This window comes from Pleurodeles waltl, chromosome 2_1 (genome assembly GCF_031143425.1).
Source record: "Pleurodeles waltl isolate 20211129_DDA chromosome 2_1, aPleWal1.hap1.20221129, whole genome shotgun sequence".
In the NCBI taxonomy this organism is placed as follows: domain Eukaryota; kingdom Metazoa; phylum Chordata; class Amphibia; order Caudata; family Salamandridae; genus Pleurodeles; species Pleurodeles waltl.
The window spans coordinates 33,084,670-33,228,848 of NC_090438.1; the positions used below are offsets into that span (position 1 = coordinate 33,084,670).

At 49.0% G+C, this 144,179-nt stretch overlaps 2 protein-coding genes across 6 annotated transcripts; both read right to left on the reverse strand.

Annotated features, from left to right (window-relative positions):
• Positions 1–5,304: 5,304 nt before the first annotated feature.
• On the reverse strand, positions 5,305–53,098 carry LOC138260778 (gap junction beta-1 protein-like). Of its 5 annotated transcripts, none has more exons than XM_069209229.1 (2): positions 52,965–53,098; positions 5,305–7,589 (listed from the first exon to the last, which is right to left on the reverse strand). In XM_069209229.1, exon 2 carries the CDS (start codon positions 7,575–7,577, stop codon positions 6,780–6,782), a length of 798 nt encoding a protein of 265 aa, XP_069065330.1. In that variant the 5' UTR covers positions 7,578–7,589; positions 52,965–53,098; the 3' UTR covers positions 5,305–6,779. The 5 variants fall into 5 exon arrangements, with proteins under 5 accessions (XP_069065330.1, XP_069065348.1, XP_069065337.1 ...); XM_069209247.1 differs by lacking the exon at positions 52,965–53,098 and adding an exon at positions 39,820–39,945; XM_069209236.1 differs by lacking the exon at positions 52,965–53,098 and adding an exon at positions 37,996–38,108.
• Positions 21,616–53,078, reverse strand: LOC138260813 (gap junction beta-1 protein-like). The gene is made up of 2 exons (XM_069209249.1): positions 52,965–53,078; positions 21,616–23,827 (listed from the first exon to the last, which is right to left on the reverse strand). The coding sequence occupies exon 2, from the start codon at positions 23,813–23,815 to the stop codon at positions 23,099–23,101; it is 717 nt and encodes a 238-aa protein (XP_069065350.1). The 5' UTR covers positions 23,816–23,827; positions 52,965–53,078; the 3' UTR covers positions 21,616–23,098.
• Positions 53,099–144,179: the final 91,081 nt, after the last annotated feature.

Here is a 144,179-nt window from a genome sequence, read left to right on the forward strand (position 1 = left end):
CGTTGGCAAGTGCATCGTTACAGCTGTGCTAGCTCCTGAATGGTATCAAAAGAATTGTTACATTAAACCCAAATTGATGCCCAAGTCGAATGTAATGTTGCCCACATTTTCCAATGCCCATTTGCAGATGCTGGGCACAAGACAGCCTTCTGCCCTTCCAAGGAGAGGTGTGTACGACTCCTCGGAAAGGACACAATCGAGGCCTGCCGCTGGAAGAGGTGTCACCTCCCTCCTGCAGGAAGCCACACAGGGAGTGAGCCCAAGAGGTGATCTTTAAAGGTGAATCTTCCTTTGAAGGGCAAATGCTGAACACACACATGAGGAGCTGCTCTTTTGTTCTGGTAGACAAGTTGGTGCCAGGGACAGAGAGGGGAAAGCATTGCCAAACCTCTAGGGTGGGCTACTAAGCTCCACACAGTGAAAGAAGGGTTCTTCCACCATGAGAGTGGGTAGAATATTGCACTCCGGAATAATTAGAAGCCACACATTGCAGGAAGTCATCATCAGGCGGGAAGGGACCTGGTATCCCATTGGTTAGTAGTCACCACATCCCGTGGGCAAGTTCTGAGCATAAACGTGACCCCCCTGGCACCCAGAACTCAAATCATGTCTGCAATGGAGGGACGACTGAAGAAGGACTGTCCTGCTGTTCACTGGAGTTAGCAAAGATGGCTGCACTGAACTTGATTACTACTTGGTAACATTGGATTGTCTGGCGGGGCTGGGTGCCTCTGAGTCTAATGGTTGGCCCGGGTGTTCCTCCCCTTGTGTTTTTCAGACCTCTGAGTGACCCTCCTATTGGGAGCCTGAATGTCTCCTCCTTGTTTGCCCCCAACACCTGGAGAGTTGTGACTTAGCCGTGAGTGGCTGGGCGCACAGGGGAAAGGTACTATAGTCTTTGGGGTTGCGGTGGGGCGAGGTAAACTGGAGGCTGGTTGGCAGGTGGAGGGCAGGTTGGGACCCAGAGTGTGTGCAAAGGTATGGGCATCCACTTGCCAGTTATCAAGGCATTGCAATAGGGTGCCAGGAGCGAGTATGTACAAGCGTGTGTGCATCCGTACTAGCAACAACTGATACGCGTGCCCTGTGCCTAGGCATGGGGTGGATGTGAGGGAGTGAGTCTGAGCATGAACAAGTGAGTGCTGGGCAGCACTGAGGTGTTGCTGGGTACTCAGGCTCTGCCACGTGGTTCATAATGTTTATATCGTATTTTACTAGAGCGGCAGAGGCCGTGGGTCTAGGTGGAAGTGTGGCTTACTGTGATGTACATAGTGCTGCTAGTGTCAGCCCCGGAGCACACCCTCGATTGCACGTATTACACTGATCGAAAGTACCATGAGAGTGGGCCTAGTGCTGACAGCAGGTGGCACCTTATGGGGGTGCAAGGAGGGAATGAATTGTTTCCTCAAATGTATATACAGTGATCAATATTTAACGCGGTGGGGCTTATTATTGCGCTTTGCATTGATCACTGAGATTTACGCCCAAACGTACATTGCATATTGTTGTGTGTTGTGTGGTCATTGACATTTACACTGAGAACACACTAATCCAACTGCGTTAATCACGCGTGTGAGTGTTGAACACAATTGTTCTATAAATACAGCCTGTGTGAAGTCTCTTTTGGGGGTTGTTCAGCCGGGGTTTTGTGGGAACGTGCTGTGCGATTGAAAACCTTCTACAACAAAAACCTCAATGTAGTAAGAAGAAGTTTGCGGATCTTAGCTACGTATGCCACACATATTGAGACCAAGAGTTTCTGGATGTGAGAGGAACTAACGACTTCCTTGAATTCCAAACCCCAGGCAGGCGCGGCGCCCCTCCCAATCAAGTTTACAAATTAAGGCACAGATTTATACTTTTTTAGCGCTGCATTTGCGTCATTTTTTTACGCAAAAGCAGCGCAAACTTACAAAATATAATTGTATTTTGTAAGTTTGCACCACTTTTGCATCACAAAATAACGCAAATGTGGTGCTAAAAAACTATAAATCTGGGCCTAAATATTCAAACTGAGGGTCACATTATACACCTGATTGGCAACCAGAATTTGCCCAAATGCTCCCACAAGGGGAAGATGTCATTTTACCATCTTTTTCAGTCCTAGTTCCTGATCCAGTACCAGAAGCCTGCAGATTGGGCTCCAGTACAAGCGCTGCTGCTGCCCCGCAACCGTGTGGTTTGGGATAGGGCCCCGGGCCCCTGGCACAGTTGAAGCCTGGAGTCCAGTATTCCCAAGCCGATCTCCAGGCCAACCTTCCAGTTTGTTTTGCTGTTGTTTTATTTACTTCACAAAGTCATTTAAAAAGCGACTGTGCTGACTATACGCGATCGTACACAATCATCCCACTTTCTCTGTGACACTCACGCATAAAATGAATCAGACCTTATGTAATGTATTCTGGTGCACAGGTGAAGAGCTCCAATGCTCTTGGTCCTTGGGCAGTAATTGCACTATGTAAAACAGTGCAAATTATATATATATATATATATATATGCAACCTACATACTGGGGATCTTGTTTCCATTGAAAAAGCATTTTTTGACTTGCCTATATCTTTGGCGCCGGTTGATGAACCTTCATTAAATTTTCCAAATAAATTCAATGTTCGCTTCAGCTGCTGTCTTGTAAGTTTCGGGGTGATACGTCGAGTACGGGGCCGAGAAACGGGGAGGTCCCAAACACATTTTCCCCATGTTAATTTCTACAGCCTGAACGCCTGCCCTCACCATGCACTGCTAATTACACAGCAGAGGTTGGTCGCAAGGCCTACGCCCAACCCCTGTGGCCAACCCCAATAACCACCCAACTCTGCACAGCCCCCACTCCCCAAGCCATCTTGGCCCCAGAGACCCCATCCCCCAGACCCCAACCTAAATATTTAATTATTTTTTGGGCCCCCCTCCCCAGTGCCGATCTCACCCTGGGGACCCCATCCCCCAGGGCCCAGCCATGAGCTGGGTTCCTGCCAGGGCACCAAGTCAGTGGGAAGCCGGTTGGGGACCGCAAGGAGAGCCTGAATGGCCCTGTGGTCCCAACTGGCTTCCCACTGCCTGTGGGAGCTGGCATGGCTGTCACAGAGAGGGAGCTACTAAAGCAGTTCCCTCTCCGTGAGAGTAATGTTTCCTCTGTTTCCCTGCCTGCCTCTCCGCAGGCAGGGAAACAGAGGAAACGTCCGCTCGCAGTGAGGGAACTGTAGTGTTTCCTCTGACTTGGTGGGACCTGTGAAAGCTCCCACAAAGTCAGAGCAAACAGCAATGTCCCGGGGTGGGCACCCCAGGACACAGCAGATGCTGGTTCTGGGATGTGGCGGTTCCCAGGGACATCAGTAGCTCCTCGAATGGGGGCCAGACAGCCGCCCCCTCCAACATCAATAGCCTCTGGGAGGTGGCGATCCCCGGGACTGCAGGGTAGCCATATGCCACCCTGCATTCAATTTTAATTTCTGCTCTGGGGAGATGGCGGTACCTGGGTTTGCGGGGAGCGTGGGTGGCCCCCCATATTTACTTTATTAGCCCCAGGGAGGTGGTGGTCCTCCAGATTGCATGGGGGCCAGGCGGCCAGACCATTCTAAGCTCAACCCCGCTGAAAACAGAGTACTTCCTGATCACCGTTTTCACCAGTTCTTTGATCCTTGTGCAAACTTGCATCAACTCAACAGATATGCTAATATGTAAGCCATCATTAGTGGAATGCACCTATTCCTTGGCCTTCGCCTGAACACATGAGCCCGAACCAGGCCTAAACCTTTGTACCTGCTCTAGGAGCATTTTTTACACCTCTTCAAGGTCATGCACTGGCAGAGCAGTTGCTGTTAGGCTAATGCAAATTAGCACCCAGGAGCTTCGGGAAGGGAAAAAGTCATTTTTAAAAACGTAATTTTCCTAAATATTTATTAAAAACTATACCATCTGATTGGATTTTAAATAAATATTAAAAATAGTAGTTGAATAATTTAGTCGAGATGTTCTCTGTGAGTCTCTAAGGGGGTGATTCTAACATTGGCGGGCGGCGTAGGCCGCCCGCCAATGTTCCCCCGTCAAAATACCGCTCCGCGGTCACAAGACCGCTGAGGGTATTTTGAAATTTGCCCTGGGCTGGCGGGCGGCCGCCAAAAGGCCGCCCGCCAGCCCAAGGCAAATCTACCTTCCCACGAGGACGCCGGCTCCGAATGGAGCCGGCGTATTGGGAAGGTGCGACGGGTGCAGTTGCACCCGTCGCGTATTTCAGTGTCTGCTTTGCAGACACTGAAATACACAGTGGGGCCCCGCGGCACCCCCTACCGCCATCCTGTTCCTGGCGGGAGACCCGCCAGGAACAGGATGGCGGTAGGGGGTGTCAGAATCCCCATGGCTGCGGAGCGCGCTCCGCAGCCATGGAGGATTCACCCGAGCAGCGGAAAGTCGGCGGGAGACCGCCGACTTTCCGTTTCTGACCGCGGCTGAACCGCCGCGGTCAGAATGCTCGAGGGAGCACCGCCAGCCTGTTGGCGGTGCTCCCGTGGTCGGTGACTGACCCCCTAAGTGCCTTCCCTGAAATAAGGGGGCTTTAGAGGTGGGTGGAGTGAGACTTAAACGACTAAGAGCCTGATTTAGAAGTTGGCGGGGAATTACCCCGTCAACAACGGTGATGGATATCCCATCCACCAACATCTAAATCCCATTACATTCTATGGAATTTATGTGTCGGCAGACGGGATGTCCGTCACTGTTGTGACAGAGTAACCCATCCTCCGACTTCTAAATCAGTCCATAAGTCAGAGGGTAAACTCTTTCACCAGGACATACCTGGCTGCGTATCTGACCGCCCTCCATCAGGTCAGCCTCAAACTACTCCTACGTCATGGTCTACCACATCCATCGTTGTTTTGTGCTTCTTGGTGCTATTCTTAGTTAAGGCTTTACAAATTCATATTGCTGGTTCCCCTTAGTGGATTTTTATCATTTTGGTGTCATTTTGTTCATTACATTTTAATCTATTTGTTTTTAATTCAGATTGTGAATTCTTTGTGTTTTGGCATTTTGACTCCATTACTGTTTTGGTACTGCATCCATACTTTACAATTTACTCTAAGTGAAGCCTGTCTGCTCTGTGCCATAGCTAATAGGTGGCTGAGCGCAGGTAAATTTAGTGACTTCGAAAGTTCATACTGTCAAGGGTTGTGAGTATTCCTTGAGATGAGTAGTCACCCACCCCAAATAGTCTTATTCTATATACGTGTCAATCAAACTGAATGGAAGGCTGAGAGGGGGAGAGATTAAATTAAACTGCCAGAGAGTGCCAGACAGATAGCAGCAAAGACGTACTTTATAAATTGACTTTAATAATTAAAAAACTCTTCCAAAGTATCTCAGTAACTTATGTTCATCACTCACGTCAACATTGATTACTTGATCTAAAATCATTTTTTCCATTAGTCATGATTTCTCTCTTTAATAAGAACCTCACCCTCCCATACCGCGAGGCAGTGCAATATGTGATGTCATCACTGTGCGACATGTGCAGTTGTGTGAACGCCAAGGGCTGGGATGAACACAGGATGTAAACACTCATCAAAACAAGAGTGCAATCAATTTAATTTAACATTAAAAAAGGAAAGCAAACAGTAAAATCCTTCATGTCCTAAACGTAACCCTGTATTGTACCGAAGCAGCCATTTTGTGCCCAGCTTTGTGGGTTGGGGGTCATATAAGTTATTGGTCAAAAAGTTACTCATTCCTACCAATGTGCCCATCACTTCCTGAAGTACTCAGGGCAGCTAGGTCCTGAGACCACTATAGGATTTTCTATCAATACTGCTAGTCGAACACTGTGCAAGAGGGACTCGGCTGGAGGGGGCTGAGCGTTAGTAAAGGGTGGTACGACATCAAGAAATGCTGCATGGAGTGGACAAAAGATTCAGTGTGAAAATGAGATTTACACAAGGCAGCTTAACCATGTTGGTAGGAGGATTTAAAATTGTTTAAGGGAGGTATAACGCTGAAAGTATGCCTCATGAAGGGTGGCGCACGATTGGTGATGGGTCAAGAACTGGTTGGGATTGGGATACGATTGTCACAGAGTGAAGTAACGCAGTGTGGGGGACTTTTTCTGGCACACAATGGAGCAGTTTAGGAGGGGGAATAGTCCAAAATAACAATAATATTGGAGCAGGGTGACCTAGACTTTGATGGAACTCAGTTTGGTGGTGGTGGTTAGGGTAACATTCATGGCCGGGATGACATTGGTAGTGTCGGGCTTAGAGGTATATCTTCTTTCCATTCGTGTCCATAGTGTTCAACTGCTTCAGTGTCTCTCCGTGGTGTTCTGTAACAGGCAAGAATCCTCCCACCCTCCCCTCCAGCTCCTTCCTCCTGTGACTCAAGAGAAGCGCTGCTTGATCTGCTCTCGACCCACAGTCCAGCGAATAAATAAATGTGAATAAGCCACAAAGTCATGGTCAGACGCCACTGCTGAGCTACCATCTACAGAGTTTACTGGTTCATGGTGGTCTCCACATATGATTCCACCTCTCCGTGTTCTATTGGCAATGGTCAGCCTTCAGCTAGAAGATAAGGTTCCATCCTGATCTGAAGCCTGCTGCCCAATCACGGTGCAGCCTTGTTGACCTCTTGCCCAATGTCTTTGTTGTCTGCTCAAGGTATTTGTTGTGCAGTCCCTCTACCACCACCACCAGCCCCTTCTAGTCTGTGCTTGACCTTTCGAAAAGGTACCTGTGCTGCTCGTGTCTGTTTGTGGCAGAGGAGCAGGAGGAGGAGGAGGAGGAGGAAGGCCTGCCTTAGGAGGCCGAGCAGTGGACCCCCTTCTCCTTCAATTCTCCACCTTCGGTCAGTCTTTGGTTAATCTCATTCTGCTTGTATTCTTTGCCTTCGTAGAAGGAAGTTTTCGTCGATGCCAAGCTCGAGCGCTTCCTGGACCGCCGTGTGCAGGCTCTGGCGATGAGAAAGAGCATCTCTGCCACGTTGAGCACTATGCATATGCCGGATGTGGTCAGCATGAAGACTGTGAAGATGGTCTTCTCGGTCGGCCTGGAGACGAAGCAGTCCACGGTGTTGGGGCAAGGGTAGGCGCTGCATTTGACCAAACGGATCATCTTGTACCCCGGGTAGATCATGTAGAAGAGGTACATAAAGCCAACCTCAAAGATGATGCGGAAGATCACGCTGAGGGAGTAGGTCCACCAGAGTGTGCCCGAGATGCGCACTTTGTGCTTTTTAACCTCGTCCAAGTGCTTGGCGTCTCCTTGGCCGGACATCTTCAGCATTTTCTTCTCCTGGTGCTGCAGGTATGCGATGTGCATGGCCACGAGCAGGGCCGGGGTCGACACGATGATCATCTGCAGGGCCCAGAGACGGATGTGTGAGATGGGGAAGAACTCATCATAGCAGACGCTGTTGCAACCGGGTTGTTGCGTGTTGCAGGTGAAGGAGGACTTCTCGTCACCCCACACACTCTCAGCGGCCACCACCAGCACCATGATCCGGAAGATGAAGACCACGGAGAGCCAGATGCGGCCGATGCTCGTAGAATGGCGGCTCACTCCGCTCAGGATGGCATAGAGGCCGGCCCAGTTCATCTTGCCTTACACCTAGTGGCAAAAAGACAGAGTAGTTGTTAGTTGCCGAAGGGCCCGTGACAAGAGCACAGAGGCAAGTGTGCCCAAGAAACATGATTTGATGAACACGTCCATACTATAAATGCTTAGACTTGCACGTATTGCACTTAGCTCCCAAAACGGTTTGAGGTAACCTCCACACTCTCTCACACGTGCCCTCAATAAAATGTTCTATGTGCCCAGCACAAACACTTACTTAGCTGTCAACTGAGACTTCATGTCACCATTCACAGCCCCAGACCTGCACTTACCCCTCGTGGAACAACTCAATCAATCAAGCAATCGATCAATCTATCCAGCAATCAATCCAGCAATCAATCAATCAAGTGGATTTATATAGCGTGACTAATCACCAGAGAGGGCCTGCTGGCTACCAATACCAACGCCCTCTTTCTGTTACACATAAGTAGGAGATCCACTGTGCGGCGTGGAGGATTCAAGACCCACAGGGACCCGGTCACAGACTCAGTGCTCCGTGGTGGGTAGAAGTTACCCTCTCAGAGGAAGATCCTGGGCTCTGCCAGAACTGTTACCTCCTTCCTGAGTGAAGAGCCTGTTCCTAGCTCCATGCAAGCTGTAGGCTATTTGGCTGGAGATAAATGAGTGTTCCATTTACAAGTTACTATTCCAAAATGATTCCACTGTTGCTTTTGTGTGTTGGACACACACAGCGGGTACCTTCTATCCCAACCCACCTTGTGATTTTTACAGGTGCATGTGCCTGTCACGGGGAGGGGCGCTGCTGTACTACAGCATGGGGTGTTGATCTGCACACTGTCTGTCTGTCTTTTCCAAACACCGCAGGAAGGGGCACATATTTTTTTAATCATTTTTAGATTTTTTTTGCAGCACTAAGTGCATTGCTTTAAATGGGCAGGTATTGTCCGGTACTGAGTACCTGTGTAGAAGCCTAATTATTCAGCACCCATCCAGGATACAAACGACCATTAGCCAGCTCTTCTAGGTAAACATAAATAATTTATTAGAGATAGAAAGACATGTACATGGAGGATGCTCGGTACTAGTTGTACACGAACATCCCGATTAAAGGAAGTAATACACAATCTTTTATAGTATTAAACCACAAACATAATTCGACGTTCTATTGGTTCTTGACATTGACGTATGATTGACGTATGATTATTTCTCCATTATGGCTGACATCACTGTAAGGAAATGCCTCCTTGGCATGGTTGCCCCCTGACTTTTTGCCTTTGCTGATGCTATGTTTACAATTGAAAGTGTGCTGAGGCCTGCTAACCAGGCCCCAGCACCAGTGTTCTTTCCCTAACCTGTACTTTGGTATCCACAATTGGCAGACCCTGGCATCCAGATAAGTCCCTTGTAACTGGTACTTCTAGTACCAAGGGCCCTGATGCCAAGGAAGGTCTCTAAGGGCTGCAGCATGTCTTATGCCACCCTGGAGACCTCTCACTCAGCACAGACACACTGCTTGCCAGCTTGTGTGTGCTAGTGAGGACAAAACGAGTAAGTCGACATGGCACTCCCCTCAGGGTGCCATGCCAGCCTCTCACTGCCTATGCAGTATAGGTAAGACACCCCTCTAGCAGGCCTTACAGCCCTAAGGCAGGGTGCACTATACCATAGGTGAGGGTACCAGTGCATGAGCATGGTACCCCTACAGTGTCTAAACAAAACCTTAGACATTGTAAGTGCAGGGTAGCCATAAGAGTATATGGTCTGGGAGTCTGTCAAACACGAACTCCACAGCACCATAATGGCTACACTGAAAACTGGGAAGTTTGGTATCAAACTTCTCAGCACAATAAATGCACACTGATGCCAGTGTACATTTTATTGTAAAATACACCACCGAGGGCACCTTAGAGGTGCCCCCTGAAACTTAACCGACTGTCTGTGTAGGCTGACTAGTTCCAGCAGCCTGCCACACCAGAGACATGTTGCTGGCCCCATGGGGAGAGTGCCTTTGTCACTCTGAGGCCAGTAACAAAGCCTGCACTGGGTGGAGATGCTAACACCTCCCCCAGGCAGGAGCTGTGACACCTGGCGGTGAGCCTCAAAGGCTCACCCCTTTGTCACAGCCCAGCAGGGCACTCCAGCTTAGTGGAGTTGCCCGCCCCCTCCGGCCACGGCCCCCACTTTTGGCGGCAAGGCTGGAGGGAACAAAGAAAGCAACAAGGAGGAGTCACTGACCAGTCAGGACAGCCCCTAAGGTGTCCTGAGCTGAGGTGACTCTGACTTTTAGAAATCCTCCATCTTGCAGATGGAGGATTCCCCCAATAGGGTTAGGATTGTGACCCCCTCCCCTTGGGAGGAGGCACAAAGAGGGTGTACCCACCCTCAGGGCTAGTAGCCATTGGCTACTAACCCCCCAGACCTAAACACGCCCTTAAATTTAGTATTTAAGGGCTACCCTGAACCCTAGAAAATTAGATTCCTGCAACTACAAGAAGAAGGACTGCCTAGCTGAAAACCCCTGCAGAGGAAGACCAGAAGACGACAACTGCCTTGGCTCCAGAAACTCACCGGCCTGTCTCCTGCCTTCCAAAGATCCTGCTCCAGCGACGCCTTCCAAAGGGACCAGCGACCTCGACATCCTCTGAGGACTGCCCCGGCTTCGAAAAGACAAGAAACTCCCGAGGACAGCGGACCTGCTCCAAGAAAAGCTGCAACTTTGTTTCCAGCAGCTTTAAAGAACCCTGCAAGCTCCCCGCAAGAAGCGTGAGACTTGCAACACTGCACCCGGCGACCCCGACTCGGCTGGTAGCGATCCAACACCTCAGGAGGGACCCCAGGACTACTCTAAGACTGTGAGTACAAAAACCTGTCCCCCCTGAGCCCCCACAGCGCCGCCTGCAGAGGGAATCCCGAGGCTTCCCCTGACCGCGACTCTTTGAATCCTAAGTCCCGACACCTGGGAGAGACCCTGCACCCGCAGCCCCCAGGACCTGAAGGACCGGACTTTCACTGGAGGAGTGACCCCCAGGAGTCCCTCTCCCTTGATCAAGTGGAGGTTTCCCCGAGGAACCCCCCCCCTTGCCTGCCTGCAGCGCTGAAGAGATCCCTAGATCTCCCATTGACTTCCATTACAAACCCGACGCTTGTTTCTACACTGCACCCGGCCGCCCCCGCGCTGCTGAGGGTGAAATTTCTGTGTGGGCTTGTGTCCCCCCCGGTGCCCTACAAAACCCCCCGGGTCTGCCCTCCGAAGACGCGGGTACTTACCTGCAAGCAGACCGGAACCGGGGCACCCCCTTCTCTCCATTCTAGCCTATGCGTTTTGGGCACCACTTTGAACTCTGCACCTGACCGGCCCTGAGCTGCTGGTGTGGTGACTTTGGGGTTGCTCTGAACCCCCAACGGTGGGCTACCTTGGACCAAGAACTAAGCCCTGTAAGTGTCTTACTTACCTGGTTAACCTAACAAATACTTACCTCCCCTAGGAACTGTGAAAATTGCACTAAGTGTCCACTTTTAAAACAGCTATTTGTGAATAACTTGAAAAGTATACATGCAATTTTGATGATTTGAAGTTCCTAAAGTACTTACCTGCAATACCTTTCGAATGAGATATTACATGTAGAATTTGAACCTGTGGTTCTTAAAATAAACTAAGAAAAGATATTTTTCTATATAAAAACCTATTGGCTGGATTTGTCTCTGAGTGTGTGTACCTCATTTATTGTCTATGTGTATGTACAACAAATGCTTAACACTACTCCTTGGATAAGCCTACTGCTCGACCACACTACCACAAAATAGAGCATTAGTATTATCTCTTTTTACCACTATTTTACCTCTAAGGGGAACCCTTGGACTCTGTGCATGCTATTCCTTACTTTGAAATAGCACATACAGAGCCAACTTCCTACATTGGTGGATCAGCGGTGGGGTACAAGACTTTGCATTTGCTGGACTACTCAGCCAATACCTGATCACACGACAAATTCCAAAATTGTCATTAGAAATTCATTTTTGCAATTTGAAAGTTTTCTAAATTCTTAAAAATCCTGCTAGGGCCTTGTGTGTTAAGTCCCTGTTTAGCATTGTCTTTTTAGAGTTTAAAAATTTGTTACAAGTTTGAATTAGATTCTAGAAACAGTTTTAGATTCTTAAAAAAGTATTCCAACTCTTAGCAGAATAATGTCTGATACAGAGATGCAGGTGGTGGAACTCGACACCACACCTTACCTCCATCTTAAGATGAGGGAGCTAAGGTCTCTCTGTAATATCAAAAAAATAACCATTGGCTCCAGACCTACCAAAATTCAGCTCCAGGAGCTGTTGGCAGAGTTTGAAAAAGCCAACCCCTCTGATGATGACCTCACAGAGGAAGAAATTAGTGACTTGGAGGCCAATGTCCCTCCTCCAGTCCTAAATAGGGAGAACAGGACCCCTCAAGTCCTGTCTCCAACTGTGTTAGTCAGAAATAGTGAGTCCCTCACAGGAGGGTCCCACATTTCTGAAATCACTGAGGATGCTCTCAGTGAAGATGACCTCCTGTTAGCCAGGATGGCCAAAAGATTGGCTTTAGAGAGACAGCTCCTAGCCATAGAAAGGGAAAGACAAGAGATGGGCCTAGGACCCATCAATGGTGGCAGCAATATAAATAGGGTCAGAGATTCTCCTGACATGTTAAAAATCCCCAAAGGGATTGTGACAAAATATGAAGATGGTGATGACATCACCAAATGGTTCACAGCTTTTGAGAGGGCTTGTGTAACCAGAAAAGTGAACAGATCTCACTGGGGTGCTCTCCTTTGGGAAATGTTCACTGGAAAGTGTAGGGATAGACTCCTCACACTCTCTGGAAAAGATGCAGAATCTTATGACCTCATGAAGGGTACCCTGATTGAGGGCTTTGGATTCTCCACTGAGGAGTACAGGATTAGGTTCAGGGGGGCTCAAAAATCCTCGAGCCAGACCTGGGTTGACTTTGTTGACTACTCAGTGAAAACACTAGATGGTTGGATTCAAGGCAGTGGTGTAAGTAATTATGATGGGCTGTACAATTTATTTGTGAAAGAACACCTATTGAGTAATTGTTTCAATGATAAACTGCATCAGCATCTGGTAGACCTAGGACCAATTTCTCCCCAAGAATTGGGAAAGAAGGCGGACCATTGGGTCAAGACAAGGGTGTCCAAGACTTCAACAGGGGGTGACCAAAAGAAAGGGGTCACAAAGACTCCCCAGGGGAAGGGTGATGAGACAACCAAAACTAAAAATAGTAAAGAGTCTTCTACAGGCCCCCAAAAACCTGCACAGGAGGGTGGGCCCAGAGCCTCTTCACAAAACAATGGGTACAAGGGTAAAAACTTTGATCCCAAAAAGGCCTGGTGTCATAGCTGTAAACAGCATGGACACCAAACTGGAGACAAGGCCTGTCCCAAGAAAGGTTCCACTCCAAACTCCCATCCAGGTAACACTGGTATGGCTAGTCTCCAAGTGGGATCAACAGTGTGCCCAGAGCAAATCAGGGTCCACACTGAAGCTACTCTAGTTTCTGAGGGTGGGGTGGATTTAGCCACACTAGCTGTCTGGCCGCCTAACATGCAAAAATACAGACAGCAACTCTTAATTAATGGGACTAGAATAGAGGGCCTGAGGGATACAGGTGCCAGTGTCACCATGGTGACAGAGAAACTGGTTTCCCCTGGCCAATACCTGACTGGAAAAACTTACACAGTCACCAACGCTGACAATCAGAGAAAAGTACATCCCATGGCAATGGTTACTTTAGAATGGGGAGGGGTCAATGGCCTGAAACAGGTGGTGGTCTCCTCAAATATCCCAGTGGACTGTCTGCTTGGAAATGACCTGGAGTCCTCAGCATGGGCTGAGGTAGAACTAAAAACCCATGCAGCAATGCTGGGTATCCCTGAACTGGTATGTGTGAAAACAAGAGCACAATGCAAGGCACAGGGTGAACAAGTAGAGCTGGAGTCTGGAAGAATGGCCCAGCCTACCAAGAGAACAGGAAAGTCAGTTGGGAAACCAACTACAACACAGCAAAAGAAAGGGAACCTCTCTTCTCAGGAAGAAGTTCTGCCCTCTGAAGGAACTGAGCCTTTGGAGCTTGAACCTTACCAGGTTGAGCTCTTAGGCCCAGGGGGACCCTCAAGGGAGGAGCTGTGTAAGGGATAAGAAACCTGTCCCTCTCTTGAAGGCCTTAGGCAGCAAGCTGCTGAAGAGTCCAAAGGCAAGAAAAATGGAACGCATAGGGTCTATTGGGAAGATGGACTCCTGTACACTGAGGCCAGAGACCCCAAACCTGGTGCCACTAGGAGAGTGGTAGTGCCTCAGCTGTTCAGGAAGTTCATTCTAACATTGGCCCATGACATTCCCCTTGCTGGACATTTGGGACAAACCAAGACGTGGGAGAGGTTAGTCAACCACTTCTACTGGCCCAATATGTCCAACATGGTTAAGGAGTTTTGCCTCTCCTGCCCCACCTGTCAAGCCAGTGGTAAGACAGGTGGACATCCAAAGGCCCCCCTCATTCCACTTCCAGTGGTGGGGGTTCCCTTTGAAAGAGTGGGTGTGGACATAGTTGGTCCACTAGAACCTCCCACAGCCTCAGGAAATATGTATATCCTGGTAGTAGTGGATCATGCTACCAGGTATCCTGAAGCTATTCCCCTTAGGTCGACTACTGCCCCTGCAGTAGCCAAGGCCCTCATTGGTATCTTTACCAGAGTGGGTTTCCCTAAGGAGGTGGTGTCTGACAGAGGTACCAACTTCATGTCAGCATACCTAAAGCACATGTGGAATGAGTGTGGAGTGACTTATAAATTCACTACACCATACCATCCCCAAACTAATGGCTTGGTTGAGAGATTCAACAAGACATTAAAAGGCATGATCATGGGGCTCCCAGAAAAGCTCAAAAGGAGATGGGATGTCCTCTTGCCATGTCTGCTTTTCGCTTACAGAGAGGTGCCACAGAAGGGAGTAGGATTCTAACCCTTTGAACTTCTGTTTGGTCATCCTGTAAGGGGACCACTTGCCCTTGTTAAAGAAGGCTGGGAGAGACCTCTCCATGAGCCTAAACAGGACATAGTGGACTATGTACTTGGCCTTCGCTCTAGAATGGCAGAGTACATGGAAAAGGCAACCAAAAACCTTGAGGCCAGCCAACAGCTCCAGAAGTTTTGGTATGACCAAAAGGCTGCACTGGTTGAGTTCCAACCAGGGCAGAAAGTCTGGGTTCTGGAGCCTGTGGCTCCCAGGGCACTCCAGGACAAATGGAGTGGCCCTTACCCAGTACTAGAAAGGAAGAGTCAGGTCACCTACTTGGTGGACCTGGGCACAAGCAGGAGCCCCAAGAGGGTGATCCATGTGAACCGCCTTAAGCTCTTCCATGACAGGGCTGATGTGAATCTATTGATGGTAACAGATGAGGATCAGGAGGCAGAGAGTGAACCTCTCCCTGATCTTCTGTCATCAGACCCAAAAGATGGCACAGTAGATGGAGTGATCTACTCAGACACCCTCTCTGGCCAACAGCAAGCTGATTGTAGGAGAGTCCTACAACAGTTTCCTGAACTCTTCTCCTTAACCCCTGGTCAGACACACCTGTGAACCCATGATGTGGACACAGGAGACAGCATGCCTGTCAAGAACAAAATCTTTAGACAATCTGACCATGTTAAGGAAAGCATCAAGGTGGAAGTCCACAAGATGCTGGAATTGGGAGTAATTGAGCGCTCTGACAGCCCCTGGGCTAGCCCAGTGGTCTTAGTCCCCAAACCTCACACCAAAGATGGAAAGAAAGAGATGAGGTTTTGTGTGGACTACAGAGGGCTCAACTCTGTCACCAAGACAGATGCCCATCCAATTCCAAGAGCTGATGAGCTCATTGATAAATTAGGTGCTGCCAAATTCCTAAGTACCTTTGACTTGACAGCAGGGTACTGGCAAATAAAAATGGCACCTGGAGCAAAAGAAAAGACAGCATTCTCCACACCTGATGGGCATTATCAGTTTACTGTTATGCCCTTTGGTTTAAAGAATGCCCCTGCCACCTTCCAAAGGTTGGTGAATCAAGTCCTTGCTGGTTTGGAGTCCTTTAGCACAGCTTATCTAGATGATATTGCTGTCTTTAGCTCCACCTGGCAGGATCACCTGGTCCACCTGAAGAAGGTTTTGAAGGCTCTGCAATCAGCAGGCCTCTCTATCAAGGCATCCAAATGCCAGATAGGGCAGGGAACTGTGGTTTACTTGGGCCACCTTGTAGGTGGAGGCCAAGTTCAGCCACTCCAACCCAAGATCCAGACTATTCTGGACTGGGTAGCTCCAAAAACCCAGACTCAAGTCAGGGCATTCCTTGGCTTGACTGGGTATTACAGGAGGTTTGTGAAGGGATATGGATCCATTGTGACAGCCCTCACTGAACTCACCTCCAAGAAAATGCCCAAGAAAGTGAACTGGACTGTGGAATGCCAACAGGCCTTTGACACCCTGAAACAAGCAATGTGCTCAGCACCAGTTCTAAAAGCTCCAGATTATTCTAAGCAGTTCATTGTGCAGACTGATGCCTCTGAACATGGGATAGGGGCAGTTTTGTCCCAAACAAATGATGATGGCCTTGACCAGCCTGTTGCTTTCATTAGCAGGAGGTTACTCCCCAGGGAGCAGCGTTGGAGTGCCATTGAGAGGGAGGCCTTTGCTGTGGTTTGGTCCCTGAAGAAGCTGAGACCATACCTCTTTGGGACTCACTTCCTAGTTCAAACTGACCACAGACCTCTCAAATGGCTGATGCAAATGAAAGGTGAAAATCCTAAACTGTTGAGGTGGTCCATCTCCCTACAGGGAATGGACTTTATAGTGGAACACAGACCTGGGACTGCCCATGCCAATGCAGATGGCCTTTCCAGGTTCTTCCACTTAGAAAATTAAGACTCTCTTGGGAAAGGTTAGTCTCATCCTCTTTCGTTTGAGGGGGGTTGTGTAAGGAAATGCCTCCTTGGCATGGTTGCCCCCTGACTTTTTGCCTTTGCTGATGCTATGTTTACAATTGAAAGTGTGCTGAGGCCTGCTAACCAGGCCCCAGCACCAGTGTTCTTTCCCTAACCTGTACTTTGGTATCCACAATTGGCAGACCCTGGCATCCAGATAAGTCCCTTGTAACTGGTACTTCTAGTACCAAGGGCCCTGATGCCAAGGAAGGTCTCTAAGGGCTGCAGCATGTCTTATGCCACCCTGGAGACCTCTCACTCAGCACAGACACACTGCTTGCCAGCTTGTGTGTGCTAGTGAGGACAAAACGAGTAAGTCGACATGGCACTCCCCTCAGGGTGCCATGCCAGCCTCTCACTGCCTATGCAGTATAGGTAAGACACCCCTCTAGCAGGCCTTACAGCCCTAAGGCAGGGTGCACTATACCATAGGTGAGGGTACCAGTGCATGAGCATGGTACCCCTACAGTGTCTAAACAAAACCTTAGACATTGTAAGTGCAGGGTAGCCATAAGAGTATATGGTCTGGGAGTCTGTCAAACACGAACTCCACAGCACCATAATGGCTACACTGAAAACTGGGAAGTTTGGTATCAAACTTCTCAGCACAATAAATGCACACTGATGCCAGTGTACATTTTATTGTAAAATACACCACCGAGGGCACCTTAGAGGTGCCCCCTGAAACTTAACCGACTGTCTGTGTAGGCTGACTAGTTCCAGCAGCCTGCCACACCAGAGACATGTTGCTGGCCCCATGGGGAGAGTGCCTTTGTCACTCTGAGGCCAGTAACAAAGCCTGCACTGGGTGGAGATGCTAACACCTCCCCCAGGCAGGAGCTGTGACACCTGGCGGTGAGCCTCAAAGGCTCACCCCTTTGTCACAGCCCAGCAGGGCACTCCAGCTTAGTGGAGTTGCCCGCCCCCTCCGGCCACGGCCCCCACTTTTGGCGGCAAGGCTGGAGGGAACAAAGAAAGCAACAAGGAGGAGTCACTGACCAGTCAGGACAGCCCCTATGGTGTCCTGAGCTGAGGTGACTCTGACTTTTAGAAATCCTCCATCTTGCAGATGGAGGATTCCCCCAATAGGGTTAGGATTGTGACCCCCTCCCCTTGGGAGGAGGCACAAAGAGGGTGTACCCACCCTCAGGGCTAGTAGCCATTGGCTACTAACCCCCCAGACCTAAACACGCCCTTAAATTTAGTATTTAAGGGCTACCCTGAACCCTAGAAAATTAGATTCCTGCAACTACAAGAAGAAGGACTGCCTAGCTGAAAACCCCTGCAGAGGAAGACCAGAAGACGACAACTGCCTTGGCTCCAGAAACTCACCGGCCTGTCTCCTGCCTTCCAAAGATCCTGCTCCAGCGACGCCTTCCAAAGGGACCAGCGACCTCGACATCCTCTGAGGACTGCCCCGGCTTCGAAAAGACAAGAAACTCCCGAGGACAGCGGACCTGCTCCAAGAAAAGCTGCAACTTTGTTTCCAGCAGCTTTAAAGAACCCTGCAAGCTCTCCGCAAGAAGCGTGAGACTTGCAACACTGCACCCGGCGACCCCGACTCGGCTGGTAGCGATCCAACACCTCAGGAGGGACCCCAGGACTACTCTAAGACTGTGAGTACAAAAACCTGTCCCCCCTGAGCCCCCACAGCGCCGCCTGCAGAGGGAATCCCGAGGCTTCCCCTGACCGCGACTCTTTGAATCCTAAGTCCCGACACCTGGGAGAGACCCTGCACCCGCAGCCCCCAGGACCTGAAGGACCGGACTTTCACTGGAGGAGTGACCCCCAGGAGTCCCTCTCCCTTGATCAAGTGGAGGTTTCCCCGAGGAACCCCCCCCCTTGCCTGCCTGCAGCGCTGAAGAGATCCCTAGATCTCCCATTGACTTCCATTACAAACCCGACGCTTGTTTCTACACTGCACCCGGCCGCCCCCGCGCTGCTGAGGGTGAAATTTCTGTGTGGGCTTGTGTCCCCCCCGGTGCCCTACAAAACCCCCCGGGTCTGCCCTCCGAAGACGCGGGTACTTACCTGCAAGCAGACCGGAACCGGGGCACCCCCTTCTCTCCATTCTAGCCTATGCGTTTTGGGCACCACTTTGAACTCTGCACCTGACCGGCCCTGAGCTGCTGGTGTGGTGACTTTGGGGTTGCTCTGAACCCCCAACGGTGGGCTACCTTGGACCAAGAACTAAGCCCTGTAAGTGTCTTACTTACCTGGTTAACCTAACAAATACTTACCTCCCCTAGGAACTGTGAAAATTGCACTAAGTGTCCACTTTTAAAACAGCTATTTGTGAATAACTTGAAAAGTATACATGCAATTTTGATGATTTGAAGTTCCTAAAGTACTTACCTGCAATACCTTTCGAATGAGATATTACATGTAGAATTTGAACCTGTGGTTCTTAAAATAAACTAAGAAAAGATATTTTTCTATATAAAAACCTATTGGCTGGATTTGTCTCTGAGTGTGTGTACCTCATTTATTGTCTATGTGTATGTACAACAAATGCTTAACACTACTCCTTGGATAAGCCTACTGCTCGACCACACTACCACAAAATAGAGCATTAGTATTATCTCTTTTTACCACTATTTTACCTCTAAGGGGAACCCTTGGACTCTGTGCATGCTATTCCTTACTTCGAAATAGCACATACAGAGCCAACTTCCTACAATCACTTACTCAGACTGGTACTTTCCGGAAGGGATATTGCTTCAGTTAGCATGCAATGACGATTATATTTCATGGTGGCTGTTCAGAGAGCAAGCCTTGCAACATAATGCGTTCCTAGCAGTAGCAAATTACATTTGTAGGCCTCTTTCCTTAATGCTAGGCCTGTGCAGAGATTTTCATTGTGTATCACAGGGGCCACTAGGCCTAGCATCCCTAAGAACTGTAAAATGCGATTCCACACCTGCATTTCTTTCACTTGAAAGGGAGAGGACCTGTACTTCTCAGCACCTCTGCAATACATTAAATGAGAGATTACTAGCACTTCTCAGTAGCAAACAGGTGTCTAAAGAGTGATTACCTGCACTTTTTTGTTTTCATTTAATGCAATGACTGTCATTTTGAAGTGCTTGTCGACTGAGTGGGAGCTGAAGAGGTGGTAAATTGAGTCAGACTCTCAAAGGGGCCTGACCTTAACATGGAGCTCTTTGGTAGCACTGTGTGGAGTGAACACAAGCAAGACCACTTGCACCAGATTCACACGAAGGAGGGCAAGTTCCACTGCAGTTTACACCATAAGGTAGAGAGTAAACCATGACCAGAGAAGCACAAACACATCTCGCGCACACTCTTGTGATCTGATGAGTCCAGTCACTGGGACTGGGCACCCGGTGACCGCCTCCCTTGTGGAAAACCTACCCTAACAATATATACACTCTTTGGGTGTCCTTCCATCCAGACAGGGGGCACCCTGTGGGCACTCTTACCCCCGCTGCATCGGGCACTGACCATACTTGAAGAGCGGTCTGAGGCCTTCTTTGATAGGTCTACAGTGCCAGATACAACAGACGGTCAACGCGGCGCCGTATGATATGATAGCCAAAAAACCACAGCAGATTAGAGAGAGATAGAGAGAGAGGGAGAGAGGGAGACAGGGCGAGAGACTGCAAAAATGGAGGAAGCGACAGTGAGAGGCGGCTGCTGTAATTCTTTACCCAATATGGAGTTGCAAAAGGAGCAGACCCGGAGACTTTGAGGGAACGAAAGCACAAAAGTTAGCGGATGATTCAGCAAAGCGTACGGAAAAGAGGGTGTCAGGGCGCATTACAGAGAACGGTATTGTAGTTGCATTTATGTAGCACTTACAACCGCTGACGAGGCATTGAAGCACTTCGTGAAGGGCAGCATGCTACTCTGGAACCCAAGGTTAGCGGTTATTTCAGTGTTCTTGGTTACCAGGGTCAGTCTTCTGATCTCACAGAAACCCATCCATGCATTCATCCAGTTTCTTTGTGGTAGATTACATTAATAGGCGCTAAGTGTGGTCATTAGAGTGAGTTTCGTGAAAATGGCTGCTGGGATGAGCAGAGAGACTGGAGGAAATGCAGTGTTGTTAGTTTGCAGGGGAGGGTTCCAAGGAAGGGGAAGCTGTGATCATTGACACAAGGTGTGGGTAATTACTAGAGATACAGTAATGTAGAATAAAGCAGGCACTCTTGCGACCCCAGACATTTAAATTCGAGATTTCGCCTCAGATGTAAATGTTTCAACCAGGAAGTGTGGGATAACTATGTTCAGGATCACAGAATCCCACAGCAGGAAGGGGTGGGGCTTAATCTGAATCACCAATGACAGACGTTTGTTCCAGGCACAGACCCCGCCTCCAGAGAATGCATACCTCTGCTCAGTCAATGCCATAATGACCAAAGGAAATGTCACCTAGAGATGTGAGTCTTTGCGCTACGGAGTCTGTAACGAGTAAGCAGGGCCACTGGAAGTATGCGATTGTGCAGCTGTGGCGATTTCTGAAAGTTATACTTTTGCCACATTTGCTACACAATCCATCATCTGCCACATAATCGGCAGATTTTGACAAAAAAAAAATTCTAGCTAGAACGGTTCAAAAGTTACTAAAAATGCAGTGACACATATTGTTGCCCAGTAAAATTCCCTTTGCATAGCTGGGCGGCTCATATTTGTGTTGCTTATGGCTATATTTAGGTGCTAAATTGGTACTATTGAGGTCCTACCAATGCCCAGTGTTACGTAGTTTAAAAATGACAAAATAATTTGTAATATTATTCCAAGATGTATTGCATCAAGGCTTTCCTTTCATGGGGCCTTCTCCTGCCGCACAATCCCCGTGGCCCTGCCTGTAAGCAGGCGGTTTTGTAAGTAAGCACCGGATGTGAGACATGGGTCATTGTCTGCCTCCAGAGTCGAAGCGCTATAGTCAGTGACGGGACATCCACAGATCCTGAAGGTTCGCTGGCATGAGGACAGTTACGTTTGGAACAATAACAGTTGTATAAAAACACACCAAGAGACAGATCAGAAATGGATCAACATTTTCAGTATTAAAAAGAGAGAGACCCCCTTGGTTAATAAAAAGCCCTTTTATTGAAGGTAAAACGTGGCAGCTTTTCCAGCTACATGTGCAAACTCTTGGTTCATTTAAATTATTTCAATGCTCTTTTACAAATCACTCTTCTGTCAGTCTCCCCGCCCCCCACCCACCAGATGGACCCGTGACGTCATCAGCATCCGCCGGTGACGTCATCAGTAACCGCCTGGCCGCGAGGCTACATGGGAGCAGAGGGGTGAGGGTTTTCAAATCACAAACACATCTAGAGAAAACAGAATTATTTTTTACGAACAGTACCTAAAACCCACCCAGACTCATGCAAACTCTTAACCCCCACACAAAATCCTATATCCTACCCCAACCCACCAGCCTTGCCAAGTTTCCCAGGCCCATGCGTGATGCGCTGCCCCAGTCCAGGTTTGACCTTAGAATTCTGGGACTTGTAGTTTTGTTTATTCTATTATAAAACAGGACTACAAATCCCAGAATTCAAAGGAAAAAGTCCTGAACTGGAGCAGCACATCATGCATGGCCCTGGGAAACTTGGCAGCTGTGACCCACAATGTAACAGCTCAAGTATTCCTGTAATAGTGAGTTTGTACAGCACAACACCGCATTCCCTTGAAATGGTTACAGGAGTCCTAGTTACAGCACCTTAGAGAGGACTAAAGGTGGAGTGACCTGGGAATCTGGCAAATATCTCACCGGGCCCTAAGAGGCCAGTGGAAGTGGGGCAGAGTCAGTCATGTGTCAGGAACAGGGGGTGACTCAGTCCCAGTCATCCAAAGGAACAGCTTGCAGATTTCCTGAGTACCCCAGGAAGCTCTGTGGTTATTCTCCCTGCTGAAAGGTGTACTCACGACCTCAGTATACTGAACAATACTGTGAGTCGTTCCTGGATGATGCCGGAGTGATATTACAGGAAGGCAAGCGATTGGACATGACCAGGACAGCAACACTGGGGAAGGAGGGTCCACCATCTCTGGCCATGGGCTGGTTCTTTGTGGTACGTGGAAAGCCCCCTGATCCCTTTCCACCACTGCTTCTTCTTTCAGAGCCACAGTAGGAGAGTCCACTCAACGTCCATTAAAGAAGCCTGTACTCCACAAGTCCACGTAAACAATCACAGGGGTGGACAAGCAGTTTATGGGCAAATGAGATGTGTCTGCTGAAACCAGAGTGACCAGGATACCACCAGCAGAAACTTCTGACCTGCATCTTGTAACCATCTCCCAACATGGCTTTGTTGACCAATAGTTGAGCGACTAGTCTTTTATGTTCAAAGTCTATCTTGGAGTAAGACCTCTAGCTACATCATGTCTGCTTGAGTGTTTTTAATCCTTGCAAAAGGCGGCTTTGCTGCTCAGGCCAGGCAGATCTAGAGGAGAGAGAGAGAGAGAGGAGACTCATCCTTTGGATGGTGAGGCAGTTAGCCGATGTTTCTTCTTCATCCAGGTTCCCTCCTCCAGCTGCATGTCCTTCAGCTTCTTCTGTGGTTGCTACTTGCCATGGTAGAAGGAGCTTCTGGCAGATGACACGCTGGTCTCTCCCCGGTAGCACCGCGTGCAGGCTCTGAAGATGAGGAAGATGAGTTCGGCCACGTTGAGCACTATGCATATGCCGGATGTAGTCAGCATGAAGACTGTGAAGATGGTCTTCTCGGTCGGTCTGGAGACGAAGCAGTCCACGGTGTTGGGGCAAGGGTAGGCGCTGCATTTGACCAGCCGGATCATCTTGTACCCCGGGTAGATCACGTAGAAGAGGTACATAAAGCCAACCTCAAAGATGATGCGAAAAATCACACTGAGGGAGTAGGTCCACCACAGCGAGCCAGAGATGCGCACTTTGTGTTTTTTAACCTCGTCTAAGTGCGCGGCGTCTCCTTGGCCGGACATCTTCAGCATTTTCTTCTCCTGGTGCTGCAGGTGTGCAATATGCATGGCCACGAGCAGGGCCGGGGTCGACACGATGATCATCTGCAGGGCCCAGAGACGGATGTGGGAGATGGGGAAGAACTCATCGTAGCAGACGCTGTTGCAACCAGGCTGTTCGGTGTTACAAGTGAAGGAGGACTTCTCGTCACTCCATACAGTCTCAGCGGCCACCACCAGCACCATGATCCGGAAGATGAAGACCACGGAGAGCCAGATGCGGCCGATGCTCGTAGAATGGCGGCTCACTCCACCGAGCGTGGCGTACAGGCCGGCCCAGTTCATCTTCTCTGACGCCTAAATGAAAGAAACATGGAGAGGGGTAGGTAGGCGTTGCTTCAGGGAACACTTAGCAAAAGCAGAAGGGGTTGCATTGTACATATGGATTAGGGCCTAATTTGGAGTTTGGTGGATGGGGTTACTCCCTCACAAACGCTACGGATATGCCGTCCGCCATCTTACAATTCCCTTTCATACTATAGAACTTGTAATACGGCCGATGGGATATCTGTCACGTTTGTGATGGAATAACCCGTCCGCCAAATTGTAAATCAGGCCCTAAGTGTCCAAGACAGTGATATCAAGGATGACCTACTGCTACGCCCACCAATGGCTGCACAAATATAACCTCTAAAGGACCACTTAAAGAGCCTACTCAGAAGGTGGTTTAATGCTAAGTGGGCAGGAGGTCAAGATTAAGAGGGTGTCTTATTCTGCAAATACCCAAAAAGAAAACCAGGACTGAATGCAAACTTCTGCCTTTCCAGCTACCAAAACTACTTGAACCACATACAAACATCCACCTCTCCAGCCTCCATAACTAACAGACCCGCGCAGCATAACTTTCAGAACTGTAAACAAATATCTGCCACTCAAGCGCCATAACCTCCAGGACTGCCTACAACCATCTGCCTTTCAAGCACAGTAACTTCCAGAACGGCATACAGGCATCTTCCTCTCAAGCACATAACTTCCAGGATTGCATACAAGCATCTTCCTCTCAAGCACATAACTTCCAGAACTGCATACAGACGTCTACCTCTCAAGCACATTACTTCCAGCACTGCATACAAGCATCTGCTTCTCAAGCACATAACTTCCAGAACTGCATACTACCATCTTCCTCTCAAGCACATAACTTCCAGAACTGCATACCACCATTTGCCTCTCAAGCACCATAACTTCAACGACTGCATACAACCATCTACCTCTCAAGCACCATAACTTCCAGGACTGCATACAGGCATCTACCTCTCAAGCACCATAACTTCCATGACTGCATACAGGCATCTACTTCTCAAGCACCATAACCTCCAGGGCTGCATACAACCATCTTCCTCTCAAGTACATAACTTCTAGAACTGCAATCAAGCATCCATCTCACCAAGTGACATATCTTCCAGAACTGCATACAGGCATCTACCTCTCAAGCACATAACTTTCAGATCTGCATACAGGCATCTTCCTCTAAAGCACATAACTTACCGAAGTGCATACAACCATCTTCCTCTCAAGCACATAATTTCCAGAAGTGCATTCAAGCATCCGTCTCACCAAGTGCCATAACTTCCAGAACTGCATACAAGCATCTGCTTCTCAAGCACATAACTTCCAGAAGTGCATATGACCATGTGCCTCTCAAGCACATAACTTCCAGATCTGCATACAGGCATCTTCCTCTCAAGCACATAACTTCCAGAACTGCATACAAGCATCTGTTTCTCAAGCACATAACTTCCAGATGTTCATACCACCATCTTCCTCTCAAGCACATAACTTCCAGAACTGCATACGACCATGTGCTTCTCAAGCGTCATCACTACTGGAACTCCAGACAGGCATCTGTTTCTCGAGCATCCAGGCATCTTCTTCTAAAGCACATAACTTCCCGAAGTGCATACAACCATCTACCTCTCAAGCACATAATTTCCAGAACTGCATTCAAGCATCCATCTCACCAAGTGGCATAACTTCCAGAACTGCATACAGGCATCTACCGCTCAGGCACATAACTTCCAGATCTGCATACAGGCATCTTCCTCTAAAGCACATAACTTCCAGAAGTGCATACAACCATCTTCCTCTCAAGCACATAACTTCCAGAACGGCACAAGCATCTGCTTCTCAAGCACATAACTTCCAGAAGTGCATACGACCATGTGCGTCTCAAGCACATAACTTCCAGAACTGCATACAGGCATCTTCCTCTCAAGCACATAACTTCCAGAAGTGCATATGACCATGTGCCTCTCAAGCACATAACTTCCAGATCTGCATACAGGCATCTTCCTCTCAAGCACATAACTTCCAGAACTGCATACAAGCATCTGCTTTTCAAGCACATAACTTCCAGAACTGCATACAAGCATCTGCTTCTCAAGCACATACCTTCCAGAAGTGCATACAACCATCTTCCTCTCAAGCACATAACTTCCAGAACTGCATACAACCATCTGCTTCTCAAGCACATAACTTCCAGAAGTGCATATGACCATGTGCCTCTCAAGCACATAACTTCCATATCTGCATACAGGCATCTTCCTCTCAAGCACATAACTTCCAGAACTGCAGACAGGCATCTTCCTCTCAAGCACATAACTTCCAGAACTACATACGACCATGTGCTTCTCAAGCGTCATCACTACTGGAACTGCAGACAGGCATCTGTTTCTCGAGCATCATAAATTCAGTTCACAAGGAGCCCCGGCAAGAGGCATGCCAGAGACGTACCCAGCCGTGGGACTATGGATTGGCGTCTCTCCTGCAGTAATGAATACCATTTTCCTCTCGTCCCACTCTTACACTTTGGGCTTTTGAGTGCCAGTGCTGTTGGGTTTTACTGAAGCCTGAGAACTAAAGACTCGAGCTGAGGCCTTCGTGTTCTGGTGACACTGAATCCTTGCCGTCTGGGTAGTCACCACATATACTCGGCCTGGGTTGGCCTGGTTTGTTAAGTGTATGAGCCCTTCTGGCCACCACCTCCAGGACAGCCCTGAATAGACATTCCGGGTGCTTCCTCCATGTACCAGGGGTGGGGTCGGGGTGGAGGACCCCGGGGAGAGGAAGAGGTGAACCAAAAGCCATGATAGTGTGAGATCCTACAGCCCAAGACAGCGTGAGACCCTACAGCCTATGTCTGTGAGAGACCCTGCAGCCTATGTCTGTGAGAGACCCTACAGCCTATGTCTGTGAGAGACCCTACAGCCTATGTCTGTGACAGACCCTACAGCCTATGTCTGTGAGAGACCCTACAGCCCAAGACAGCGTGAGACCCTACAGCCTATGTCTGTGAGAGACCCTGCAGCCTATGTCTGTGAGAGACCCTACAGCATATGTCTGTGAGAGACCCTACAGCCTATGTCTGTGAGAGACCCTACAGCCTATGTCTGTGACAGACCCTACAGCCTATGTCTGTGAGAGACCCTACAGCCCAAGACAGCGTGAGACCCTACAGCCTATGTCTGTGAGAGACCCTGCAGCCTATGTCTGTGAGAGACCCTACAGCATATGTCTGTGAGAGACCCTACAGCCTATGTCTGTGAGAGACCCTACAGCCTATGTCTGTGACAGACCCTACAGCCTATGTCTGTGAGAGACCCTACAGCCCAAGACAGCGTGAGACCCTACAGGCTATGTCTGTGAGAGACCCTACAGCCTACGTATGTGAGAGACTCTACAGCCTATGTATGTGAGAGACCCTACAGTCCAAGTCTGTGTGAGACCCTGCAGCCTATGTATGTGAGAGACTCTACAGCCTATGTCTGTGACAGACCCTACAGCCTATGTCTGTGTGAGACCCTGCAGCCTACGTATGTGAGAGACTCTACAGCCTATGTCTGTGACAGACCCTACAGTCCAAGTCTGCGTGAGACCCTGCAGCCTACGTATGTGAGAGACTCTACAGCCTATGTCTGTGACAGACCCTACAGTCCAAGTCTGCGTGAGACCCTACAGCCCCTGTCTGTGTGAGACCACCAGTTCATGACTGTGTGGGACCACACAGCCCAGGGTTGCATGAGACCATATTTGCCATAAATGTCTGAGACTCTACACCCCATGAGTGTACGAGACCCTACCACCCATGAGTGTAGAGATGGTACATCCCATGGGTGTATGAGACCCTACCACCCATGAGTGTATGAGACCCTACTGCCCATGAGTGTATGTGACTCTACTGCACATGAATGTATGAGATGGTGCACCTGAGTGTATGAGGACGTACCATGAGATGGCACATCTCTTGAGTGTATGAGACCCTACTGCCCATGAGTGTATGAGACCCTACCACCCTTGAGTGTATGAGACCCTACTGCCCATGAGTGTATGTGACTCTACTGCACATGAATGTATGAGATGGAGCACCCAATGAGTGTATGAGGACGTACCTTGAGTTGGCACATCTCTTGAGTGTATGAGACCCTACTGCCCATGAGTGTATGAGACCCTACTGCCCGTGAGTGTATGAGACCCTACTGCCCGTGAGTGTATGTGACTCTACTGCACAGGAATGTATGAGATGGTGCACCTGAGTGTATGAGGACGTACCATGAGATGGCACATCTCTTGAGTGTATGAGACCCTACTGCCCATGAGTGTATGAGACCCTACTGCCCGTGAGTGTATGAGACCAAGCCACCTATACCCTACATGGGAGACTTGTCACTTCCAGTGCACCCTAGTTCTAAACATGGACTTATCACAACATCTCTAGGTGCACTGCTGGTGTGTCACAATGGACTTTACCACATATGAGAAGTACTTCGATCACCGCATCGGCAGAGCACGCTACGTCTGAGCACGTAGGTGCGGAGGTAAGTCTAGTACTTATGTCTGATTCACAAAGGGCCTCCGCACTCGTGGCCGAGGCACACGCAGTAGTGGAGAAGCCTCCGCGCTCAGGGCGGAGTCTCCGCGATAAGAATTCTCATTCCGCGTGACTCCCCCCCGAGCGCGGAGGCCCTTTGTGACTCAGGCCCTATAAACTTATCTTGACAACGCAGTGGTAGCCGATAGTGTGAATGCAATGTCTTTGTAGATCGATATTTGTCAACCTTCATACAGAGTCATACCCAGATTAAAAAACACAACAAAAAAGACAATGTTCAGCCCTTGCTTAAAATGTCACCCAAAGCTGGAAAATCTTGCACACTCGGGGCCCGATTCCAGTGGTGTAACAAAGGCCCCCACAGCCACTGCGTTGCGGGGGGCCCTGAGCTCCAGGGGGCCCCCTCAGCACAGTACACTGTGCACAGGCGGCAGGCCCCTGGCTGGGATGGAGGGGCCCCCCTAAGCCACTTTGCAGGGGGACCCCCTTAAGTTTTGTTATGCCATTGCCAAATTCACAAAAGGCCTCCACACTCATGGCAGGGGTCCCGCACTCATGGTTGGACCTTCATTTTGAATTGTATCCATTGCAGAGGTCCCATCACAAGTGTGGGCTCTCCCCACCCTCTGTCATGACCGCGGGGTCTCCGCCACGAGTGCGGAGGCCCTGTTTGAATCAGCCCCTCAATGCACAATGTACCAAGATAGCAGCCCTGGGCCAGCTCAGCAGGCCACTTACCAAGCAACCTTCTAGCAACACTGTGCCAAGCGAAGAGGCCCCAGCTCAAAGCACACTGTCCATCAACTGATGAAACTTCTATCGAGGGTCCTCATTGTGGTCGGGTTCCATGTCAAGGGCTCTGACAAACCCATGGAGCTGAGGTCTGAATTATTTTGAACTTTTAAATAAGGACATATTTTCATCTTAGCCCCACTTTTGATGCACGGTTCAGATATGTCGCCCCTCCTGCCATGCCTGAAGAACCATCTGGGTCTTGAGGAAATATGAATATGGGGCTGCATCCTGCTCACGTCACTGAGACGAAGGGAGGTAGAGTTGGTCTGACTTGGGGTTCCTGCTCTAATGTTCTCCCAGGACTGGCCTCTCCCTCCAGTCCTCCTAACTCCGAGACCCAGACGCAGACGGTTCCTTTGTTGCAGAAACTGGCTGGAGACGCCTTCACACACTTCCCTCTACACTTCTACTTGCAAAGCAGATGGGCAGTTCCTGGAGGCAAACTTATCATGGTGCCCCCCCCCCAGACAGCAAGTGTGGACAAGAACTGCATTTATTGTTGAGTGTCACATAGTTGGTCTCCCGCTGACCCATAGAAACCCAAAGCCAGTATTAGCTTTATAAGCCCTTATAACATAACATAACATAACATAAATTAACATAACGTAATGTCAACTATGTTAGTAGCGTAACATAACATAGGTAGCGTCACTAGGTGGCCTTTTGTCTACTCAGCTGCAGTACCAGGCCTGCCCGGCAGGTGTCTCTGTAAGAGACTTTAGTGGTGACTCAGCTGCACTCCCAGGCCTGCCCACCCGGTGTCTCTGTAGGAGCAGGGTTGCCCTCTTAAAAGACAATGAAAGGGTTCCTGGCTACATTCCCAGGCCTGCCTAGCAGCTTTCAATGTAAGAACGGGCTGCCCTCTTAAAAGGCTATACATATTTTCTCGGCTGTATTCCCAATCCTGCCCTGCAGGTGGCGTAGTAGGACCAGGCTTCTCTCTTGAGAGAAGTTAGAAGCTTCAAAAGATTGGAATAGCTGTACTATTTGCTGCCATGCAAGGCCTGTCCAGCAGGTGTCACCATAAGAACAGTACTGTATCTTCTCTCAACTGGTGAAACTATCAACATCAAGTTGTGTCTTCTGAAAGCATCCCTCCCTCTAGGTCAGTGGTCTCCATACTTTTTAATGCCACGCCCTCCCCCTCCCCCCCCCAGTTGAAAAATAAAAATCACTGGGCCCTGCTTCAGAGTTTTTCACATTTGAAATATGTCTAGACTATTTAAACATTGCAAGTACTGCTGTGTCTTTAAAAATGCAATAACATGTTTCTGCTTAAAACAAAGCCCTGTTATCTGCATAGTGCTTCTTTTGCCCAGAGCCTGGTGCCCCCCTGGGATCACTTGAGGCCCCTCCAGCGGGGCCCACTCCCCAGTTTGAAGACCCCTGCTCTAGGTCATGGGTACTCACAAATATTTTCCCAGGGGCCAAAATGTTTGGTCTATGATGTGCCCAAGGGGCCATACTAGTGCCAGTGGAATGACTGTCAGGCGAGGGGGTTGGTAACTGGTGGTTAGGTATGGGGAGGCGAAGTGAAGGACATGCATCTATTGGCTGAATTGAGCAATATGAAACCAGAAAACCTGGGATTAATCCCGGCTTCCCCATTTTTCCAAGTTGTTTGATCCTAGGCAACTGCTTACTTTAATTTTCTTCATTTTACATATGAGGACAGTGAAATTTCAGGGTCTGTGCTGTACAACTCTTCTCCTGTGTTTGATTTAATAAACTATCATGTAGATCATGTATAATAGGAACCCAGGCCACCCAAAAAGTGCACATAACACCTGACTTGCCTCTTTAATTCACTATTTGTGTATTTGTCAGGGTTGGGGTAAGAATCCATGTTTCTAAATTCATGTTTGAAAACAATCATTTTTAAATGAATACTTGTCAATGCACTGGTATGATAAATTATACTTAGGTTTCACACTTTTGCTGCAAGATGTCTGAAAATGAATGTGTTTCTAAAGTGACGCTCGTGACTCTATAGGTACTTCCTTTCCATAAGCTCAGTTAACCTTGGAATGAAGGACTGCCTCTTTATTTAAGATCTTTTTATTGTTAGAGCTGAGTCCAGCAGGGGGCTCCTCCGCTAAGGTGGACGAGCGTCGCCCCACGTATGCTACACTATCATCATTTTATTCTTCCTGGGCGGAGTGACGGGCGGGGCGGGGCTGGAGGGAGGGGGCCGGAGGAGGGCTATGTGCACCACAATGTGCACATGTCCGTTTGGCCGGCAGTGTGGGGCCGGCCATCAGACATGCGCACTTTGCATGTCCTCTACCCGGCTGTACTGCACAGTGAGTGGAGAACGTCCCCAGGCTCCCACTCCCAGTCTGAGCGGCGAAGCAGGTGCTCAGACCAATCACAAGGCTGCTGTCATGCTGGTGACAGCAGCGTCGTGATTGGCTGGGAGCCTGTATGCACCCGGGAACTGGAAGAGGACAGAGGGGAGACGAACACGTCTCCTCTCGAAGGCTAGTGTTTTTTTTTTTTTTTTTTTTAAACCACCCCTCTCCCGCCTGTCCCCACGCACCCTGTCCCACCCCACCACCCCTGTTCAGTGGAAGCCGCCACTGGAGTCCAATGAACAGGGTAGCCCTATACTTCTGTTTCCCCGGGGGCGCATGTAAAGGTCAGGGGGGGCCGGGCCGTACTTTGGGTATCCATGCTCTAGGTCTTTGAAAGGTACCACTCACAGAGTGCTGGAGACTTGAATGGGTGCAGACGTGGCAGAATCCGTGCAAGACTCCCTCGTGCACAGAACAGGCACGGCACAGGTACCACAGGCTCCTTCAGATACACTTATGCAACAGGCAACCGCGGCGTAAGATTGATTCACACACAGAACAAGTGGAGCACAGTAACTTCAAGCTCCCCCTGGTATGTTTACACAACAGACTGCAGCAGTGCAAGCTTCTCTTGTGCACGGCGGTGGTGGGAACACTGCTGTGGTGCAGGGCTAACCCCACAGCAGCTCAAGGCTGGAACCTCAGGGTATCTTCGTCACCTTCTGCAGGGGTTCAGTAGCAGTGCAAGCATCCTCAAGGCAGAGCAGGCACAGCACAGGCACAGCAGACCTCACAGGACACAGCACAGGCACAGCACAGGCACAGCAGACCCTCACAGACAGAGCAGGCACAGCACAGGCACAGCACAGGCACAGCAGACCCTCACAGACAGAACAGGCACAGCACAGGAGACCTCACAGATGAGCAGGCACAGCACAGAACACTGCAGGCCTCACAGATGGAGCATGCACAGCACAGGCACAGCAGGCCTCACAGATGGAGCAGGCACAGCACAGGACACAGCAGGCATCACAGATGGAGCAGGCACAGCACAGGCACAGCAGGCCTCACAGATGGAGCAGGCACAGCACAGGCACAGCAGACCTCACAGACAGAACAGGCACAGCACAGGAGACCTCACAGATGGAGCAGGCACAGAACACAGCAGGCCTCACAGATGGAGCAGGCACAGCACAGGCACAGCAGGCCTCACAGATGGAGCAGGCACAGAACAGAACACAGCAGACCTCACACACAGAACAGGCACAGGACACAGCAGACCTCACAGACAGAACAGGACACAGCAGACCTCACACACAGAACAGGCACAGCACAGGATACCTCACAGACAGAACAGGCACAGGACACAGCAGACCTCACAGATGGTGCAGGCAAGGCACAGGACACAGCAGACCTCACAGATGGAGCAGGCACAGCACAGGACACAGCAGACCTCAGAGGCACAGCACAGGACACAGCAGACCTCACAGACAGAACAGGCACAGGACACAGCAGACCTCACAGACAGAACAGGCACAGGACACAGCAGACCTCACAGACAGAACAGGCACTGCATAGGAACAAGCAGACCTCACAGGCACCACATAGGACACAGCAGATCTCACAGACAGAACAGGCACAGCAGACCTCACAGAAAGAACAGGCACAGCACAGGAACCAGTAATGCAGGCGCAACATATATAGAACAGGCCCATCACAAGCAGTTGGGGTGCAAGCTTCACTCCATGCACAAAAGAGAAGATGCGCTGTCTGTCCACAGCTCTCACACACCATGAATTGATATATCACAGACAGCAGCATTGCAAGCTTCACTCCGTGCACAGAAGATGCACTGCCCGTGCACGCCTCTCACACAGGATGAATTGATATATCACAAGCACCAGCAGTGCAAGCTTCACTCCATGCACAGAAGATGCACTGCCCGTGCACGCCTCTTACACAGTGAACTGATATATGACAAGCAGCAGTGAAACCTTCACACTGTGCACAGAACAGAAGATGCACTGTCCGTGCTCGGCTCTCACACACCATGAATTGAGGATGCACTCGCAGCAGCACTGCAAACTTCGCTCTGTGCTCAGGGGATGCACTCGCAGCAGCACTGCAAGCTTCACTCCGTGCACAGAGGATGCACTTGCAGCAGCATTGCAAGCTTCACTCGGTGCATGGAGGATGCACTGGCAGCAGCACTGCAAGCTTCACTCGGTGCACGGAGGTTGCACTGGCAGCAGCACTGCAAGCTTCACTCCATGCACTGACGATGCACTCGCAGCAGCACTGCAAGCTTCACTCGGTGCATGGAGGTTGCACTGGCAGCAGCACTGCAAGCTTCACTCCATGCACTGACAATGCACTGGCAGCAGCAGTGCAAGCTTCACTCCGTGCACGGAGGATGCACTGGCAGCAGCAGTGCAAGCTTCACTCCGTGCATGGAGGATGCACTGGCAGCAGCATTGCAAGCTTCACTCCGTGCATGGAGGATGTACTCGCAGCAGCAGTTCAAGCTTCACTCCGTGCACAGAGGATGCACTTGCAGCAGCATTGCAAGCTTCTCTCTGTGCACAGAAGATACACTGCCTGTGCACGGCTCTCACACACAATGAATTGATATAACACAGGCAGCAGCAGTGCAAGCTTCAGTCCGTGCACAGAGGATGCACTCGCAGCAGCACTGCAAGCTTCACTCTGTGCATGGAGGATGCACGCACAGCAGCACTACAAGCTTCACTCCGTGCACGGAGGATGCACTTGCTGTAGAATTGCAAGCTTCCCTCCGTGCACAGACGATGCACTCGCAGCAGCACTGCGAGCTTCACTCCGTGCACGGAGGATGCACTCGCTGCAGCTTCACTCCGTGCACAGAGGATGCACTGGTAGCAGCATTGCAAGCTTCACTCCGTGCATGGAGGATGCACTCGCAGCAGCACTGCAAGCTTCACTCTGTGCATGAAGGGTGCACGCACAGCAGCATTGCAAGCTTCACTTCTTGCATGGAGGATGCACTCGCAGCAGCACTGCAAGCTTCACTCTGTGCATGAAGGGTGCACGCACAGCAGCATTGCAAGCTTCACTTCTTGCATGGAGGATGCACTTGCTGTAGAATTGCAAGCTTCACTTCGTGCACATACGATGCACTCGCAGCAGCATTGCAAACTTCTCACACACTGAGCAGATACAGCACAGGTCGCAGCAATGAAAGGGCCCCTCACACACATTTGTGAGCTCTGTAATAACCCTCACCTAACAGTGCTGGAGGGTAAACTGTGACGTGAAAGGTACACACAGATCTCTGCAGCCGGTTCCCTGACCCACCCAGATTCCTTGCCTGCTATAAATGAACACATCAAGGTAGTTGCAAGTGAGCAAAGTACTATAAAATACTGGCAAGGTTGGGAGAACTGAGTGAAGGAGAAGCGATGCTATTCGGGGACCTGGAGGGTTCAACATGTCCATTTATGGGATGCTGGCCTGCCAAATATTGGTCCATGATTACTAGCTGATGCTGAGGTCACTGGACATCTGTGCTTCAGGGAGAGTCGCTGCTCCTCACCCTTTCAGTTATGGAATAAACACACCCTTTGGCCTGGTAATAACCACGTAGCAATTGTAAGACTTGCTGCTATGAAGGTTGTGCAGTTTCAGAATGAATCCCTTTGCTAGCAATATCAATATGTTTCGGCTCCGCGGGCTTGGAAGCCTTCTTCAGGGACATGTGTAAATTGTGTTGTCTTACAATACCTATTGCAGATGATTACCCACTTATCCTTGAAGTTTACAGATGATTGGTTATGTGTTGGTTATACCTTTTCAGGCGGTGCACGTTAATCTGCAAAAATAGTAAGAGACCGTGGGCTGTGAGTGATGGCTGTTGTTTTCATACCAAAGTCACTCACAACAATATGTATATTTACATGTATTTGCAGACATACCTGCATTGGGACAGACATGTACCAGGGGCGTCTCATGCTATTCACAGGAAAGTAAATGAGAATCTTGTGTTTGGTGTTTCACCACGGGGGGCAGGTGGCTTTGAGATGAATAATGTGCCATGGAGCGGATACACCAGTCTCTTTGTTACAGACATTCCCCGGCTTCTGTTCCGAGCCTTCTAAACACGCCCCACAGAGCAGCGGGTTTCATGTCAGTCCTCTCCCTGTCTCTCGTGCTGTGGCGGTGTCTGGTGGTGGAACCACTTCGTGGCTGTAAGGCCACCTGCGCAATGAGGCTGGCGCATGCGCGGTCTACGCATCTTTCAAAGGCGCGTCTGAAGCCTAAGTTTGCGCCAAAACTCGTGCGCTGTCTAATCTCCCCCGGGAGGTCACTCCCAACAGAGTGATGAGCAGTGATGTAAAAATAGAATGTTGTGCTGCTTATAACCTGACAAGTGACGAACATATTAAAGAATCCTAGGTATGCTGTGAAGTCTCTGCTCAGACGGTTTCTTTAGAGATTTGCACTAAATGTTAAAGTCTTAGGGAGTTAATCACACTGAAAGGACACACGCCCTACCCTTTGTGTTTAACCCTCAGAAAAGAAGGCTTTGAATTAGTACAAACTGATGACCGGTGAGCTAAATGGCGCGCAGAGCTGACAAATGTCAGCACCAGAGGCCGTGGCTTGAAAGCAGAAAACAGGAAATGCAGGTTAGGGGCTGGGACAGAGGGGGGACAGCGCCGTGGAAAGAAAGTCTACACACCTTCAGTCTTTAAAGGGCACTTTTATTACACCTCTTATTCCAGCAATACACACCATCGTTACTTACAAGGCACTTTTATTACACCTCTGATTCTAGCACTCCACACCTTCATTACTTACAGGGCACTTTTATTACACCTCTGATTCTAGCACTCCACACCTTCATTACTTACTGGGCACTTTTATTACACCTCTGGTTCTAGCACTCCAAACCTTCATTATATAAGGGGCACGTTTATTACACCTCTGATTCTAGCACTACACACCTTCATTACTTACAGGGCCCTTCTATTACACCTCTGATTCCAGCACTACACACCTTCCTTACTTACAGGGCACTTTTATTACACCTCTGATTCTAGCACTACACACCTTCATTACTTACAGGGCACTTTTATTACACCTCTGATTCTAGCAATACACACCTTCATTCTTTAAAGGACACTTTTATTACACCTCTGATTCTAGCACTACACATCTTCTTTACTTACAGGGCACTTTTATTACACCTCTGATTCTAGCACTGCACACCTTCATTACTTACAGGGCACTTTTTTTTACACCTCTGATTCTAGCACTACACACCTTCATTATATAAGGGGCACGTTTATTACACCTCTGATTCTAGCACTACTCACCTTCATTCTTTAAAGGGCACTTTTATTACACCTCTTATTCTAGCACTACACACCTTCATTATATAAGGGGCACTTTTATTACACCTCTGATTCTAGCACTACACACCTTCATTACTTACGGGGCACTTTTATTACACCTCTGATTCTAGCACTAAACACCTTCATTACTTCCAGGGCACTTCTATTACACCTCTGATTCTAGCACAACACACCTTCATTATATAAGGAGCACGTTTATTACACCTCTGATTCTAGCATATTCACCTTGATTCTTTAAAGGGCACTTCTATTACACCTCAAGTTCTAGCATTCCATACCTTCATTATTTAATACCTCCCTCCAGATACTACACCCAGAGACAGGACTGTCCCTGTGTGGAATTACCGCAGAATATGTAATGCCAAGAAGGGGGGGGGGGGGGGCGGTAACTCCTGCTTCTGGTTGCATCAGAAATAAAGGGCGCCCCTCGTGAGGCCGAAGAGGCCTCGCCCACGTCCTCGCCCTGGTCTACATATCTGTTCACCACCCTACATCCTACCCCCCCCCCCCTCATACACAGAAGGAGGGCGGCTTTCCGGTTCCCCCCTCACTCTTCAGGGGTTCAGACCCTGCACCCTCATGACGGGGGTGGTGGGGTGGGGGGTGTAGTCACCTTGTGTTACGCCCCGCACCCATGACTTGTGCATGTGTAAGGTCTGTACACCCCCGTGTACAACCCTTACGCTGTGGCCCTTGAACAGCGTTTTTTTTCAGGGACGGTTTCACCCCATTAAGTACAAGAACCTACAAAGGCAGTCAAGGTCCAACGCCCCCCCCCCCCCGTCTTCTCACATCCCCCCGGTCCTCGTGCACCCGACTTCTAACTCACGGTTCCAAGCGCCAAGCACGATTGGTGGCCCCGGTGGGTCTCAGGCGCGTCCTTGCGCAGGAGCCACCGAGGGGCCCTCCTCCGGCCCTCCCCGGGGCCTCCTCCGACCCTCCTCAGGGCCCTCCTCGGGCCCTCCGCCGGGGCCTCCTCCTCCGAGCCCCCAGCACCCCTCGCTCAGACACCGGAGCCGGGCCAGGGCCGCTCAGCCAGACCGAGTGCGCAAGGCGCGCATCTCACCGCATCCAGCGCGCATCTCACGCATCTCACCGCGTCTAGCGCGCATCTCACGCATCCAGCGCGCATCTCACCGCATCCAGCGCGCATCTCACCGCATCCAGCGCGCATCTGTCCAGTGCGCACGCACCCTCCGCGCACCGGGTGCACCGCACACCCTCCGCGCACACCGCAGCGCTCAGTGCCACCCCTTGCACCAGTGCAAGGAATGCGGACAGGCCGGCTCTGCGCCTAGTCCCAGGGCCTCAGGATCAAGTGACCCCTCCGGGCTGTACATTCTCGTGTCTGTGTGCTGCTGAGTGTGCCCCCGGGACAAAGTGTGCCCAACCCGAGTCAGCCCTTGGATGTGCTGCTGAGTGTGAGTGAGCCTCCGAGTGTGTCACTCAGTGTGACCACTAGTGTCTTTCTGAGTGAACCCCCGAGTGTGTCACTGAGTGTCACTGTGAGTGCTTCTGAGTGAACCCCCAGTGACACTGAGTGTCACTGTGAGTGCTTCTGGGTGAACCCCCGAGTGCCACAGGGTGTCACTGTGAGTGCTTGTGAGTGAACCCCCGAGTGTGTCACTGAGTGTCACTGTGAGTGCTTGTGAGTGAACCCCCGAGTGTGTCACTGAGTGTCACTGTGAGTTCTTCTGGGTGAACCCCCGAGTGTGTCACTGAGTGTCACTGTGAGTGCTTCTGAGTGAAGTGTCACTGAGTGTCACTGTGAGTGCTTGTGAGTGAACCCCCGAGTGTGTCACTGAGTGTCACTGTGAGTTCTTCTGGGTGAACCCCCGAGTGTCACTGTGAGTGCTTCTGAGTGAACCCCCGAGTGTGTCACTGAGTGTCACTGTGAGTGCTTCTGAGTGAACCCCCGAGTGTGTCACTGAGTGTCACTGTGAGTGCTTCTGAGTAAACCCCCGAGTGTGTCACCGAGTATGACTCCGACTATACTTCTGAGTGAACCTCCGAGTGTACTTCTGAGTAAGCCCTTCAGTGCGCTGCTGAATGTCCTTCTAAGCGCTAGAAGTCCTGCCTCGAGACATTCAACTCTCTACGTCGGACTGCCAGAGGAACTGAAGGTTGGCAGGGGCCTCGCAGCCGGACTGGCAGGCGGGGTGAACCCTGGCAACCATCTTCTCCTAACCTGGTACTGACCACACATGGACAGTGCCAAGGTGCCTATAGGTCGAGCTCCAGGGGACCCCCACACCTAGAATATAGCCCCTCCGACCCCCCATCACGGCCAGGGAGGGAGAGACTCAGCGCACAGTGGCTCCCCCAGCTGGGTCCGTCCCTGGCAGTACCCCTCGGTGCCCATACCTTGTGTCTCACAGTGCCCGGTTCATCCCTGGCAGTGCCCCCCGGTGCTAATACCCTGTGGCTCACAGTGCTCGGTCCGTCCCTGGCAGTACCCCTCGGTGCCCATACCTTGTGTCTCACAGTGCCCGGTCCGTCCCTGGCAGTGCCCCCCGGTGCTAATACCCTGTTTCTCACAGTGCCCGTTCCGTCCCTGGCAGTACCCCTCGGTGCCCATACCTTGTGTCTCACAGTGCCCGGTCCGTCCCTGGCAGTACCCCTCGGTGCCCATACCTTGTAGCTCTCAATGTCCTGCCCGTCTCTGGCTGTGCCCTCTCAGGGCCCATACCCTTGTGGCTCCCAGTGCCCAGTCTGTCCCTAGAAGAGTCTTACAGGGCCCATACACTGTGGCTCTCAGTGCCCAGTCTGTCCCTAGAAGAGTCTTTCAGGGCCCATACCCTTGTGGCTCTCAGTGCCCCGTCTGTCCCTAGAAGAGTCTTTCAGGGCCCATACACTATGGCTCTCAGTGCCCAGTCTGTCCCTAGCAGAGCCCCCTCGGTATCTATATATTGCAGGGTTCAGTGGTATCTCAGTCCCTGGCAGAACCCCCCCCCCCCCCCCCCCCTCCCCCGGTGCCCATACCTTCCAGCGCTCGGCGATCTCCTTGGCAGTGCCCCCGGCTTTCCACGGCCGCCCAGGCACGGGTGCTAGGGTGGACATCGGCCGGCGGCTTGACTCGCGCTCGGTGCCCGGTGCAGAGTGTCCAGCCCCCCCGGAGTCATATGGTCAGTTATAATGCGACCCTCACAAAGGGCCCTTTCAGGGGCTGCGCACAAGGCGCCTTAGATTCACATGAAACGCTCGGAGCGCTCGCCCACCGCCGGGTACAGAATGCCCATTGTGTGTGGGCTCCGGGCACTGCCCGCCAGGAAGCAGGATGTGATGGGAGTCAGCCGTGCACCATCGGGCCGGAGTCAGTCATTCATCACAGGCTGTAGTCAGTCATTCACTCCGAAGCTGCACTCAGGCATTCACTTCGAAGCAGCTCTCAGTCATCCATCACAGACTCAACTCAGTCAGTCATCACAGGCTGCACTCATTCATTCACTTCGAGGCAGGAGTCAGTCACCCACTCAGAGGCAGCGCGCAGACATTCATCACAGGCTGCACTTAGTCATTCATCACAGCCTGCACGCAGTCATTCTCTCCGAGGCAGCAGTCAGAAATTGACCCCAAAGCAACACTCAGCCATTCACCACCGACTGCACCCAGTCATTGATCCCAAAACAACACTCAGCCATTCACTCCGAAACAGCACTCAGCCATTCACCCCGACACAGCACTCAGTCATTCAACACAGGCTGCATTCAGTCATTCACCCCAACGCTGCACAAAATGCATACACAATACTGATAAGGCCTTTAGAGAGTAGATGCATCTAGGACTGGACACAATGCTTCAGAGGCCTCTAGGAGTGGACACAATACCTCAAAGGCCTCTAGAACTGGACACAATACTTCAGAGGACTCTAGAACTGGACACAATACTTCAGAGGACTCTAGAACTGGACACAATACTTCAGAGGACTATACAACTGGACACAATAATTCAAAGGCCTCTAGAACTAGACATTACTTCAGACAGAGGCCTCTAGAACTGGACACAATACTTCAGAGGTCTCTAGAACTGGGAACAATACTTCAGAGGCCTCTAGAACTGGACGCAATACTTCAGCAGCCTCTAGAACTAGACATTACTTCAGACAGAGGCCTCTAGAACTGGACACAATACTTCAGAGGACTCTACAACTGGACACAATACTTCAAAGGCCCCTAGAACTGGCACACTAGAACTGGACGCAGTACTTCAGAGGACTCTACAACTGGACACAATACTTTAAAGGCCTCTAGAACTGGATGCAATAGTTCAGCGGCCTCTAGAACTAGACAGTACTCAAGACAGAGGCCTCTAGGACTGGACACAATACTTCAAAGGCCTCTAGAACTGGACACAATACTTCAGAGGACTCTACAACTGGACACAATACTTCAAAGGCCTCTAGAACTGGACGCAATACCTCAGAGGCTTCTAGAACTGGATGCAATACTTAGGCATCTAGAACTAGACACAATACTTCAGAGGCCTCTAGAACTAGACGCAATACTTCAGACAGAGGCCTCTAGAACTAGACGCAATACTTCAGACAGAGGCATCTAGAACTAGACACAATACTTCAGAGAGCTATAGGCCATGCGTCAGTGCTCTGAAACACATAGAACTCAACACAATACACGTCGGGCCTTTATTACTGGGCCCAGCACTCTGAATGCTTCTAGAACTGGACACAGTACTGCAGAGGCCTTTAGAACTGGACACAATACTTTAGAGGCCTCTAGAACGGGACGCAATACGTTAGAGGCCTCTAGAAGTAGAGGCAATACTTCAGGCAGAGGCCTCTAGAACTGGGCACAATACTGCAGAGGACTCTAGAACTGGGCACAATACTTCAGAGGACTCTAGAACTGGAACACAATACTTCAGAGGACTCTAGAACTGGAACACAATACTTCAGAGGACTCTAGAACTAGAACACAATACTGCAGAGGACTCTAGAACTGGGCACAACACTCTGGATGCCTCTAGAACTGGACACAATACTGCAGAGGCATTTAGAACTGGACACAATGCTTCAAAGGCCTCTAGAACTGGACGCAATACTTCAGCAGCCTCTAGAACTAGACATTACTTCAGACAGAGGCCTCTACAACTGGACACAAACCTTCAAAGGCCCCTAGAACTGGACACAATACTGCAGAGGCCTCTAGTCCATGCGCCAGTGCTCTGAAACACATAGAACTTAAAACAATACACGTAAGTACTTTAAAAAGTAACACAGCACTCTGGAGGCCTCTAGAACTGGACACAATACTCATGAGTAGCCTGCAGCTGAACACGATACCCTGGAAGGATCTATAACCAGACATAATACTGCAAAGGCTTTCAAAGCTGGAAAACATAGTAAAGGCCTCGAGAACTTGACACCATACCCCTGAAGCCTCTAAAACTGGATACAATACTCTAACAACCTCAGGTACCGGACACCATACCCCCGAAGCCTCTAAAACGGGATACAATGCTCTAACAACCTCAGGTACCGGACACCATACCCCCGAAGCCTCTAAAACGGGATACAATACTCTTAACAACCTCAGGTACCGGACACCATACCCCCGAAGCCTCTAAAACTGGATACAATACTCTTAACAACCTCAGGTACCGGACACCATACCCCCGAAGCCTCTAAAACTGGATACAATGCTCTAACAACCTCAGGTACCGGACACCATACCCCCGAAGCCTCTAAAACTGGATACCATACTCCAACAACCTCTGGAACCGGACACCATACCCCTGAGCCTCTAAAGCTGGATGCAATACTCTAACAACCTCAGGTACCGGACACCATACCCCCGAAGCCTCTAAAGCTGGATACAATACTATAACAACCCCAGGTACCGGACACCATACCCCGAAGCCTCTAAAGCTGGATACAATACTCTACCAACCTCAGGTACGGACACCATACCCCTGAGCCTCTAAAGCTGGATGCAATACTCTAACAACCTCAGGTACCGGACACCATACCCCCGAAGCCTCTAAAACGGGATACAATACTCTAACAACCCCAGGTACCGGACACCATACCCCCGAAGCCTCTAAAACTGGATACCATACTCCAACAACCTCAGGTACCAGACCCCCATACCCCGAAGCCTCTAAAACTGGATACCATACTCCAACAACCTCTGGAACCGGGCACCATACCCCTGAACCTCTAAAACTGGATACAATACTCTACCAACCTCAGGTACCGGACACCATACCCCTGAGCCTCTAAAGCTGGATGCAATACTCTAACAACCTCAGGTACCGGACACCATACCCCCGCAGCCTCTAAAGCTGGATACAATACTCTAACAACCTCAGGTACCGGACACCATACCCCCGCAGCCTCTAAAGCTGGATGCAATACTCTAACAACCTCAGGTACCGGACACCATACCCCCGCAGCCTCTAAAGCTGGATGCAATACTCTAACAACCTCAGGTACCGGACACCATACCCCCGCAGCCTCTAAAGCTGGATGCAATACTCTAACAACCTCAGGTACCGGACACCATACCCCGAAGCCTCTAAAGCTGGATACAATACTCTAACAACCTCAGGTACCGGACACCATACCCCCGAAGCCTCTAAAACTGGATACAATACTCCAACAACCTCAGGTACCGGACACCATACCCCCGAAGCCTCTAAAACTGGATACAATACTCTTAACAACCTCAGGTACCGGACACCATACCCCTGAGCCTCTAAAACTGGATACAATACTCTAACAACCTCAGGTACCGGACCCCATACCCCTGAAGCCTCTAAAACGGGATACAATACTCTAACAACCTCAGGTACCGGACACCATACCCCCGAAGCCTGGAAAACTGGATACAATACTCTTAACAACCTCAGGTACCGGACACCATACCCCCGAAGCCTCTAAAGCTGGATACAATACTCTAACAACCTCAGGTACCGGACACCATACCCCCGAAGCCTCTAAAGCTGGATACCATACTCTACCAACCTCAGGTACCGGACACCATACCCCCGCAGCCTCTAAAGCTGGATGCAATACTCTACCAACCTCAGGTACCGGACACCATACCCCGAAGCCTCTAAAGCTGGATACAATACTCCAACAACCCCTGGAACCGGACACGATACCCCCGCAGACTCTAAAGCTTGATACAATACTCCAACAACCCCTGGAACCGGACACGATGCCGTGGAGACCTCTAGAAATGGACCCCGTGCTCCGTACTCCTCTAGAACTGAGCAGGATACTACCGGGGCCCCTAGAACCGGCCCCAACACTCACGACGTTTCTATACCAGACAATGATACTTCAAAGTCTCCCGGAGTGAACACAGTACTCTCGAGTCTCCAGAACTGGACGTGATTCTCTGGAGAATTGTATAACTGGACATAGTTCTCCAGGGGCCTCTAGTGCTTGATCAGTTACCCCAGGTGCCCCCCGAACTGGACACAATACCTCGAGCCCCAGAACTGGACACAATACCTCGAACCCCAGAACTGAACACAATGATCCAAATGCCTTTGGAACAGGACACAGCACTTTAAAGACCTCTAGAGCTGAACACAACACTCTGGAAGTCCCCTAGAACAGGACACAGCACTTCAAAGACCTCTAGAACTGGACACAGCACTCAGAAGTCTCTAGAACTGGACACTGTACCCTACAGACCCCTAGAACTGATCACAGCGCTCTAAAGTCCCCTAGAACTGGACATCGTACTTTAAAGACTTCTAGAACTGAAAACTGGACACAGTACTTAAAAGACCTCTGGAACTAGACACAGCACTCTGAAGTCCTCTAGAACTGAATACAGCACTCTTAAGTCTCTAGAACTGAACACAGCACTCTTAAGTCTCTAGAACTGGACACAACCCTACAGACCCCTAGAACTGAACACAACACTCTAAAGTCCCCTAGAGCTGGACACTGTACTCAGGAAATGTCTAGCTTTAGACACTGTACCCTGGAAACGTCTAGGACTGGACCACCCTAGAGACCTGCAGGACTGGACACTGTATCCTGGAGAGCTGGAAAAGTGGACACTGTGTCCTGGAGACATCTAGGGCTGGACACTGTACCCCAGAGACCCCTAGAACTGGGCAGTGTACCCTACAGACCCCTAGAACTGGACACTGTACTCTAAAGTCCCCTAGAACTGGACACTGTACTCTAAAGTCCCCTAGAACTGGACACTGTACCCTGAAATGACTCTAGGAGTGCAGAGAACCCAGAGGCCCTAGTGCAGACCCAGACACCGCCTTCCAGGTGGTCCTGAAGTATTGCATCAGTGCTCCTGACCCCTGCCCCGGAAGTACAAGTACTGCATCAGCGCTCCTGACACCTGCCCCAGTTCCAGACATACCTGTGTCTCTGGAGGTCTCGTCTGGGGATGAAGCAGGAAGCAGGAGCCTCTCTCCCACGGACAGAGCCGACCCTTGACCTCAGACGTGGCACACTCAAGTATTGCGCAGGGGGCAAAGGGCAGCGTGCACTGTGAGAAAGCATGGACTGCAGTGCACTGGAAGCGGGCACTGGCAGCTCGAGGAAGGGGGTGCACACTGCAGGGACCCCAGCCTTAAACATGTCTGCATGGACAGTCCATCACCACAGTGTCAGATCCACAGGCCCTGGCCCACAACCCCTGATCCTCAGCCACTGATCCACAGTCCTGCTCCACAGCCACTGATTCACAGCCACTGATCCACAGTCCTGCTCCACAGCCACTGATTCACATCCACTGATCCACAGCCAGTAATTCAATCACTGATCCACAGTCATGCTGCACAGCCACTGATCCACAGTCCTGCTCCACAGCCACTGATTCACAGCCACTGATCCACAGCCAGTAATTCAATCACTGATCCACAGTCCTGCTCCACAGCCACTGATTCACAGCCACTTATCCACAGTCCTGCTCCACAGCCACTGATTCACAACCCCTAATCCACAGCCAGTAATTCAATCACTGATCCACAGTCCTGCTCCACAGCCACTGATCCACAGTCAGTAATTCAATCACTGATCCACAGTCCTGCTCCACAGCCACTGATTCACAGCCACTGATCCACAGTCCTGCTCCACAGCCACTGATTCACATCCACTGATCCAAAGCCACTGATCCACAGCCCGGAAGCACAACCCTTGATCCTCCTCATTCAGTCCTGATGCACAACCCTTGATTTACAGCCACTAGTTCAGTCTCTGATCCACAGTCCTCATCCACAGTCCTCATCCACAGACACTAGTTCAGTCTCTGATCCACAGTCGTCATCCACAGCCTCTGATTCACAGTCCCTGACCCACAGTCTCTGGTTCACAGCCACGGATTCACAGTCCTTGACCCACAGCCACTGACTGATCCCCAACGCTCTATTAATAGGCACTAAGCTTGAGCCACTGACAACAGTCCCTGACCCTCTGCCACTTATTCACAACTACTGATTCACAGTCCCTGAGCCACTGCCCCTATCCACAGTCCCTATCCACAGCCCCTATCCACAGCCCCTATCCACAGTCCTGTTTTGTGGAATCCCTTGAAATCCACATCTAGGTTCAGGATGAAATTCTTGAATCTCACAGGAGCGTATTTACTGGAATGGTGGAGCGGGCGGCGCAATGAGCCACCTCGCCGAGCTGCCCTGCATCCCAGGGGAAAGGCAGGAATGTGTTGTGTTTGTGCAATATGGCCCATTTGTGTCCTTCGCCCTGTGCTGGCGCGACAACGCAGCCACCCTTGCACCATGGTGCGCTCAACACAGGATTGTTCTGTGCAGAAAGGGACACCTTCTTCCACAAAAACAACCCCAGGAGGCGTTTTCCTCTCAAAAGGAGAGGAAATAAAAATATTTCTCCTTGTTTAAGATTTTGAGGCATCCTGTGTTTCCAAGCTTTTGTACATCTGGGAATGTAACACAATCCATGAGTGTTGCGTGGACCCACCACAACACACATGCGCTGCATTGTCTTACTCCATATCTATGCGGCCATGCAAAGCCGCGCACACTGGCTCTGCGTTTTCTGCAGTCCGCGCGGATGGGGTGCACAGGGCTCTTAAATATGCCTCTTATCTGTAGATAAATGACATCACAACGTCCTCTGCGAAACTCTAATCTTAGACATGAATTAAATCACCAATTAGCTGCACACAGAGCTCCTCCCACACCTGATCACTGGTAACTCTCCAACACGCTCGGGGCGTATTTACGAGCCCCGTACGCCACCGATGCGTTACTTTTTTTGTTGCTCCACCAGCGCAGGCTGCAGAACCAAAAGCGTAAGTCGCTGCGTTGCCTTACTCTGCGCCAGCGAGGCGTTCCATGAGCGTTGTGGTCGGTGTTCCCACCAACACCCGTCGGTTTTGCTGCTTGCAAACCAGGGGATGCGTCACTTATGCATCCCCCGGGGAGGAATAACCAGGAGAAATATTATTTTTCTCCTCGGTTTTTCTTCTTTCCGTGTGTGCTGCATAAATGCCTCCATGGATTGTTTCTGTGCAGAAAGGTCCCCCTTCTTCTACAGAAACGGTCCTGCATGCACGCAGGAACCTGGTGCAAGGGTGCGTGCACAGGCGCTAGGCTCGAGATCACAGGGAGAAAGGATAAGAGTGGGTTTTTTGTATAAATGCCACGCATTCCTGCCCTTCTCCTGTGATTCATGCCCTTCTCCTGGGCAGGGAGTGCCACTGTCCCAGTACACATGCACCTCAGTCTCAGCTGCTCCTCTGAAAGTCCTCACCACGGCCCCTCAAACCTCAGACAGTGAGGGGTAAATGTATTCCACAAGAAGGGGTACTAGGCCTGGGAAAAGCCCCCCACCCACTACAGACCGTGCAGTGAACACAGCCTTGCACCAAACCGAACTCGTGCACTCAACACAGCACCGTGCTCTGCACATAGCCCTAGTGCACTGCACATAGCCCTAGTGCACTGATCACAGCCTTCTGTGCCACAGCCTTGCACCAAACTGGACCCGTGCACTGAACACACCCTTCTGTGCCACAGCCTTGCAGCAAACTGGGCCCGTGCACTGAAGGCAGCCCTGTGCACTGCACATAGCCCTAGAGCACTGAACACAGCCTTGCACCAAACCGAAGTCGTGCACTCAACACAGCCCCGTGCACTGCACATAGCCCTAGTGCACGGAAGGCACCCTTCTGCACCACAGCCTTGCACCAAACTGGACCCCTGCACTGAAGACAACTTTCTGCGCCACAGCCTTGCACCCGTGCACCGGACCCGTGCACTGAAGACAGCTCCCGTACCCAAACTTGCACTGAGCACAGCCCTCGTGCATTGAACTCCGCCTTTTGCACCCCACTGCACTACACCGGGCCCTTTCCGTGCCTCTTGCAGAGCACTACGCCCCCCTGCACTGAAGGCCTAGTGCACCGCAGCATTGCAGTAACCCGGGTCCTCGTGCTCAGACTTCCTATTCACCCTTAACCCGTGCCAGAGAGCGGGCACCGGCTAGCATCATAGCGCCACTGGCATGCTTCATTCAATGGCTGTTTCATGTGTCAGGCGCGGCGCTATACCTCAAATCAGACACGTTGGAGGTAGCGCGCGACACAAAGCAGAGCTATCCCTCGTGCTAAACATATCACTGATTCCAGTTAGTATGCAGCAGAGCTATCCCTCAGCAGAGCTGTCTCTCAGGTTACACATGTCGTGAACAGCGGAACACATACAGCAGAGCTACCCCTCATGGTACATTTATCACGGATACCAGGCTGCACGTGACAGAGCTAGCCCCCTCTTTTACGTCCCCACCCCCAATAGCGAGCTGTATGGAGCCGAGGGCGGCCGACGCGCAGCAGAGCTATCCCTCGTGTTAAACATATCACAGATACCAGTTAGTATACAGCAGAGCTATCCCTCGTGTTACATTTATCCCGGATACCAGGCTGCATCTGACAGAGCTATCCCCTGTTAATCGTACCCCTTCCCACCCTCCCCAGAGCGGGCTGTATGGAGCCGAGGGCGGCCGACGCGCAGCAGAGCTGTCTCTCAGGTTACACGTGTCACGAACAGTGACCTACGTGCAACAGAGCTATCTCTCAGGTCATACATATCACGGACAGCAGACTACACGCAACAGAGCAAGTGTTCGTGTTATGAGTAACACACATACGAGCCTGCTTACAGCAGAGCTATCCCTCATGTTTCATAGAGCAAAGCTACCCCCAGGTCACACGCATAGTAGAGGGCGCGTTGCAGCGGAGCTACCCCTTAGAGTAGACACATCGTGGTATAGAGAGCTACACACAGCAGAGCTATCCCTAATGTTATAAGAATACCAGGCAGCGCACAGCAGAGCTATCCATCGGGTTAGGCAGGCCATGGCAGGCTGCATACAGCAGAGCCATCCCTCGTGGTATACAGACCGTGACAGTCTGCGAACAGCAGAACTATCCCTCGTGGAATACAACTCACTGATATCAACTAGTAAACAGCAGAGCCATCCCTCGTGTTATACAGACCGTGGCAGTCTGCGAACAACAGAACTATCCCTCGTGGTATACAACTCACTGATATCAACTAGTAAACAGCAGAGCCATCCCTCGTGTTATACAGACTGTGGCAGTCTGCGTACAGCAGAGCTATCCCTCGTGGCATACATGTCCTAGATCTACAAGCAGAGCCATCTCCTATGTTATGCCTCTCACTGATATCAGAAAGCGTACAGCAGAACTATCCCTCGTGGTATACAACTCACTGATATCAACTAGTAAACAGCAGAGCCATCCCTCGTGTTATACAGACCGTGGCAGTCTGCGTACAGCAGAGTTATCCCTCGTGTTATACAGACCGTGGCAGTCTGCGTGCAGCGGAGCTATCCCTCGTGTTATACAGACCGTGGCAGTCTGCGTGCAGCAGAACTATTCCCCGGGTTGTAGACATCCCACAGACCAGACCGCGCACAACAGAGCTATCCCTCGGGCTATATACATCCCACAGACCAGGCCGCGCACAGCTCACTTTACACTGATGCCACATGTTCAGACAGCAGAGCTAGCCCTCTGTTACACGGATCCCTTGTGTGGGCTCATTGAAGCACATTATACTGTCCCGGCTCTGGACAGCAGAGCAAACCCTCAGATAAAGAGATGTTACAGGCTCAATGTAGCGCCTAACGCTGTGAATAGGCACTAGGGCAGACACTTTGCCCTCTTCACACTACGCAGTTGTGTGGTCACTGGGGTTAAACACGGGTGTCCTGGTCCACAGGCCACGGCGAATTCGCTAGATAGCTCCTCCTGGCACACTGGGCGCCCCTCTGAGCGTTGACACATGCCCTTGTGGCCCGACTGGCACCCATCCTAGTGCCCTGCGGCGGGGCCCGCAGCCCTTGAAAGTGCTTCCGTGTCTCACGAGGCTTGCCACGTCCCTCCCCCCCCCCCAACACACACACACACACAGGCCGTGTCCTTGCGTGCACTGAGAGCTGCCCCTCACGTGCCCCTGTGCCCTGTATCCAGTGAGTTTTGTGAACCGCCCCTGTGTGCCCTGAGAGCTGCCCCTCGCGTGCCCTTGTGCCCTTGTGCCCTGTATTCAGTGAGTCGTGTGAACCGCGCCTGTGTGCCCAGGTGGGGACTCCTGTGCCCTGAGAGCTGCCTCTCGCGTGCCCTTGTGCCCTGTATTTAGTGAGTCGTGTGAACCGCCCGTGTGTGCCCATGTGGTCAGTTCTGTGCCCTGAGAGCTGCCCCTCGCGTGCCCTTGTGCCCTGTATCTAGTGTGTCGCGTGAACCGCCCCTCTGTGCCCAGGTGGTGACTGCTGTACCCTGAGAGCTGCCCCTCGTGTGCCCTTGTGCCCTGTATCCAGTGAGTCGTGTGAACCGGCCGTGTGTGCCCATGTGGTCAGTTCTGTGCCCTGAAAGCTTTCCCTCGCGTGCCCTTGTGCCCCTGGTCATGCCCTGTGTGCAGTACCCTGGGACGACCCTCAGAGGCCTGCCTCACTGGTTGCACTTTGTCGTGTGAATCACACGTGTGTGCCCCCTGCCTGCGCCTCGATAGCTGCCCCCGGTAGTTCCTTGTGCAGGTGGCAGTGCCAGGTGCCTCCTGCGCCCTGAAGCCAGACCCCTGCCATGGAATAAGCCCTTGTGTCCAGAGACACGTGTGCCCAGGTGCGTGGCCTCGGGGCGGAGGCCTGTCCTTGTGTGCTCTTGTGCACTCTGTGCCCAGAGACACCCCGTGAGGGCTCTCGTGCCAGGTGAGGTGCCCCTGTACCCCCGGGCACGTTACCCAGGTGCACCAACCACCTGCGCCCGTCCGAAGCCGCGTCGGCACAAGCACGGCTCTGCAAAGCGCTGCGAGGCCACCTTCCTGTTCACACTCCAAGCAGCACTCCCCGCTACCACTCACGTTCTGGGGAGTGTAGACCAGAGACCGTCTTCACTCACTCTCTGCCCTCACCCACAGGCTAGCATGTGCACCCCCCATTCAGCGCACAGGGACGAGTGACACCACTCCCTGGATGCGGGCACTCACCCTCTGGTGAGTGCACCAACCCTCACGCACAGACTAGCATGTGCACCCCCCATTCAGCGCACGGGGGCGGGTCACAAGACTCCCTGGATGCGGGCACTCACTCCCTGGTGAGTGCACTTCTCCAAGGTGAGGGGATGAGACCCAACTGCCTGACACTCAGCTCTGACAAGCCAGAAGTGCTGATCTTGGGGAACAAGAACTCTCCCTGGGACTCCCCCCCCCTCGGACCCACCGACCACCAACCACCCAAGAAACCTGGGAGTCATTCTAGACCACAAGCTGAACATGACAGAGCGGTTCAACCTCCGCCTCTAGGCACTGCACTATCGGAGCAGCATATCTGCACCCGACCCCTGCACCCGACACCTGCGCTCACTCTCACTCTCTCTCACAAACTACCCCGCAAGTCGCGAAAGCAGAGCGGAGGTCGATCATTCACCTACCGCGCACCCAAGAGCTGGAGCGCCCCCCCCCCCCCACAACACATCAGGGCCTCTCCTCACTTCTGGAATTCTGCAAGAAACTGAAGACCTGGCTCTTCCACTGAGTCACTGAGGCGGACCCAGCACCTTCAGCCTCACGCCTCACCTGTACTCCAGCGCCTGGATGCCTTCAGAGGTGATTACCGGCGCTAGACAAATCCACAGAACCACCGGCAGCACACGGCACCCACAGACTGATGGGAACACCCACCTTCACTCACACTCCAGTGAGTGCACCCACCTTCACTCACACTCCAGTGAGTGCAGCCACTGACAGACTAGCGGTAGCAGCCACCTTCACTCACACTCCAGTCAGTGCACCCACACTCACACTCCAGTGAGTGCAGCCACTGACAGACTAGCGGGAGCAGCCACCTTCACTCACACTCCAGTCAGTGCAGCCACTGACAGACTAACGAGAGCAGCCACCTTCACTCACACTCCAGTCAGTGCAGCCACTGACAGACTAACGAGAGCAGCCACCTTCACTCACACTCCAGTCAGTGCACCCACCCTCACACTCCAGTGAGTGCACCCACCTTCACTCACACTCCAGTGAGTGCAGCCACTGACAGACTAGCGGTAGCACCCACCTTCACTCACACTCCAGTCAGTGCAGCCACTGACAGACTAACGAGAGCAGCCACCTTCACTCACACTCCAGTCAGTGCAGCCACTGACAGACTAACGAGAGCAGCCACCTTCACTCACACTCCAGTCAGTGCACCCACCCTCACACTCCAGTCAGTGCACCCACCCTCACACTCCAGTGAGTGCAGCCACTGACAGACTAGCGGGAGCAGCCACCTTCACTCACACTCCAGTCAGTGCAGCCACTGACAGACTAACGAGAGCAGCCACCTTCACTCACACTCCAGTCAGTGCACCCACCCTCACACTCCAGTGAGTGCAGCCACTGACAGACTAGCGGTAGCAGCCACCCTCACACTCCAATGAGTGCAGCCACCCTCACACTCCAGTGAGTGCAGCCACTGACAGACTAGCGTGAGCAGCCACCTTCACTCACATTCCAGTGAGTGCACCCACCCTCACACTCCAGTGAGTGCAGCCACCCTCACACTCCAGTGAGTGCAGCCACTGACAGACTAGCGGGAGCAGCCACCTTCACTCACACTCCAGTGAGTGCACGCTCCTCGCACTTACCTAGGCTCCGCTCAATATCCCAGACTGGAGCTCTCAGTGGCCCTGACTCCTCCAGGGGCGTTGGGGCTATTGCAAGGGTGCTGGAGGTTTAGGGGTACCCTGCCTGCTCCAGGGGGTTCCTGACTCCTGCGGCGGGGTGCTGTTGGTTATTAAGCGGTGTCCTGTCCACTCCACTCGCTGGCCCGGTTCTGCCCGGCCTCGCCCCGCGGGCAGCTATATATCGCTCTAATCAGTCTCATAGAATGAACATTAATGAGTAATCTGAGGGTGGGGTGCGCACTCCCCGTCCCTCCCTCGGAGACAGGAGGTTGGCACCGACTGCCCCTAATCTGGTCACTCGTTCCTCCACTCCCGCCCTCGGGGGCCAGGTATGGTCACAACCATACCTTACCTGGCCGAGGGGACCCCTCTCCCCCACCCTCAGGAGGCAAGCTCCCCCAGACCTGGTCACAGTCAGACCTTACCTACCGAGGGGACCCCACTCCCCCACCCTCAGGAGGCAAGCTCCCCCAGACCTGGCCACAGTCAGACCTTACCTGGCCGAGGGGACCCCTCTCCCCCACCCTCAGGAGGCAACCCCCCCCAGACCTGGCCACAGTCAGACCTTACCTGGCCGAGGGGACCCCTCTCCCCCACCCTCAGGAGGCAAGCTCCCCCAGACCTGGTCACAGCCAGACCTTACCTACCGAGGGGACCCCACTCCCCCAACCTCAGGAGGCAAGCTCCCCCAGACCTGGTCACAGTCAGACCTTACCTGGCCGAGGGGACCCCCTCTTCCCCCGCCTTCAGGAGTCATGGGCCCCACCCTGGGGGCAAGGTATGGTCACACTCACCCATCTCCCCCACCCTCAGGAGGCAAGCTCCCCCCCCAGACCTGGCCACAGTCAGACCTTACCTGGCCGAGGGGACCCCCTCTTCCCCCGCCTTCAGGAGTCATGGGCCCCACTTTGGGGGCAATGTATAGTCACAGTCAGACCCTACCTGGCGGAGGGGGCCCCCCCTCTCCCCCTCCACCCTCAGGAGACATGCCCCCCCCCCCCCCCCCCAGGCCTGGTCACTGCCATGCCCTACCTGGCCGAGGGCCCCCCTCTTCTCCACCCTCAGGAGGCTTACGCCCCCCAGGAATGGTCCCTGTCAGACCTTACCTGGCCGACAGAGGGCCCCCTCAGACCTCCACACCACCGCGAGGACACACCGGCCCCCACACCTGCTTCTCTCCCACACTGGGGGTTCACCCCAGAGACCGGCGTTTAGGGAGAGTGGGAAGGATATGCCTGGGTATTGATCGGTGGGGGTTAGACACGCACCGTTAGCACGTCTGGTATTTTCCCATGTGCGTTGCGGGGCAGGACTCGTGTCTCATGCTTACAGTGTCTGGAACAGATGAGTTTTTTACACAGGTCTCACGAGGGTCAGGGAGCCCCGGCCTCAGGCGGCAGCTTTAGGGGGCCAGTGTCTGGAAGTTTGGGAGTAAGGGGTCGTCAAGGAGCGCTGGGCGGGGGTGCCGGACCCGGGTCACACATGTTTCCCTGTGCTAAGCTCCAGGCCTCAGGGCCCGGTAATCTCTAGAGCATGAAAGTCATTGAGGGGGTGCGGGGCACATGGAGGCTCCCTAGATTCATGCTTCGGGGTGCCACTAGACGGGCAACATCTGCTGTGACTGCCCCAAAGGATGAGGGCTTCCCAGACCCAGGGGTGGGAAACCTGTGGTCACTGAGGGCTCACTGAAGGGGACACAGAGGAGTCACTAAGGGGGTAACTGAGGGCTCACTGGGAGGTCACTGAGGGGTTCACTGAGGGCTTACTGAGGGGTTCACATAAGGGTCACTGAGAGGTCACTGAGGGGTTCTCTGATGGCTTACTGAGGGGTCACTGAAGGGGTTACAGGGCTCAGAGAGGGGTCACTGAGGGGTCACTAATGGCTCACTGTGAGGTCACTGAGGGGTTCAACGAGTGCTCACTGAGGGGTCACTGAGGAGGTCACAGAGAGCTCACTGAGGGTTCACTGAGGGGGCCACTGAGGACACACTGAAGGGAACACAGAGGAGTCACTGAGGGGGTGACTGAGGGCTCACTGAGGGGTCACTGAGGGCTACTGAGAGGTCACTGAGGGGTTTACTGAGGGGGTAACTGAGGGCTCACTGAGGGGTCACTGAGGGCTCACTGAGAGGTCACTGAGGGGTTCACTGAGGGCTTACTGAGGGCTTACTGAGGGGTCACTGAAGGGGTCACAGGGCTCACAGAGGAGGTCACTGAGGGGGTTACTAATGGCTCACTGAGGGGTCACTGTGGGGGTCAACGAGTGCTCACTGAGGGGTCACTGAGGAGGTCACAGAGAGCTCACTGAGGGCACACTGAGGGGACACTGAGGGGGGTCACAGAGAGCTCACTGAGGGTTCCCTGAGGGGCCACTGAGGGGTCACTGAGGGGGTCAACGAGTGCTCACTGAGGGGTCACTGAGGAGGTCACAGAGAGCTCACTGAGGGTTCACTGAGGGCACACTGAGGGGTCACTGAGGGAGGTCAACGAGTGCTCACTGAGGGTACTGCCACGGACTTCGAGAGCACTGGGGAAGAGCAGGGTGCCGGTGGCCATGAAGGGAAGTCCAGCAGGTATTCCAAGGCCCGGCGAGCAGGACTACAGCGCGAGGGCCAGCAGGTCGCCCATGGGCGGGCCCCTGGAATTATGCGATTGTGTGGCTGCGGGTTTTTTCGCATTATTGTAGATTTGCTGTTTTTGCTACATACTCCTTCGTCTGCTGCATAATCTGCAGATTTTCACAAAAAAATGTTTCAACCTCAAGCGGTTCAAAAGTTACTAAAAGAGCAGCAACACATCTTGCTGCGCAGTTGAAAGCCTTTTGCAAAGCTTGACTGGCCACTGTTCTGTTGCTTTTTGCTGTATTTGGGTGTAAAACATGTGTGAGTGAGGTGCAACCAATACCGAATCAGTGGTAACAAGTTTAAAAGTGACAATATAACTAAGTATTACACCCATAGAATATGCTGCATTAGGCCGCATAATTTGGCTCTTCTTGCCGCATAAAATACTTATCCCTGCCGCATAATTTGACCCTACCCTGCCACATAATTCCAGTGGCCCTGCGGATGGGTGTAAGACTATGATGCCCATCGCTGAGGCCTCCCCATAATATGAGGGTGGAGTGTCTGGGTGAGTGAGCCGGCTTGAATAGAGGACTTGGGCACCGCCCCGTGTACGGGGGCTCTAGCCCCAGTGAGTGCATTCAGCAGCCTGAACCTTGCTCTCTGCAAGTGAGGGCAGCCAGAGCTCCAGGCCACAGACAGTCTCTATGGCACAGCAAGCAAGACTTCCAGACCCCTGACCAGCAGCTCTGGTGTAACCGGGGGGAGCTTACCAGCTTAGGGACCCAGCAGGCACAATGCATGCTGCCCTCTCTTGGTTCAGTCAACAACCGTCCACTCTCTGCTTGGACTGACCAGGCCAGCTTGGATTCCGCCCCCTCCTGGTTCGGCCAACGAGTCCAATGACCGTCCACTCATTTCTTCGACTGACCAGGGCACCTTGGATCTTGCCCTCTCCTGGTTCGGCCAACGAGGCCAACAACTGTCCACTCTTCACTCGCTCTGGCCAGGGCACCTTGGATCCTGCCTCTCTGAGGTCCAACGAGGTCAGTGATTATTCACATTTTGCAAGGACTGACCAGGGGACCTTGGATTCTTTCCTCTCACGGTTTGGCCAGCAATGCCAGCAGGGCGAACGACTGACACTCTTTGTTAAGACTGACCAGGGAGCCTTGGATCCTGCCCTCTCCTGGAGTGCCCAACAAGGCTATGTTGACACCGTTAATGTCTGGACTTGGCTAACCTACCAAGAGGTCCATGGGATAATCCTTCTGTGGTGGCATGCGTGCTGCCTTTACGAAGACTTTGAAGTTCCATCAGCCCACCCCTCCCTTTTTACACTGGACAGCGAGGTCGCTGTGGTCATATTTCAAAGGGAGAGTTAGGGCAAATGCTCTTCACACTTAAAAAAAAAAAAATAGGCCCTTGTGGCTCATGAGATACATCTTAGTGGCCACACAAGGGGAGTGCCGTAGCACGACAGTGGGTGTCAGAGAGTACCGCCAGGATAACCAGCCATTACGCCTCAGACAAGTTTTGAAGGAAGGACTAACATTGACTTGATTTTCTCCAAGTGACTGAGCCCTTGAGCCCTGTTCAGTGGATTTTGCTTGGCAGTATTGAAAGACCATGGGGTCTGGTACCTAAAGACCTTAACCCATCCTCTAAGACAAGAGGGAGTGTATCTGATGTGCACATGATGTAGTTGTGTTTATGAGGGCTGGTCTCAGGCCGAGGTTGCTGCTTTGTGAGCCAGCAGACCCTCTGCCGTGCTCAGTTAGTGCGCAGTCTGCCATTGCTAGTTATCATCCGCAGGTGATTGGCTTTACAGAGTGACTCAATTAAGAAAGGAGCATAAGGCTGGCTCCATTTCAGCCTGTGACAGGATGCTGTCACTGTTGAACTCTTGTGAAGTTCTGCTACCTGCAGACACTCCAAACCCCCTCCCTGCCAGAAGAAGAAACAGACAACTTTGATGTATGGCTATACATTGGGTCATTTGTATTACAAATCAAATAATGCAGTGAACTTGCATGATGGAAATTCAAGTGTATCAGTAACATTTTACAATAAATTATGTAAGAAATTCAAGGTGCTAGAAGAAATCCCTGGTAATATTAGAGACAACTGTCCAAGAAACATTGGCAGAAACCTGCCTCCCCCGTTTGCGAACTGACATTTGTGAAGGCTCCACACCCATAAATAGAGAGTTGAACCCTCTGGTGCCCTCCTGGGAAAACTATACAAGTTATTAATCTTCAAGAAACCAAAAATCACAACGCTAATGGTCCACCCCTGCGACCACCAACCGGGGCAGCAAGGAACGACAGCTCTCCTTGGACGAGACCCACCATCCCATCAAGTGATTAATCAGCAGGCTGGGTGGGTGGGACCACATATTCTGCAAGCAGTGTTCACATTTTGTGATCTTTTGGGGCTGGGGTGAGAGTACAGACACTTCAAGAGGGCACATTCACCTAGTTGATCCTTACATGAGTCAAGAGCTACAGATGGGTAGGAGAACTGCCTACGGTCCAGTTCTGTGGCGCGAATCCAGATTTCATACTCCGCACCAGTTAATGGATATTTTGCAAATATTCTGCAAATTTTAGAAATTTTGGAAATGAGCTCTGTGAATTTTTATTTCCAGGCAGAGAAAGTATTAGAATCATCATAAAGTCAGGAGGGTTGGAAATTGGAGCCACAGTGGGAGTTAATTAGCATCGACTAGTTACCCTGCAGCCATTAACTGGAGCCCTCAGTATTCCTAAGTCTGGTCAGTCGCGCCAGATTATTGCTTGCAACATAAAGTCATACATAATACACATGCATAAATGGGCTTTTTGGTCAGTAGGCTTTATCCATTGGTCTGTTGAATTGCCATTCACATTCTGTGTCCACCCCCAAATACATGGGGCAGTGGGTCAGCCCACTTTCCCCATTGGCTCCCTTCACTTTGAGTGACTGCTCAACGCTTGTTTACCCTGTTCACAGCTGATTAGAAACAGTTCCTGTCTCCTCAGTGACAAAACTCATTCCCAGTGTTTGCATTATGTTTTTTTATATAGTGTTTAAAAACTGCTATTTATTTTACTTGGACTTCAGGTGCCCAGTTAGACGGTGATTTATTTCCAGTTTCTCTTTTTAAAGTTTCTGTTAAAAAGTGTTTAAGTGACATTCAGACATGGTAACTACCTACAATTTGAGTGGTTTGTTGGGTGATAATTAACTCTTGTCGCCTTCAGAAAAAAGGTAAAAGTCACGGGCACAGCTCCAAGGCTTGTTTCAAAATAATCCTTAGTAAACAAGCAGAGTCAATGAATGTCTTTTTTTTATTTGGTTTGACAATGCTTTATTGAGTGATAGAGCAATATAACATGAATAAAAGCAGGTAATAGAAGTATATTAAAGCACCTATAAAGTACATTGAAGTGATTGAAAGATGTGGTGAATTATACAAATTCTGAAAGAAATTTACCATTTTATGAGAGGATCTTGTTTGGGGTGAGCGGGGAAAAAAGAAGGCGAGGAAGGTGAGAGAAGAAAAAGAGAGAACAGAGAAAAAGGGGTGAAGGAGTCCTCACCAAGGCGTTTGCACGAATGTATACCGTATATTCATACTATCCAATATAAAATAAAAGAACTGGCCTAGCAATACTACCTATGAATCATGGAGGTTCATCATTTTCTTAATTACATTTTAATGGTTGCACTCCAAACTGAGTCAACGATGCATACATATCTGAAAACATTGAAGAAAGAAAACATAACAGAAAACAGACCCCCCCCTACAGGGCCTTTCCTTGCCAAAGCATTGTCATAGATATGGGGGCTAGCGACAAAGAACATTCAGGCCCTCATTACGAGTGTGGCGGTCTTAAGACTCTCGCGGTGGTGGTCGGAATGCCGCCAAAGTGGCGGTCCAGCCTCCACATTATGACCGTGGCAAAAGCGCCACGGTCGGACCGCCGGCACTGCCACTTTTAGACCAGCCGATGGACTGGTGGTGCCAGCGGTCTTAATACGCCAGGGCAACACTGCAAGCAGCACTACCCTGGGGGTTACGAGTCCCCTCTCTGCCATGCAAAGGCTGGTGAAAAACAGGGTGCCGGGGGCCCCCCGGAAACCCCCTGGAGGCCCATGCACTGCCCCTGCACTTGGCATGCGCAGTGCAGGGTCCCCAATGTCCAGCCCCATCGTGCTTAAAACGCCACAGATGCTGTCGCACCCGACGCACAGCAACATTGCCGCCTGCTCGATCGCGAGCTGGCATCAATGTTGTGGTGAGTTTCCCCCTGGGCCAGTGGGGAACTCATAATAGGGCCAGCGGGCAGAAGACCGGAGTTGCGGTCCTCCGACCCAAAGAGTTTGGCTGGCGGACTCTGCCACCCGGCAAAAGCATAATGAGGCCCTCAGTGTTTCTACGCGTTACGTCTGCAGGCCTTACAGTGTCTCTTGGGTGCCCCGTTGGTCATTATTTCGCCCTCCATATCTTCATTCACCAGTTCATAGAATTCGTTAGGATGCAGGTTCACAATTAATGATTGTAACTGGAGGGGTAACAGATTGTCTAGATAAAAAGTACCTTAATGGCTGCCAAAGCATATCCCGTTTGATAGTCAGGTGTGTGGAAGTAGCCTTTGCTCTATCGAGCATGTGATTACGCATATCGTACTCCACCATCCGATATACAAGATTTTAGTAGTGTACTTCTAACTAGATGTGTTATTCTGTAACGCAATGAGATCAACATACATTCATACATTCATTTCATGCTCCTTTTGTAGTAATGATGATTCTTAGCACTGTTTTACCTACCATGTTGTTGACTATACTTCATATTCTATATACAATGACTAATTTGCGTATTATATCCAGGAATGTCAGTGAATGTCTTTTAAACGTAATATTTTTAATTTCAAACATATGGCGGCCACATTTAGATGATGATCTTTTTCTTTTAATTTTGTGCACAAAAAATGTAGAAAAAAACTTTACAATTTCCACAGCATTCTAAGGTCAGAGCTATTGCCTTTGCCAATGCATGCTGATAGCTGCTTGATGTCTGTTGCATGCCAGGCCGAGCAGTGATGCATACTCAGTACATCTTTGAAAGGAGCGACCCAGCACAGGTCACTCACTGCCTCTCTGGGACTCTTACACCCTACAGATGATGGCTGCAGGCACATGTGCACCCAGGTGGAGCCGACGAAATGTGTGGGGTGGGGTCACCTACCCTGTCAGCAGCACACAGAGCCTGCTGTGGGATGACCTTGACCAATGCACAAATAACAGATGATGGACAGAATGCCGACCATTATCACATATTGACCCACAGTCAGAGATTTGGGACTAAATCCATAGTTTTTTGCCCACCACGCCACCCCAGTTTGGACCCTTCCCACTTAAGGTGACAAATGCCAAAAGAACAGGTGATGGACGGAATGCGGAACAATGCAAACATTAACCCCCTGTCACAGATCTGGGTTTAATCCATCATTTTTTTGCTCACCATTTCACCCCAGTTTGGACCCAGCCATATGCAAATCAGTGTTGACCCTCCTCCCCATAGAAACAGTCTGGCCGAACTTCCAGACCAGGTCCTCCCTGGACCCGAAACAAGCATCCCGGGACTGGTTTTGGGGTATCACTCCTCATCAGCCAGGTTAGCTTGAATCCAGTGGCACATTGAGCACGGGACCCGTATCTGGGCATACCCTTCCCACTTACGGTGACAAATGCAAAAATACATCAGAACATCACACAAACTGTAGCTGAGACAGCTGTATGGCTGAGGCACCCTATATTTCAGCTAACCTGTGTTCTAAACATTCAGGAATTGACATTACATGCTATAAATGCAGTTGAATGCTATTTCATCATTTTTTAGCACTGGGCTTTAAAAACACATGATTAGGGTTTTTCACAGTTCGTTCTGCATATATTCTCTCCTGTTTTTGAAGACATTTGAAGCAGTTACCACATATTTTCCCTAATTCTTCTGCAGAGGTGGACTGCCCCGATTACTGGCAGCAGGGCTGATATTCAAGGGACAGAGAGAGCCAAAAGTGGCCTGAACTGAGGGACCCTGTTCCAGAGGGATGGGGCGGGCAGAGAGAGGGTGCAGCCTCTCTGCAGGTAATGTGGTGGCAAGGACCATGCAGCTGGAAGTGTGGTACAACACGGCAGTCACAAGAAAGGATGAGAGGCCACAGGACCGCCAGGAAGAGGCAAACCCAGGGTTTTCGGAGCAGAGGGCCACGCTGCTCACGGAGATTGACTTTAAAGCGCTCCAAGGTTTTCAGAGGGTACAGTGCACTCTTAGAGCCAAGTTTACGAAATATTGTGGCAGGGCAGTGCAGCATTTCATCTTACTGCTCTGCCCTGCATCAAAAGGACAGGGCAGGCGCCCACCGTGTTTATGCGATGAGGAGCACTCCTGTCCCTTCCCACTGCGCTGGCACCGTTGTGGCTGCCAAGGCTTCCCCTTATTACACCTGCTCAGGGGAGGTGTAAGATTTGGGCGTTGCCCCAGGTTTGTGAGATTTTGTAAATCTGAGGCAGCGTCAAAATCCATGGGTTTTGGTGGGTGGGAAACCCCCCCTGTTGCAGAGTGAGGGAACAATCATACCTTACCAGTGGCTTTGGTGGCCTCCTAGATGTGGCTGAAAGGCCTGGATCCCTGGAGCATCTAAAAATGGAATGCGAGAGTGGGGCACGCCTGTCCTGAACATGCCCCTCAGAGGGCAGGCCCTCTTATCCAGGGTGAGTCTTACCATAAGAGGCCTCACACAGCTGCCCCTCCCCAGAAGGAGGCAGGCAGCCTCCCTCCAGGCACAGGGTTTGTGCCTCTCTCTTTCTGCTGGACACATCCAAGACACCTTACTTATGACCCACAATAGCCTTTTAGTGTGATGGTTGGAAGTCAGACAGCAACATCGCTTCTGGAATATGACGTCACATCAGGAGCCTTATGTCATCATGACAGCAGAGATTGACATTACCTCAGGCTCCTGACATCAGAATGTGACATCACCCCAGGCTCCTGACATCAGAATGTGACATCACCTCAGGCCTGTGACATCAGAATGTGACATCACCCCAGGCTCCTGACATCAGAATGTGACATCACCTCAGGCCTGTGACATCAGAATGTGACATCACCCCAGGATTCTGACATCAGAATGTGACATCACCTCAGGTCTGTGACATCAGAATGTGACATCACCCCAGGCTTCTGACATCAGAGCGTGCCATCACCCGAGGCTTCTGACATCAGAATGTAACATTACCGCAGGCTCCTGACATCTCAATGTGATATTGCCACAGCCTCCCTGACATCAGAATGTGAAATTACCTCAGGCCTCAGAAATCAGAATGTGACATTACCTCAGGCCTCAGACATCAGAATGTGACATTACCGCAGCCCCCTGAGATCAGAATCTGAGATTACCGCCAGGCTCTTGTATGGCATTACAGGAGGGTCCTGACTTCAGAATGTGACATTACCGCAGCCCCCTGACGTCAGAATCTGACATTACCCCCAGGCTCTTGTATGGCATTACAGGAGGGTCCTGACATTACAATGTGACATTACCGCAGCCCCCTGACGTCAGAATCTGACATTACCCTAGGCCAGCCCCGTCACACCTAGTAATCAGGGCCAGGTGTTGGCCTACACGTGGGGTCACTGCGGGCCCCCTTACCACATCGCCACAACCGGCCTGAAGAGAGTGCCAGGCTGCAGCGGGTGCCTAGAGAGTGGTTTGAACCCGTGCACCAGAGACACCCCCAGGCCAAGGGTGGAGGAGGGGAGACGCCGTCTGTGGCAGCTCAGGTGCCTGGAGGCTTCAGTGACAGGGCAGCTCCAAGAATCGAGGTAGACGGCAGACCCAGAGGTGGCTGGATGCTGCTTCAGCACAGAGAGATGGACATATGTGTGAGTGAATGAGGCACTTGTATAGCGCCAAGTGAGCCTGCAGTCTCCGGGCCCGTGAGGACACAGACCTTGAGCCTGGAAGCTCCCTCTCCCCAGCTGCGGCTGCAGAGAGCTCTGCTCACGTCCTGTCACCCACACACATCCACATGCCCACACTGGTGCCCTCTGTGTGCCAGCTGCCGGGCCCTGCCATGGGTGGGCAGCGGCATGCCAGGGGTGCGTCACATGGGGTCCACGTGCCATGGCCTGCGTCACATGGGGGTGCACAAGTCATCTCTACCGTCACGACCACGCCGGGCCCCACATGACTGGTGGGGTGGGGGGGTCTCCAAGACTCCTGAGTGGCATCAGAGTATTTCATTGACGCGCGTCAGTGGAGCGTGGGACTGCGAGCGAAGATGTCACAGGGCACTATAGGCAGAGCCACTGGAATTATGCGGCAGAGGAAGACCAAATTATGCGGCAGGTTTGACTACATTTTGTGGCAATAAAAGGCAAATTAGGCGGCCTAATGCAGCACATTTTGTGATAGTATTGCTTTATCACTTCGCCATTTATACACCTGGTGGCAGTGTCTGAGAAGAGTTCACCTTAATTAGTACCAATTAAACACACAAATACTGCAACAAGCACCTGAGCGATGTTCGCCAACATTTGCCAAAAGCCTTCCCGCAGGCAGGGACACGAGTCACCATTTGTGTTTGAGCTGGAAACACATTTGTTTCTGTTAAAAGCAGCAGATGATGAATTATGCGGCAAATGCGGCAAATCCACACATAAGAAAAATCGGTGCAGCCGCAGAATCACATAATTCCACTGGCCCTGATTATAGAGCGTGGGAAGCATAACTAGATGCTTACTGGTTTACCGCATGTCTGGTTTATAAAGCCCTTGTTTTACAACGCCCTGGTTCACCTCGTCTCTGGTTCACCTCGCCTCTGGTTCACCTCGCCTCTGGTTCACCTCACCTCTGGTTCACCTCGCCTCTGGTTCACCTCGCCTCTGGTTCACCTCGCCTCTGGTTCACCTCGCCTCTGGTTCACCTCGCCTCTGGTTCACCTCGCCTCTGGTTCACCTCGTCTCTGGTTCACCTCGTCTCTGGTTCACCTCGCCTCTGGTTCACCTCGCCTCTGGTTCACCTCACCTCTGGTTCACCTCGCCTCTGGTTCACCTCACCCCTGGTTCACCTCGTCTCTGGTTCACCTCGCCTCTGGTTCACCTCGCCTCTGGTTCACCTCGCCTCTGGTTCACCTCGCCTCTGGTTCACCTCGCCTCTGGTTCACCTCACCCCTGGTTCACCTCGCCTCTGGTTCACCTCGCCTCTGGTTCACCTCGCCTCTGGTTCACCTCGCCTCTGGTTCACCTCACCCCTGGTTCACCTCGCCTCTGGTTCACCTCGCCTCTGGTTCACCTCACCTCTGGTTCACCTCGTCTCTGGTTCACCTCACCCCTGGTTCACCTCGTCTCTGGTTCACCTCGTCTCTGGTTCACCTCGTCTCTGGTTCACCTCACCTCTGGTTCACCTCGCCTCTGGTTCACCTCGTCTCTGGTTCACCTCACCCCTGGTTCACCTCGCCTCTGGTTCACCTCACCTCTGGTTCACCTCGTCTCTGGTTCACCTCACCCCTGGTTCACCTCGCCTCTGGTTCACCTCGCCTCTGGTTCACCTCGTCTCTGGTTCACCTCACCTCTGGTTCACCTCGCCTCTGGTTCACCTCGTCTCTGGTTCACCTCACCCCTGGTTCACCTCGTCTCTGGTTCACCTCACCCCTGGTTCACCTCGTCTCTGGTTCACCTCGTCTCTGGTTCACCTCACCCCTGGTTCACCTCGTCTCTGGTTCACCTCACCCCTGGTTCACCTCGCCTCTGGTTCACCTCGCCTCTGGTTCACCTCACCCCTGGTTCACCTCGTCTCTGGTTCACCTCACCCCTGGTTCACCTCGTCTCTGGTTCACCTCACCTCTGGTTCACCTCACCCCTGGTTCACCTCGCCTCTGGTTCACCTCACCTCTGGTTCACCTCGTCTCTGGTTCACCTCGTCTCTGGTTCACCTCACCTCTGGTTCACCTCGCCTCTGGTTCACCTCGCCTCTGGTTCACCTCACCTCTGGTTCACCTCGCCTCTGGTTCACCTCACCTCTGGTTCACCTCACCTCTGGTTCACCTCGCCTCTGGTTCACCTCACCTCTGGTTCACCTCACCTCTGGTTCACCTCGTCTCTGGTTCAGCTAATCTCTGGTTCACTTTCCCCTGGTTTACCACATCTCTCGTTTACCTCGCCTCTGGTTTACTGCACCTCTGGTTTACCTCACCTCTAGTTTACCGCACCCCTGATTCACCTCACTCTAGTTTACCTTGCCTCTGGTTTACCTCACTTCTACTTTACCGCACCCCTGGTTTACCTCACCTCTAGTTTACATCACTTCTGGTTCTCCTGCCATATCACAGAAGCCCTCAGAATACGTGTGAGTGTCATGTGTGCTAAGGCAAAAATAAAAAACATACGGAGAATGCTGTGCTGGTCTTAGGACCAGGCAGTGGGAGGCTGCATCACAACAAACATATAATATACAGTAACGGAACACATAAGAGCATAACACGAGGTGCAACATGACCTAATGTAATGCAACGGCCATAGCATGACATGACATAGCATAACATAACATAGCATAACATAACAACATAACATACCATGGCATAACATAACATAGCTAGCATCACATAACATAACATGACATAGCATAACATAACATAGCATAACATAACAACATAACATAACATACCATGGCATAACATAACATAGCTTGCATCACATAATATAACATGACATGATATGGCATATAAGATAACATGATATGCCTTGGCATGACAACATAACATAACAAAACATGACATGACATAACATAACATACTTCATCCATTTCAGGACCTCACCTGTGAGCCCCAGCTCAGAGAGGCGTACCAGGAGGAAGGCGTAACCCGCAGTGTCCAAGGCGGAGGTCTCACGCCCAGCACCGCTGATGTTCGCGACCCACTGATGCTTCCATGATTTACCAGCGGTAGCAGCGAAGCCTGGATTACATACTTCTTGCTCATGGATGTCCCAAGATTTGCAAAGATGCGGGCCCTGCACAGATAAAGTGATCGTATGCGTGTCACTTGTCATGACCAGTTTCTAGGTCTCACCTAAGACAGCGCTTGCACTGTCTATTGTGAGACATATTGTTTTCTAACAGTGGGCTTCGAGCCCACCCATTACTTACCATTGGTTGGCATCATTGTCACCCTCATTTGCTTGCTTCCTATTGGTCAGCTGCTGTAGGCTTCCTTCCGCTTTGTATAGTTGTTCCTCCCCTGAAGCTTGGCTGCATTACTTGTGTCCTTCCACTGCTCGTTTTTTAGGCACTACTTTTTTCTTAGTGTTTAAGCACTCCACGAGAGAACATCTTTTTCAGCTGTCTCCCTTGTGTATCCCCTTTGTTTCTCACACCCTCCCTTCTTCTGTTGTCCGTGTTGCTTGCCCCCATCTGCTCTGCCTCACTCCGCAGTCTGTGTTGCTTTCCCCACTGTTTCTCCATGTTGCCCCCCCTCCGTTGTCTGTGTTGCCCCTTCACCCGCCATAACAAAAAAACAGTGCTATGATGTGAATATCGCTGGTTGCATCATATAACTTCCCCCCACACACTTCGTCCTTTGTTTTGCCAGCCCACCCACTCTCTGAGTCACCTCCTACCTCTGCGTTCCTACCTCTGTGTTGCCTCCCACCCACAATTAAAAAAGTGCTTTTTTCCCACACCCTCCGTTGTCTGTGTTGCCTCCCTCCTTCTCTCTGCAGCAGGGGGCTTAGTGTCTGAGTAGGAAGTATTAGAGGGACATCTGAGTGACCCTGAGGTCAGGGGTCCTGCGAGACTCCTGGGGCAGAGGCCTCCTCTGCCCTGGGTCCACTTTGTGCAGCTGCTTGCTTGCCTGAATTGGTGATTAATTAAGGAGTGTTAGAAATGGGGCCTATAGTTGGCAGTCAGTTTGCACCCTGTCCAAGTAGGGACCCTCACTCTAGTCAGGATAAGGGAGATACCTGTTCAGATAACCCCTGCTCACCCCCTTGGTAGCTTGGCACAAGCAGTTTGGCTTATCTCAGAAGCAATGTGTAAAGCATTTGCACATAACACACCGTAATAAGTGAAAACACTACAAATGGACACCACACCACTTTTAGAAAAATAATACGAATTCTGCAAGATTTACTCAAGAATACAGTTCCTTGAAGTCGATAGCTCCACCTGCGGCTATCATGGCATCGTGATCAACAAAACCAACAGTTCAGGCCGGCTGCGGCGTTTCGGGCCAGCTACGGTGTCGGGAAAACCCACTAACAATACCTTAGATTTGCAGGGTGTTGTGATATTCACAGTGAGCTCCGGAGAGCGGCGTCGCTGACATTGCGGTGTCGGTTCCAGAGTCGGTGCAGGAGTCGTCGGGCCCTTAAGGTCACACGGGTTGCGGATCAAACTCCAGGGTGATGAAGTCAGGTGCGCAGGCGTGGATGGCGTCGGGGCTGCGGTGCGAAGCGGGATGATTCGACGTGCGGTGCCCACAGGTCACGGTGCAGGCAGCGGCTCGGTGACAACATACAGCGGCGTCAATGGGACAAGGGCTGCGGTGTGAAGCGGGGTGGTGAGACGTGCAGTGTCCACAGGTCACGGTACAGGTAGCGTCGTCATCGTTGCTGAAGCGCTGTAGTTGGTAGGCCCAGGCCAGCGGTGCGGGACGGTGCTTCGTGACCCTCAAGAGTGGTGTCAACAGGCCACGGTGCAGGCAGAATACCTGGTGACGACACAGGAGTCGATGATGCTGACGTCGTTGGGCCGGGGCTGCGGTGCGGGATGGGACGGTGCTTCGTGTATATCACGAGCGGTGTCCACAGGCCACGGTGCAGGCAGCGGCGCCGGTGTCAGCAGGAGCGGCGGTGTCGGGATGCCCAGGCTGCGGTGTGAGCAGGCGATGCCGGAGTGTGGGGCCCACAGGTCGCGGTGCGAGCAGCGGCTCGGTGAAGTCGTCCGATGACGGCGCCGGTGAGACCAGGGTCGCGGTGCGAAGCGGGGCAATGCGACTCCGTGCGGCTGCGACAGGTCACGGTGCAGGCCAGCGTCGTCGTTGGCGGAGTCACAGCGCTTTCTCCTCTTGAACAGCGCAAAACACACAGTCCCCAGTGCTGCAGGTCGAGGAAACTGAAGTCTTTGGTGTCCCTGAGACTTCCAACAGGAGGCAAGCTCTACTCCAAGCCCTTGGAGAACTTTCTCAAGCAAAGCACACAGCAAAGTTCACCCTTTGCACTCTTTTCAGGCAGAAGCAGCAACTGCAAGTCAGACCAGCAAAGCAACACAGCAAGGGACAGTACTCCTCGTTCAGCTCTTCAGTTCTTCTCCTGGGCAGAGGTTCCTCTTGATTCCAGAAAGATTCTACAAGTCTGGGGTTTTGGGTCTTTTTCTTTTCCCCAGTTCTGCCTTTGAAGTTGGTAAACTTCAAAGCAAAGTCTCAAGTGTTTGCAAGATCCTTCCTTGTCCAGGCCAGGCCCAAGACGCACACCAGGGGGTCGTAGACTGCATTGTATGAGGCCGGCCCAGTCCTTTCAAGTGTGAATGACCACTCCTCCCTCCTCTCTAGCTCAGATGGCTCATCAGGATATGCAGGCTACACCCCGACCCCTTTTGTGTCACTGTCTAGAGAGGTGCAAAACAGCCCAACTGTCAAACTGACCCAGACAGACAATCCACAAACAGGCAGAGTCACAGAATGGTATAAGGAAGAAAATGCCTACTTTCTAAAAGTGGCATTTTCAAACAAACAATTTAAAAACCAACTTCACTAAAAGATGTATTTTTAAATTGTGAGCTCAGAGACCCTAAACTCCAAATTTGTATCTGCTCTCAAAGAGAATCTGCGCTTTAAGGATATTTAAAGGCAGCCCCCATGTTAACCTATGAGAGACAAAGGCCTTGCACAGTGAAAACCGAATTTGGCAGTATTTCACTGTTAGGACATATAAAACACACTAGTATATGTTCTACCTTAAACATACACTGCACCCTGTCCCTATGTGGTAAAAGGGAAGGTTTAGGTCTGGCAAGTGGGTACACTTGCCAAGTCACATTGGCAGTTTAAAACTGCCCACACAGACACTGCAGTGGCAGGTCTGAGCCATGTTTACAGGGCTACTAATGTGGGTGGCACAACCAGTGCTGCAGGCCCACTAGTAGCATTTGATTTACAGGCCCTGGACACCTCTGGTGTAATGTACTAGGGACTTACTAGTAAATCAAATATGACAATCATGGATAAACCAATCAACCGTACACTTTACACCGAGAGCATATGCACTTTAGCAGTGGTTAGCAGTGGTAAGGCGCCCAGAGTCGTAAAGCCAACAAAAACAGGTCAGAAAAAATAGGAGGAAAGAGGCAAAAATACTGGGAATGACCCTGCAAAAAGGGCCATTCCCAACAAGGAGTGATTCATATCAACGTCAAATTTGAATTAATTATTTTGAATAGTCACTAAGGGGCATATTTATGAGCTTGTCATACAGCGCAGCCAGCCAGGAACCCTGCTGCTCTCCCTGACAGAGACAGGACAGGAATGTGCTGTGTTTAAGGCATATGGTGCCTTCCTGTCCGTTCCTCCTGCGCTGGCGCCCAATGGCCTGCCCAGCACCAAAGCAGGCTCCCTTGTTTCATGGTGGTAGAGTACCTGCGCTGCCTGCAGGGTTGCTTTTGTGCAGCAAGGGGCACCTCCCATTACAAAAACAATCCAGAGGGGCTTTGTCCTCTGTCTATGTGAATGCAGCCCACATAGAAAGAGGAAAACGTAAGGAGAAATGAAGATGTTTCTTCTCATTACGCCTCCCAACGCACCATGAAAGGTTTTGGAGCATCCACAGGTTTACAAGTTCTTGTAAATCTGGGTAGGAACCAAAATCCGTGGGAATTACATGGGAACACCCACACAGCGCCCATGGAATGCCTCCCTAGCTCGGAGTAAGGCAACACAACCATTTGCACTGCGTTGCCTCACTCTGGATTTTTAAAGTCACTCAAAGTGGCTTTGCGCGGCTTAAAAAATCTGACTTAAGGTTTGCGTCAGTCTTGCACCATGTTGTGTGGGGTAAAAGCGATGAAATCTGCCCCTAAATTATTTTTGGATGCATCTGAGGCAGTCCTCAGATTTTCTTTTATTGATGGGGATACCCACCAAACCCCCTTCTGCATAAGCTCAGGCTTGCTCTAGCGTTCAACCTATGCCGAAATGTGACTCTTACCCCATCCTGTGTTTCCCGCTATCACCAACTTCATTCCAAATCTGCGCCGCTCCGCGTGTTGAGCCATTTCTACCGCATTCTCTCACTCTGACCCCACACAAACGTTTCCTTCTACGTAGTATCTGCTCCTCTTACATCTACCTGCACTTTACCTTTTTCTCTAATATTTCTTTACCTCTGCTTTTTTGCCTGAACTCTTCCCCCCCCTAAAAAGAAACACATCCCTGGATTGAACCCCCAGAATAAAAGTCTAGTAAAACAGGGGCGGACAGCGGCGATCTGCACTTGCGCGGTGCATTTGTGCTTGCGTTGGCGCTCGGCAGCCCGTTGTGCCCCAGTGCAGGGGAAACATCAGGAATGTGTTGTATACGTTAAATACGGCGCACTCCTGCCCTTTTCCTGCCACGCAGCGCAACGCGTGACAATCTGATAAACATGCTCCACAGACACGGGGCAGCTTTATGAGCTCCTCAGCGTCACTCGTGCGCCGCGCACTGTGGTGCAAAAGCGACGCCAATGAAAAGTGATATATATGAAGCCCCGTAAGAGCACCCTGCGTGGATTCATAAACCCCGAGTAATGCAACGCAGCGTAAATCCTTGCACTGCATTACTCTGTACAAGGGTGGCGTTTCCGTGAGCATTGTGTGGGTGTTCCCACACAACATGCCTGGAGTTTTACACATTCTCACGTTTATAAAAACAGGTAAACCTGGGGCGGTGCCAAAAATATACGCCTCCCGGGGAGAGGCGCGTAATGAGAAGTATGTTTATTTCTCCTCGTTTTTTTCCTCTTTCTATGTGTCCTGCATTCTGCAGCACACAGAAAGAGGAACACACCTCTCAGGTGTGTGCAGGAAGGTGCCCCTTCCTGCACAAACAACAATCCTGCATTGAAATGGAGGCACCCTTGCCCCACGGTGCCAGGGCGCCTATGTTGGCGCTAGGCAGCTCACTGTGCGCCAGTGCAGGGGAAGGACAGTACTGCCCCGTATTTCCTTAAACATGGCACATTCATACCCTCTGCCAGTGGCGCAGGGAGGCGCAGGGAGGTGACTCGCTGGACTGTGCCACTTTGGTTTAAATATATCCTACAGTGTTCAGGCCTCGGTTTTGCCTGCGCCTCAATGCATTCTGGGTGTTGTAGTCACAGTAATTAGACATGACAACAATCATTTGTAGGTGAAAGCTGTGCACGTCATAGCGCCGAGTTATGCGATCCCCCTAGCGCCTCCCCAACAGGAGCGGGAGAGAGGAGACTCTAGAGACAGGATGTTGAGGGATGGAGGGCGTCGGCTGGTATAGCTTCAGTGTAGGGTCAATCATACAGCCCACTCATTCACAGCGCCTCTTCCACATTCACCCGAGGTGTGGAAAAGAGGAGCTATATGTAGGGGTCCACGTGGACTTCCTAAGATCACATACCTGGACTGCAGCAACAGAAACGTTATACCCATAAAATACCCAAATGCCCACGGGCTTGGCAGACCCTAGACTGCTGGGGCATCGGGGCAGACTCGAATAGAGGCCTCTTGCCAGCCCAGACTGCCCGTGACCTCGGTGCTGACCCTGCAAGAGGCTGCCAACCGGTGTGCACGTGAAACATATCAAAGGTTTGTGGAATAGTGAAAGAACAAGTGTGCAAAACGGTGACAGTTTCCAAGTATGTCTTCTGGTGCTGTGAAGGCGCTATGGTGAAAGGCTGGACTACTGGAGCCCTCTATATCTCTCAAAGCACTGACAGAGGAAGCTGCAGGTCTTGGAGCATCTGCCAGTGAGGAGGAACCACTGGGGGAAGGTCCCAAGCCTGGGGTTCTATAGCGCTGAGAAGGCACCGCTGCGAGAAGATCACAAGCTTAGGGTTCTATAGCACTGAAAAGGCAATGCTGCAGGAAGGTCACAATGCCGGGGTCCTATAGTGCTGAGAAGGCACCGCTGAGAGAAGGTCACAAGCTTAGGGTTCTATAGCGCTGAAAAGGCAATGCTGCAGGAAAGTCACAATGCCGGGGTCCTATAGTGCTGAGAAGGCACCGCTGAGAGAAGGTCACACTGCTGGGGTTCTATAGTCCTGAGAAGGCACAACTGGGAGAAGGTCACTGTTAGAAATTCACGCTGCTGGGGTTCTATAGCACTGAGAAGGCACCGCTGTGGGAAGGTCACACTGCTGGGAGTTCTATAGCGCTAAGATGGCACCACTGGGGGACGGTCACACTGCTGTGGGTTCTATAGCGCTATGAAGGCACTGCTGAGAGAAGGTCACACTGCTGGGAGTTCTATAGCGCTGAGAAGGCACTGCATGGAGAAGATAATAGTGTCTGAGTCCTATAGCGCTGAGAAGGCACTTCAGGGAGAAGATGACCCTGTGTTGTATTCAGAAATGTAAGTTTCCTTTAAGGAACTTAGGGGTTGGAATGGAGAATGGTGATGGGAAGAGAATGTAGGGATGGGGGCATTCTGGCTGGGAGTAACTGGATGATGGACGTTTGTATGTGGATCGGAATAAACCTTTCTGGAAAATCATTTGTTTTGGACTTGAAGATGATTACAAATTTGGCGACAAGCTGCGGGAACACCACTCGTGTTCTGGAGAACATATTCTACGTGTCCCCTCTGTTCCGCTACACTGCCTATGAATTTTTTTTTTTTTAAGTACCCTGGACATCCTGTTGGTGGTACTGCACTATCCGATCTTCAAGGATTTTCTTGGAGCAAGTACCAAATGTGTTTACTACTTAATGCGCTTTTCTAGGGTATTTTCGGATGTTTTATTGTGGCTGTCTGTTGCTTAGCAACAGTGGCACTCAAACTGTCGTTTGTGGCCGCGAACGCTCGTTTACGCAAAAGCGCATTCAAGCAAGCGCCTTTCAGCACAGCAAGAGCGTATTTCAATAGATGCTCGTTCGATTTTGTGCCCCGTGTGGGCGTATCTCGAATAGCGCACAGGTTTCAGCACAGAGCAAGCGTATTTTCAAAAGGCGCATGTTCAATAGTGGCGCTCCGTACATCAAGGACATCAGCGTATTCTGAATAAACGCGCATTTACACTTTGCATTTGTCTGAAATGAAAGCGCACATTTACACGTTTCATTTAGTCTGGAATAAAAACTTTTAAAACTCTACAAAGTATATTTACAGAGTTGCCAACTCGGAGAGTACTCACCTGACTTCATCGTTCCACCTCTCGCTTCACTTTCTGGAATCCAATTCACTTTCTGTTTCCCAGGAAGGAAGAGCTCAAGGATTTCTTCCATTTTTATTGTAGTTTTATTTTCTTTCTTTGTGTCTTATTCATTTTAGAACAGTTTACACTTGATCATAACACTACAACACTTGTGTGAAGTAAAGACAGTTAATATTCAGAGTGAGTTGTGAGTTCCAAATAAAATAACAATAGAAGAAGGAGAATATTATAATAATAATCCCAAGGATGCAGTTTGAACCACCAGCCAAGTTTCTGCAACTTAAAGGGGACCCGCCCATACCATGGTCGAGATGGAAGGAGGAATTTTTGACTTTTTTAAAAGCTATTGATGAGGATAATATGTCACAAGAAAGAAAAAAGAATATTTTGTTGCATTGTTTGGGGTCTGAGGGGCAACTCATTTTCAGGACACTCCCGCAAGGAATTCTTTATGATGAAGAAATTGATGTGTTTCAAGATGCTCTAAACAAACTGGAGAATAGGTTCAAACCAACTACGAGTATAGCTGTGAACAGATTCAAATTCTATACTAGGAGTCAACAACAGGATGAGACATTTGATGAGTTTCTGACAGGGTTACGAGGTCTTTCCATGCACTGTAATTTTGGACCTATCACCGATGAGATGATTAGAGATCAAATTATTGTTCATGTCAGAAGCAGAAGAATCCAAGAACAATTGTGGGTGATCCAAAGCTACAAGTTGTAATTAATACTGCTAAGGCGTTGGAGCAATCAGAAAAATGGATGAAGTCGGTGCAGGAGACAGAGAAGAATAAATGATCGGCCTTGGAGGTGGTGGGAGCTGTTGGTGGTGACAACGATAACACTAAAAACAAAATGACTTGGAGCAGAAAAGATGACAAAAACGCTAAAATTAATGGAATGCCATGTTATCGTTGTGGCAATCCTAATCATCTGGCACATTCTCCACAGTGTCCTGCCATTGGGAAAGAATGTAAACAATGCGGAGGAGCGGGCATTTTGCGAGCGTTTGTAAAGAGGTTCGGAAGGCTGATAGTGACAGTAGGAGTAAAGTTGCATGCATCTATGATGAAAGAGAGTGGATTGGTGCTATCTGTTAAGAAGTATGTTAGGAACAAAGATGGGAATGTGGTGAAACAACCTAAATGTACAGTTCTCATTGAAGGTCAAGAGCTAGAGCTGATGGCAGCTTCTGGATCGCCTTGGACAATTATCACATGTGATTATTTTGTTCAGAAATTTAGTGAAGTATGGAGTGTGTCCAACTTAACATGTCCTGATATTGTGGCGGAAGGTTTTGATGGGACTGCTATTGATATTATGGGGTATGTAAAGTTAAGTTATATGTAGCAGAGAGGGGAGTTAATGTGTTGGGATGGAGAGACTAGGCAGGATTGGGGATAATTTTGAATCCCAGGGCTCGTGCACCTGTAATGTTGGTTGGGGGTAGTGATAAAGCAGAGTTGATTGTCTCTATCTTTCCACATGTGTTTTCCAATACTTTGGGCAAACTGAAAGACGATAGTCACAGGATTAGACTAAAAGAGAATGCCAAACCTGTGGTGCAGAAGTTAAGGAATGTCCCTATTAGTGTGTGTGAGGAATTGAGAGATATATTGAAAGAAATGGTGAAGGAAGGGATTATTGAAGAGATTGAGTCATCTGAATGGGTTTCACCTATTGTGTTAGCCAGGAAATCAGATAATTCTTTGAGGTTATGTGTGGACTTGAGGGCGTTGAATGCCAACATAATAGTCAATTGTCATCCTTTACCCAATATAAATGAAGTTGTTAGTCTATTGGATGGGGCAAAGATTTTTTCTACGCTAGATTTGAGGTCAGCTTCCCACCAAATTGAACTCACTGAGGATTCTAGACATTTGACTGCCTTCATTACACCACAGGGGTTGTTTCAATTTAAACAAATGCCTTTTGGGTTAGCCTCAGCGGCATCAGTATTTCAGAGGGCTATGTTTAATATGTTCAAGGACATGGACAACTTTGTGAAGTGTTTCCAGGATGACGTGTTGTTTTACTCCAAAGATGAACATGAACACAAAAAACATCTAGTTAAGGTGTGTGAAGTGTTTAACGTGAATGAATTGACTCTAAAATGTAAGAAATTTCATTTCTTTGCCAAGTCTGTTGATTATTTGGGACATACCATCTCTGGTGAGGGTGTTGTTCCCAAACAGTCTTTGGTCAAAGCCATTATAAATGCACCTGCTCCAGATTGTCGAGAAAAGTTGTTGTCGTTTGCAGGATTATGCGAATATTACAGTAAATTTATTGTAAACTTTGCCACCAAAATGGAACCATTAAGGGAGCTTACGAGGAAAAATGTTGATTTTGTTTGGTCGGAAAGGCAGGAGAGTGCTTTTCAGACCATTAAAAGGGAGATTGCTGGTGCACCTACACTTAAACTATTTAATGTCCTGGCACAGTGTGTGAAAACGGTAAATGCAAGTATGTATGGTGTAGGTGGTGTGTTGTCCCAAAGGTGTGGCAAGGAGATGTGGAATATTACATTTGCGTCACGTACCCTGACAGATGCAGAAAGGAGGTATGCGGTGATAGAGAAGGAGTTATTAGCTTGTGTCTGGGAGATTGAGCATTTTCGGAATTACATTTGGGGTTCGCGTTTTGTCCTCCAAACTGATCACAAACCTTTATTGAGTATTCTGTCTCCAGGAGGAGGGTGGAATGCGACAGCCCGCATTGCTAGATTAGTTTCAAGATTGCAAGAGTATTCCTTCCAGGTGGTGTATGTGCCAGGGAAGAAAACTTCTGTGGCTGACTGTCTGTTGCGGCTACCTCAGAATGATTTGGATGCTCAGGATAAGGGCGGAAGTGGTGACATTGATTTTGTATTGGTAGTGTCTGAATTTATTTCAGGAGAGTTTAAAGCTATTGAAGAAAAAGATTGGTCTGATGAAGATCAAAAAGATTTAACTTTGCAAGAGGTGAGATGATACTTGAGGGTTGGTTGGCCGAGGAAAGAATGTATCCTGGAAGAAGTAATGCCTTTCTTTAAAGTAAAAGATGATTTAGAAATTGATGATGAGCTGGTATTCAAAAGGGGGAAATGTGTTCCACCTGAAGGCATGCAAGCGGTCATTTTGAAGTTGGCGCACGAAGGGCATCCTGGTATGTCGCCTATGAAAAGGCTCATTTGCACTTCTTTCTGGTGGCCGGGAATGGACAAGATGGCGGAGAGGACTGTCAGGGAGTGCGGGGTATGTGTGAGTGCTGAGAAGATGTTGAGGACAGTGCCAGCCCCCTTACGTCCTGTTCAGTGGCCTGATTCTCCATGGCAGAAATTGGGTTTTGACATTTCTGGACCGTTTTTGTTTTTGCCTCACGAGGCTCGGTTTGCTCTGGTGTTAGTGGATTATCACACCAAATGGCCTGAGGTGAAGATGGTACCACTAGTCATGACGAATGTGGTGATTGAGTTTTTCAAAGAGGTGTTTGCTAAAGAAGGGTATCCTGAAACTATTATGTCGGACAATGGTGTTCAATTTGTGTCAAAGGAGATGCAGAGGTTCCTCAAATATTGCAATATTAAGCATGCTACAACTTCGTTATATGAACCACAGGAGAATGGACAGGTTGAGAGGTTTAATCGGGTCTTGAAGGAGTGTATTTGTTGGGCACGTGGTTTTGGCGGGTTGTGGAAGGAGAAAGTGAGAGAGAAATTATGGCATTATCGCATCACTCCTCATAGTACCACTGGTGTTAGTCCTTTCAGGCTGTTAAGGGCAAGGGATCCTGTATCCAAATGGTTTCCATGGTGGTTTGAGAGGAAGCACAACAAGGAGTTCGAGAGTGTTGATGTAGAAAAGATTGGAGATTATGTAAGACTGAAACAAGAGACGAGTAAGGAGGCGTATGATAAGAAGTGGAGAGTAAAGGAACCTATGTTTGTTGTGGGAGATTGGGTCAAAGTAAGAAACCCTGGATTGGTAAGGAAGGGTATGTCCAGATTCAGTAAGGCCATGAAAGTGATAAAAGTGTTCAAGAAGAAAGTGATTACACAAGATGGGAAAGTTTGGAATGTGACCAGACTAGCTAAGTGTGTTCCAGGATGCGGAGAAACAAAAAGTGGAAATTATGCTGTTCCTGGATCCATTGTCTACCAAGATCTGGGAGAACATGCGTCCTGGAAGATAAGCCAGGAAGATGGATGCACTGGAAGAGGAGAGAGTGAGATTTCTGGTGGCATAGACTGTAGGGAGAATGACGGACAATGTAGCATGTAAAGTTTAGAGGAGGATTCCATAGCCTCAAGAGTAAAGTTGGAAAGTCGTTCCAGAACAAAGTCTTCTCGGCTTGTGGACTATGTGTGAAGAATGAAATTGATGTACAACAATTTGTTGTCATTGTATCTTACTCCTTTTTCTCTGTTTATTTTCTGTTGTTTTAATTGTTTTCTGTTTATTGTAAGGGGGAAATGTGTTGTATTCAGAAATGTAAGTTCCCTTTAAGGAACTTAGGGGTTGGAATGAAGAATGGTGATGGGAAGAGAATGTAGGGATGGGGGCATTCTGGCTGGGAGTAACTGGATGACGGACGTTTGTATGTGGATCGGAATAAACCTTTCTGGAAAATCATTTGTTTTGGACTTGAAGATCATTACACCCTGCCAAAGTGATATAGCGCTGAGAAGGCACTGCAGGGAATGGCCAGACGACAGCGAATGGCCACTTGTTTAATCCTCATGTTTTGACAGCAGTAAAGCTGGCCAAAGTTTTGAAAAAGACTGTTCACAGGGGGTGTCAGGCTATGCAGCGTATCACAGGCCCCACATTTGTGCAGGTGGGGCCCACTAGAGGGCACAGCTTTGTTATTTTATCATCTGGCTACAGATGTGTGTACCACACCCCACTGGTCCTGTGTCCAGGCACCACCAGGAAGCCTCTTGTAGGTGGTTGAGGGTGGAACTTCCTTGAGGGCAGGGAAGGGTGAACTCTGGGGCATCAGCCCTGGGCTCTGTTGCTGCCCCCCTGCAGTAGTGGCCTCAGTATACCCTGAAACTGTGGACTTTGTGGGGCAGGTGGGGTCGTGCCTCGGACGCCCACTACCATCCAACAATAACTGTACAGAGACCAACAACCAGTGATCCCCCATGGCGGCGTGCCTGTGTGATCTTGTGCATTACAGGTCTGGGGTTTGACAGCATTCCTTTCACACAGACCTATTGCTTTGAATATACAGAGCTTGTGCCTCGAGTCCCCTCCCTTTAGCCACTGTCTCTTTCGCCCATTGGCTTGAGACTTTGTCAATCACCTCTTGGCTCAGCCAGTAGTCACCTCTCGTCTAATGCACGCGGTGCTTGACTGACCGGACATCTCTGTCCATCCTGCTGGCCTGAATGGGCGCGAGCCCCTACAATTCACACCCTATAAGATTACCTCGAGAGTACCCCAGCTAGCTGATGGATCGGAGACGGCGCTGAGCTTCAGTTTCATGAGGCAAAGTGTCCCCGAGATAAGGCCCCGCAACACATCAACACACACTCAAACAAGTGAGGGCCACTCAGTAACTGAGTTCTGACATATTTATTGCAAAAATTCCAAAAATACACAAAGAATCAGAAGCCATAAAGTTTCGAAGTAATGCGCATTACAGAAAAATGTGCAAATCAGAACAAATTTAAATCCCAAGTGAGCAGCAGGATCAGTGGAGACGTGCACCGCAGCTCTGGGATCACCGGGAAGTCTCCTGGGTGACCCCCGAATCTGGGCTTTTATGGGAAATCTTCTCATAGAACATAACGGGACGTGCTGAGTCACCAGGGTGTCAGCAACACAGCTGCACTCTCAGCAGATCACAGGACATTATAACAGGCAATACTGCCCCAGGACCTGCGCACCACCCACTGAGGTACTGTCATTCTGCCCACTCTCTGCAACGTCGACTGGAGACGGCAGAAGAAGCTAGTTACATGCTTGCCTTGTGCTGCAGAAGTACTGAAGAGTGCGCGCGCAGGTGACATCCATCTCTACAAACATGGCCGCCAGGCCTAAACTGAGGCCTACTTACAAGAACAAGGACCAATACAGCTGTGTGTCCTAGGACATGTGTTTCTAGTGCAATAGCATTATTTCATTGTGCACATGTGATAGCGAGAATAAACCCATGTTCTGCATGTTGCTAATGCAGAAAAATATAAATGCACAAAGGTTCAACAACTGCACACATTACTACTTTTAAACTCAAACCTTTTGGCTTTGCCAATGCTTGTTGAGCATGTAGCTAGTCTCTTGCAGTATGACACATTCTGCCAGTATCTTCTTAAATCTCTCTTCTTGGATGAACTTCTAGCAGAAAAATAAATTATATCCCAAGCTTCATTTTAACAAGACAAGTATTTTACAATCCAATCGCAGGTGGGGAGGCATCTTGAGGAGAGAAGGTGTGTTTCCTGCCTGGAATAAACCCAGAAATAACAAAACAGAAACATGTCAATGGATTGGGAGAGTTGGAGCACCAAAGGCATAAGTCATACTGCACATTTAATGAGGAGGCAACAAGTGATGTCATCAATGGACTGGAACGTGACCTGTGACTTAGGAAGGTACCCCTTGATAAAGAGACCATGGAGGAGTCCATGACGTCACGACTGGACTCCAGACTTATGGCTTCACTGTAACGAGAATATTTAAATAGTCAGCTCCTTAACGCTCCACCCCAAGTATCAAAAATGGTGGAGACGCCTTGAAGTTTTTTCAAACACTCGTGAACAATGCTCCTTGTAGGACCAACCCATCAGACTGGCCGGAAGGTAAGGTTGGTCGGGCCTTCTTTGGGCCACCTTCGGTGCAGGGTGTATGCCAGGATAACACCACCCAGTATGACTGGCCTTGCAGGCCGCTTGGGTACCTTCTCCCCTGGTCCCCAGGACTCCACAGCAGACAGGAGGCAGCTGCTCTTTGTGAGCTGCAGGAAGCAGAGAAGGGACCTCTGATGTTCTGCACTTGATAATGAGATGTGTTGTTTATTGGGTGTGGCCGCACATCTAACCAAGGTCCTGTCATGCTAAGTGAGGATATCTGTACTGATACCACGAAAGAGGACATTACACATCACACCGCACATGAGACTGTAACATCCTGCATCTACCAAGCAACAAACCCACCACAACAGGCACCATGACACTTCACTTCTGTTCTTGTACACTACAAAAAGACCAACGAGGGATATATTCAAGGTGGAGGGATGTCCTACCCTGAGCTCCCAGGGCGCCTCTCCCCTAGAAATGGTGGGTTGGAGGGGTTGGGAGCAGTGCTTAATTTGTAAATAAAAAGGTGCCGTGACCAAAGCCCTCTTCTTAAACACGTGGCTGCTGTAATTAAATGTGCGAGCACAGAACACTGAGGCAGCGCCATCCTGAAGCCATCTCGGGCCTCTTCAATCCATTTAAAGCCACTCTCTGCCCCTTCAGCTCACTCTTGCAGTTTTCTGCTTTCTCCCTTTGTGACGCTTTTTCGTTTTTCTCTTCCTCTGTCTTTCCCATGTGAGTCTTTTGCTCGCAGTGAATGCTTGAGGCAGAAGAATAAGTTCTGGTGCTCCGCACTGGAAACAGCAAGCACAAATTAAGCACTGCTTTGGAGTCCTTTGGCTCCCAGCCCCCGGTGGTGTAAAGGCTCATTGCAAGGGAGGATGATAATCATTCACAGGAGGGTGGGGGGAGTTGAAGAAAGACAATGGAGAAAGCAAGAGAGTTCAAATAATATTGTGTAGCGGTAAGCAGAGGTAACGGTAATGATTTGGTTTGGGGGTAGGTAGAGTAAAGGGAGGTAAGGGTAATTTGGTAATTTGAGGTTTAGCATAGGGAAGAGGTATAGGAAAGGAGATACTTAAATACATATATTTATATAAGGGGAGTCACACACCTAAGATAACCCCTGCTTCCCCCCTAGGTAGCTTAGCGCAAGCAGTCAGGCTTATCTCAGAGGCAATGTGTAAAGTATTTGTTCATATGCCCAGTAACACAGTGAAGACACCACAAAAGTACTCAACATCAGTTTAGAAAAATAGTTAATATTCATCCGAGTAAAACAAGACCAACACGACAAAAATCCAACATACACAAATAGAAATATCACTTTTTAAAGATTTAAAAGCGTCTTAATCCTGAAAAATCTGTGGTTGTATCCTTATGACACACAGTACCGTGGATGCGTCACAACAAAGATGATGTGGGCCGCAAAGAAGGTGATACATCAGAAAAGTAAGCGATGTGTTGAATATTTTCACACTAGACAGGCGATGCGTGGATTCTTTTTCCTCCCGGTTGGTGATGTGTTAATTCTTTTCCCACCCAGCTGGCGATGCGTGGATTCTTTTCCCACCGGGCTAGCGATTTGGCACCACTTAGCCAACCTGCAGCATCCAGCTCTTCTTCCTGGCAGACCTGAAGGGTTCTGAAGTTGTGGTTTCAGGGGCCCAATACTTATACTAATTTCTTCCTTTCAAGTAGGCAAACTTTAAAGGAAAGTCTTTATAGTGCACAAGACCCTGCCTTTTCTGGCCTGGCCTCAGACACACTCCAGGGGGTTGGAGACAGCTCTGTATGAGGAGTGGCACAGCCCTATTCAGGTGCAAGTGTCAGCTCCTCCTACCACTCTCGCTCAAGAAGATCAATCACAATATGCAGGGCACACCTCAGCTCCCTTTGTGTCACTGCCTAGTGTGAATTCACAAACAGCCCAACTGTCAGTCTGACCCAGATGTGTATTCCACAGCCAGACAGAGGCACAGAAAGGTTAAGGAAGAAAATGCCCACTTTAAAAAAGTGGCATTTTCCGACGTACAATTCAAAAACAAACTTCACCAAAAGATGTATTTTTATATTGTGAGTTCAGAGACATCAAACTCAAAATCTCTATCTGCTCCCAATGGGAAATTACACATAAAAGAAATTCCAAGGCAATCCCCTTGTTAACCTATGGGAGAGATAGGACTTGTAATAATGAAAACCAAATTTAGGAGTATTTCACTATCAGGGCATGTAAAGCACACCAGTATATGTACTACCTTTTAAATACACTGCACCCTGCCCATGGGGCTGCCTTGGGCCTACTTTTGGGGTGACGTACATGTAGTAAGAGGGAACGTTTGGGCCTGGCAAGTGGGTACACTTTCCAGATCAAAATGGCAGTTCTAAAACTGCACACACAGACACGGAAGTGGCAGGTCTGAGACATGCTTACAGGGATTCTTGAGTGGGTGGCAAAATCAGAGCTGCAGGCCTACTGGTAGCATTTGGTTTACAAGCCCTGGGTACACATGGTGCACGTTACCAGGGGCTTACTAGTAAATCAAATGTTCCAATCATAGATGAACCAGTCATCAATACATTTAGACAGGGAGCACTTGCACATTAGCACTGATTAGCAGTGGTAAAGTTCCCACAGTCCTGAAGCCAGCAAAAACGAAATTCAGCACAGAATAAAAAACAAGAGGTCAGAAGCAAAACAAACAGGAGAAAACATGACAAGAGATGACAGGACTAACACCCCGCAGTTGAAGCAACAGTCCATAAGGTATCAAACAATATGTCCTAAAGAAACTTTGCCAACAGTTCTATATTCACAAGAAGAGTAGTCGGTTCATAGTTAGCTTTACACAGTCAAATAAGAGCTGAAATGCCTTGAGAAGGACCTGTGTTGCACAGCACTCATATAAGTTTGCACTAATTGCAAACTTTGCTGCTGAATACGAGCTCTTAAAAGCAGCTTAAATTTTTCTGCCCCCAACATCTGGTAGTGTGGCATCTTCGGATGCCAAATTAGAGGCTGATGCCATGGATGCCAAAATAGTGATCGCTTTGGGGTTTGTGGAAATTTCTCCCCAAAGCTATGAAAGAGATCTCTTTTATTAAAAAATCTAAGAATAGAGGCCAAATCCATGTCCATCCATACCCTCTGAATCATATCCCTGAGCACGCCATGAATGGGTAAATCATTCACCGGTACCCCACTGTATCTGCTTGAACCCCACTGTATCTGCCTGTACTCCAATGTATCTGCCTGTATTCCACTTTTTGTATGCCACTGTATCAGTTTGTACCCCACTAGGTCTGCCTGTTCCCCACTGCGTGTACCCCACTGTATTGGAAATAAAAGCCGTCTTCCTCTTGAGGTCTCTCTTGAAAGCCCAAAGAGTCTCTTATATGTGTCCGGAGATCTTTCAACTGAGACCTTGCACATACTTTCTCTTTTTGATCAGGATCCTGGCCATCATCCTCCGCCAAGGTGGAGTCCAGCGCATCTTTTGTCAAGGACTGGTGGTTGGACCTTGATATCGGTAGAACCTCCCCCCTTGGGAGGCTCCAAGTGATGTCATTTTTAGGTTGATCACAGCAGCGCACAAGTGCTGCTTTTTGGCCTGTTGTATTCTATTTGTGGGGTTTAACCACGCCCATCTCACACCCATCACTTTAATTCGTTCGTGGGCTTGCCTTGCAAAAATCCCTTGATGTCATTGGTAAATGATTAACATTTGTCCTACCTTGAGGCTGTTTTGTTACGCCTTGCAGACTGACCCTGTTACATGGATAATTGCACGATTGCTGATATACTTAGTATGGGGGAATTCGTTTTTTTGTTTTCTCCGTTTTTGCGCTCCCTGGCGGCGGGAGAACCAAAATGCTTCAGCTTGTTTTTATTACCATTTTCTGTCCCACAGTCATGCAGAGGAAGGTCATGGCTATGGATCCCAGCTGCCCCCGCCAAGCAACCCTCCCTCCAGCAATCCTGAAGCCCACCAAGAGGCCTTGCGGCCTCACAAACCCCCATCAGCCAACATGGCACTCACGTACCGGCACACTCATGGCGCAGTGACCTTGCCATCCTCCCACTTTTCGCTTACTGTCTTGTTTAATTTAAGCACTGGCCCTAAACGTTTGTGAATGTCCACAAACATTAATGTCACAACTTCCAATTCTCCCTCATGCCCCAGCACTGCTCACTGCCACCTCTCATGCCCCAGTTTCTACATTCTAGCCTTCTGTTTCCTCATGCCACCGCCATGTTGCCTTTCCTACTCCCTCATATCCCTCAACAAGGCACCTGAGATAGCTGCCCACAACCCATAATAAGCCTGTCTGGTGCACCTTTTCAAGAAGACCACACCATGCACATCGCTCCTTCCCCTCTCCCCCTCTCTACATGTGCCACCTTCTAGATAATCATAGTGACACAGAGCGCTATAGAAATGACAGAACACAACAGTGCTGTAACACCTTCTCCTTGTAATCTTTCAATCTGTCTGATTACTTCTATAAAATCACTGACACGCCCTCGAGTTCACCGGTATTCCGCCATTTATTGCCATGCCGCAATGATACAGGCCTTAGGGATTAGAACATTTTATTTCACCCAGATAGATTTCCCGCTCATATCTGTGACTGGAGACACTTCTGATGGAGTTATAAACCTGCCTCAGCCATCTCAGACAGTGAGCTCTGCAGGTTGCGGTGTTATACACACACACACACCCCTGTCAGCCAGCACCTACACCTGGCATAACAGCTTGAGTAAACACTTTTTTACAATCTGTACCGTAAGGGGGCAGGTCCTGCAAGGAGTCTTCTTTTGAATGATAAGATAATGAGTGTCTGGTGCTTGCAGAGTGAAAGAGAACTTATGGGAATTGAGATTGCAGATGTGGTCTGACGGAAATTGCCATTACAAGTTCAGGAACCTTCGTTGATGGTCAACACCTGGAGACTTCTCAGAGCTCTAACTATGTAAATGTTGACTCCTTCCTGGTCGCCTCGCTGCCTCCAGTCTGTGTAATGTCCCCTCCATCCCTGCTCGGACCCCTGAGGTAGCCTTTGATATTTGGTGCTATGATAAGACCTGTGTCTGGCAACCTTCTGAGCACTCGCAGTCACTGCTTATGAAGGGCTTATTCAGCAAACAGGAATGATCTATAGCTCCTTAATTGGCAGGTGAGACTTAGCTGCACTGTTTTATCAACTGTGGAAGAGTGACACTTGGAGCCAGCCCTGCACAGATCAAAACATTGAAGGTGGTGCTCAACCCAGAGAGCTATCCTCCCTTGGCTTGTCTTGTTTTCAGCTGCACCACTTCTGCCGGGATGCTCTTCAGAGCATGTTTTACATACATAGACCTGTCGGATTGATAAGGATGATGGCTAGAGGCTCATAGTGACACAAAACCGGTATAAATATATGTAATCACCAATGTACACACAACAAGGGGGGTCATATATAGACAAACCTCTCCAGCCCTGGTTATAAATGGGGATCCTGTTTTTATGGTATTTTTTTCACATTTCCGTCTGTATTTATCCATATTTATTTTTTGGTCATCTTATCAGTATTAGTCCATTTTGGGAATTGTGTGAGCCAGCCAGCAGCTCTGGTGGTGGGTGGTGAAAGTGGTATTCTATTGCAATTAGCATGGCAGATTTAAACGAGGATGCTGAATGGCAACATTTTCATTTTTTGCTGCAGATAGAGGAAGAAGGTGAATGGAAGTGCTTTATCTATATGCAGGGCCACTGGAATTATGTGGCAGGAAAACACCAAATTATGAGGCAGGGTTGACCAATGTATGTGGGTAGAAAAGTCCAGTTATCAATTTACAATGCCAATTGCTCTAACTCAAGCAAATGCGAGACCTATTGTAATGCAAATGCTTGTTTTCTGGAGTTTTCCGTGCCTTCATAACAGCCGCACAGCTCTCCTCTGGCACCAAAAAACTACAAGACCCGCTACAGCAGCATCTTTTATACAGGACAACGGATAACAAAAGTCTCTCTCTTGCGAGACTAACTCGTAACCCTGACACCTCCGAGTGCATGCCACGTTTAATAACACCTGCACGGGGTGAGGTCACCACAGCATCAGCAGCCTGACCGCCAGTCAGTGGTGTAACATAAGCCCCTGCAGCCCCTGCAGTGTGGGGGGGAGCGCCAGGAGGCCCCCTCAGCACAGGACACAGTGCACGGGCAGCGGGTCCCTGGCCTGAGAGCTCCTGACTGGGTTCGGGGGGACGGAGGCTTTCCATGTACTTTGCAGTACGGCCTCGTCAAGTTTCATTATTCCACTGCCACCAGTATCAAGAAAGCTCAGTGCCCCAGCACAGCACATGAACGGGAGCATATCGCTGGTCCGTGAAATGAAAATGGCATGAAGCCACCAACAACGAAATTAACACAATGAGGATCTGATATAATAGAAATAAAAAGAAACGCCTCACTTAAGTGGGAGACAGAAAACAAACAGGAGGCGTGGTTTGCTGAAAAAGGTTCTTCTACCTTCATATAGAGGTCGAAAGAGGACAGAAGAAAGTTGGGATGGTACCCCAAGATATTGAAATACTCGGGGCCTCATTATGAGCTTGGCGGTCAGACCGCGGTGATGCCAACGGAATACAGCCAAAGCACCGCCGGCACCACCAGTGCGGTCAGAGTGCCACGGATGATTGGAGTCACCAACAGCCCGGTGGAGACCATGTTTATATCGGACCCATTACGAGGTTGCACAGCACCAACATTTCCACCACGGTCGGACCACCACGGAAACCCAGCTGGAAATGAACTGTATAAAAGGAGACACTCACCCTCAGGAAGCCATACTCGTCCGGAGCCGCCATGGAACCACAACTAGACGTCATCCCGCTGCTCTTGCTGGCAGAAAAACAATGGAATCATCACCGCCGACGACAACAACAACCATAAGTACAGACACTCACCTGTCACATTTGTAAGTTGTTAAAATTGGTATAGTCACATTACATACCATAGGGAGAGGGGTGCGACGGCTATACTCACACGTACCAGTACAGTGACACGCACACTCAGATACAGCAATAAAGACACCCACACATACACAGCATGAACACTGCAGCCAACACACACACGCACACCATATGTCACTACCACTCAGCTATGCACGGCAACACAGCACATCCCCAATTTCACACAATCCCATACAACATACCAATAGGTCACAACGACACGACAACCACACATATATTAACACATTGTCAAACACTCACAACTGATACTGGCCAGGGACTCCTCACAACATGTCTGCTACATACACATGCCCATCACACAACACACACCCTATCCCTGGGGGACAAAAGCACTGCATCCAACCTCACATACTGCTCAGACAATACAGGAAGCACAAGCTCCACACACGCACAAATACCAGCACACAACCAATGTTAGCCAGGAACAACCCAAGCCTAGGAAAAGAAATGCAGGCCAAAGATGTAACCAGAAAACCAACAAATGGTTGGTCAAAATATATATATTTTTTCTTTAACAAATATAAAAGTCCAAGGCCATTGGCCAGTCCATATTTAAAAATCTTTTTGAACCAAAGGCACAAAAACGTGCCCCAACTTGGCTCCTGACTGCCATGTAACCTCCACAGGTAAGGGCATCAAGGGGGAAGGCAGGCACCTCAGGGAGTTTTGGGGGTGGTGGTGGGGGCAGTGCTTAATTTGTAAATAAAAAGGTGCAAGTGCCCCAAGCTCTCCTCTTAAACAGGCGGCTGCTGCAATTAAGTGTGCGAACACAGTATACTGAGGCGGCGTAATCCTGAAGCATCTCGGGCCTCTTCAATCCATTTAAAGCCACTCCCTGCCCCTTCAGCTCACTCTTGCAGCTTTGTACTTTCTCCCTTTGTGACGCTTTTTCGTTTTTTCCTTCCTCTGTCTTTCCCATATCTGTCTTTAGTTTGTGGAAACTTCTTGAGGCAGAGAATAAGCCCCAGCCCTCAAAAATAAGTGCCGGTGTTCAGCAGCGGAAACAACAAGCACAAATTAAGCACTGGGTGTGGGGGGGGGGGTTGGACTTATGCTTGGGGGGTTGGTTTTGGCTTGGGAGAAGGTTGGGTCTTTTTGGGAGGGGTCGACTTCTTGGCAGGGGGAGGGGCATGGATACTAGCAAGGGGTAGGGGACTCATTGGAGATGGAAGGGTTGGCTTTGGGGAGGGAAAGGGATCTCTTAGGGGTGTCATGGGGGAAGAGAAGGGAAAAGGTCAAACTCTGGGAGGAAAGCATTTTTGCACATGGTCATAACAAAAGGGTTTCGGTGTGAAGGGAGAGGGAGTGGTTGTGAAAGATGTTGATGTGGATGTCTTGGGTGTGAGTTTGTGAGAGGTATGCTTGTGGGTGTCTGTTGGGTGGGTGAGTGTGGGTGTTTATGTGTCTTGGGCTGACGGAGGTTGGAGGTGCTGGGGTATGCTGTGGTGGGTGGGTGGCTGTTGGGGTAGTGACTTCTGGTATTGTGCTGCATGTAGGCGTGTCAGTGGTTGTGGTGTTTGCAGGTGTGGTGACTCTGGTGGATGTCTGAGGGTCTGCTGGGGTGCTGTCTGTAGGTAGGATAGGTGTGGTAACTGGATCAGTGAATGTTGGTGTGGTGTCTGCGGGTGTGATGGGTGTTGTGTCTGTGATGCTGGAGGTGGTGGGGGTGGCAGGTTGTGACTGTTGCTGTGTGTGCATCTGAATGTTGCTTGTGTGCATGACAGTGGTATGTCCTGTGGTGCTTATGTTTGTCTGCGCTAACCCTGGATGTTGAGGTGGATGCATGCCTGTCTGTCTGTGGGATTTCGCTGGGTTGGGGAAAGGGGGGAATCGGATTGGGAAGAGGAAGGTGGAGGGGGGACAGTAGACAAAGGGTAACTGGCTGCTGTCAGTGTGGAGGCCAGAGCCTGAAAAGATCTCTGCAGGCCAGAGATTGCACCGTGAATGCCCTCCAGGAATGCACTGTTCTGTTGGATCTGGCTTGCCAGTCCCTGGATGGCATTTACGATGGCCGTCTGACCCACTGAGATAGACCTCAGGAGGTCAATAGCCTCCTCACTGAGGGCAGCAGGGGGAACAGAGGCTGGTGCAGAGGTGCCTGTGGCAAAGGAGACGTTCACCCTCTTGGATGGGTGGGCACGGCCAACTGGGTGGGGAGCTACAGGGAGGGTGGTGATACAAAACGGGGTGGTGGACAGAGATGGTGCTGGGGTGGTCCCAGATGGGTCTGCCACCACTAGGGAGTGGCCTCTGGAGGAGGATTCTGATGATGATGTACTGGATTCAGTCTCCCCTGTGCCACTGCCCTCACCTTCCGGTCCTCTGGGTCCCTTGCTGTCATGTTTTTGTGACTGGAGGTCACGTGGCCAGAAGCTTCCCCACTCAGCTGTGCCCCGTCTCCTTCTCCTGCCGATGCTGCAAAACAGAAAGTGAGATATGATCATCACATTCCCTAGATTAGACTTCCATCATACATTACACATTGACAACATTACATCTAGTTGACCAACACCCCCAGGTGGTACCAGTTAAGTGCCAACATCATGTCACAACAAGACACAAAGTAGCTCTCTCCTTAATAACATTGTCACACACCAGCTAAGCTGCCTGTCTCACCTACAATGCCTCTATATCAGTAGACCTTTCACACTGACCATTCCATGACAAGGTGACTTTGCCACATGATACAGGGTCTGTAGGAAGTTGGCCTGGTTTGTAGTGGGTTCCTATGGTACTTACACCTTATACCAGGTCCAAGTATCACCTATTAGTGAGGTGTAGACAGTGTCTAGAAGCCAGGCTCTCTAGTGGTAGCTATAGATGAGCAGCCAATGCTGAACTAGTAGACATGCAAAGCTTATGAAAAACCACTGTACAGTAGTCACACAGCACTTACACACATGCAAGAAAAACACTCACGTTGTACAAAAATAAAGGTACTTTATTTTTGGAACACAGTATCAGAAAATACCAGAGAGACAACACTCCAATAGGAGGTAAGTAAATAATACACTATATATATATATATATATATATATATATATATATATATATACATATACACACATATAAACAGTAAGAGGCATAAAAAGGTCAGAAAACAGTCCTAGGGGGAATCCAAACCATATACTAAGAAAGTGGAATGTGAACACAGGGCTCCCACCTAGGTGAGAAAATTGCATAGAGGGGAGCTGGGAGTACTAGGAAACCACACAGGGAAGTAATGCAGTACCCCCCAGCGACCAGGGATGCAGGAGTAAAACACTGGATTTCACCAAAATCCACCCCAAAGGATGAAAAGAAGAAAAAAAGACACCCAGAACAGTCTGCAGGAACCAGAAGTGGAAAACCGAAGATGGAGACCTGTGGAAAGAGGGGACCAAGTCCAGAAGTGTCTGTGGAGTCCAGTAGGAGTAGGAGATACTACCCACCCAGAGGTACCTTTTGTAGTTGGTCAATGAGAAAGGAAGACAGGTCAGCACTTCAACCCAGAAGCTGAAGAAGCGTTCTTGATGCTTGCATAAGATATACCACGCTTGAAGCCGGATTGCAGATGTGTGTCGATGAAGGATTTCTACCAGCAAGCCTTGGCAAGGGCGAATTCGCGGTTGAAGGAAAAAGAGGTGCTGCCGGGGACCGGCGAGGTCCTCGAGGACTCTACCCAGGATGGGGAGTCACAGGGGACCCTCTGCGTCGCAGAAGGCCCACAGGAGCAGAGACAGCACCCACCGGTGTCCCACAGGATGGGGACACAGAAGTCGCTGAAGCAGTCAACGCAGCCCCACAGAAGTTGGAGTACCACGCAGAGGCCCAGGAGTTGCAGGAGGGAGTGCTTGTGGCAGGAGCTATACGTTGCCTAAAGTTCCCCTTGAAGGTGAAGCAAACAAGCCTTGGCAGCTGCAAAGGACGCAGTGCACGGGGATACTGTCTTGTGTAGAGTTGAAAGGACTTACCACCACCAAAGTGCGACAGCTGGTAGAGAGGACCAAGGGAGACTCTCCGGACCACCACCCATGATGCAGGACCCACCCCACTCAGGATGAGGGGAGAGCCACTCAGCCGGTCAGATGCAGGGGGGTGATGCCTTCACCTCAAGTGAGATTCCTTCTTCTTCTGGCGCAGGCTGAAGAGTTGCAGTCTTCTGAGGATGCATGGCCAGGGAAATGTTGCAAAGCTGGCAGGAATTCTGGATACAATGTTGAGGAAGAGTCTTCCACGTGGATCTGCAACTTGTAGGTTCCTGGAGGGTCCAGCCACAGGTCAGGAAGCCAGAAGGCGAAGCAGAGGTTGCAGAGGAGTCCTGCTGGAATCTTGCAAGCCGAATCTGAGGACCACCCAAGAGGGAGGCCCTAAATAGCCCTGAAAGGGGGATTGGTCACCTACCCAGGTAACCACCTATCAGGAGGGGGCTCTAACGTCACCTGCTTAGCCTGGCCACTCAATTGCCCCCAGAGTTCCCTTCCAACCTTGGAAACAAGATGGCAGAACTCAGGGACATTCTAGAGGAGCTCTGGGCACCACCCCTGGGGTGGTGATGGGAAGGGGAGTGGTCACTCCCCTTTCCATTGTCCATTTTCGTGCCAGAGCAGGGACTGGGGGTCCCTGAACCGGAGTGGACTGCTTTATGCACTGATAGCAAACCAGTGGCTTCGGGAGGCTACCCCTCCGAAGCCAGTCACACCTATTTCCAAAGGGAGAGGGTGTTACCTCCCTCTCCCAAAGGACATCCTTTGTTCTGCCTTCCTGGGATTGATCATATCAAGCAGCAAGAGGGCAGAAACCTGTCTGAGGGGTGGCAGCAGCTGGGCTGCCCAGAAAACCCTGTAATACTAGTGGTAGCAATGCTGGGGGTCCTCCAAGGAGCCCCCAGAGTGCATGGAAACATACTTACAATACTTGCAACAGTATTGGGGTATGATTCTGACATGTTTGATACCAAACATGCCCAGGTTCAGAGTTACCATTATCTAGCTGGACATAGGTAGTAACCTATGTCCAATACACGGGTAAAATGGCGTTCCCACACTCACAAAGTCCAGGAAAATGGATCTGAAGTTTGTAGGGGCACCTTTGCTAGTGCAGGGGTGCCCTCACACACAGGTACCTGCACCCTGCCCTCTCGGCTGAGAGGGCCTACCATAGGGGTGACTTATAGTGACCTGGTGTAGTGACCTGTAGTGAAAATGAGTGCATGCACCCGTTTCACGCAGGCTTGAATGGCAGGCCTTCAGAACCTTCTGCATGGACTCCCTATGGCTGACAGAATAACTGCTGCAGTCCATAGGGATCCCCTGGAACCCCAATGGCCTGGGTACCTAGGTACCATATATTAAGGACTTACATCAGGGTACCAGTATGCCAATTGTGGGAAGAAAAAGTTACCAGCAACCAAATTTAGAGGAGAGAGCACAGTTACTGGGGTGCTGGTTAGCAGGATCCCAGGGAACACAGTCAAACACACTGACAAACAGGCAAAAAGTGGGGGTAACCAAGCTAAAAAGAGGGCACTTTCCTGCAGGGTCCCTATCCACAGCAACATAGTAAGCAACAATCGAGCTATAGTTCAGGAATGTGACATCGATTTCCACAAATCAAATACACAACCTCAACACAGACAAACAATTAAGCCTGATATCACGTGCCAGGCAATGAAACATATTGAATAGCACCAATAGTGATGTTTGCAGGATTGTAAATACATTGTGGACCAAGGCATCTCAGTTATTGTCCTTCCGAAAACAATATTTATCAGTCGTATAAGGGTCCAATAAGCTCAGAGCAGCGTCTCACACTCAATAACAGGTTGTTTATCTTCTGTTCATGTGCATGAAGGTGACAATCAGCCTTAACTAATCACGCAATTATTCCATCAATAGCCCACTGACTGGGTGGCAACACCACTATCCTCACACCAGACATGACTCGCCTTACACCTGTGAAAACAAACCACACCTGATGCTGCTGTGACAGCTACACCCACCATGGTGTACCTGAGACACCTGAACGGACATGCCACACCACACACATGGGTATGTGCATTACCACACCTGCAGCACATTAGTGTCAGTGCAAACTATAGGTTCCCACACAGTGAGGACTCACCAAACATATGCCTAATAGCAACAGAAAGTATGTATGTAACTATTTACAATGTGGAATCATGACAGAACCTTTCAGTTTACACAGGATGTTGGCAAAAAACTGACAAGATTATAACTGTGAATAAGATATCTTTGCCTATGTATCATGCCTACAACAGTATGGCTAAGGAAAATGCTGAGTAGCCACTTTCCACCTACAGATCATGAACGTGGTACTAACATTCGTAGCCCTGACAACAATGCGTGTGATCCAACAGTACTGTAGCTACACCTCCATGGTTCCCAACATGTGGGTTGTCGACTCAGATGAGACATTACAAAGGTCTATGTACATCCCTCACTTACCAAGGGTGGGGGTACCTTGTACAGGTCTGAAGAAGTTAAGCTAGTATGTCATGTGAACTGTCAGATGGACATCACAGCCTCACGTGATGCTGTCACTCATCGAGAACCTTTTGAAAGGTAGGAATGACTTCCAAATCTCTGACTCAACGCTGCACATAGAATGGATGAAGGACATTGCAATGAACATAGAGCAAGGACCTGGACACCTTACCATCATGATACTGGGAGCATTGGCCTGTAGGTGGGAACGAACAACCACAGGGTATGAAAAGTTGTATAGTGACACACATATGACAGTCATGTGTGCATCATTATATGTTTTTGTGCAGAGGGGACAACATAGGTGAGTTACATGTACCTAAACCCATATGTATGTGCACACCTGTGTGCCATTGATGGGTACTGTACATCAATGTGTTGCCAGGAGATCTTTTACACTTTGCACTTATCACATTGTCAGAGCTAACAATCTGTCACATCAGACACTAACCTGGTAAAGGGGTGAAATTGTGTTAGGTCTTTACTTACCGCACTGTGGCTGCTGTGCTGCCCTCAAACGCCCATCCAACTCTGGGTAGGCCCCCACCAACATGCGGGCCTTGGGAGGACATCCCCAGCTGGGCCTCTCTGGTCTTCCGGGCCCAGCGTCTCAGGTCCTCCCACCTCTTCCTACAATGGATACTCAGCCAGCTGTGGACCCCCAGTGTCTGCACTTTCTTGGTGATGGCACGCCAAATTCCCTTTTTCTGATGGGCCTTCATGGATGACACAGACAAGAAAAGAATGTCATGTCCACATGCACCATACCAAAACGAGCAGGGTGAAATACAAGTTAGTTCAACAAGCCATATGCAGACTGTCTTCAACATCAATTTAAATGATGGATGACCATATGCAGTCAGGCCATGTGTGATGCTGAAACAGGCAAACAACATGCATATCCAGCACCAGGTGTCAGCTTCTTACATATGACCAGACCACAAACACATCTGTAAACATGGTATTTCTGGCAAAGTTTGTTATACCACCTTCAGTGATCATATATTACAGTCAGTAGGTGTGTCAGGGAACATACATCAGAGACTCTCTACTATGTCTCAGGACTAAAAATCTATCAAAACACACATGCACATGCCCATGTACCCACACATGTTACAACAATATTTGAATCTTCTGCATTTCCTGGACATCATCACAAACTTTACTCATCAACCATTGCTTGGTATAACAAAGGATATATGGCGCACTTACCTGATCCTGTGGTGCACCATAGAGCTGTGCAAACAAGGGTAGGACTTCATCCACCAGCTTCTCCAGCGCCTCCGGGGAGAAGGCAGGGGCCCTATCACCTGTAGGATGTGGCATGATTGCTTCCAGAGGCGGTGCACACCAGGTACACACCAGCTCAGGCCGTGGAGGTCTTGCTGGAAGCAGTGCCAGGAGTCAAGTGATAGATGAAGTATGAGATGGCGGTGACGTCCACCACGTAAGAGACCGTCACCGCCGGTGGTCATCGCCATTGGCCCAAGACCGCCAAAGGCAGCAATGTGTCCAATGGCAATCTCCACCACGGTTGGATCCGCCTATCTCCATGACGACTTCCACCGGCGGACGTAGGTCATTTCCCAATGTCCAGTACAGTAGGTCAGGCAGCTGCCATTTTAAGGTTTATAGATCATCCTTAAGGTCAATTTTAAGTTACGTCACAAGCTGTGAAACATTTCTACGAGATTGTGTACACTGCTGGCTTTCAGCAAATGTACAAATATGCAGGAATAGTGTACAGGTTGTAAACTTGATGAGGTTTAAGTAATGTAAATTTAATAGCATAGCCAGCACACCAACTACAATCTGACATATGGTATTTGTGTCTTACAAATGTGGAACACGGTAAGAATGTCATTACCTTAGTGACATGCTTCTCCATTCCTAAATCATGATTGAGGAACGGGGATGTGATTGCAGTACGAAGCCATTATTTCCCTAGGCATGTACTGTGTACAATGTTTTTAAACTTTCATATGGCATGTTCAAGCAGTGTGTGTGACATATGTATTATAATACTTACAATGGACAGGACGCGTGATACACATACATCCTGGTTTTATCTCACATAGTTATCCTGCAAGAGAAGAGTGGGAGAACCTCCAGTGTACCGTCCACTAGCAGACCCGCAGACCATGGAGGAGAGACATGTGATTCAGATCTACCGCCTGGATAGGCAGACAATTATGAACCTCTGTCATCAGTTGGAGCCAGATGTGATGCCTGCCATTTGTAATCCCTATGGCATGCCACCCATTGTACAAGGCATGTCAGTGGGGCACTTCCTGGCCACAGGCTCCTTTCAAAGTACAGCGTCCCTAACTGCAGGGATGTCACAGCCCATGTTCAGTCTGGTTTTGAAGGCTGTACTGTCTGCATTATTGAAACACCTTGACAGCTACATCAGATTTGCACAATGTGAAGGCAGATTTTTATGCTTTGGCACACATCCCACATGTAGTGGGAGCCATTGATGGTACCCATGTAGCCTTGGTTCCACCAACTGCCAATAAACAGGAATAACTTCCACTCCATTAATGTCCAAGTAGTCTGTTTCTCAGACCTCTACATTTCACAAGTTTTTGCAAGGTACCTGGGGTCAGTCCATGATGCCTTCATCATGCGAAACAACAATATCCCACTGCTGATGACACGACAATGAACATAGAGTGTCTGGCTGGTTGGTAAGTCATATATGTCATGTGTGTCTGTAATTTATAACTGCTAATCAAATGTTTGGATGCCGAAGATGTATTTTGTAACTATTCCTTACAGGGGACTCTGGCTACTTAAGCCGTTCTTGGTTGTTGACACCTGTGAGGTACCCAACTACGACAGGGGAAGTCCGCTTCGTAGAGTCGTAAAGTCGTAGAGTGGACTTTCGGGCTCCTGAAGGCAAGATTCTGTAGCATCGATAAGTCCGGTGGAGCCCTCCTCCACTCACCTGCTAAAGTGTTTCAAATCATTGCTGCATGCTGCACAACCTCGCCCTGAGACATCAGATCCCATATATGCCAGAGGAGGGGGAGCCAGCAGTCCCGCCGGCGGTGAGCATGCAGAAATGCCAAGTGAGGATGACTGTGACGAGGATGGAGGTGGAGACATCTGGGCAGATCTCATCAACCAGTACTTCACCTGACTGTAGGTATGTGATGTCCTGAAATTTAACTAACTCCATGAGTATTGGGGGGTTAGAGATGCTTGATAAGGGTTAGTATGACCATCAGGCGGGCCATAAGTAGCTTCAAAACACATAACTCAGAGGAGCTTCCAGAACACCACATGGACTAGTGTGCAACTCTTTGATCACCATCGTCTAAGTTTGTCACAATGCACAATCAGAGTCACAACTGTATTTAGGACATTGCTGTCTGATGTTTTACAATCAGTTCCTGCCTATACCTTGTGTATGACACTTTGATTTTGCAGATTACTTCACAAGCCCATCCTCATTTGGCAGTATCTGACAGTGTCACAGGCAGGTGGGATTTGCAGACTGACATGTGATGAGAGCATGGATTGAAGCAGGTAGTGTCAGGCATGTGATTTGTGATATGTGACTTCTATGCCCAGACTGTCAGGACAGTGGGGTAGTGAATTTATAAGTCTCTCCACATTCCTATCACATGTGTTTTAAGTATGCAGACATGAAGTTTGACCCCCTGTCTGATACTAGCTCCTTAGGGAACCCCACCCTGGTAAAGATACCCAGGAGGGCTTTGGCCACTGCAGGTGCAGTGATGGTCCTAAGGGGAATAGCCTCGGGATACGTAGTGGCATGATCCACTACCACTAGGATATATCTATGAACTGATGCTGTTGGAGGTCGAGGGGGCCAACAATGTCAACCCCTACCCTCTCAAAGGGAACCCCAACCACAGGCAGGGGAATTAAAGGGACCTTTACGTGCCCACCTGCTTTGCCAATGGCATGGCAGGAGGGACAGGACTGGCAAAAGTCCTTCATTTTCTGAGACATGCCTGGCCAGTAGAAGTGGTTAACTAACCTACTCCATGTCTTATTCTGGCCCAGGTGCCCTGCTAGGGGGTGTCATAGGCTAAAGTGAGGAGGAAGTCTCTGACCTTCTGGGGCACTACCACCCTCCTGGTTGCACCAGGCTTGAGGTCTCTGGGCTCAGTGAACAGGAGCCCCTCCTCCCAGTAGACCCTGTGAGTACCACTGACATTTCCTAGCTCCTCCTGAGCAGCTTGCTGTCTCAGGCCTTCAAGAGTGGGACACTCTCTCTGTCCCTGGCACAGATCTTCCCTAGAGGGTCCCCCTGGGCCCAAGAGCTCTGGGTGGTAAGGCCCAAGCTCCTCAAACTCAATTCCCTCTAAAGTGGGTGACTCTTCCTCTGCATGGGGAGAGGGGTCCTGTCTTGTGATCTGTTGTGAAGCTGGTCCCACAGTCTTCTAGCCTTTTCCCTTGGGAGGCTGGCCCACTATTTCAGGATCCAGCTCTCCTTTTTCTCTCCGAAGTTTGCTCAGTGCCCTAGTCTTGACACAGGCCCACTCAGGGATCCCTAGCATTGCTGCATGTGTTTTTAGCTCTACCTCAGCCCAGTGTGATCCAACAGTACTGTAGCTACACCTCCATGGTTCCCAACATGTGGGTTGTCGACTCAGATGAGACATTACAAAGGTCTATGTACATCCCTCACTTACCAAGGGTGGGGGTACCTTGTACAGGTCTGAAGAAGTTAAGCTAGTATGTCATGTGAACTGTCAGATGGACATCACAGCCTCACGTGATGCTGTCACTCATCGAGAACCTTTTGAAAGGTAGGAATGACTTCCAAATCTCTGACTCAACGCTGCACATAGAATGGATGAAGGACATTGCAATGAACATAGAGCAAGGACCTGGACACCTTACCATCATGATACTGGGAGCATTGGCCTGTAGGTGGGAACGAACAACCACAGGGTATGAAAAGTTGTATAGTGACACACATATGACACAGTCATGTGTGCATCATTATATGTTTTTGTGCAGAGGGGACAACATAGGTGAGTTACATGTACCTAAACCCATATGTATGTGCACACCTGTGTGCCATTGATGGGTACTGTACATCAATGTGTTGCCAGGAGATCTTTTACACTTTGCACTTATCACATTGTCAGAGCTAACAATCTGTCACATCAGACACTAACCTGGTAAAGGGGTGAAATTGTGTTAGGTCTTTACTTACCGCACTGTGGCTGCTGTGCTGCCCTCAAACGCCCATCCAACTCTGGGTAGGCCCCCACCAACATGCGGGCCTTGGGAGGACATCCCCAGCTGGGCCTCTCTGGTCTTCCGGGCCCAGCGTCTCAGGTCCTCCCACCTCTTCCTACAATGGATACTCAGCCAGCTGTGGACCCCCAGTGTCTGCACTTTCTTGGTGATGGCACGCCAAATTCCCTTTTTCTGATGGGCCTTCATGGATGACACAGACAAGAAAAGAATGTCATGTCCACATGCACCATACCAAAACGAGCAGGGTGAAATACAAGTTAGTTCAACAAGCCATATGCAGACTGTCTTCAACATCAATTTAAATGATGGATGACCATATGCAGTCAGGCCATGTGTGATGCTGAAACAGGCAAACAACATGCATATCCAGCACCAGGTGTCAGCTTCTTACATATGACCAGACCACAAACACATCTGTAAACATGGTATTTCTGGCAAAGTTTGTTATACCACCTTCAGTGATCATATATTACAGTCAGTAGGTGTGTCAGGGAACATACATCAGAGACTCTCTACTATGTCTCAGGACTAAAAATCTATCAAAACACACATGCACATGCCCATGTACCCACACATGTTACAACAATATTTGAATCTTCTGCATTTCCTGGACATCATCACAAACTTTACTCATCAACCATTGCTTGGTATAACAAAGGATATATGGCGCACTTACCTGATCCTGTGGTGCACCATAGAGCTGTGCAAACAAGGGTAGGACTTCATCCACCAGCTTCTCCAGCGCCTCCGGGGAGAAGGCAGGGGCCCTATCACCTGTAGGATGTGGCATGATTGCTTCCAGAGGCGGTGCACACCAGGTACACACCAGCTCAGGCCGTGGAGGTCTTGCTGGAAGCAGTGCCAGGAGTCAAGTGATAGATAAAGTATGAGATGGCGGTGACGTCCACCACGTAAGAGACCGTCACCGCCGGTGGTCATCGCCATTGGCCCAAGACCGCCAAAGGCAGCAATGTGTCCAATGGCAATCTCCACCACGGTTGGATCCGCCTATCTCCATGACGACTTCCACCGGCGGACGTAGGTCATTTCCCAATGTCCAGTACAGTAGGTCAGGCAGCTGCCATTTTAAGGTTTATAGATCATCCTTAAGGTCAATTTTAAGTTACGTCACAAGCTGTGAAACATTTCTACGAGATTGTGTACACTGCTGGCTTTCAGCAAATGTACAAATATGCAGGAATAGTGTACAGGTTGTAAACTTGATGAGGTTTAAGTAATGTAAATTTAATAGCATAGCCAGCACACCAACTACAATCTGACATATGGTATTTGTGTCTTACAAATGTGGAACACGGTAAGAATGTCATTACCTTAGTGACATGCTTCTCCATTCCTAAATCATGATTGAGGAACGGGGATGTGATTGCAGTACGAAGCCATTATTTCCCTAGGCATGTACTGTGTACAATGTTTTTAAACTTTCATATGGCATGTTCAAGCAGTGTGTGTGACATATGTATTATAATACTTACAATGGACAGGACGCGTGATACACATACATCCTGGTTTTATCTCACATAGTTATCCTGCAAGAGAAGAGTGGGAGAACCTCCAGTGTACCGTCCACTAGCAGACCCGCAGACCATGGAGGAGAGACATGTGATTCAGATCTACCGCCTGGATAGGCAGACAATTATGAACCTCTGTCATCAGTTGGAGCCAGATGTGATGCCTGCCATTTGTAATCCCTATGGCATGCCACCCATTGTACAAGGCATGTCAGTGGGGCACTTCCTGGCCACAGGCTCCTTTCAAAGTACAGCGTCCCTAACTGCAGGGATGTCACAGCCCATGTTCAGTCTGGTTTTGAAGGCTGTACTGTCTGCATTATTGAAACACCTTGACAGCTACATCAGATTTGCACAATGTGAAGGCAGATTTTTATGCTTTGGCACACATCCCACATGTAGTGGGAGCCATTGATGGTACCCATGTAGCCTTGGTTCCACCAACTGCCAATAAACAGGAATAACTTCCACTCCATTAATGTCCAAGTAGTCTGTTTCTCAGACCTCTACATTTCACAAGTTTTTGCAAGGTACCTGGGGTCAGTCCATGATGCCTTCATCATGCGAAACAACAATATCCCACTGCTGATGACACGACAATGAACATAGAGTGTCTGGCTGGTTGGTAAGTCATATATGTCATGTGTGTCTGTAATTTATAACTGCTAATCAAATGTTTGGATGCCGAAGATGTATTTTGTAACTATTCCTTACAGGGGACTCTGGCTACTTAAGCCGTTCTTGGTTGTTGACACCTGTGAGGTACCCAACTACGACAGGGGAAGTCCGCTTCGTAGAGTCGTAAAGTCGTAGAGTGGACTTTCGGGCTCCTGAAGGCAAGATTCTGTAGCATCGATAAGTCCGGTGGAGCCCTCCTCCACTCACCTGCTAAAGTGTTTCAAATCATTGCTGCATGCTGCACAACCTCGCCCTGAGACATCAGATCCCATATATGCCAGAGGAGGGGGAGCCAGCAGTCCCGCCGGCGGTGAGCATGCAGAAATGCCAAGTGAGGATGACTGTGACGAGGATGGAGGTGGAGACATCTGGGCAGATCTCATCAACCAGTACTTCACCTGACTGTAGGTATGTGATGTCCTGAAATTTAACTAACTCCATGAGTATTGGGGGGTTAGAGATGCTTGATAAGGGCTTAGTATGACCATCAGGCGGGCCATAAGTAGCTTCAAAACACATAACTCAGAGGAGCTTCCAGAACACCACATGGACTAGTGTGCAACTCTTTGATCACCATCGTCTAAGTTTGTCACGATGCACAATCAGAGTCACAACTGTATTTAGGACATTGCTGTCTGATGTTTTACAATCAGTTCCTGCCTATACCTTGTGTATGACACTTTGATTTTGCAGATTACTTCACAAGCCCATCCTCATTTGGCAGTATCTGACAGTGTCACAGGCAGGTGGGATTTGCAGACTGACATGTGATGAGAGCATGGATTGAAGCAGGTAGTGTCAGGCATGTGATTTGTGATATGTGACTTCTATGCCCAGACTGTCAGGACAGTGGGGTAGTGAATTTATAAGTCTCTCCACATTCCTATCACATGTGTTTTAAGTATGCAGACATGAAGTTTGACCCCCTGTCTGATACTAGCTCCTTAGGGAACCCCACCCTGGTAAAGATACCCAGGAGGGCTTTGGCCACTGCAGGTGCAGTGATGGTCCTAAGGGGAATAGCCTCGGGATACGTAGTGGCATGATCCACTACCACTAGGATATATCTATGAACTGATGCTGTTGGAGGTCGAGGGGGCCAACAATGTCAACCCCTACCCTCTCAAAGGGAACCCCAACCACAGGCAGGGGAATTAAAGGGACCTTTACGTGCCCACCTGCTTTGCCAATGGCATGGCAGGAGGGACAGGACTGGCAAAAGTCCTTCATTTTCTGAGACATGCCTGGCCAGTAGAAGTGGTTAACTAACCTACTCCATGTCTTATTCTGGCCCAGGTGCCCTGCTAGGGGGTGTCATAGGCTAAAGTGAGGAGGAAGTCTCTGACCTTCTGGGGCACTACCACCCTCCTGGTTGCACCAGGCTTGAGGTCTCTGGGCTCAGTGAACAGGAGCCCCTCCTCCCAGTAGACCCTGTGAGTACCACTGACATTTCCTAGCTCCTCCTGAGCAGCTTGCTGTCTCAGGCCTTCAAGAGTGGGACACTCTCTCTGTCCCTGGCACAGATCTTCCCTAGAGGGTCCCCCTGGGCCCAAGAGCTCTGGGTGGTAAGGCCCAAGCTCCTCAAACTCAATTCCCTCTAAAGTGGGTGACTCTTCCTCTGCATGGGGAGAGGGGTCCTGTCTTGTGATCTGTTGTGAAGCTGGTCCCACAGTCTTCTAGCCTTTTCCCTTGGGAGGCTGGCCCACTATTTCAGGATCCAGCTCTCCTTTTTCTCTCCGAAGTTTGCTCAGTGCCCTAGTCTTGACACAGGCCCACTCAGGGATCCCTAGCATTGCTGCATGTGTTTTTAGCTCTACCTCAGCCCAGGGGGAATGCTCCAGATCATTACCAAGTAGGCAATCTACAGGGATGGATGAGGACACAACCACTTCTTTCTGCCCTGCTACTCCTCCCCATTCAAAGGTTACCATAGCCATGGGGTGGAACTTGGCTCATTGTCAGCATTGGTGACTGGATAAGTCCTCCTTAACAGGAACAGAGATGAGGGAAGCAGGTGCTGAGACTCCATAGTGATGCAAGCCCCTGCATCCCTCAAAGCTTCTATTTTATCCACATTAATCACAGGATGCTGCCTGTATTTGTTCATGTTACTTGGCTAGGCAGCACAGGATAAATCTACCCCATCCTCAATGACTAAGGTTGCCTCTGTGGGGACACTGACATGGTCAGGCCACACCTCTGACCCCATCTGGATATTGGCAACTGCATTTACTGCAGGTTGACTAGAGGCATTCTTTTTGTTTTTACAGCCAGAATCTCCAGTTGGGTGCCCTTTGGTTCTGCAATCTTGGCACCAAACCTTGCTGGGGTCAACGTGTTTCCCTTTGTACCCTTTCCTGGTCTGTGAGTAGTCTCTGGGCCCACCCTCCTGTGCAGATTTTTGGGAGCCTTGAGAAGACCTTTTATTGTTTTTACCCTGGCTCCAATTTTTCCCTTGGGAGGGGGGCTTTTTGGCCTCTTTCTTTTGGGCTCCCCCACCAGTGGTAGTTTTGGTCACTCTTGTCTTGACCCAACGGTCTGCCTTCCTCCCCAATTCTTGAGGGGAAAGTGGACCCAGGTCTACCAGATGTTGATGTAGCAGATCATTGGAACAATTACTCAACAGATGTTCTTTCATAAATAAATTGTACAGCCCATCATAATCTTGTACCTTGTTCCCAGCTAACCAACCACCCAGCATTGTTACTGAATAGTCCACAAAGTCAACCCAGGTTTGGCTCTGGGATTTTGGAGCCTCCCTGAATTTTATCCTGTACTCTTCAGTTGTAAATCCAAAGCACTCAATCAGGGTACCCATCATGAGGTCATATGATTTAGAATCTGCCTCATTCAGTCTCAGGATCCTATCCCTGCACTTTTCTGAAAATAACTCCCACATAAGTGTGCCCCAGTGTTTCTTTTCAATTGTCCGCTCAATACAGACTCTTTCAAAGGCAGAAAACCATTTCACTATATCATCCCTTCAATGAAGGGAGGGACAGCTCCTTTCTTGTGAGTTTGATGTTGAAAGCATTTTCTTTCAACACTTGCTGCCACTAGAGATGTGTGCCAAGCCCAACGCTTTTCTTTGCTCCTCTATCGTCTTTTGGTCAGCCTGGCACGGTCCAGGTCTGTGTCTGTAGGTGCTCTAGAGCTTCTGAGGGAAGAGGAGCTACCCTCATCCCCGTCATCCACAGGATTTCCATTCACCTCAGATGTATCATCATCATTTTCAGCTGGGGGTGATGTCTTTCATACTGTGCAACCCGAAACCTAAGTTTCTCTGTTTTGGGGCTCTTTCCAATTTGAATTGTGTACAGCCTGCAAAGTTTTGTTAATTGGTCATAGCTATATCCCTCATAAGGTTCCAGGTTGAGCTCCTGGGCTTTGGGCTCTTCTTCTGAGATTTAAAGTTGGGACCTTTTTAGAATTTAGAATTCCCCTTTTTGGATAACCAGCTAAGCAAGGACTTTTAGACTGTCTTTATAGTTGTAGGGACTTAACCAGGGCCCTAACAATTATTTTAAAATTTTGCAGAAAATTGTTAGTCAATTAGAAAATCGAAAATAATTATCTAAAGACAATTTAGAAAGTTATTTCTGTGTTCATAAAATTGAAAAAGTAGTATGAGCAAATGCAAAGTCTTTATCTCACCGCTGATACACCAAATGTAGGAGGCTGGCCCTCTATGTAATGTGCAAAGCTAGGCACACTGTGCAGGGGGTCCAGGCAACCATATGTTGGTTTCCAGAGGTAAAAAGCTGATCACCTAATGCTCCAATTTTTGAGGTAGCTGGGCGAGCAGTTAGGCTAATCCAGGAGATGTGTTAAGCATTAGTTGCGCTCACAGAATTAATCCTGCACAACACACACTCAATGAATAACTCAAGACCAGAATTTATAAAAAATGCTTCACATTTTTATATAATTTTTAAGACCAAAGCAGTTAAGATATGTTAAGTACTTTTTAAGTTTGAATAAAGTTAGCCTTTCTGTGCGTAATTACACACCATAGGAATCAATAGGCAGTCACTTTTAAAAATGCATTAAAAATTGTACAGTTGAGTTACCAGTCTCTTCTTTTGCAGGATGGTTGATGCAGTTGGTGGGCACCTTGTGCCAGCTGGAGACCCTCGGGCGGCTCCCGGTTCCGGTGGGAGCATAGCCAGAAAGTCTCTTGGCACAGGCACAGGGCCACTTGGAGGGACCACCTTGAAAAGGAGGCGGTTTGCAGGTTTAAAGGTGGTGCCTTTGGGTCCCCTTGGGCTGTCAAGGTCACAAGGGGCGAGGGACCCGTGGCACACAGCTGGTTCCATGATGCAGGGCTCAGGGCACCCGGATGCAGGGGGAGTTGGAGGTCGTGGAGGCTGTGCGCACTGGAGCCCTTTGGAGCTGGAAGTAAGTCTTCTTCCGGGTGCCTTGCAGGACGCAGAGGGCAATCTGGTGGGAGGTCTGGGGTGTTCCTGAAGTCCCTCGACTGGGGCTTCCTCATGGTCCAGTTGCAGCTCTGGGTGAGCTGTTTTTGCTGTAGTACAATATGCACTGGCTAGTACCTGGGGTATTGGCACAACTCGGCCACAGGAGGGTTCAGTGCAACCAGTGTTGGCACACTTGGAGGTCTCGTCTGGGCTGTTGTTGATGTGTCGTTGGATCCAGATGCAACTTCAGGTTGCAGAGATATCGGCCAGTCGGTGAAGTGACCCTCACCAGTTTGCTGGTTCTTGTTGAGGCGGGGCCACTCACCTGAAAAGCCCCCGACCTCCTAGAACACCTTTCAGCACTTCCTGGTGGACAGAGAAACCCCGGCAGGTGTCCCAAAAGAAAAGGGGGAGTGGAAGAGAAAGAGACAAAACACTGCCACATCTTGCCGGTCCGCCAGGCATTCTGTATCTTTGGGGGGCGGCAGGTCGTTGTTGACAGAGTGATAGTAGAGTTAGTGCACTCAACTTCCTTGAAACTGAATCTCTCTTTCTGATATGGGCACGAGAGCAGTAGAAGAACACCGGTATGCTCCAGCACTTTTCTTGGATAATTATAACTGTTGGCACAATTACTAACACTGCATTACTAAAAACCCAAACTGACTACCATAACAATAAGTACTGTGACACTAGGGCTGGCTTCACAGAGATTCACTGTTGCACACTACAATTAGAACTGTGGTTGCACTTATCATGCACAAGAAAGACAAACAAGGCCATTAATTATATCACATATAACTTTCCTGCATGCATAGGGTTAAACTAAAAGGAACAAAAACAATCCAAAAAATACAAATGTCCACTCTGGGTTTAAATAGTTGGGGTGGCACCGTTTGATTTGGTTTCACTGTATGCGTGAAAAACCCTTCAAAAGCAAATTCCTCAAACCTGAAACACAGGCATGATTGACACAATTTAAATCCAAGAGTTATGCTATTAGAGAAAGAAAAGTCACGTAAAGGCTCTTTTAAAATTGCACTGTCACTTTTTGTAGTACTTGAGCTCAAGCAGATTTCCTGAAGCACATTTAGGCAAGTAACTACAACAATAATGTGGAATGTTCAGAAATGCATTTGTCTCTTCAAGATAAGCACTCTGCCAAAATATGAGGTCTGAAATACACCAGCTGTTATAGGAAAGCGCATTGCTCCAAGAACAAACTCCCTGGAGAATACTAGTCACTTAGCTGCAGTTTTTTCCGTAGTGCTGGAGGAATGCCTGGTGTCAGCTGGTACAGGAACGAAGAAAAGAATTGCCTCAAAAGTCCTGAATACGAGGATGACAGCAGGGGCTGGACTGCCAAATCAGATGCTGAGATCAGGAAGCAAAACAAAGCCAAGCAGGGAGGCATGCTTCACTCTGCTATTTATAGCCAATCAGGAAAGCAGTTGAGTTTCCAGATGTGGATGAGTCACCACACCCAATTAGAAGCACATGTCTACACCACACCCAATTAGAAGCACATGTCTACACCTGATCACATTAGAAAACAAGCATTGGTAAAAGAAGCATTGATAAAAACAATTGTGTAATACAGCACATTATGTTTACTTAGAAACATGAAGGCTTAACCAAGAACAGAGATATGATTCAACCCTAATCCCTGGGGATGCTGACAGATAATGCAGGAGGCACCTTGGGGATTTCTGACAGTTCTTGCTGGGTTTTTCTTGCTTTTTCAGTGGTGCCTTTACTCAGGAGGGAGATCTCAGTCTATTTGGGAAGACTGGAGGTCCTCTGGGTCTTTTGAGGTCGGTCCTGTGGTGAACTACTCCGCAACAGAGATTGTCGGGACTCTGGTGCAGCAGGCAGGGGTCTTGCAGCCTCTTCTGGTGCAGCAGGTCCTCTGTTCTCGTGTTGTTGGGTTCTTTGGTGCTGTCTTCTTTTCTTCCTGATGAATCTGGTTTCTTGGTCTAGGGGAGCCCACTAAATACTGAATTTAGTGGGTGTTTTAGGGGGAAACTGGTAGTGTCCAGTGGGACACTTACCCTTGGGTGGCTCCACCCACTACAGTGACCACTTCCTGTGGGAAGGGTCACTACCATAACCTCATTGGCTATTTTCCTGCCATCCAACATGGAGGAAAATGAAATGGAGGGTCCACTTCGCCTGCAAGCCCCTAGGGGTGGTGCATGCTCAGTGAGACCCCTTCTCCTGCGCTTTGTGTGGTTTTCCGCCTTTGCTCCCACCAAACGGGGTTGACAAAGGGGGAAGCCATCTGCTGCTAGCAGCAGGCCTGGGGATTCGAATTTCAAGGGCAGTAGCTCTTTGAAGCTCACTGCCAGGGGAATGCACATTCCTGAGGGAGGTGTTAGCTCCTCCACCCAGGAAGGGCATTGTCTTACAAACCAGAGAGACAGGGCTCTCCCCCAAGGTTTTTGTAGTGGCTGTCTGGAGGTGGCATGCTGGATGGAACCAGTCAGCAACCATGCCAGTTAGTTTAGCTTTTGCAGGGGGCACCTCTAAGGTGACCCCTGGGTAGATTTGGGGATAAATCCAATACTGGTACCTGTTTGGATTTATCATCCTAAAATGTTTGCTACCCGAACAACCCCGGTTTCAGAGTGGCCATCATGTAACTGGGGAACTCGTGTTTGACCAGTGTCCAGTACATGTACTCAAAATGGCTGCTCTATTCACTCACTATGTCCCAGGTTTGGCAAGGACACAGTGGGGGCATATTGTTCATGCAACCATGCCCTCACATATAGTATGGTGCACCCTACCTTAGGGCTGAAAGGCCTGCTAGAGGGGTGACTTACCCATAAATATGCAGTGTAGGGTGGACAGGGCACACAGGGAGTGTGCCATGCCGAGTTTGACTTTTTAGGTTTGCCCCAGTACGCTCAGCCTGCACTGGCAGTGCTGGGTGCATCTGAGTGCATGGCCCTAGAGGGTGGCACAATCAGTGCTGCTGCCCTCAGGGGCCTACTCATACTATCCCATGCCCTGAGTACTGGGGTACCCACTTACTAGGGTCTTACAATGATATGTAAGAGTGTACCCAATCGTGCCAATGCATCACAACAGATTGAGGGAAAGAGCTCTGGCCCAGGGAACCTGGTTAGCAGGGGGCCTGGGCACTACAACTTCTAGGACACATCAACATCAGGTGAAAAGTGGGGGCTAACTAGTGTCAAGAAGAGGCCCCCTCTCACACTGTTAACAGCTCATAAAGGGCTGAGATTGCTTATCACAAGAGAGGGTTAATACTGCCAGGGAGCTTAACAGCAGGACAGTACTCATCCCTGGTACTTCTGTGCTGGGGGGCTGCATATGCCCTCCCGCAGGCCCAATTGCAAGGAGGCACCTTTCGTCCTGCAGGGTACCAAGTTAGGGGGCCCTGGACAGCTGCCCACAATGCCCATGACTAGCGCTGACCCTGCCCATAGGGCAGCTGGTGAGGGCAAACCACACTTCCTGCCACCCAACTTGGAATGTCAGGTGGTCACCGCCCTGAGGAGGTTGCACACCCTCCTCTCTGAGATCCCAGCGGTGAAAGAACCCAAAGCAAGCGCTTCGAGACCAGTGACCTCCAGCCCCCCCAGCCCCTCCGGCTCTCAGAGTTACACAGAGGAGCGAAGGGCTCCAGGGGGCTGAAGACATCCCCACTCAAACATCTCCAGCTAGAAGCGCAGGAATATCTATGACCCCCGAGGGGCCCCACTCTGGCTACAGTACGTCTGGGATGTAAATCTCAGGGCTGGCTTTACGGCGGTGCGACCGGTGCAACCGCACCTGGCACTGACGTTGGTGTGGGGCGCTACCTCTGGTGATTAATGTTCTTACTGGTGAGAGATTGGAATTGTGAATTTTGTCCAGTGGCAGCTTTGATTCATCATAGAGTAGGTCAGAGGGTTGATGTGCCTGCTGCAAAGGGCGTGGACCATGCAGATCACGGAAGTGCGTGTGAGCGAACTATGAGCAGCGCTATAAAAATGAAATGTATGTCAGAGAGGAGCTCTGGAGAGATGAGGGGCGCTGGTGGGGGGTGGTAGTAAGGGGATTCGTGGGGGCCGCCACCAGCGCTAAAGCCGGCCCTGTTTATACCCCAGGGCCAGGGTCTCTTGAATCCCACTTAGAGGCCACTGGACTCCTCTAACCACAGCGCTAGACACTGCCCTGACTGGACTGCATAGCGCTGCACGTTATAGCGCCTCCTTGCTGCCCAACGACGGACATCGGTGTGCTCTGGTGCTTGTCTCTTCTGCCCTCCCCTGTCCTGTTGTCCCTGTTACACACGCCATGTACATCCATCCAAAGTGTCCGCTGGCACTGTATAGCGCTTTGACACCCTGGGATCTAGTTCCTGCCCTATAAAACAGCTAAATAAATACATATTTATAACCGGTTTAAGTGGTGGAAAGTTAGGAGAGCACCAGGAGAGCGTCTCCGCTGTGGAGGTAAATGTTTGAAGTTTGTGCCTCAGAGGTCACACCTGTGTGGCTGCAGCCCTCATGGGTCGTGGTCCTCTGATGACGTCACATCCTGTCCCTGCCTCGGCCACGCCCCTGGACAGTCTAGACACAGATCCCTGGCCCTGAGGGGAGCAGCAGCCGGGCAGCACCTTGCAGGGTAGGGGCTTCCCTTTTAAGAAAGGCGCTTTATTTAAACCCTCCTTGAAGCTGGACAGAAAGGCGCTATATTTAAACTGCCCTGTGCCCCTTGAAGCTGGACACAGAGGCGCTATATTTAAACCATCCTGCGGCCCCTTGAAAGTGGCCAGAAAGGCGCTATATTTAAAGCGACCTGTGCCCCCTAAGCTGGCACCTGCCGGTTCGTAAATATGTGCCAGGCCTGGTAACGAGATCTCACTGGAGGGGTCTCTGCACAATAATACAAACTTCTTTGACCACTCTCTGTAGCCAGCTGAAACCCCTCCCTATAGGGCACTTCCATGTAAGCAGCGCCTAGATGCGGTTCCAAGGCACTATGGGGCATATTTACAAGAAAGTGGCGCAATGGTCCCAATGTGGCACTTTTCTTGCGTCACCCTGCGCCCCTAACAACACCATGTGTGCGCCGGATTTACAATATGATGCACTGTGGTACACGTTAGGACAATAGCATCGAAAATATTGACGCTACTGTGGCGCTTTGCAGGAGTAGCGCCAAAAATTATGGCTCTAATCTTGCAAAGTCAAGGGAGGCGTATCAGAAACAATGGGAGCGTCACTTTAGTGTCTGCCTTGGGCAGGCGTTAAAAATGACGCTAAAAGTAGAGCAGTGAAAGCTTGTAAATTTCACTGCAGCATTTTTACAGGCCTCCCTGTGGGGGAACGCTCCCTTGCATACATTATGCCTGGCGCAGGGATAATGTAGCACAAAGAGGGACAAAGTGGTGCAATGCAAGCAACGTGCCACTTTGTAAATGTGGCGCGGGGAATAGACCAGCCTTAACTCCACATTAGTGTCAAAACAATGACGTCAGTGTGGTGCCAGGGCGCGCCAGGGGCTTGTAAGTATGCCCCTCTATGCTCCAGACTCACGCGCAGAGTCCTCAAAAGCTGCCCAGAAAGTTCTGCCCAACATTTTGGCATCCCTAGTGGCAGCTCGTGGCCGTGTCACCAAGAAATGAGATATTCTAGGAAGAGCTGGAATCCTTGTGTGCCTCTTCCAGCCGCGGCGCGTCTCTCCAAGTGTGGAACGCAGGTCACGGCGTCCAATTCCAAGTCTAGAAACTCCTCAAAGCGGTGTCTGCGGCTGCTAAGCTTTGTATTTTTGGAGGTGGAGGGGGGCTGTTTGAAACACCGTTCCTTATTCCACCACAAAAACAATCAATGAAGGCATTTTCCTTTCTATGTGTGCTGCAGAGTGCAGAACCCATGGAGAGGAGAAAACAAGGAGAAATAGAGATATTTCCCCTCGTTGCTCCTCCCCTGAGGAGTTGTAAAGTTTTGACGCATCCTCATGTTTACTAGTCCTTGTAAATCTGAGGATACGTCACAATCCATGGATGCTGTGTGGGGAAGTTCATGGAACGCCCATGGAACGCCTCCCTGGTGCAGAGTAGGGTAACGCATCGACTTGCACTGCCTTGCCTTACTCCATATTTATGAGGCCATTCGAAGCGTGCGTAGCGGGTTTGCGTGGCCTCTTAGATATGGTTGACAGGCTTGCGGCGCGGAAGCATAAAAAAATTGCAGCAACAGCAATGCAAGGGGCTCATAAATAGGCCCCCGGTGTTCCCTGAACCTGCTGCACCAATGAGGAGGAGGAGAGAGTGTGCCTGAGGGGGAAGAGGACATCCAGGAACAGGAAGGGCTCAGGGACCTTAAGGTGAGAGCGATGTTTACTGACTAGAAGATGTGTCAGGACACCAGCGGTATGATGCTGTTTGTAGTCTTTACCAGTGTCACCGGCCCCACAAAGAACCTGCTGATCAGACACAGCAGTGAGTCACCAAAGGTCGCAATCCACCAATGTGGACCACCTTTTTTGGGGGTGTCTGGGTGTATTTGTGCTCCCAATCTGACCCATTTGTGGACACTTAAGGCCGCTGTGGCCGTCCGCGCAAGGGCCAACTCCAAACTGCTTTATAAACCTCTTTCTCCTAACCTGGAAACGCTTCGAGGCGGTTCATTTTGTATAATAGCGCTATGTAGCTGTTGTTGGTCTTGTTGCTAAAGAGTTGACTAGCACAGAATTCTTCAGTTACTTCCCGGAAGACTTCATTACGCTGATTCGTAGTCCTCCTTCTCCCAGTACTTACGCAGTGAGGCGTTGTCACCTCCAGACAGAGTATTTCTACGTCTTGTGGTCCCGTCCCAACTCCCTTTTGTCCCATTTCTATCTCTATGAGAAGGCAGAGGAACCTCCCTCTCCATGCCTCGGCTCCTGTACAGAATTAAAGTCTGAGTTGTCACATGGGAATGGTGGGGGGGGGGGGGGGGAGGGGGGGGTTGGACTGTGATGGGAAGGACGACAAATCAGGGTACTGAAGATTACCCGTGAGTAATTGAAGCATTACCTCCGCGTCCTAGTCCTTACCTAGTGAAGATGTCCCAAGCTTCAGTAAATATTGCACCGGCAATCACTGATGCAGAACATTTTATTTATTAATTTGTCAATTACTTAATTGCTGTATGCAAAATCATAGAAGCAAAACTTACTTGTATGTGAACTTGAGAAATCCACCTTGTAATGCCTGGTAAAGGTGTGGGAGGAGCATGTGGGGGCCCTACCTACCTGCTGCAAGGAGGTACCTCCTGCCTCAGCCCAGGATGCAGATATTGCTGGAGTAGGGCTGCCCTGTATGGAAGGTGTAGGAACACTATGCATCAACTTCTGACCTGCGAGATTGGCTGGTGAGCCCACCTTCCAGGTGTCTGAGAGGTGAGCTTCATACCTGTATCCGCAGGTCCATCGGAAACACAAACCGACGAGACCCTCTAAAGTCCTTTGTACACAAGAAAGAACTTATCACCTCCAAGGAAGAAGGAACATTGTGTCCATCCTCTGGCTGCAAGACAGTGAGGACTATCTCCTGAGAAAGGTGGAACGAAGATGCCACCTTAGGAACAGGTTTAGGAGTGAATCTCAAACTCACCCTGTCGGAAAAGATGTAAATAAGGAAAATAAATAACTAATGCAGTCAATTCTCCAAATCTTTCTGCTTTTGCTAAGGTAATAGTCAGAAAGAAAGTACTCTCCGCAGGTAACAAACCCACAGTAGATTCCTCTAGGGGTTCAAAAGGAGGGGGATTAGAAACCTTTCAAGATCAGCGACAGGTCCAAAGTCAGCTACTGCTCGCCTCTTCAAACAAAAACTTTTTAAAAGTCTTCCTACCAAAGGTGCGACTTCTTTACATGCTTGTCCATCTTTAAGGGCCTTATTGGCTGCCCACTGAGCCGAAAGGGTGGAGGGTGCCAGTCCCTGCAAAGGAATCCCCTCAAAAGTTCTAGGACATGAACATACCTTGGAAAAGGAGGTGAAATTCTTTCAGAGCACAGCATTTCTGAAAAGACTTCCAATGTTTTTTCTACGATGACAAAGTGAACATTTTCCTTGACTCTTCAATATCTTTTGCACCTTCCAAGATGTTGCAGGCTTACCCTTTCCAGTGCCAAGCTGTCAATCCGAGCTGTCTCAGGTGAGACAGTGGCAGGATGGAAACTGGAGTGGGGAAGTTCATGTTCAAATTCAGAGGGGAAGGGATTCCCTTAGAAAGAGTCATCAGGGCAGGGGAACAACTGTTGGCATGGCCAAAATGGTGCTACCAGAATTACTGATGTTCTCTCCTCCCAAGACCTATGGAGCACCTTCGGGAAGAGGGGAATCGGTGGGGATTCATATAGAATCCCTCCTGGCCATTGAACTGAGAGGGCATCGACTGCCCACACTTGCGGACACCACTCCTCCAAACAAAACATGGCTAACATTGCATTCTAAGGAGATGCGGACATGTCTGTCCAAGGAGCTCTGCACAGACTGCAAATTAAATTGAATTCCCAAACCAGTCAAGCGGTACTAGATCGATGAAGGGAGTTTGCGACCTAGACTGTCTTCTCTGAAATTACTCTGACCTGAAATATACACTGCCTGAATCAATCGTTCAATCAATCAATCAAGATTTATAAAGCTCAGCAAATCACCCGTGAGGGTCTCAAGGCGCTGGACTTGCTAGCTGCTTTGCGGTGCTCTGTTCATTCCAAAAGCCAATAAATCTTTCTCCACCAGAGCAAAAATTTGTCTCGCCAAGGAATTCCGACTGATGCGTCTGGTAGCTCCCCAGCAGTTCAGTTAACAACGAGCTACTTGGTTGTCGGTTCTGACAACCACTTGGTGCTCTCCATCTGGGAGGAATGAACTTGCCAACCCGCCCAGACTGCAGCCAGTTGGAGGATTGGACACACTCACCCGGAAGCCATCTCACTTTTACTTCCTGATCTCCTTGACTCGCCTCCCAACCCCAAAGGACGGCATCTGTAGTTATCAGTAATGGAGGGGAACACACAGAGGAGCTCCTTTTTGCTGGATTTGCCCCCTCGAGCCACCGCTAAGTTTATCCCTGACCTGAGCTGTGGCTGGTATAAGGGATCTGAAATCCTGAGAGCTCAGAGACCAGAGGAGAGGGAAATCATTCACTACCGGCTTGAGATGATAAGGGGGCCAAGGCATCCGTGCCGTAGATGCTGCCATCAGTCCTTGAACCCCCAGCCGTGCTTGAGCTGTCATCGTACGGTGAGCCAACAGGTGAGAAGCAGCCGTTTGAAGCACAGAGATTCTTGACTGAGGTGGAAACACATGTCCCACCAAGGCGTTCGTTGCATCTTAGCGTCTCAAGACTGGGAGCCTTTAGAAGACCTCAGTCTTTGAGAAGTAAGTGGTGTGGGTTGGAATGTAACTATTCGCCTGGATGGAAGAGTCGGAGGAGCTGGGAGAGGGTGCGCTTGCCTGTGTTTTGGCGTCTTCTGTGGACACCACAGTGTTGGTCTGGGCTCAATGAAGGTCTTGAGGTGCATCAGGTGAAGTGAAGTCTTCTGAAAGTGGATAAGGAATCAGGAATTCTGCAAGGCATCTGTGACCATCGGATTGGCGAATTAACACAGCAGGGATCCCTTTCTGGATTGGATTTCCATCAATGAAATTAGGAGTTGCATTTGAAAGTGATATTTCGAAAAAGACAATTTTGATTCATCCCTTCTTAAAGGAGTAACATGGGCGAGGCAATACGGAAATGATTGGAGATAGCGTGAAGTTTATTTGATGAGGACAGTGGGGGGCACGATATGGATCGAGGGGTTGCCACTGATGCCGGCTCAGAGGGGCAGAGAACACTGAAACACGATTTACTTCGATATGAGAGACTATGTAGGAAAGAGATAAACGGTTGCTGGGAGGTGATCTCTTTAAATAATTATATCGAGGTTGGTAGGGTCCCACGGGGCCTTAGGATACTAATCATGCCTGTAGGAAAGTACCATCTTGCCTGGCATGTTACCCCCATTTTTCACTGTATATATGTTGTTTTAGTTGTATGTGTCACTGGGACCCTGGTAACCCAGGGCCCCAGTGCTCATAAGTGTGCCTGAATGTGTTACCTGTGTAGTGACTAACTGTCTCACTGAGGCTCTGCTAATCAGAACCTCAGTGGTTATGCTCTCTCATTTCTTTCCAAATTGTCACTGACAGGCTAGTGACCAATTTTACCAATTTACATTGGCTTACTGGAACACCCTTATAATTCCCTAGTATATGGTACTGAGGTACCCAGGGTATTGGGGTTCCAGGAGATCCCTATGGGCTGCAGCATTTCTTTTGCCACCCATAGGGAGCTCTGACAATTCTTACACAGGCCTGCCACTGCAGCCTGAGTGAAATAACGTCCACGTTATTTCACAGCCATTTACCACTGCACTTAAGTAACTTATAAGTCACCTATATGTCTAACCTTTACCTGGTAAAGGTTAGGTGCAAAGTTACTTAGTGTGAGGGCACCCTGGCACTAGCCAAGGTGCCCCCACATTGTTCAGGGCCAATTCCCCGGACTTTGTGAGTGCGGGGACACCATTACACGCGTGCACTACATATAGGTCACTACCTATATGTAGCTTCACGATGGTAACTCCGAATATGGCCATGTAACATGTCTATGATCATGGAATTGCCCCGTCTATGCCATCCTGGCATAGTTGGCACAATCCCATGATCCCAGTGGTCTGTAGCACAGACCCTGGTACTGCCAAACTGCCTTTCCTGGGGTTTCACTGCAGCTGCTGTTGCTGCCAACCCCTCAGACAGGCATCTGCCCTCCTGGGGTCCAGCCAGGCCTGGCCCAGGATGGCAGAACAAAGAACTTCCTCTGAGAGAGGGTGTTACACCCTCTCCCTTTGGAAAATGGTGTGAAGGCAGGGGAGGAGTAGCCTCCCCCAGCCTCTGGAAATGCTTTCTTGGGCACAGATGTGCCCAATTCTGCATAAGCCAGTCTACACCGGTTCAGGGGACCCCTTTGCCCTGCTCTGGCGCGAAACTGGACAAAGGAAAGGGGAGTGACCACTCCCCTGACCTGCACCTCCCCTGGGAGGTGTCCAGAGCTCCTCCAGTGTGCTCCAGACCTCTGCCATCTTGGAAACAGAGGTGCTGCTGGCACACTGGACTGCTCTGAGTGGCCAGTGCCACCAGGTGACGTCAGAGACTCCTTCTGTTAGGCTCCTTCAGGTGTTAGTAGCCTATCCTCTCTCCTAGGTAGCCAAACCCTCTTTTCTGGCTATTTAGGGTCTCTGTCTCTGGGGAAACTTGAGATAACGAATGCAAGAGCTCATCCGAGTTCCTCTGCATCTCTCTCTTCACCTTCTGCCAAGGAATCGACTGCTGACCGCGCTGGAAGCCTGCAAAACTGCAACATAGTAGCAAAGACGACTACTGCAACTCTGTAACGCTGATCCTGCCGCCTTCTCGACTGTTTTCCTGTTGGTGCATGCTGTGGGGGTAGTCTGCCTCCTCTCTGCACTAGAAGCTCTGAAGAAATCTCCCGTGGGTCGACGGAATCTTCCCCCTGCAACCGCAGGCACCAAAAAGCTGTATTACCGGTCCCTTGGGTCTCCTCTCAGCACGACGAGCGAGGTCCCTCGAATCCAGCAACTCCGTCCAAGTGACCCCCACAGTCCAGTGACTCTTCAGTCCAAGTTTGGTGGAGGTAAGTCCTTGCCTCACCTCGCTAGACTGCATTGCTGGGAACCGCGACTTTTGCAGCTACTCCGGCCTCCGTGCACTTCCGGCGGAAATCCTTTGTGCACAGTCCAGCCTGGGTCCACAGCACTCTAACCTGCATTGCACGACCTCCTAAGTTGTTCTCCGGCGACGTGGGACTTCTTTGTGCGACTTCCGGTGAGCACCGTTTCACGCATCCTTGTAGTGCCTGTTTCTGGCACTTCTCCAGGTGCTACCTGCTGATAAGAGGGCTCCTTGTCTTGCTCGACGTCCCCTCTACCTCCTGGTCCAATTTGCGACCTCCTGGTCCCTCCTGGGCCACAGCAGAGTCCAAAAACGCTAACCGCACCATTTGCAGCTAGCAAGGCTTGTTGGCGTTCTTTCGGCGGGAAAACACTTCTGCACGACTCTCCACGACGAGTGGGATCCGTCCACCAAAGGGGAAGTATCTAGCCCTTTTCGTTCCTGCAGAAACCTCAGCTTCTTCTGTCCAGTAGAAGCTTCTTTGCACCCACAGCTGGCATTTCCTGGGCATATGCCCATCTCCGACTTGCTTGTGACTTTTGGACTTGGTCCCCTTGTTCCACAGGTACCCTAGATTGGAAATCCATCCTTGTTGCATTGTTGGTTTGTGTCTTTCCTGCATTATTCCTCTAACACGACTTCTTTGTCCTTAGGGGAACTTTAGTGCACTTTGCACTCACTTTTCAGGGTCTTGGGGAGGTTTATTATTCTAACTCTCACTATTTTCTAATAGTCCCAGCGACCCTCTACAAGGTCACATAGGTTTGGGGTCCATTCGTGGTTCGCATTCCACTTTTGGAGTATATGGTTTGTGTTGCCCCTATCCCTATGTGTCCCCATTGCATCCTATTGTAACTATACATTGTTTGCACTGTTTTCTAAGACTATACTGCATATTGTTGGTATTGTGTATATATATCTTGTGTATATTTCCTATCCTCTCACTGAGGGTACACTCTGAGATACTTTGGCATATTGTCATAAAAATAAAGTACCTTTATTTTTAGTATAACTGTGTATTGTGTTTTCTTATGATATTGTGCTAATGACACTAAGTGGTACTGTAGTAGCTTCACACGTCTCCTAGTTCAGCCTAAGCTGCTCTGCTAAGCTACCATTATCTATCAGCCTAAGCTGCTAGACACCCTATACACTAATAAGGGATAACTGGGCCTGGTGCAAGGTGCAAGTACCCCTTGGTACTCACTACAAGCCAGTCCAGCCTCCTACATTGGTTGTGCAGCGGTGGGATAAGTGATTTGAGACTACTTACCACTCTTGTCATTGTACTTTTCATAAGAGAAAAATATACAAAACAAGTTCAGTGTATATACACATAACCAAAAAGTTTTGCATTTCCTCTTTTCACTCTTTTCTAAGTGCTGAAAAGTACTCCTAAACTTTCTAAAAAGTTCTAAAAAGTTTAAAAAGTTTTTTTTCCTGTCTTTCTAAAAAGTTCTGAAAACTTTTTTTTCTTTGTCTATCACTTTAACTCTCTCTAAAAATGTCTTGCACATGCCAAAATGTTGATCTGTCCAAACTTGCATATGATCACCTTAGCTGGAAAGGAGCAAGGAGTCTCTGCATAGAGAGAGGTTTGAGTGTAGGGAAGAATCCTTCCTTGGAACTGTTACTTAACATGCTTAGAGAACAAGATAAGGCTAAAAGTGCCCCATCTGTTGAAAAAGTAGCTAATGGTTCACAATCTGATCCAGGGACTCCCCCAGGAAAAAGTTCAGGAAAGAAACTTCCTAGCCTGCCCATTACTAGACAGTCTAGCATAGTTGGTAATGATGAAGAGCCACACCATTCTAATAGTGTTGTCTCACATCATAGCAAAAGCATTTATTCTCACCACAGTGGTACTGATGTTTCTGTTAGCCAAGCTGTTAGGGTGCCCTCTGTAAGGGACAGGTATCCTTCTGTTCATTCCCATCATACCTCTGTATCTAGGAATGTCCCTCCCACCAACCCTGATGACAGATTGTTAGAGAGGGAACTCAATAAGTTGAGGGTGGAACAAACCAGACTGAAGCTTAAAAAGCAACAGCTGGATTTGGATAGACAGTCATTAGAATTAGAGAAGGAAAGACAGAAGTTGGGTTTAGAAACCCATGGTGGCAGCAGCAGTATTCCCCATAGTCATCCTGCAAAAGAGCATGATTCCAGGAATCTGCACAAGATAGTTCCCCCTTATAAGGAGGGGGATGACATTAACAAGTGGTTTGCTGCACTTGAGAGGGCCTGTGTAGTACAGGATGTCCCTCAAAGGCAGTGGGCTGCTATCCTATGGCTATCATTTAGTGGAAAAGGTAGGGATAGGCTCCTTACTGTGAAAGAAAGTGGTGCCAATAATTTTACAGTACTTAAGAATGCACTCCTGGATGGTTATGGCTTAACCACTGAACAATACAGGATAAAGTTCAGCGAGACCAAAAAGGAGTCTTCACAAGACTGGGTTGATTTCATTGACCATTCAGTGAAGGCCTTGGAGGGGTGGTTACATGGCAGTAAAGTTACTGATTATGACAGCCTGTATAACTTGATCCTGAGAGAGCATATTCTTAATTTGTTGCACCAGTACTTGGTGGACTCTGATCTGACCTCTCCCCAAGAATTGGGAAAGAAGGCAGACAAATGGGTCAGAACAAGGGTGAACAGAAAAGTTCATACAGGGGGTGACAAAGATGGCAGCAAAAAGAAGGATGGTAAGTCTTCTGACAAGGGTGGGGACAAATCTAAAAATGAGTCTTCATCAGGCCCACAAAAACACTCTGGTGGGGGTGGTGGGTCCAAATCCTCCTTTAATCAAAACAAAGAAAAGAAACCATGGTGCTGTTTATGTAAAGTAAAAGGCCATTGGACAACAGATCCCAGTTGTCCAAAGAAAAGCACCAAGCCTCCTACCACTACAACCCCTACTGCTACACCTAGTGTCCCTACTAATAGCAGTGGTGGTGGGAGCAAACCTACTAATAGCCAATCCAAGGGAGTAGCTGGGCTCACTATTGGTAACTTAGTTGGGGTTGGCCTTGTTAGGGAGGCCACAGAGGCTGTGTTAGTCTCTGAGGGGGCTATTGATTTAGCCACCTTAGTTGCTTGTCCCCTTAATATGGATAAGTACAAGCAGCTACCCCTAATAAATGGTGTTGAGGTTCAGGCCTACAGGGACACTGATGCCAGTGTGACTATGGTCATAGAGAAACTGGTCCACCCTGAACAACACCTACTTGGTCACCAGTACCAAGTAACCGATGCTCACAACAACACACTTAGCCACCCCATGGCTGTTGTAAATCTCAACTGGGGGGGGGGTTACTGGTCCAAAGAAAGTTGTGGTAGCCACAGATTTACCTGTAGACTGTCTACTAGGAAATGATTTGGAGACATCAGCTTGGTCAGATGTGGAGTTGAAGGCCCATGCAGCAATGCTGGGCATCCCAGGGCATATTTTTGCTTTAACCAGGGCTCAGGCCAAAAAGCAAAAAGGACAGGGAAGCTTGGATCCTGGAACAATGGACCAAGTGCTCCCTAAAGCTAGGGCTAGTAGAAGCAAACCACTTCCTACTATCCCTCCCTCTACAGTGGATTCTACTTCTGAGGAAGAAGAATTTCCACCCTGTGCAGAGCCTACACCAGAGGAGCTGGAAGCAGACACTGCTGAGCTTTTGGGTGAAGGGGGGCCTGCCAGGGAGGAGCTGAGTGTGGCACAGCAGACCTGTCCCACACTAGAGGGTCTAAGACAGCAAGCTGTCAAACAGGCTAATGGGGATGTCAGTGACTCTCACAGAGTTTACTGGGAGGACAACCTCTTGTACACTGAAGCAAGGGATCCTAAACCTGGAACTGCCAGGAGATTAGTGATTCCTCAGGAGTACAGAAAGTTCCTCCTAACTCTTGCCCACGACATTCCCCTAGCTGGACACCTGGGACAAATGAAAACTTGGGACAGACTTGTCCTCTTGTTTCATTGGCCTAGGATGTCTGAGGACACAAAGGAATTTTGTAAGTCCTGTGAAACCTGTCAAGCCAGTGGCAAGACAGGTGGCACTCCAAAGGCACCCCTTATCCCACTGCCTGTGGTTGGGGTTCCCTTTGAAAGGGTAGGGGTTGACATAGTTGGCCCCCTTGACCCTCCTACTGCTTCAGGCAATAGGTTTATCTTGGTGGTAGTGGACCATGCCACAAGATATCCTGAAGCTATTCCTTTAAGGACCACTACAGCACCTGCAGTGGCAAAAGCCCTCCTGGGAATATTTTCTAGGGTGGGCTTCCCAAAGGAAGTAGTATCAGACAGAGGAAGCAATTTCATGTCTGCATACTTAAAGGCCATGTGGAAGGAGTGTGGTGTAACTTACAAGTTCACTACACCCTATCATCCACAAACAAATGGACTGGTGGAGAGATTTAATAAAACTCTCAAAGGCATGATTATGGGTCTCCCTGAAAAACTCCGCAGGAGATGGGATATCCTGTTACCATGCCTCCTTTTTGCCTACAGGGAGGTACCCCAGAAAGGAGTGGGCTTCAGCCCCTTTGAACTCCTCTTTGGTAACCCTGTTAGGGGTCCACTAACACTTGTCAAGGAGGGTTGGGAACAACCTTTAAAAGCTCCAAAGCAAGATATTGTGGATTATGTACTTGGCCTCAGATCAAGGATGGCTGAGTATATGAAAAAGGCCAGTAAAAACCTTCAGGCCAGCCAAGAGCTCCAGAAGCAATGGCATGATCAGAAGGCTGTTTTGGTTCAGTACAAACCAGGGCAGAAAGTGTGGGTCTTGGAGCCTGTGGCCCCAAGAGCACTCCAAGATAAATAGAGTGGACCACACACAATTGTTGAGAAAAAGGGTGAAGTCACCTATTTAGTTGACTTAGGCACTGCAAGGAGTCCCCGTAGGGTACTCCATGTAAACCGCCTGAAACCCTATTATGACAGGGCTGATCTCACCCTGCTCATGGCAACTGATGAGGGACAGGAAGAAGACAGTGATCCTCTACCTGATCTCTTCTCTTCCACAGAACAAGATGCTCTTGTGGAAGGTGTAGTTTTGGCTGATTGTCTTACTGCTGAGCAGAAAGACCATTGCATAAACCTCCTAGATCAATTCTCTGAACTCTTCTCTACTGTGCCAGGTACCACTTCTTGGTGTGAGCACACTATAGACACTGGAGACAGTTTACCTGTCAAAAGTAAGATCTATAGGCAGCCTGACCATGTCAGGGACTGCATAAAGCAAGAGGTGCAGAAAATGCTAGAACTAGGAGTGGTTGAGCACTCTGAAAGTCCATGGGCTTCTCCTGTGGTACTTGTACCAAAACCCCATTCCAAAGATGGAAAAAAGGAAATGCGGTTTTGTGTAGACTATAGAGGTCTCAACCTGGTAACCAAAACTGATGCTCACCCTATACCCAGGGCAGATGAGCTCATAGATACACTGGCATCTGCCAAGTATCTAAGCACTTTTGATTTGACTGCAGGGTATTGGCAGATCAAATTATCAGAAGATGCTAAACCTAAAACTGCATTTTCAACCATTGGAGGCCATTACCAATTTACAGTAATGCCTTTTGGTTTGAAAAATGCACTTGCCACTTTTCAAAGGTTGGTGAACACAGTCCTGCAAGGGCTGGAGGCATTCAGTGCAGCATATTTGGACGATATAGCTGTCTTTAGCTCCAGCTGGGATGATCACCTGGTCCACCTATGGAAAGTTTTGGAGGCCCTGCAAAGGGCAGGCCTCACTATCAAGGCTTCAAAGTGCCAGATAGGGCAGGGTAAGGTGGTTTATCTGGGACACCTTGTTGGTGGGGAACAGATTGCACCACTTCAGGGGAAAATCCAAACAATTATTGATTGGGTTCCCCCTACCACTCAGACTCAGGTGAGAGCCTTCCTAGGCCTCACTGGGTACTATAGGAGGTTCATTAAGAACTATGGCTCCATTGCAGCCCCTCTTAATGACCTCACATCCAAGAAAATGCCTAAAAAGGTATTATGGACAGCAAACTGTCAGAAAGCTTTTGAGGAGCTGAAGCAGGCCATGTGCTCTGCACCTGTCCTGAAAAGCCCTTGTTACTCTAAAAAATTCTATGTCCAAACTGATGCATCTGAATTAGGAGTAGGGGCAGTCATATCACAACTTAATTCTGAGGGCCAGGATCAACCTGTTGCTTTTATTAGTAGGAGGTTGACCCCTAGAGAAAAGCGTTGGTCTGCCATAGAGAGGGAGGCCTTTGCTGTGGTCTGGGCTCTGAAGAAGTTGAGGCCATATTTGTTTGGCACTCACTTCATTGTTCAGACAGACCACAAACCTCTACTTTGGCTAAAACAAATGAAAGGTGAAAATCCTAAATTATTGAGGTGGTCCATATCCCTACAGGGAATGGACTATACAGTGGAACATAGACCTGGGAGTAGCCACTCCAATGCAGATGGACTCTCCAGATATTTCCACTTAGACAATGAAGACTCATCAGGTCATGGCTAGTCTTATTGTCCTTCGTTTGGGGGGGGGTTGTGTAGGAAAGTACCATCTTGCCTGGCATGTTACCCCCATTTTTCACTGTATATATGTTGTTTTAGTTGTATGTGTCACTGGGACCCTGTTCACCAGGGCCCCAGTGCTCATAAGTGTGCCTGAATGTGTTACCTGTGTAGTGACTAACTGTCTCACTGAGGCTCTGCTAATCAGAACCTCAGTGGTTATGCTCTCTTATTTCTTTCAAATTGTCACTAACAGGCTAGTGACCAATTTTACCAATTTACATTGGCTTACTGGAACACCCTTATAATTCCCTAGTATATGGTACTAAGGTACCCAGGGTATTGGGGTTCCAGGAGATCCCTATGGGCTGCAGCATTTCTTTTGCCACCCATAGGGAGCTCTGACAATTCTTACACAGGCCTGCCACTGCAGCCTGAGTGAAATAACGTCCACGTTATTTCACAGCCATTTTACACTGCACTTAAGTAACTTATAAGTCACCTATATGTCTAACCTTTCCCTGGTAAAGGTTAGGTGCAAAGTTACTTAGTGTGAGGGCACCCTGGCACTAGCCAAGGTGCCCCCACATTGTTCAGGGCCAATTCCCCGGACTTTGTGAGTGCGGGGACACCATTACACACGTGCACTACATATAGGTCACTACCTATATGTAGCTTCACGATGGTAACTCCGAATATGGCCATGTAACATGTCTATGATCATGGAATTGCCCCCTCTATGCCATCCTGGCATAGTTGGCACAATCCCATGATCCCAGTGGTCTGTAGCACAGACCCTGGTACTGCCAAACTGCCTTTCCTGGGGTTTCACTGCAGCTGCTGCTGCTGCCAACCCCTCAGACAGGCATCTGCCCTCCTGGGGTCCAGCCAGGCCTGGCCCAGGATGGCAGAACAAAGAACTTCCTCTGAGAGAGGGTGTTACACCCTCTCCCTTTGGAAAATGGTGTGAAGGCAGGGGAGGAGTAGCCTCCCCCAGCCTCTGGAAATGCTTTCTTGGGCACAGATGTGCCCAATTCTGCATAAGCCAGTCTACACCGGTTCAGGGGACCCCTTAGCCCTGCTCTGGCGCGAAACTGGACAAAGGAAAGGGGAGTGACCACTCCCCTGACCTGCACCTCCCCTGGGAGGTGTCCAGAGCTCCTCCAGTGTGCTCCAGACCTCTGCCATCTTGGAAACAGAGGTGCTGCTGGCACACTGGACTGCTCTGAGTGGCCAGTGCCACCAGGTGACGTCAGAGACTCCTTCTGATAGGCTCCTTCAGGTGTTAGTAGCCTATCCTCTCTCCTAGGTAGCCAAACCCTCTTTTCTGGCTATTTAGGGTCTCTGTCTCTGGGGAAACTTGAGATAACGAATGCAAGAGCTCATCCGAGTTCCTCTGCATCTCTCTCTTCACCTTCTGCCAAGGAATCGACTGCTGACCGCGCTGGAAGCCTGCAAAACTGCAACATAGTAGCAAAGACGACTACTGCAACTCTGTAACGCTGATCCTGCCGCCTTCTCGACTGTTTTCCTGTTGGTGCATTCTGTGGGGGTAGTCTGCCTCCTCTCTGCACTAGAAGCTCCGAAGAAATCTCCCGTGGGTCGACAGAATCTTCCCCCTGTAACCGCAGGCACCAAAAAGCTGCATTACCGGTCCCTTGGGTCTCCTCTCAGCACGACGAGCGAGGTCCCTCGAATCCAGCAACTCCGTCCAAGTGACCCCCACAGTCCAGTGACTCTTCAGTCCAAGTTTGGTGGAGGTAAGTCCTTGCCTCACCTCGCTAGACTGCATTGCTCGGAACCGCGACTTTTGCAGCTACTCCGGCCTCCGTGCACTTCCGGCGGAAATCCTTTGTGCACAGTCCAGCCTGGGTCCACGGCACTCTAACCTGCATTGCACGACCTCCTAAGTGGTTCTCCGGTGACGTGGGACTTCTTTGTGCGACTTCGGGTGAGCACCGTTTCACGCATCCTTGTAGTGCCTGTTTCTGGCACTTCTCCGGGTGCTACCTGCTGCTAAGAGGGCTCCTTGTCTTGCTCGACGTCCCTTCTACCTCCTGGTCCAATTTGCGACCTCCTGGTCCCTCCTGGGCTACAGTAGCGTCCAAAAACGCTAACCGCACGATTTGCAGCTAGCAAGGCTTGTTTGCGTTCTTTTGGCGGGAAAACACTTCTGCACGACTCTCCACGACGAGTGGGATCCGTCCACCAAAGGGGAAGTCTCTAGCCCTTTTCGTTCCTGCAGAAACCTCAGCTTCTTCTGTCCAGTAGAAGCTTCTTTGCACCCACAGCTGGCATTTCCTGGGCATATGCCCATCTCCGACTTGCTTGTGACTTTTGGACTTGGTCCCCTTGTTCCACAGGTACCCTAGATTGGAAATCCATCGTTGTTGCATTGTTGGTTTGTGTCTTTCCTGCATTATTCCTCTAACACGACTTCTTTGTCCTTAGGGGAACTTTAGTGCAATTTGCACTCACTTTTCAGGGTCTTGGGGAGGGTTATTTTTCTAACTCTCACTATTTTCTAATAGTCCCAGCGACCCTCTACAAGGTCACATAGGTTTGGGATCCATTCGTGGTTCGCATTCCACTTTTGGAGTATATGGTTTGTGTTGCCCCTATCCCTATGTGTCCCCATTGCATCCTATTGTAACTATACATTGTTTGCACTGTTTTCTAAGACTATACTGTATATTTTTGGTATTGTGTATATATATCTTGTGTATATTTCCTATCCTCTCACTGAGGGTACACTCTGAGATACTTTGGCATATTGTCATAAAAATAAAGTACCTTTATTTTTAGTATAACTGTGTATTGTGTTTTCTTATGATATTGTGCATATGACACTAAGTGGTACTGTAGTAGCTTCACACGTCTCCTAGTTCAGCCTAAGCTGCTCTGCTAAGCTACCATTATCTATCAGCCTAAGCTGCTAGACACCCTATACACTAATAAGGGATAACTGGGCCTGGTGCAAGGTGCAAGTACCCCTAGGTACTCACTACAAGCCAGTCCAGCCTCCTACAATGCCCACTTACCAAAACCCGCATCCTAAATTGCTTGAAGAATGGTCTGGTGTTATGGAGGCTACTTGTAAGAATATGCTGGGACTTTTATCTAAGTATGCAGCCATTGAACTCGAGGAGATTACGAGGCAAATACGCAAGTAGAAGGTTTTGTTTGAGAAACATAGCTCTAAGAGGAGATTTAGCAGTTCATGGTTGGTTTGGAAAAAAGACTTTCTAAGTACGAGGTGGAGATCAAAATTAGAAAGAAAAGGACATTTTTGCTTGATAAAATTGACCACACGACAGGTAGAATTTTAACTTTTGGCAAGAAATATGATACAGCACGTGGAGCATTCAGGCATATAGAGTCCCTTAGGAAACAGGAATTGGTGATGATTGAGTCCTGCTCGGATAACCTCTCGGAATCGGATGATACTGGGAGTACCGGGATACCGCCCTTTACTACAGCTGAGGAATACCGCTTTTAACAGTTGAACCAAGCCCCCCATCGCAAGTCCCAAAGAGGAAGAGGAGGAGGCAGCTTAGGAGACAGAGAACTAGGAGGGGCGGGTACACCCCAAAAGGGACCATGCCGCTGGGAGGAGCACCCAGCAAAGCAGGAGGAACAAATAATGGGTGAGGACTCCTTGACTTTGTTGAACCTTTCGGATCATGTACTTAGTGAAGATGAACATTCTTTGCTACGACTTGGTTTATCCTTTTGTCCCACTGCTAATTTGAATTACTCCAGAACCACATTGACCTGTTTTATTTTATAAGAAAACTCAAGCTCTTGAAGGTATTTATCTTACAGAAGGAAAAACAGAAACGTAGTGTACTCTTGAATAATGTGACCGAATATGATCATGGACTTGACAACATGTGTGCAGGTGACATTGAGGGTCTGGCTTCCTTGAGGGATCTGGAAGCAGGAGAGAAGGACTGGATATCAGAGAGGGAGTTACTCTCCAGTTTGGGGATGGAAATCGATAGACTCAGTTCAGACCATTTTAGAGCAAAGTCCAAATGTAACTCTGCGACTCCCCATGATTCCATTGACTGCTTCCAGGAGGTTGTCACCTTGGAGCTTATGTAAGTCTGGAAGAGTTGTGGTAACGAGTACGCTAGTAATTTAACTCCAGGACAGAGGAAGGCGCTTGATTCACTTACCACAAATACTTCGTTTGTCATAAAACCTGCTGATAGGGGATGTAATGAGGGGTTATGGGAAGTGACAAAGTGGCGGACAGAAGTAAGAAGACAGCTAGACGAGAAGTCATCCAGCGAGGCCTACAGAGGCACTGTGACGGCTTTCCGTGCCCTTTTATCTGATTGGAATGATAGGGGTGTTGTGGACATTGGACATTTCGCAATCTCTTCTTCATAATTATAGAGACAGTAACAACTCTTCCACTTTGAAACATACTTTTTAGTCGAAACGTATCAGTGGTTATGAACAGATTGCGAAACGTAATTGAATAAATTAGAGATTCAAGACACCTTGGAGTGCAGTGAAATCTTTGTTGTCGTGTGATATATGATGGGAAAAGTCGTCCTCCCATACAACAGCACCTGCAGGTAATAGCGCGCTGCCTTTCACCACGTTTGTTTGCTGATATATTGCCTATTCAGAGCTTTTGTAAGGCCCAGTTGAAGGCGTAGCCGAAACGCATAGGCCGTTCATTTTCTTTAATGTGTTTCACACTTTATTTAATTTAGCATTATGATGCCCAAAGAAGAACAGCAATAAAATCACCTGATGTTTTGAATTTGAGTGGGAGTCGTCCGTTCTTGTGCCGCCGTGCAACTGGTCTGGGGGAGTGGCCGAGAAGAGACCTGTCGTTCTTGTATATAAATATATATATATATATATATATTATCCAAATGATCAGAGTCATTTTCTTTAAAGGCTCACTCAGCTGTCGCTGTCGGTAACAAAGGAGACCACCCTCAAAATATATTTTGTGTCCAAAAAGTAATTTATCGCACTCCAAAGTTCCTTTAGGCAGATTTATTGATAAGAATAGTAACCACCAATGCGTTTCAACTCCACTTGAGTCTTGCTCACGATAAATGAGTTTTTTTAAATACCACCCTTAAATAGTGTGATGTCATTGTTACCGCCCCATTGCATTCTGGTTATGCTAGTTTGACATTATACAAAAGCATATATGAAAGTGAAATTTAAAAAATAAAATGAAAAATATCACTCATATTAGAATCCTAAAGTTGAAAGAACGTTCAATAAAAAATCAAATTACATTACAATAATTACTTCTATATAAATGAGACTTATAACCAATGTTATTTTCTGCATTTTAAATATGTTGCCTCTATTTTTGCAATCGCTAAATTTTCATCATGAGAATGCTATACATATACCTACTTGCATATTTATATATATATATATATGTATTCCTTTTTATATTCTTATCATTTTTCATTTTTTGAGGATAGGATTATCACCGATCTTGACTTACTCTATTACTTACTCTATTATCAAACCATATATTGCTTATGATGTTATCTTATATAAATAGAAAAATATAAATCATTTCAGATCTTTCATTGCTGCTTGCCACATATTACAACAATTATTAATCATTAAATGTCGGCTAAGTGCCTTTACAGAATAAATTTCAACATCACCTCAACAAGGAAACTGATTATTTAAACATAATAACTAACATTGGTTATAAGTCTCAATTATATAGCAGTAATTATTGTAATGTAATTTGTTTTTTTATTGAACATTCTTTCAACTTTAGGATTCTAATATGAGTGATATTTTTCATTTTATTTCTTAAATTTCACTTTCATATATGCTTTTGTATAATGTCAAACTACCACAACCAGAATGCAATGGGGCGGTAACAATGACATCACACTATTTAAGGGTGGTATGAAAAAAAACTAATTTACCGTGAGCAAGACTCAAGTGGAGTTGAAACGCGTTGGTGGTTGGTATTCTTATCAATAAATCTGCCTAGAGGAACTTTGTAGTGCGCTAAATTACTTTTTGGACACAATATATATATATATATAAAACACCATCCAAATCCGCTGGGTTCCGGCCTCTTAGTCGCGGCGGATCGCGGCAGGGTAGCGAACCCTCCTAAATCCCAGACACCTCTCTCAAAGATACATTGTGTACTAATGTTTTGGACTCTCAAAAAAGCAGCAGCCAGCCATCAATACAAGTTTTGTATATCTGTGGATCTTGGCCCGTAGTGGAAGCAAAAGCTGCAAACAAATTCAGTTATCTCAACAGACTCGACCTTTCACAATAAGTAAACATTTGAATTGCAATACAGAATTTTGCATTTATGCTTTGAAATGTCTCTGCAATAAATGTTACATTGGCAGTACTTTCCATAAAGCAAAGACGCCAGTGTTGGGACATATGAGAGCTATAACTAGAGAGGATAAAACATACCCAATAGCGAGACACTTTGCTCAGTATCATTAAGAGAATAGTAATCTACTCAAATTTTGTGTATTGGATAATATTCCTAGCCTTGTGAGAGGTGGGAATCGAGAACAAGAACTCAGGAGACTAGAGTCAAAATATATCATTAAGTACAGAACAATGCATCCGGGGGGTTTTAACCTCGATGAGGAGTTAGCAGTACATCTAGGTTAGTAGAAGAATGAATTTATTCTTATGCTTATCAGCTGGCAGTTATAGTCATTATTGGTCTTTGTAAAGAAGCAAAAATGTTTTTTTTTTCACAGATGTAGGTAAATATCATGAACAATTTGTGGGGTTGTGTTTTCATTGAAGGGTTAATAATTTCAAATTGGACTAATTTGGGGTTTTCTTGTTTTTGTATTCAGTAGGGTGACATCGTGGCAACAGGACTAAAAAGCAAAAGAGCCATTATATTTGATGGACGGGCCAGGATAGCATGAGATCGAATTTGTGATGGAGATTTGTAATTAAGAAATTATTTTTCTTTTTTCTAAATGTAGTTATTGAACATTACATATTGCAAGTCTGTATTGAATTTAGACATTTGGTACAAAGCGCATTCCTTGCTGCTGTTAAATTGTACAAATTGTGCATTATGGTGATTACGAGGGAGATAGAAGATTAATGTGAGTAGGCGTATTCCAAAATTAGAGCACGTTTGTTAAAAGCACCATAGTTGCATTTCATATATATACAAACAAATACATTTTTCAATTGAGAAAGCGGCATGAGAAATTAAAAGATTGATTATTGCTAACTATTTACATACTGGGAAGTGAAAACAATGCAGTTGTAGTCTATTTAACCCCATAAGTGCGGGAGTCGGCCACTGGCCGACACCCGCACTACCTCCCTGGTGCGGGTCACGACCAGTGGCCGACACCTGGGGGGGATTTTTTTTTTTTTACCCCCGTGGGAGACGCAGAACAACTTCCGCGTCTCCCCCCACCCGCCCCTCTGTGACGTCAGCGCGCCCAGCGAGAGAAACAGGTAAGTGTTCTCTCCCTACTCCGGTGGGAAAAAGGCCAAAACGGCCTCCCAGATGCCAGGGAGGCATCCATGGAAAGGGGAGAGTCTCCCCTTTCCATCGATGCCTTCCTGGCACCGTTTCCTGGCCATGGATCGCAGCGCGGCTGCGATCCATGGCAAGGCAACGCCCCTAGGCACCAGGGATCTTCTTTGGGGAGGTCGGCCCCCGTGTAAATGGGCCGGCACCCACCCGTGGGGCCATAAATTAAAAAAATATATATGTTGGGGATGTTTTGGGGGGCGATCACGACCCCAGATAAAAAAAAAAACATATTTAAACAAAAAAAACAAAATGGCAGGGTCAGCCCTCCGAACGCGGGCCGACCCCTGGGGCAATAATTAGTTGTAGTTTTACCTGGGGGTGCGATTGGGCTCCCCCAGGGAATATTTTTTTAAAAATAGAAAATGTTGGGGGTCAGTCCTTAGGCTGATCCCCTATGGGGCCATTTTTTTTTTATACATTTGTGCTTTGCCAAGGGAAAGGACACATGTATGAAAAGAAAAGTGATGTAGAGAGTCAGTCTCTTTCTCTCTCTCTCTCTCTCTCTATATATATATATATATATATATATGACAAACCTATATAGATGTGTGTATTTATGTATATATATATTTATATATATATAAAAGTCCACACTTCCTCCAAATACTTAGAGAATACTCGGACACCAATGCGTGATTCAAATGTCTTTACTAAGCGAATGCCTTCACACAATGCGCTTCGCCGAAATGTTTATGTTTGGAATCCTTAATTTCTGTTAGTCCATTGTTTATGTCGTTTGGGAGAATGACAGGATTATTTAGGTAGCAAATGAAATATGGCACGCATACAACCTGTGAACAAGGAGCGGAGGCTCTGAAACACGTAAGATTTTGAAATAAACACGCTGGTGCTGAAGGAGTCGCGGCACGTTGTTTTTGATATCGCCATTGAGTTCTGCGTGTTCGAGGCTACATGTGTCCAGGATATATATATATATCTATACACACACACACATAGATCTGTATATCTATACACATATATTTGTGTGTACGCACACCTACATACACATTTTGTAATGCTATTCATTGTGAAGGTCAAAGTGTGGTGTTATATGAGTGGTAAAGGCATGTGTGGTAATATCATGCATGGTAATATCACAAGATTGACAAGGTGGGACAAGGGAAGAAGCAAGCAAATGAGACTGACAAAAAAGCCAACCAATGGTAAGCAGTGGGCGGATCGCTTTACTGAGCAGCACTGAAAAGATAACGTTCTTGCTGCCTCACCATACCTGTGAGTAAGTGTGACAATTGGTCCAAATAGCACTTGTGCACATGTTGCACTTGTTGTTATTCAGAGCTGACACGAATAGCGCTTGCTCCAGTTTTAGCACAGGAAGATACCACCTACTAAATACTGACAATAATTGGGTGTGCAACTCAGTGTAAAACAGGTGTCAACATATGCTAAACGTGAACAAGAACGTTTTCTGACTTTCGGCCTGATTGAGATCTTGGTGGATGAGTTACTCTGTCACAACAGTGAAGGATATCCCATCTGCCGACATGAAATACCATAGGATAAAATGGGATTTAAATTCCTACGTACGGGACATCCGTCACCATTGCAACGAGTAACCCGTCGCCGAGAGTTAAATCAGCCCTTTATTCCCTGGTACCACTGACATCACCACGAGGTGGAACAACCCGCCTGATACCCGCAGGTAACGGTATTTGTAGCAGGTGTTTTTGCACAGATGCAAATAACCCTCGATCAATTATCACCACTTATGACCTTTGACCCCTGCGTCCTGGTGAAGCAACATGAAATGGTTATGTACTAATGAAGGCACATTGTGAAACCTGTTGATTCATGATAGTTCTGGTTTGCTTTTAGATATGATATGGGTGTGTGATAAGCCTGTTCAGCATTGCCCACATGTAGCCTGTGATAGAATGTCATGTGTGTGTTCACGTGCGAACCTCGTGCACAGCAGCTCTTCCAGCTCATGCACTAAGTGCACCCTTTCACTATATCGTGTGATGTCTGATGAGAGAGGTCACAGAGGGGGAGTTCTCACGATTTTACGGTGACACAGTGTGTACCAATCCTGGGGTTCAGTCACTCAAGCAGCATGTTTCTAAATTACAGGGAGTTATACTGACCAGCTGAACCCTCACCCCAGGAAGTGATTTTTAGGGGGTGGGGCACAGAACGAGAGGGGCGAGGATGTCGTGTGACATCCTCGGGCATTTCACCTCATCTGGCATGCCTACAATACAGCACCTTGAGGCCCTCACGGGTGATTTGCTGCGCTTTACAAATCTTGGATTTTTATTATTTATAAGAGGCCACAGATAAAACTGGCACATGAAGCTTGTGCCCATGTGTGATGCACATATGTGCAAAGTAATGCAAACGTTTTACGCTGAGTATGAATTATTCATTACTACGGTCTGTGGAAGGGGCCAAGTCTCTTGGGGGTCTCGGTCACTCTTGTGCACTTCACAGCCCTCTTATGCAGTCCCTTTGTTAGACATTTACGCTCTTTTCCTCCTCATCGGATTCTGCACATCTCATGCCTTCCCTCTTCAGCAGCCTCTGCTCACTCTCTCCTGCCCCCTGCAAGCCCTTCACCTCACCCCCCACACAATGCACCCCTCCCCTCTGCATTTCCTTTCACATTTACCCTGTCAGTATTTTGACGCTCAGTACCACCTTTACACACTCTTACATGTTACCACAAGTTCAGTTGGCGCACCTGACCCTCACTGCGGGCGTTCTTCAGAGAGGCCAAGGATTGGATGAGCATGTGCTTCCTACAACCTCATGACCCACTGACAGGCGCCGTGAGACACTTGCTCTGCATTTGGAGGGAACTCAGTCTTAGCCCACCCGCAACCTGATCTCACGAAGCTACGTAGGAGGGACTCTTCACACTACGCAGTGTAAATGAGTAACACTACGCAGTGTAAATGAGTAACAGTTTGCGTGAAAGAACTACAGAAACACCCCATCCTGGAAACAGTAAATACTCTCAGGGAATGCAAGGGTAAATAAAATGTGAAATGTAAAAAGGAAAAACATTGCTGTTGCCAGAGTGAGAGGGCAATATCTCTTTTTACTGGCGGTGGAGTATAAAGGGGGAGGGGCAGGGACATTTACGGATGGGTCCCCGCCCCCGCCCCACCAGGCGCACCCCAGCGACACCTGTAGCTGGTTTATGTTAGTGCCTAATACATGGTTATGCATCTTAAATGTATTTATTATTTTATTATGTCATATCGATCTATACTAATGTGTTTATGATAATCACTATAATTTCCCTCCCTCTCTTATGCTCAGGGTCACTGGAATTACGCAGCATAGTTGGACCAAATTATGTATTAGGGTTGACTAATTTATACAGCAAGAAAAGACAAATTATGCGGCGTAACGTGGCTTGTCTTGAGACAGTATTACCTCATTATTTTGTAATTTTCACACATGTTAACACTGCAGAGGTTCCACCTCATTAGTACCAGGTTAACACTGAACTACAGGGAGTGCAGAATTATTAGGCAAGTCGTATTTTTGAGGATTAATTTTATTATTGAACAACAACCATGTTCTCAATGAACCCAAAAAACTCATTAATAACAAAGCTGAATATTTTTGGAAGTAGTTTTTAGTTTGTTTTTAGTTTTAGCTATGTTAGGGGGATATCTGTGTGTGCAGGTGACTATTACTGTGCATAATTATTAGGCAACTTAACAAAAAACAAATATATACCCATTTCAATTATTTATTATCACCAGTGAAACCAATATAACATCTCAACATTCACAAATATACATGTCTGACATTCAAAAACAAAACAAAAACAAATCAGTGACCAATATAGCCACCTTTCTTTGCAAGGACACTCAAAAGCCTGCCCATCCATGGATTCTGTCAGTGTTTTGATCTGTTCACCATCAACATTGCGTGCAGCAGCAACCACAGCCTCCCAGACACTGTTCAGAGAGGTGTACTGTTTTCCCTCCTTGTACATCTCACATTTGATGATGGACCACAGGTTCTCAATGGGGTTCAGATCAGGTGAACAAGGAGGCCATGTCATTAGATTTCCTTCTTTTATACCCTTTCTTGCCAGCCACGCTGTGGAGTACTTGGACGCGTGTGATGGAGCATTGTCCTGCATGAAAATCATGTTTTTCTTGAAGGATGCAGACTTCTTCCTGTACCACTGCTTGAAGAAGGTGTCTACCAGGAACTGGCAGTAGGACTGGGAGTTGAGCTTGTCTCCATCCTCAACCCGAAAAGGCCCCACAAGCTCATCTTTGATGATACCAGCCCAAACCAGTACTCCACCTCCACCTTGCTGGCGTCTGAGTCGGACTGGAGCTCTCTGCCCTTTACCAATCCAGCCACGGGCCCATCCATCTGGCCCATCAAGACTCACTCTCATTTCATCAGTCCATAAAACCTTAGAAAATCAGTCTTGAGATATTTCTTGGCCCAGTCTTGACGTTTCAGCTTGTGTGTCTTGTTGAGTGGTGGTCGTCTTTCAGCCTTTCTTACCTTGGCCATGTCTCTGAGTATTGCACACCTTGTGCTTTTGGGCACTCCAGTGATGTTGCAGCTCTGAAATATGGCCAAACTGGTGGCAAGTGGCATCGTGGCAGCTGCACGCTTGACTTTTCTCAGTTCATGGGCAGTTATTTTGCACCTTGGTTTTTCCACACGCTTCTTGCGACCCTGTTGACTATTTTGAATGAAACGCTTGATTGTTCGATGATCACGCTTCAGAAGCTTTGCAATTTTAAGAGTGCTGCATCCCTCTGCAAGATATCTCACTATTTTTGACTTTTCTGAGCCTGTCAAGTCCTTCTTTTGACCCATTTTGCCAAAGGAAAGGAAGTTGCCTAATAATTATGCACACCTGATATAGGGTGGTGATGTCATTAGACCACACCCCTTCTCATTACAGAGATGCACATCACCTAATATGCTTAATTGGTAGTAGGCTTTCGAGCCTATACAGCTTGGAGTAAGACAACATGCATAAAGAGGATGATGTGGTCAAAATACTCATTTGCCTAATAATTCTGCACTCCCTGTATAACTATTAACAACAGAAAGGTGACCGTTCAACCTTTGCAAAGGGTCTTTCACTGCTCAGCAATATGTGTTGCTGCATTTTTAGTAACTTTTGGTCGTTTGAGTTCAACATTGTTTTGTTGAATTCTGCAGATTATGCAGCAGATGACAGATTATGTGGCAAATGCAGCAATTAATGCGGAAAACCCCACAGCCTCAAACCCGCATAATTCCAGTGGCCCTGCTTAAACTCTATGTTGGTGTTAGTTAAAGAATTGTAAACTATATGTACATAGATGTGGTTCTCTTTGGTTTCTGAGAGCAGAATGTGTCTTGCATGTGTCTGAATTTACACTGCATGGTCTGTGGCAGGTCTGAGGCAGTCCTCACACTCGTCCAGTCGTGGTCTCTAGTGAGGGTTGGTGAGACGCCGGCCTGTTTACCTCGCTCTGGAGATCCACAAACTAGATCCACGGGGAAAGGACATCTAACCAGGGGGCCAACAACTCTTTTGAGTCACGTGAACCCCATGAGACACCCCAGTGAAGCCAAGGAATAGTAAGTCTTTGCTGCTCAGCAGTTATATTAGGAGCTTAACTCGCCCATTCTGAAAAAACCCACTGGCTTCATGAGGCCTGAGAATCACTCGCCAGCTCGGACACGTCCCGTCCAAGGCGCTGCGCTCAGTAAGCCCTTGGGTCGCTGGCAAGCCGCCCTCCATTTTTTCCACTGTTTTTTCCACTATTTTTCACCTCCCTGCTGAGTACGCCTCTAGAACCAAGGTGGAGCAGTGAGTGAGCCTCACCCCAGGGGCTGAGGTCCAGGACTGGGTGGGCACAGAGACACGCTGGCACGCGTTCCACATTCATGCCTCTGTGGACAGCCTGTATCCATAGTCAACGTCACAGAAGTACGTGTGACCTTCATGTATGTGCCAGTGACGTTCAGGCAACAGAGGAGGCAGAGACTGATCAGGACGCCCCTTGTTCAGATGACAGCCGGCCTGGAATCTAGCTGCTAGCCTTTTTAGGTCTCACCTAAGACAGTGGACATGCGCAGTCACTGGCGATAGATATTGTGTAAAACTAGGGGCTTGGAGCTCAAACATTGCTTATCATTTGTTGGTTTCATTGTCACTGTTGTTTGCTGCCTCTGGATTGGCCAGTGCATGCCAGCTTCACTTCCACTTCTTTTGTAAGGAGCATGGACAAGTACTGATTGCTTCGCCTGGATTACTGCCCTTCCTCTGCTTGTGCTGTGTTTGAGGTACTATTTTCTTCTTCTCCTGTCGTCCGTGCCCATGTTGTCTCTTAATTGTCTGTGTTGCTCCTTCCCTCCCACACCTCCCATTGTAAGTGTTGCTTCTTCCCTTCCATCTCGCACCCGCTCGTTGTCAGTGTTGTCCCCCCTGTCATAAAAAAGAGAGCTGTGACACGGCCAGCGCTGGACATGTTATAAGGTCTAATGTTTTTAGTGTCCCGTTGACTAACCCCACCCCATTGTCCATGTTGTACATTGTCACCCCCCGTTGTGTTTGTTGCCTACCGCCACCTGCCATAACAAACAAAGTGCTATGTCATGACTGTTGGGCACCGCCCTTTCCGCAGGGTCATCCCCAAACTTTTTGCCTTCCTCCTCCCCCTTTTTCTGACCTCGTTTTTGTTAGCTCTAGGAGTCTGGGCACTATACCACAGTTGACCAGTGCTAAAGTGCAGGTTCCCTGTACTCTAAATGTAGTAACATTGTCTTAACCGCAATTGGCATATTTAATTTACTTGTAAGTCCCTAGTAAAGTACACTTTATGCACCCAGGGCCTCTAAATTAAACACTACTAGTGGGCCTGCAGGGCTAATTGTGCCAACCACTACAGTGGCCTTTCAAACATGCCATTTGGGCCTTACAAGTGTATCCACTTACCAGGCCCAAACCTTCCTTTTTATTACATATAAGTCACCCCTAAAGTAGGCTCTGGTTAGCCCCCAGGGCAGGGTGCAATGTATTTAAAACATTGGAAATGCACTTTTAAGTTTAACATGTCTTGGTGGTGAAAAACTATTACATTAAATTATTTTTTCACTATTGCAAGGCCTATCTCTCCCATAGGTGAACATTAAGGTTACCTTGAAGCAACCTTTAAGTGTAACGTCCAATTGGGAAAAGATAGAAATTTGGAGTTTGGCGTCTCTAGACTCATAATTTAAAATCACAATTCATGGTGAAGTCAGATTTTATGTTTTAAGTCTGAAAATGCCACTTTCAAAAAGAATTTTCTTACATTAACCATCCTGTGCCTCTGCCTGTCTCTGAATATAAGTCTGGCGTGTGTGACAGCTGGGCTTTGTGCATTCCCTCTAGACAGCCATACATAAACGGAGCTGGGGTGTGACATTTGCATCCTGAGGCCCATCACCAGGCTCATGGGTCTTCCTGGTCTAGATGGGAGGGAGGCATTAACACTAACACCTGAATAGGGCTGTGCCTCTCCCCACACAAAGGACTGCATGTAGGATTGCTGGAGCCAGGGAAGGAAGGTCAGGGTCATTGTGCACTTCAAAGGACTCTCTTTGTAGTCTCCCTCACTTCAAAGGCTCAACTGGGTATATATATTGGACTCCAAACTCCACCAAATAAGTAAATTTCTGGATCTGAAGGACATTCTGCCAGGAAGAATGACTGCTATGCTGCCAGGAGGGACTGCCACCCTGAGCAACTGCACTGATGTGTTGCCCTGCTGCCTCTTGCCTGGGAGTGAGAAGTACTGGACTTTGCTCTCTATATCCTCTACAGAACCAAGTGACTCCAAGGGCTTGGTGGCTTGCCCCCTGTTCTTGCAGTTTCAGGGACATAAAAGACTACCTGCAACTTTGCACCTGTTGCTGGACTCTGCCATGTGTGAGTCCTACCTTTGCTTGAGGTGCCAATCCAGTTCTGGACCTTAGAAGTGGGTTTTGCAGCTGTTTTCTGTACAAATCGCTGCATCACCCCCATTGAGCCGGTTGCTACCAATGCATTGCCTACATCCAGCGACTCGGTGACGACGCATTGCCTTCATCGCAAGGAGTTCTGCACGACTTGATGACAAAGTTTCACTTTCATCGCAAGGAGTCTGCACGGTTCAACGATGACCCATTGCCTCCCTCACTGAAAGATTGCTGACGACACATCTTGGAATGCATGGCTTGGAACCAACGCATTGCCTATATCCAGCCGGCTTGACAGCAACACTTTGCCTTCATCGCAGAGGGGTCTGGTTGTCGGTACACCAACACATCTGCCATATTGCTCGGGTCAGAATCGACGCACCGTCAGTACATTGTTAATGCATCCCTTCATCTAAGTTACTGTTCAGGGGGCTCTGCGTGAGTTAAGTAGCCGGCTTGCCCTCAATTGCGGCCGGCCCCAACTTTGGATTTACCTGGCTCTAGTGATCTCAAGTAACCTTTCAGCGCTATTGACTTTCGAGCACTGCATTGCAGATATTATTTAAAATTTCATGTGTTGAGTTCTACTTGTCATTTTGGTCAGGTTTTACTCAGATAAATATTCTCTATTTTTCTAAACTGGTGTGGAGTCTTTTGTGGTGTTTTCACTTTGCTACTGTAATTTAAGTGTTGCACAAATACTTTACACGTTGCCTCTTAAATTAAGCCTGGCTGCTTTGTGCCAAGCTACCAGAGGGTGAGCACAGGTTAATTTAGGGTATGTATGTGACTTCCGATCACTAGTACTGTGGTCCCTACTTGGACAGGGTGCATACCTCTACCAAGTAAAGACAAAATTTCAACAGTGACCCAAGAAGCAAGTTGGTTGTCTTATGCCTCCTAAACAAGGCCTTTGCTGTTCTCATAACCAGAGCAACATTATTGTCTACTGAACCATATGCAGGAGGGGTTATACAGTGCACATCCAGAGCTAAATTATTTAAAGTTGGCTCACATGTGGTAAAAAGTAAGCAGAGGGAAGAAAAAGTAATCGCCCTGGGTCACACAGTTTGGTCAAGCTGGGGAGCTGCGATTGGCACCAGGGTCTCTGGGCCTCATGACTGGTTTTGACCTGGGCCCAATAAAATAGTTTTTTCCTCTTGGGCATGTGGGGCATTATTTTTTTTTTTTATAAGATGTGGCAACAGCAGTTGAAGCACCCCTCTTCATAGCACAGCTACCCCTTGGGTGGGCAAGTATCCCTCCTTCAGAGGGAGGTGCAGCCAGGGTGGCACCAGCTAAAGATGTAGTGCCTCGTGGAATATGAACAACACAGGAACAGCAGAGCAAGCTTCCCTCTCTTACAGAAGGAAACAGCTTCAATCTTCCACTTCCTCAGAAGAGGTCCAGCATCCAGAGTTGTACAAGCTTCCCTCGCTCACAAAACACACAGGTTAAGGCATGTGCTTTGTGCAGGTCACATACTGATGTCTGGAACAGGTGCTTTACTCACTGAGAGGAATGTTTACCTGGATGAGTGAATGAATACCTTGCTGGTCTCAGTAGCCATGCTCCAGACAGGCACACAGGTGGCCACCGCTTCCGGCTTTGGGCGACCCCAACCTTGGTTTCAGTAGCCATGCTCCAGGCAGGCACACAGGTGGCCACCGCTTCCGTAAGGTGCACAGCCTTGGTCTCAGTAGCCATGCTCCAGACAGGCACACAGGTGGCCACTGATTCCATAATGTGCATCAGGCTGTGGGCGACCCCAGCCTTGGTCTCAGTAGCCATGCTCCAGACAAGCACACAGGGGGGCACCGCTTCCATAAGGTGCATCAGGCTGTGGGAGACCCCAACATTGGTCTCAATAGCCATGCGCTAGACAGGCACACAGGTGGCCACCACTTCTGTAAGGTGCATCAGGCTGGGGGCGACCCCAGCCTTGGTGCTGCACCTCATCAAACTCTTGAGGCCGCCAGTGACTGTTGGCTAGTGCCGCATGGCATGTACTGGTCTCTAGGCGCCTCTTCACCATAAACGCTTTACACAGTCACTAATGAGCTCTCCTGCTGCTCCCACGTGTGTGCTGTTTGCTTGTCAGGCTCGACCTGAAGACAGACGGAAGTCTAAAGTGTGTCGAAGGAAGATGTTCAAATACTCAATGGGGCGAGACTCCTGCTGAGGTCGGAGCTGTGGATGGGAGGAAGGGATGTCAGAGGAAGAGGAGGAGTCTAAGGACTGAGTGACCATCACGGGGAGACTCTAGAAATATTGGATAAGGTCACTTGTAGACGTGGCCAAAATTGCGTTATTTTTTCCACCAATGATATATATATACTTGTTTCTCATGTATTCTTTGGAGAATTGGACCCTCATTACAACCCTGGCGGTCGGTGATAAAGTGGTGGTAATACCACCAACCGGCCGGCGGTAATAACTTTGAAATTATGACCACAGCGGAAACCGCTCAGACAGACAGCCACTTTAACACACCGCCCGTCAGGGTGAAATCAACAGGCACCAAGGCGGTAACCGCCTACTGCCAGGCGGAAGACAATGTTCCGCCCACTGCATTATGAGACACCAATCCGCCACCTTTTCCGGGGCGGTACCAACGACATCAAAAGCCTGGCGTAAACACTGCACAGAAGGGAAAGGACTCACCTCTGGAGACTCAAGAAAGAACCGCACTGCCATGGAGCCCGAGTTGCATGTGTTCCCCATGCTCTTCTACGTGCTGCTCCACTACGAACACCAACGCCGGCGAAGACAACCACAGTGAGTACTGCCGCCTAGCACACAGGGGAGAGGGGGAGGAAAAAGAGAGTGACACACTGATCAGTTTAGGGAAAGGTGCGGAAGACATTGTGACGCGAAGGGTTAATTAGCTTGAGCAGTGTAGATGAGCGTGATGCCTGCTGAAACCCCCCGAACAACGTGGAAAAGTTAATGATATTATTTTCAAGCTTGTTTGTGTAGAAGACTCCGTCTCAACCTTGAGAACGAGAGTACAGGGAGAAGATGGAATGAAAACAAAGCCTGGGGAAAGGCAGAGCAGCCAAGTGCTGATAACATAGCTAGAAACTGCCAGAAAGAGATAGAATCCAAGCTTCAAGTTATTTAAGCACTGAAGTGCGGGTGAGGGATTTGAAGCTCGCAGATGGAGTTGTGAAAGCTGCCATGGCCCAGCGCTGCCTCCCTGTTTTGCTGACCATGATGCTTGAGGGGGAGAGAGGTCCAAGCAGGCGGTAGAGGGCTTCCCAGCATTTCGTGGACTAAGTTAAGTTCCACACAGGGATGAAAGACCTTTGTTTCTCTGCTCTATTATTAGGATTGATTATTTATGCTTGCACTGTGTTTATAACCTGAAATATTCAACTCGTTTATATTTTGCTTTCTAAACATCGTAGTGTGAGCTTGCTGCAGTAACTGAAACATGCATTTTGGTGTGCAGTAAATCAAAGTTAATCTGAAGTATTCAACTCAATTATATTTTGCTTCCTGAACATCGTAGTGTGAGCCTGCTGCAGTAATTGAAACATGCATTTTGGTGTGCAGTAAATCAAAGCTTATCTGAAGTATTCAACTCATTTATATTTTGCTTCCTGAACATCATAGTTTGATGCATTTTGGTATACAGTTAATCAAAACTTATATCTGTCAATTAACTCTTTGCTTATATATATGCATAGATGCTCTTTGTAGTGTACTCATATATAAATAGATGCTTTTCATTGCTATTCTTATTCCACTATTGTTAATGTGCTAAATGCCTACATTTACCAGAAATTCTAGTAAAGCTAGATTGTATTCATAATTGGCGTGTGGTCCTTCATTAAGCATCCTTATTGACCGAACAGGTGTCAATCAGTCACGTGGATAAGACATTTTGGTACCAGAAGTGGGGCACAAGTCAATAATGCCTCTTTGGGGACGTAAGAAAAGTGAGGCAGAGAGTGGAAGGCAGCATGGGGCAGAAGCCAGATCCATTTCCGGGTGGTTAGCAACTGACCCGTTCTCTGGTGTGGCAGGACTCCTGAACCGGTGGGCAGCGCCGGTTTTATGGGAAGCACTAGATGGGAAAGTGACTCCTCCTCTCTTAGTGGAAGTTGCGGTTGAGAGCGTGAAGCTAAGAGGGGCGAAGCTGGAGCTAAAAGCGGCAGGGCAAGTGGGATGGCTTTTCCTGTCTGCGCTCCGTACGGTATACAGGAAAACATTAACACAAGATGCAGAGATAAGAAAACTGCGGGATGAGGTTACAGCCTTGCAGAAAAGGCAGTTACTTATGAAAGAGA

What these genes read in the sequence shown, in the direction of transcription:
- LOC138260778 (XM_069209229.1), bottom strand. Translation starts at nt 7,577, where the DNA reads ATGAACTGGGCCGGCCTCTATGCCATCCTGAGCGGAGTGAGCCGCCAT.
- LOC138260813 (XM_069209249.1), bottom strand. Translation starts at nt 23,815, where the DNA reads ATGAACTGGGCCGGCCTGTACGCCACGCTCGGTGGAGTGAGCCGCCAT.